Genomic DNA, 143,683 nt, shown 5'->3' with positions numbered 1-143,683 from the left:
GACAGGGCAGGGAGGGGGAGGGGGAGGGGGAAATCAGTGGGGGGAAAAGGAGAAACATCTGTAACAAAAATTAATTAATAAAAAATAAATAAATAAATAAATAAAGCAAATAGTATCCTCGGGTGAGGATAAAAAGTAAAATAAATAAATGAATAAATAATTTCTTATGATACACAATGTCAGCCTTTCTCTTCTCAATATCTGTTTGAATCTTCAAATTATGCTTTCCATTTGAAAATATTCAATTCATCCTCATCTACAAACTGTGTGATTCCTTAAAGCTACTTTCTGCTGTCATTTCAATGGTGACAAACATCCCTTCTCCAGGCATGGTGCTAAGAATTTTCTATAGATGATCTCATTTTACTCTAACACTAATCCCAAGGGGAAAATACTGTTAATATCCCCACTTTAAACATGAGGAAACTGGGACATAAAGATATTCAGTCACTTGTCCAAAGTCACATCACTAGTAAGTGACAAAGTCAGGATTCAAACACAAATTGGCTGATACTAGAGCTGTGCTTTATATACCTCATTACTGGCCTTCAAAACATGGCTAATCCCCAGCCAGGGAGCCCGGGAGACCTCACTTGTCAGGGAAGTACTTCTGCACCCTCACACAGATCATTCTTCCCCACGTCCAAACTAACTACAAGTCAGGGTCTTCTTTTTTTTTTTTTTTTTTTTTTTTTTTGTTCAGGTAGAGTAGGAGGGGGAGAGAGGAACAGAGAGAGAGAGAAACATCGACGTGAAGGGACACATCGAGTGGCTGCCACCCGCACGACTGACCAGAGCCGGGGACAAACTGCAACCGAGGTACATGCCCTTAGCGGGAACCGAACCCGGGTCTCTCGGGACCGCAGGCCAACGCTCTAACCGCTGAGCCAAACCGGCCAGGGCAAGGGTCTTCTTAATGAAGGATGACTCAGCCCTCCAGTGGATCTCAACCAAGATGGCACTTCCACAGGCTTGGGCAAAAACCAAGCCATCCTGTAACAGTGATGGATAAAGGGAAAGTTTAAATCAGCTTTTTATGTTGATGTATTTATAGATTAATCTTCTTGGTATTAGAGTTAGACCAGTGTCTTTCAACCTGTGAGTCGCAACCCCTTTGGGAGTCGAATGACCCTTTCACAGGGGTCACCTAAGACCATTGGAAAACACATAGTATTTCCAATGGTCTTAGGAACCAAGACACCGCTCCTCTATCCATCTCCTAGCAGGTCCGCCCACATGCAGATACACCCACATACAATATGAAGAACTATATTAAAGGGTCATGGCATTAGGAAGGTTGAGAACCACTGAGTTAGACTCTCCATTCTCACCATTCCTCCTAAAATAGAAAAGGGGCTGCTATGTATATCATTCTACAATAGTAAGTTTTTTTATAAATAGGTAATAGAGTAATTGAGGCCAAGAGACCAATGATCTGGACATCCTGAGAGGAAGTACCAGCGACTTTAGAGTCTAGACCCACTGCTGGTACAAAATTTTCCTCCCTCATATCGGAGTCCTTCAGTTGGTCATCCAGAATGTACTCATCTCTCAGTGTGTCCAAACAGATCGGGGGGAAAGGAAGGGAGGAGTAGAAAGAATGAAAATAAAAACTACTATTATTGAGGACTTACTACATACCAGATACACTACGAATACCTGATCTCATGAATTCTCCCAATAATCCTATGGGATTATTATATACATTTAACAGATGAGAACACTGAGGCTTGGAGAGGCTGAGTAACTTGTGTAAAGCTATTCAGTAAGAGGGTTAGAATTCAAACCCACATCTGGCTGACTCTTAAGTCCAACCTCTTTCATAACAGTGCTGTCTTCAATAGTTATTTCACTGTTAAGGGCATGTTTCATTTTCAGCAAAACAAGACCAAGACAAAGGGGATGAGACAATCATATAATTTTAGAATTAAATGAGAGTTTAAATATCAAGTTCATCCTCTATCTGACAAATAAGGAATCTATTGCAAGAAGGGGGTTGTGGGGCTGGGTGGAAAAGGGTGAAGGGATTAAGCAAAAAACCAACTCATAGACATAGACAATAGTCCAGTGATTACAGAGGGAAAGGAAGGGTGAGGGAAGGAGAAAGAGGGTATGGGAGATATAAATGATAATGAAAGGAGTTTGACTTGGAGTGGTGAATACACAATACAATATACAAATGATGTATATAATTTTATTAACCAATGTCACCCCAATAAATTCATTAAAAAAATTTTTTTAAGGAAATATATTGCCTCGGGAGCTTAGGTGATTTGCCTGAGGTCTCACAGCTAATAAATGTGTATGCCAAGACAAATACAGAAAACTCCAGACTAAAACTATTCCCTTCATCTTTCCTCTTAGGTTGCATTGCTGTTGTTTCCTCTTCATTTCATGCAAAAGCATGTTCATTTCCTGATATACTATCATTTCGTTGTTACTAAGCACTAACTGTTCAACTAAACAAATGACAAAACGGTGGGTTCTCTTCTCCAAGATTATAAAAATATAAAATATTGATTTAGCCCTGGCTGGTGTGGCTCAAAGCGCCAGCCTTTGCACCAAAGGGTGGCAGGTTTGATCCCCCTCCCCCGTTCCATGTTCTGGAGACAACCAAGTGATGTGTCTCTATCACATCGATGTTTCTCTTTCTCACTTTCCCTCCCTCCCTTCCACTCTCTGTAAAAATCAACAGAAAAAAATATCCTCAGGTGAAGATTAACAAAAAGCCCAGCCAGCGTGACTAAATGGATTGAGTGGCCTCTCATAGACTGAGAGGTCCCAGTTAGATTTCAGGTTAAGGGCACATGCCTGGGTTGCCAGTAGGGTGTGTACAGGAGGCAGCCTATCAATGTTTGCATCTCTCCCTTCCTCTCTCCATAAAAGAAATCAATAAAAACATATTATTTTATTTTTATTCTCACCCGAGGACATTTTTTTCCATTTTTTGTTCAGAAAGAGTGGGAGGGAGAGAGAGAGAGAGAAACATGATGTGAAAGGGACACATGGAGTGGCTGGGGGGGGGGGGGGGCATGGAGTGGCTGCGGGGAGGGGGAGCAACCAGGGCCGGGGGAAAAACCGCACCCGAGGTACGAGCCTTTAGTGGGAACCGAACCCCGGGTCTCTGTGGACCGCAGGCCGACGCTCTAACGCTGAGCCAAACCGGCCAGGGCAAATATATACATATATACATATATATATATATATATATATATATATATTTTTTTTTTTTAAAGGAGGCTCAATTCCTGCAGAATATTTACTGCCTCAGAAAAACTCAGCTCATTTTTCTAAGTCTCTTAGAGCCCTTGAGGGTAAGCAGTACAAGCTACGGAAGACAGCCTAGAACAATTCATTCTTTCACTTATCAAACATTTACAGAGTCTTAGTGTACAACTGGCATTTTTTTTTTTAAGAATGAACATGACGTGATCCCTGTCCTCAGGGCTTTTACTGATCCTCAGGAGGTTAAGAGCTCTGAAGTCCTGAGTTGTAAACCTAAGAAGCTCCAAGTCCAGGCCCCCTGGGTCCTACCGTCTGGTCCCGACCCAGCCTTCTAGGGACTGCGGCAGCAGTGTCTGCCTAGGATGCTCCAAGGAGAACTTCTTCCAAGTGGGCGGAGAGGCCCAGCCCCCGGAGTTGATGGTGCGTCTCCACTGACAGCCCAAACTCATTTGGACCTCCCATTACTCACTGAAGCCCCCATATGTTCCTCTCTACACCTCCCCGCCCAAGTCTTTCACCTTGAAGACCTCCCACCTCGTGGTTACCTCTGGGGGCTCCCCTGGTCCAGACCGCACACCCAAGCCCCCAAGGGCAGCTTCAAATCTCAAAAGTAGAAAGAGGACCAGGCTGACCGCGGGGTTCAGAGCCAAAACTGCTTGAACTGGACGGACTCTAGGACCCGGGGATGGTGAACAAACAGCAGAGGGGGCCGGGTAGGGAACAAACCCGGAGGAGATGGTGTTTACAACGGCCACTTCCGGAGACTCGACTTCCCTCGCAGACCTTCACAGCCTTTCGCCCGCCTCCGGCCGCCGGCCCGCCTCCCGCCGCCCACAGCTCCAGGATACGCACTCGGAGAACGCTGGGCTCCGATTGGAAGAGCCGCGAAGCTGCGCGGTTTCGCTGGAAGGCGAGCCCGCGCATGCGCCGTTGCTGGGGAGCGGTGCGCTCGCGAGCGCGCGCTGTTCGGCGCCAGGCTCGCCGGCTCCCGCGCACCAGAATTTCCCGGCCTACGCCGCAGCGTGGTTCATGTCAGCATCGGACCGAAGTCACGGTCTCCGAATCCCGAGTGTCGACTGAAAAATACAGACTTTTTGGGCCCCTTTCCCCTGCCCACTGAATAAATATCTAAGGTCGGATCTGGACCCTGCATTTTAAAACTAGCTCCTCTGCTGAGCGTTGGAGCCGGAGCAGCCCCTCAGGGTCGGGTGATCTGGTTCCTGAGCCAGGGGCAAATTCTCCGCTTGGCTTCTGCACAATCGGCTTGTTTCCCGCAGTTTAGACCGCTCTGGGCCAGCACCGTGCTTCTTCCCCTCTTCTCTTCCCCACTGAATCCCAGCTTGTGGTTGTAAATTGGGCCAGAAAAATGCGGGTCAGTTCGCTGATGCTAGTGCAGCACCTTTCATTATAAATATTACATTATGAGGAGGTACCTCACAACGTCCTTGGATCCTTAGCATGTGCTAAGGACCCTTCCCCCACCCCTTCCTCCTCTCCTAGCTCCAAGCACACATGTACACACACACACCTTCCTCTAGTTGATCATTTATACTTTGGTTTCTCCCAGTAGCTGCTGCCGCCTCAGGGAAACTGGAAAACCATCTTCTTTTGTTCCTTGGGTTTTGAAACCCTATTCCCCAAAGGACATTGCACATTGGCAGAATTTTGATTAAGCATTTTATCTTCACCACCATCACCTCCTCTCTGGAAAAAAGGTGTTTACAGCAAAATTAGCCTTTTAAAATCATTCCTGATTGATTGTACTCAACCTGAAACCAGGTGTAGGGGAACCATCTTTCCCATCTCCCTGGGGAGAATCAACGGCCATGAATTCAAATATAAATTGAGATTAAAACCTCTGATTCTTGTAGTACTGAAATTTTAATTGGTTTGAGTTTAGTCATTTAAATTTAAAAAGAAAACCCACCTCACTTCGTCACAATTTTTACCAGAAAAAGGATAATTGCTTCAAAGGAAAGAGCTTATGGAAAGGACAAAATAGCCTACTCTAACATTTAGAAATGAAATGAAAAATTACAACAGATAATGAGATTACAGGTTTTTTTTTTACTTTACAAGTTTTAATAAAATATTTATTAAAATTTTTAATTTTTATTGATTTTAGAGAGAGAGGAAGGGAGAGAAAGAAAAAAGAAAAGAAAACATGAATTGCTTGTTCCATTATTTATGCATTCATTAGTTGATTCTTGTTATGTGCTTTGACCTGGGACTGAACCTGCAATCTTTGCATATCATAATGACGCTATAACTAACTAAGCTACCCTGCCAGAGCTTATTTATGTTTAAACAATAATCACAAAATTTAATATTGTGTGGCAAGAATAAATGCCAAATACACTATATACCGCATGCTTTGTGTGTGTGTGCAACATTAAGACTTGCAATCTTCAATTATTTATTCACTTAACCTTTATGGAATTAAGACTATATACCCAGAGTAGTGTTAGGTGATAGGACTACAGGATGTATAATATACCTACAGTGGGAATTAGAAGTTAATATCAACCCTGAGTAACCCAAAAGGCTTCATAGAGAACTTTGGGTATAGTCTGGGAAAATGGATGGTTATAGCTTCATCAACCTGAGAAGCAGTTGGCAGATATGTAAGCTACAAACACCAGCACAGAAAATTGCATGAGGCATTTGGAAAACTGGAAGAAGCTCTGCTTGCAGTCTTAAGGGTACAATGGAGTGGGTAGTAAGACATGAGGCTGGAGAAATAAGCAGAACCAGATCACATAGGGCCTTCTAGTTCATGTTTAGTTTATCAAGCAACAAAGCTAGTAAAAGGTGTTAAGCTCAAAATTACGCATAAATCTGACTTTTAAAATACTTGGAGTGTCCTGGCCAGTGTGGTTCAGTTGGTTGAGCGATGTTCACTAAAAGGTTGCTGGTTCCATTCCTGGTCAGGGCACATTCCTTGGGCATTTTGGCCTTGATCCCCAGTAGGGGGCATGCAGGAGGTAGCCTATATAGATATTCCTCTCTTCCTCTCCCTTCCTCTCTCTAAAATAAACAAAGTAAAATACTTGGAGCTTTTCTATGTTTTTCTGATAGTTACAAGGTCAATTCTCTGTTGTCTCTTATTTGCCTAACATGCTACTGCTTATGAAAAGTTGCATGTTAAGATGCTCTCTAACCCACATTCCTTTTAGTCTCAAGAATTACAATACTGGCCTCTTCTTTTTTCTGCCAATCTTTTTGAGATATTATTCAATCCATCTCTACTAGCAATCCACCAAAACAGCTTGTCAAAATCAAGAGTGACCTCATTGCCAATTCCGGCATTGAAATCACTGACAGTGATCCTCCTCAGATTTCTCTTCAGCATAGGTGAGACTCTTGGTTTCTCCAACTCTGACCTTTTTGCTGCTGCTCAGGAAACCATTATCCCTTTTTTTCTTGACTCTCAAATTTTCCCCATATAAGCCTCCTTGGTAATGTCACCCAGTCCTGCAAGTGTGAACTCTAGTTCTTTGATTTTCAATTCTTTTTGGCCACCTGACATCTTAATGTCATAAACTGAGCTGTGGTTTTGAGGGTTTTTTTAATTTATTTTTTTCATTATTTTTTTATCCTCACCTGAGGACATTTTTCCATTTGTTGTTGTTGTTGTTCAGATGGAGTGGGAGGGAGAGAGAGGAAGAGAGAGAGAGAGAAAGAGAAACATTGACACGAAAGGGACATATAGAGTGGCTGCCACCCACATGACCCAACCAGGGCTGAGAACAAACTACAAGGGAGGTACATGCCCTTAGCGGGAACCAAACCCAGGTCTCTTGGGACTGCAGGCAGACACTCTAACCGCTGAGGGCTGGTTTTGAGTTTTTAAATCCAGTTGGAACAGTGTAATTTTAATGTCTGGCAATACTGAATTCAGTACATGTAAAACTTCAGCCCTGGCAAGTTTTCTTCAATGGTTAGAGCGTCAGCCTGTGGACCAGAGAGTCCTGGGTTCGGTTCCCGCTAAGGGCACGTACCTCAGTTGCAGTTTGGCCCCGGCCCGGCTAGGGTCCTATGGGTGGCAGCCAATCGATGTATCTCTCTCACATCATGTTCCTCTCTCTCTCTTCCCCCCTCTCTCCCTCCTACTCTATATAAAGATAAAAAGCAAAATAAATAAATAAATGCATACATAAATAAATAATAAAATAAAACTTCATTAACTTCTCACTGGAGACCCCCAAACTACTCCTCTACCTATTCATAAAATTTCTAATCTCTTAGATACCCAAATTAAAAGAAGAAAATCAGAGAAACTTTTTTCTCTCAAGCTCTCAATTTCTAAATCTAAAAATCAATTAGGTCCTACTTACTTTTTCTCTAAGTCTCCTGTCTTTTTTTCTATGCCTACTTCTAAACATCTTCATCTGTTTGTTTCCCTGTTGCTTCAGATCCAGACACTTGTGATCAGGACCTTCACTGTGCTCTAATGCAAGTCACTCACCTCCCCCTTCTGTGCAAATTCCCAACATTTTTCAAATTGACAACTAAAATCTATGGCGTTTTTAAGTTGGCAAATGTGAGAGGAGAGAATCAAAAGGTAGAAATTCTCATAGCAATACTTTTTCTGATATATCTCCTAGAGCAAGGGAAACAAAGGCCAAAATAAACAAGTAGGACTACAAAAAGGTTGAAAAAAAATCAAGTAGGCCTAAGGACATATGTATACATTTCAGACTCCAGGGGAGTGTTCTCTGTTCATTGTATGCATGTGAGCCTTATGGTGTTCTAAGCACCAGATGATCTGCATCCTTTTGACCCTTCAATAACCTCCCCCAGAAGGTTCGAACACCAGGTGCTTGATAATTAAGCTGCTTTGGTATCAAGTCTTAGAAATGCAAGGCCTTGCCATAATTGTTGCTCTCAGCAGTCCTGGTTCTTTGTTCCTTCAATCCCCATTCTGTATTGTTATATTAACCTCTTCATCAATTAATTCTTTTAATGACTCCTCAGTCCTTACTGGATAAAACCCCAATTTTTCCCTCATCAATCAAGGGCCCCTAGTCTTATCCCTACCTGCCTTTCCAACATTGCCTTCACTCTCACAATAAATCTTCCGTTATTCACATTAGAATGGAAAACAAAATATTTGGGAGAAAATGTAATAAGAGGAAGGCATGGATTACATGAAATGTGTTAAGATATATACATTTATATAAAAGATTTAAATCCAGATAACATTATTTGTTAAACATATAATATGTGCCAAGCACTATGGTAAGTAGCTTCACATTTATTCTACTTCTTTTCAAAAATGCAAATATCTTTATTATTTACTCCAATAATACATGGCCACATAAGAAAGTAGGGCAACTGTAGAAAAGCAAAATTCTCCCGAAGTCCTACCTTCCCGACCCAGATATAAAAACAGACTCATAAACAACAGAGACCATTTTGATGATTGCCAGATGGGAGGAGAGTTGGGGGAGGGGGGAGGGGTGAAAAGGTGAAGAGATTAAGAAATACAGATTAGTGTTACAGAGTAGTCATGGGAATGTAAAGTACAGCATAGAAAATATAGTCAATAAAATTCTAATGAGTATATATGATGTCAGATGGGTATGAGAATTATCAGGATGACCACTTAGTAAGTTATATAATCACTGGGGTGTACACCTGAAACTAATATAATATTGTATGTCAACTGTAACTGAAAAATAAAAATGATTTAAAAATAAATAATTTGCATGTATCTAATTATTCTTTTTTTTTTTTTTTTTATCCTAACCGGAGGACATTTTTCCATTTTTGTTCAGATAGAGTGGGAGGGAGAGAGAGAGAGAGAAACATCGACATGAAAGGGACACATTGAGTGGCTGCCACCCGCATGACCAACCAGGGCTGGGGACAAACTGCAACCAAGGTACGCGCCCTTAGCGGGAACCGAATCTGGGTCTCTCTGGACTGCGGGCCGAGGCTCTAACCGCTAAACCAATCCAGCCAGGACGCATGTATCTAATTATTATTGAAGTTTAGTAATAACTAGAAATGTCACTTTTATTTTGTGTAACAGAAAGCATGAAACCACCACTACTATAATACTGCCAAAAGAAATTAGAGAGACTTTGCCAAGTCTAAGAATTTAATTTGTAACCGTATGATGAATAATTATAAACTGTAGCCAAGTTTCTGTAGGTAAGGTACATTCTTTTTTTAAGAAAATGTGTTTTTATTGACTTTTTAGGGAGAGGAAGGGAGAGAGAGATAGACACATCAATGTGAGAGAGAAACATCGATTGGCTGCCTCAAGCCCACAACTGGGGCATGTGCCCTGACTAGGAATTGAACCAGGACCTCTCAGTCAATGGGATGACACTCAATCCACTGAGCCACACTGGCTGGTACATTCTTAAAAGATGTATGTTGTTATGTATTGAGCCTATTTACTACTATTCCTGGCTGATCTAAAGAGCATAATATAAAAGCAGAAATGTTAAGGGCAATGATGGCAGAAAGGGACTAAAATTGTGAAGCAAGTACTTCAATAAGAGTAGTAATATTCTTGCAAATTATGATCAATAAGAAAGTGTTTCTATTTCTACTTATAAATTTAGACTAATACTCTCCAATATTGATTATTTTGGTTGTTGTTAATCCTCACCCAAGGATATTTTTTCCATTGATTTTTACAGAGAGGAGGGAGGGAGGGAGGGAGAGAGAAAGAAACTCTTAGTTCAGAGGGCCAATGCTCTAACCGCTGAGCCAAACCAGCCAGGGCAAGCTCCCTATTCTTAATAATGCTTTGCAACGCTTGTCACTCCTTGATAAAAGTCCAATGCTTGGTTACAATTTTCTTGTGACTTGCTAAAACACAAAATCAAACCAACTCTAGGGTTTATATTTCCTTTGGATGTCACTCATTTTCCTTTTATATTAGTTCCTTGTAGGAAATCAGTTGATTTCCTGGGTAATTGGATTCAACCACTAAGAGACTTATCTGAGAGTAACAACTATCAGAAATCCCCTAACATGTTTCCCTCCCAAGAAACAATATTTTGGGAATGCATAACAAATAATTTAGCTGGCATTTTTCCCTAGTTCCTAGGGATAATCTCCAAACATTTATACTTTTCTGAGTAATGTCTTAGTTATTCACGTGGACTGCTCAGACTACACCTGATAGTTTATGCTAATGAAGTGACTCAGATGGGGACTGGACTTGCCAGAAAGACCAACCAAGTGATTAGAGGATTGAGGCTTTGAGCCATGTGATGTCAGCTTGACCTCTGGGGAAGAAAATGAGCCTGCAGATTGGTTCAACCACAAAGGCAATAATTCAGTCAATAATATCTATGTAATGAAACCTCAATAAAAACTCTAGACACTGAATCTCAGATGAGCTTCCCTGGTTGGCAGTCCTCTTTGAATATTTTCACATTTCCATGCTGAGAGGCTAACACATTCCTGAGGATGATTGGGAGCTTCACATTTGAAACTGTCCCAGCCTTCAGCCCTGGCCAGTTTGGCTCAGCGGTTAGAGCATCAGAGTGTCAGCCTGCAGACCAGAGAGTCCCGGGTTTGGTTCTGGCTAAGGGTACATACCTCGGTTGCAGTTTGTCCCTGGGGTCGTGTGGGTGGCAACTACTCAATGTGTCTCTCTCACACTGATGTCTCTCTCTCTTTCTCTCTCTCTTCCTCCCTCTCTCCCTCCCGCTTTATCTGAAGAAAAAAATAATAAAATAAAATAAATAAAATAAAAAAAAGAAACTACCCCAGCCTTTAGCCTGTACAGCTCTTCTTTTGACTGGTTCAAATTTGTAGCCTTTTGGTATAATAAAATTGTAATCATAAATATACCACTTTTACTGAGTTCAGTGAGTCTTTTTAGAAAATTATCAAACCTGAGGCAGATCATGGGAACACCTGAATTTGTACCCAATTGATTAGAAATGACAGTTGCCCCACAGACCCCCAAACTTGCGGTAGTATCTGAAGTGAGGGTAGTCTTGTGAGGACTGTGCTCTCAGAGTTTGCAGTCTGACAAACTCATTAGAGAAAACTTGTAGGAGCTAGCCTTCACAATCAATGCAGATAGACCTTGGAAAGGATTTAAAAACAAATGGAGTATATTCAGACTATTTCTTTTTTTTTTTTTATCCTCACTCAAGGACATTTTTCCATTTTTTTTGGTTGTTATTGTTGTTGTTCAGATAGAGTGGGAGGGGGAGAGAGAGAGAGAGAAAAAAAAATTGACGTGAAAGGGACACATTGAGTGGCTGCCACCCGCATGACCCAACCAAGGCCAGGGACAAACTGCAACCGAGGTACGTGCCCTTAGCAGGAACCGAACCCGGGTCTCTCGGGACCGCAGTCCGACGCTCTAACCACTTAGCAAACAGGCCAGGGCAGACTATTTCATTTTTATAGATCATGCAAGAAAGCCACACTAGAGGACTTGATTGCAAGCTCTTTTACTTTAGAGCTACTTAGTAATCTCTTTATTACAAATATCATTATATCATTGCTTAATATCGATGACACTTACATAATGTTGCAAAACATTACCACCATATCATTTGACAACTTCATGGGGATATTATCACCAAATAATACCATTGGGCCCTGGCAGATTTGATTCAGCAGTTAGAGCATCAGCCATGGACCAAAGGGTAATGGGTTCGATTCCCAGCAAGGGCACATACCTGGGTTATGAAAGGGTTAGTAATGTTTTAAAGGGTAAAGGTAAAGGTTTGCAAAAGGCGGAAACTGTGGAAATTGTGTTGCTTGCATGAACTTTGCTCAGCCTTTTGAGTACGATAAGGATTATCCGCAAGGCAATGGATAACCCAGCAGATGTGGGACAAGATACCAGACCAGTCCTACTGCAAAGTGGACAATGGGTCAGACAAAGTACATCAGCAGGAATTGCCAGAAGCTAAAAGTAGAGTATAGTCGTCCCTCACCACTTCACGCTTTGACTTCCACGGTTTCACTCTATCGCGTTTTTTTTTCAAATATATTCATTAAAAAGTTGATGGAGACAGTGAAAATGATACAGCATGCATTCGGTTGTCTGAGTCAATTATATACCCATGTATTACAATTACAATTAAAATTAAAATTACTGTACGTATGGACTGTAGGCCTCTGCATTCGAGCACCCCCGCAAATCCTTCAATGCCAGATGCAACCTCTGGACCACTCCTTGTGTGCGGGCAATAACATTTGTCCAAAAAATCGGGTGTGGTGAAACCAAGCCAATCAAAGCGTGCTGTTCACTGATTGGCTATCCTATCCTCTTCCTATCCTGGCCACTGATTGGCTCAGTCTCATGCAAGTTCGTTTCTCTCACATATGCTTCTGCTTCGCTACATGGGAAGCATCTGTGCTCTTGTCAGTGTTTGCGGTCTAAGCCCCACGGTGGCTCCTAAACGTGCTGCTTCTTCTAAGCCTTCTGACGATGAAACCAAGCGCCGGAGGAAGATGCTTACCATCCAGGAGAAGGTGAAACTCTTGGATATGATCAGAGATGGCAAGAAAATTGTGGAGGTTGCCCGCCATTACAACTTGAATGAGTCTACCATTCGCTCCATCTGTAAAGATGAAAAGAAGAACATCCGTGCAATGGCTATTGTCTCTTTCAACAAGGAAGCAAAGCGCATCGTGACAAGTCGTAATAAGTTCATAGTGAAAACGGAGTCTGCCCTGGCCATTTGGATCAGCAACAACCGCAAGGAAAACATTCCCTTGGATTCACTGGTCAGCCGGGAGAAGCCGAGGCAGCTATATCAGTGCTTTACGGTGGACGAACCTCAACCAGGACCCTCTTCTGCAACTTCATGGATTTCACGATGAGCAAGGGTTGGTTCAAGAAGTTTCAGAAGAGGTATCATCTGAAGAGTGTCATTCTCCACAAAGAAGCTGCATATATGACCCACGATAACATGAATGAGCTGTAGGAGACACATTCAGATCCCTTAACTGACGAGGATCTGGTGGAGATGACTAAGTCTGTGAGTGAGGAGGAGGAAGAGCAGCCAGAGGATCCTGGGGGTCAGGAGGAGGAAGTTGGCCTTACACATGAGTATCTCTTGCAAGTCATGAGAACTATTAAGGTAGTACAGGACATGACTGGCGAATAGGACCCACAGATGATGCGTGCATTGCGGTTCCGGAATGCACTTGATGGAGCCATAGAACCCTACAAAAGCCTCCTCATGCATATGAAAAGACAGCGCCAGCAACTGCCTATCACGATATTCTTCAGCCGCGCACCAGACACCTACTGCCTGCTCCTAGTACTTCTTCAGCGGAAGAAGATGATGTACCTGCTGAAGATACTGCACCACCTGAAGACTCTCCTACTGAGGTCGTGCCTGCAGAGGAGCAGTAACCTTGCTCTTCTTTGCTGTGCAGTACACCTCTTCATCTTCATTGCTTCATCATCGAACAAGTTGCACTACTTTCATAGGCTAGTGGTTGTGTGTAAGAACTGTGTGTGTATAATTAAATGTACAATAATAATAATATGATATTTGTAACATCTAATATGTCTTATTTTCTCTTATTTTGTCTAATATATTTGGGTAATACAAGTGTATTAAAGGGTGACTAAAGGGTGTTATTTCATGTCTAAAGGGCTCTAATAATGTTAAAAAAATGTATTTAGAAGGTTGTAAACAGGTCTTCTATGCTCTAACTGTTAAAATATTCAATTTATAAATAAAGATCCTACTTTGCGGAAATTCATTTATCACGGTAGAGTCTGGAACTGATTAACAGCGATAAATGAAGGCCGAATGTATAACCGGCACCCCAACCCTGATTCGAGGCTGAACCTTTTTTGGCTCAGCCCACCTGCACCCAGGCCTATGCAATAAAGCCATTGTGCAGTTCCTTATATCCAGGGCCCTTTGCACTTAGATCACACCCCTCTTTATGTCATTCTTGCTTTCCCTGCCAAATCTTCCTATTCCACTTTAATCCTCCCAAAACTCCCTCTGAAGACAGCACACTAACTTCTCCTGTTTCCTCCTTTGACCCAGCCGATCTCACTGCACCACCTCCTCCCTCAGACTCTCTGGCAGGACCTCTTCCTTCATTCCCTTTTGTGGGCCTCCCACCCTACCCTGAACCTCCTATTCCAACTCTTCTACTGCTGCAAACGACTTCCTCACACACGCGATTGGGAACCATCTTTGGTCCCTATCCATTCCTACCTCAGCCCCCATTTTTGAATGTCACCTGAGGGAAGTAGTGGGAGCTGAAGGGATTGTCAGAGTTCATGTCCCCTTCTCTCTTCCAGATTTGTTCCAAATAAATAAAAGACTAGGATCCTTTACTGAGGATTCCACCAATTATACTCAAGAATTCGAGTACCTTACCCAGTCCTATGATCTAACTTGGAATGATATTCATGTTATTCTCTCTTCCATCCTTAATCCGAAGATAAAAATTGAGTCTGGGTTAACGCCCAGGGCCATGCCAATAATCTGAGATGACAGGCCCCCACTAACCCAGTAGGGGCCAAAGCAGTCCCTAGCCAGTACCAGGTAGAATTATCAGGACAGTGAAGCAGGGGGGAAAGCCAGGGACCATATGGTAATATGTCTCATTGAAGGACTTAAAAAGCCTCACACAAGGCAGTGAAAACAGTCTAAAATAATCCAGGAAAGGAATGAAAACGCTGCAACCTTTCTATCGCGCCTTACACAGGCTATGAGAAAATATACTAACTTCGATCCCACTAGCCCAGAAGGGACTGTCATTTTAAACCTGAGATTTATCTCTCAGTTGGCCCCAGATATTAGGAGAAAGTTATAAAAACTTGAAGACGACCCTCAAACCCCTCAACAGGAACTTCTAAATCTGGCATTTAAGGTGTCCAATAATTGCGATGAAGAAGCTAAACAGTAAAGAATAGCAGAATTCCAAATGCTGGCCTCTGCCATCAGAGGCCCCAGTAATCAAAGGGGTCAGCAAACCCCCTTCAGGGGACAAAAAAAGGGCAACCACCAGAGTCAGCAGAGCAGGCCCCCGAGTACCTGCTTTAAATGCAATCAGACTGGCCATTGGGTAAGGCAATGCCCCAATCCCTGACCATCACTTAAGTCATGTCCTCAATGTGCAGGACCCCACTGGAAGTCAGACTGCAGACAGACTGTGCACAGCTGGTCCTCATCCCTTCCTCAGGCTGGCAGAACGGGCAGTCCTGGCCTTGATCTGATTGGCCTGGCAGCTGAAGACTGAAGGTGCCCAGGAACAGATGCCCCGACCGTTATCTCAAACTCTGAACCTCGGGTAAATCTGATGGCAGCAGGTAGGCCAATTTCATTTTTAATTGATACTGGGGCAACCTACTCTGCCCTCCCCAAGTTCAGGGGACCTCTTTGACACTTTGGGGTTTCAGTTGTGGGAACTGGTGGCCAAATATCACAACCCAGGGCAACCCAGACACTCTCTTGTTCTTTGGGCCCTTATATCTTTCTCCACTCTTTTTTAGTGTTACCACCCTGCCCCACTCCCTTGTTAGGGCAAGACATGCTATCAAAACTCCATGCTACTTTAACCTTTACTCCTTCTCTCCCCACCAACCACTCTCTACTTTTTTTTTTTTTTTTTTTATCCTCACCCAAGGATATTTTTCCATTTTTTTGTTCAGATGGAGTGGGAGGGAGAGAGAGAGAGAAACATTGACGTTAAAGGGACGTGGTTGCCACCCGCATGACCCAACCAGGGCCAGGGACAAACTGCACCCGAGGTACTTGCCCTTAGCAGGAACCAAACCCGGGTCTCTCTAGACTGTAGGCTGACGCTCTAACTGCTGAGCCAAACAGGCCAGGGCCAATCACTCTCATTCTTTACTTTGTCTCCTCCAAGAATCTGTTTCTTCTCCTAGCATAAATCCCCGGGGCCCCTTCATCCCCTTGAGGGGGCAGGGTGGGGTCTGCCTGCCTTGCTAACTGCAGGTGAGATACCACTAATTATTGTTTTTTTCACTGACCCAGTGAGGCGGGGGAGATGGGTGAGCCCCAGGGGCTCTGGTTTCTGGCACCACGCCCTCCACTGTGCTGGCTGGGTGCCACCTGCTCTGGGGACAGTGTTAGGTGGGGAGTTTGACTGGGACGGTACACCTGTCAATTAATAATGCAGGTGTCCTAAGGCTATCTCAGGGAGGACAGATACCTCCTATGGAGCAGAAAGACAAAAGCTCCCTTGATCTTGATTCTCAGTAAGAATACAGACTGTGAAAGCGGGCACCACATATAATATCTCTCACTATAACTTCACGAGGGGTACCTGTAATCTAACTATTCATGATGTGTCTAACCCCTGCAATGGGAGTTTATATGTGCAAGCTCAGAGGGACTTGATGCAGTACCAAAAAAAATCATCCTAGGGAAATTAGTCACTATCTAGGGTGCAGTTCTGCCGGTGGCACTAGCCCTCTTGTCTCTTATCATGGCTTAATCATTTGAGCCTTACTATGGGTCTGTCAAACATCTCCCTAGGCCCAAATATGACTGTACTGCTTTGCCTACCAGCGGGAATGATGTTTTTAGGTGCACTAAACATTTCTACCCCCAGGAGAGGAATTGCTATTCAATGCCTAAACCCAGAAAAACAGGGTGGCTTATGGGCAGTAGGATATGTCACCCCAGCCAATACCTTAATCCATTCCTTAATCCCTAATTCGACTTTATCAATCCTGAGCCCAGAAGCCATCAAAGAGCAGAAAGCGGAGTCGGACTCCTCATAGTAGGAGTCATCACTGCAATTACCACTGCGGGCCTTGTGGGAGGAATTACTTATAATGTCTTAAGAGCAAAACACGTAACCGTGACCATAGCAAATATAGGTAGAGATACAGGTGAAAATTTCAAACTTCTTTCAAAATCCCTCATCTCTCTTGACTTCATGGTAGTAGCTACTCACATTGCACTAGACTACTTACTGGTCAAAGAGGAAGGTTTATGCATGATAGGAAATATATCTTGTTGCTTCTATGTTAACTCAACCAGCCAGGTCAAGGAGAAGACACAATAGATACTAGACCAGTCCTACTGCAAAGTTGACAATGGGTCAGACAAAGTACATGAGCAGGGACTGCCGGAAGCTAAAAGTAGAGTATATAACCGACACCCCAACCCTGATCTGAGGCTGAACCTTTTTCAGCACAGCCTGCCTGTACCCAGGCGCATACAATAAAGCCATTTTGCTCTACATTGGCCTTGTGTTGTAGATGTGATCTCCCACTGGCTCAGACCTTTTAGGTTGCAGGTTTAATATCTGGCCCCAGTCAGGCTTGTGCAGGAGGCAGCCAATCGGTTTGTCTCTCTCATATCAATGTTTCTCTCTCTCTCTCCCCCCTCCCTCCTTTCCACTCCATCTAATAAATCAATGGAAAACTATACTCGTTTGAGGATTAACAACAACAACAATGCCATTGGTTGGCCCTTGCAACTGTTATTAAATTTGTGGTACAAAAACTGATCATTACCTGCCCTGGCCAGTTTGGCTCAGCGGTTAGAGCGTCGGCCTGCGGTCCTGAGAGACCCGGGTTCGGTTCCCGCTAAGGGCATGTACCTCGGTTGCAGTTTGTCCCCGGCCCTGGTCGGTTGTGCAGGTGGCAGCCACTCGATGTGTCCCTTTCACATCGATGTTTCTCTCTCTCTCTCTGTTCCTCTCTCTCCATCCCACTCTACCTGAATAAAAAATGTCCTCGGGTGAGGATTAAAAAAAAAAAACTAATCATTACCAGCAGATTGGACAGAGATCTGTTATCCTGGTTAATTGATGTCTGCTTTCAAGATAGGCCCTGATGCCCTGGCCAGTTTGGCTCAGTGGATAGAGCATCAGCCTGTGGTCCAGAGAGACCCCCGTTCGGTTTCTGCTAAGGTCACGTACATTGGTTGGGTTGCAGTTTGTCCCTGGCTCTGGTTGGGTCGTGCGTCAGGCAGCCACTTGATGTGTCCCCTTCATGTCAATGTTTCTCTCTCTCTCTCTTCCTCTCTCTCCCTCCCACTCTATCTGAACAACAACAACAAAAATGGAAAAATGTCCTCAGGTGAGGATAAAAAATAAAATAAAATAATAAGAAAATGATAGGCCCTGATTATCATCCAGGGTTCATATCAGCCCAAAGATTTTCCTTCCTTGAAAAAAGTTTTTAGCCCAGCCGGTGTGGCTCGGTGGTTGAGCATCGACCCATGCACCAAGAGGTCGCCAGTTCAATTCCTGGTTAGGGCACATGCCCAGGTTGTGGGCCCGATCCCCAGTGGGGAACATGCAGGATGCTGCCAGTCATTGTTCTCTCTCATCGATGTTTCTATCTCCCTCTCCTCCCTTCCTCTCTCTCTAAAAAAAAATAAATCAATAAAAAATAAATTAAAAAAAAGTTTTTAAATAATTCAATTCAAGAAGGAAGAAAATTGGACTTTTGATTTGAGTTAAAAACTTGACAAATGGAATGGGAGATTTCAGAATGCCTTCTTCTGTACCCAAAACTTCATTTTATGCTTTCCAGGTTCCTGAAAAGTAATTCTACATGCTATGGTTCAGAAAACGGTAAAACTACATACTTTGTCTAAGGCCATGGAACTCTTCACCTAAGAATTTCATGAAATTGTACAGATGATAGTCAAAATATTGTCATTAGATGTAATATTGACTTCTGAAAGAAACCATGTACTAAGGAAAATAATGTTATACTTAACATTTATTCAGATTTTTCTGGGATCTTTTATATTAATTTTAAAAACCTGGAAAACAAATAAAGATACCATGAAACTAAATATTTTGGCTAATATCCAAATATCTGTTTCTGTGGGATCTTCATAGTTGAAATGGAATCTATTTTCTTAGTTTAATTCAGACACTTGTACTCCAATTAGATTAGCATTTGTTTTTGTTGTGATGCTCAGTGCAAAACTCCAGAACCTTAAGTGCTTCTGAGTAGTCACTATTCCTCCTGTTGATCTTCTACTAAAAAAGAAAAAATGTTGACACTTTTAGAGGTTGGAATGAGCACCATCAGAAACTGCCCTCAACTACAACATTTCACAGATGGTGCATATTCAGATTGGTGATGTCCCCTAATGATAATGGTCCTCCAGATTAGCTTGCAGAATAATAAAAGGGAAGACTGGGAATTTAAACTAACATTGTTCTTAAGTTCCCGTACTATACAATAACAAAGCAAAAATATTAGATATCAGTTGGAAAATATAATACGAATTAACTAAGCAACTTATTTATCAAAACTGCTGGCTCATCAAGACTCACTTTAAAATTCTTTTTTCACTGAGCTTAAAACTATTATATCATAAACTGTGCTCATTTCCAACCACTGCCCCACCTTGTAAAACCTATCTTAAAATTTCACCCAACTCAGGCCTAAATTTCTGTAAATGCCTTTCTTTAATTTCCTTATTTTGAAGCACACTTTAGACTCTATCATGATGATGTTTTCCCTTAAAGAAAGTAAAATAAAGTTAGCACTTTTAAAAATTAAATGTATTGATAGGATTCTAAAATAGCAGAAGAGTGAATGGAAGCTACACAGACCATCTCCCACGACCAAAGTCGAATAACTAAAATAAAGACAAATCATTGGGAAAAACTAACAGAAAAGCAGCTGGAAAGAAGCCATATTAGCAGAAACGAAAAGAGGACACCAAATTGAGACTGATAGAAATTGTAGGGGTGCAGCCCTGGCCGGTTTGGCTCAGCGGTTAGAGCGTCGGCCTGCGGTCCTGAGAGACCCGGGTTCGGTTCCCGCTAGGGGCGCGTACCTTGGTTGCAGTTTGTCCCCGGCCCTGGTTGGTCGTGCGGGTGGCAGCCACTCGATGTGTTCCTTTCACATCGATGTTTCTCTCTCTTTCTCTGTTCCTCTCTCTCCCTCCCACTCTACCTGAACAAAAAATGGAAAAATGTCCTCGGGTGAGGATAAAAAAAAAAAAAAAAGAAATTGTAGGGGTGCAAAAGGTTGGGCTGGGAGCCCACAGACATCAGCTATTTAATCTGTGAGTAGTTCCCTCTGGGTTAAAATCCCAAGCCAGCTCCACAGCGCAGAGGGCCGGGAAAGAACACTAAATTAGCTATAGCCACGCACCTTGGGCTCCAGCAGAGGGAAGACAGACTGGACTGGTACTCTGTGGAGAGACTCAGGAATTTGGAGAGCTGGGAGGGCACTGGGAGTTTTCTGCTGAATCACTCCCTCATAGGACAGTAGCCATGTTACTCAAAGAGCCCTTTCCCAGAGCCTCAGGGAGAAGCAACAGCCCCTCTCTCAGGAATTTAACACCACCAGGCCAGGCCAAAGAAATGCAAACTGAGGCTGATTAACAGTTAGAGACAGCCAGCAAGCATCTGCCCCACCCACTGGAAATCCTCTTACCCTGAACACCTCAGGGATTTTTTTCATTCAGCTGAGGGCTAAAATCCAAGGCTCATCAAGTAACTTAGCTAGAAGGCAAAGGCAAGAGGAAAACCGAACCTTCGATTGGCCTGAAAATCTACCCATGATAATAATACTTGACAGTAGTATTTAATGGGTCCTCCCACACTCATCCAAACCCAGTAGAGGGAAGCACCATCAGTGAAACACCAACACCCACAGGGAAAATTTGGCAGGGTCCAAAACCCACTGAGACAGCCAAAATAGTGAAACAAAGAAACAAATCCCAAATGAAAGAACAAGAGAATTTTACAGAACAAGAGATAAATGAAATGCAATTAAGCAAGTTATCAGAGGTAGAGTTCAGAGTAATGATAATGAGGAAGCTCAAAAGCATAAGTAAAGATATAGAAACATTAAAAATCAAACAATTGGCCCTGACCTGTTTGATTCAATGGTTAGAGCGTCAGACTACGGACCAAAGGTTTGATTCCTACTAAGGGAACGTACCTCTGTTGTGGTTCATTCCCAGCACTGGTTGGGGTTGTGTGAGTGGCAACCAGTCCATGAGTCTCTCTCACATTGATTTTTTTTTTATCTCTCTCTCTCCCTCCAGCTCTATCTGAAGATAAATGCAAAAATGTCCTCAGATGAGGGTTAAAAAAGAAAAAAAAAAAAAAAGCATGGCTCAGCCCTGGCTGGTTTAGCTCAGTGGTAGAGCATTGGCCCTTGGATCAATGAGTGGCAGGTTGGATTCTGGCCAAAGGCATGTACCTCAGTGGCAGTTTGTCCCCAGCCCTGGTCAGGTCATGCAGGAGGCAATCAGTTGATGTGTCCCTCTCACATCAATGTTTCTCTCTCTCTCTCTCTCTCTCTCTCTCTCTCTCTCTCTCTCTCTTTCTCTCCCTCCCACTCTGTCTGAGATAAATAGAAAAATATTCTCGGGTGAGGATTAAAAAGAAAAAAGAAAAAGGAAGCATGACTCATATATATGTTATTTATAAGAGACCCACCTCACAACAAAAGACTCACAAAGGTTGAAAGTGAGGGATGGGGGAAAAAAATCTTCCCAGCAAAAGGAAAGGAAAAAAGAGCTGGGATAGCAATGTTATATCCAAAAAAATAGACTTCAAAATGAAGGCCATGCCTTGGCTGGTTTGGTTCAGCGGTTAGAGCGTAGGCCTGCGGTCCTGAGAGACCCGGGTTCAGTTCCCGCTAAGGGCACGTACCTCGGTTGCAGTTTGTCCCCGGCCCTGGTCGGTTGTGCGGGTGGCAGCCACTCGATGTGTTCCTTTCACGTCAATGTTTCTCTCTCTCTCTGTTCCTCTCTCTCCCTCCCACTCTACCTGAACAAAAAATTGAAAAATGTCCTCCGGTGAGGATAAAAAAAAAAAATGAAGGCCATAACTAGAGACAAACAAGGCCACTACATAATATTGAAAGAATCTATCTAACAGGAAGATATAACCTTGCTAAACATATATGCACCCAATATAGGAGCACCAAAATACATTTAAAAACTTCTGGAGGACTACAAAGGAGAAATTGACAGCAATACAATCATAGCAGGGGATTTCAACACCCCACTGACATCACTGGATAGATCCTCTAGACAAAAAAATTAGCATGAAAACAGAGACTGTAAATGATGCACTAGATCAAATAGATTTAATAGATATCTACAGAGAATTTCACCCCTAAACTACAGAATTCACATTCTTTTTAAGTGCACATGAAACATTCTCAAAGATAGACCACGTATTAGGAGAAAAACTAAGTCTCTACAAGTCCAAGAGGACTGAAATCATATCAAGCATCTTCTCAGATCACTGTGGCATGAAACTAGAAATCAATTAAATAAAAATATTCAAAAACATTCAAACACATGGAGTCTAAATAGCATGTTACTAAACAATAAACCAGTTACCAAGGAGCTCAAGGAAGAAATTAAAAACTTTCTGGAAATCAATAAAAATGAACACACAACAACACAAAATTTATGGGACCCAGTGAAAGCAGTCCTGAGAGGGAAGTTCATAGCATTACAAGCCTACCTCAAGAAACAAGAAAAATTTGTAATTGACTACCTAACCTCACGACTTAAAGAACTGGAAAGGAAACCAAAAGAAAGACCCAGAGCACATCAAACAAAAGAAATAGTAAAGGTCAGAGCAGAAAAAACAACATAGAGACTAAATAAAAATCAATTCAAAAGATCAATAAAACAAAGAGCTGGTTCTTTGAAAAGATAAAGAAGAGTGATAGATCCCTAGCCAAACTTACCACAAAACAAAGAGAAAGGACTCAAATAAACAAAATCAGAAACAAAAGAAGAGAAATAACAACTGACACCACAGAAATACAAAGGAATGTTACAAAAACTATGAACAATTATATGTCAACAAATTGGACAATCTAGGCAAAATGGACAAATTTCTAGAATCCCGGTCTCCCTACACTGAACTGGGAAGAAATAGAAAACTGGAACAGACCAATAAAAACTATGAAAATTAAAGATATAATCAAGAAACTCCCAGCAAACAAAAGCCCAGGCCTGGACAGTTTCACGGGGAAATTATACCGAACATTCAAAGAACTAACATCCATTCTCTTCAAACTATTCCAAAAAATTCAAGAAGAAAGATTTCCAGACTCATTTTATAAGGCCAGCATAATTCTACTTCCCAAACGAGATAAAGACACTACAAAGAAAGAAAACTACAGGCCAATATCCCTAATGAACATAGATGCCAAAATCCTTAACAAAATATTAGCAAATTGGATCCAGCAATACATTAAGAAAATTATTCACCATGACCAAGAGGGATTCACCCCAGGGGTGCAAGGCTGGTACAATATTTGCAAATCAGTAAATGTGATATACCACATAAACAAAATAAAAGATAAAAACCATATGGTCATATGAATAGATGCCAAAAAAGCATTTGACAAAATCCAGTACCCATTTCTTATAGAAATGCTCAGCAATGTGGGAATAGAGGGAACATATCTCAACATAATAAAGGCCATATATGAAAAACCTACAGCCAATATCATACTCAATGGGAAAAAACTAAAAACATTTCCCTTAAGAACAAGAACAAGACAGTTCACCACTCTTATTTAACATAGTACTGAAAGTCTTAGCCACAGCAATTAGACATGAAGACAAAATAAAAGGGATTCAAATTGGAAAGGAGGAAGTGAAACTGTCATTTTTTGCAGATGACATGATATTGTACATAGAAAACCCTAAAGACTCCATAAAAAAACTTCTAGATTTAATAAACAAATTTGTCAAAGTAGCAGGATACAAAATTAACATCAAGTAATCAACAGCATTCTTTTTTCTTTTTAATTTTTTATTCCTTTATTGATTTTAGAGAGAGGAAGGAAAAGGGAGACAGAAATAGAAACACTGATGAGAGAGAACATCAATTGGCCACCTCCTGCACGCCCCCCACTGGGAATTGGGCCCACAACCTGGACATGTGCCCTGACTGGGAATCAAACTGGTGACCTTGCCCTGGTCGGTTTGGCTCAGCGGTTGGAGCATTGGCCTGCAGTCTGGAGAGACCTGGGTTCGGTTCCCGCTAAGGGCACGTACCTCAGTTGTGGTTTGTCCCCAGCCCTGGTTGGGACGTGTGGGTGGCAACCATTTGATGTGTTCCTTTCATGTCGATGTTTCTCTCTCTCTCTCTCCCTCCCATTCTATCTGAACAAAATGTCAAAAAAATAAAAATAAAAATAAAAATAAACTGGTGCATGGGTCGACACTCAACCACTGAACCATACCTGTTGGGCTCGACAGCATCCTTATACACCAACGATGAACTAAAAAAAAAATTCCCATTTTCCATTGCAGCAAAGAAATTAAGATACCTCGGAATAAACTTAACCAAAGAAGTAAAGGACCTATTTGCAGAAAACTACAGGACATTGACAAAAGAAATAGAGGAAGATATAAAAAAGGTGGAAGCACATACCTTGTTCATGAATTGGAATAATTAACATCATTAAAATGTGCATGTTACCCAAAGCAATCTATAGATTCAATGCAATCCCCATTAAAATACCAATGACATATTTCACAGACTTAGAACAAATACTCCAAAAGTTTATATGGAACCAAAAAAGACCCAGAATAGCCACAGCAACCTTGAAAAAGAACAAAATAGTAGGGATCACAATACTGGATATCAGGTTACACTACAAAGTTGTTGTAATCAAAACAGCCTGGTACTGGCACAAGAACAGGCATATAGATCAATGGAACAGAACAGAGTTGCCAGAAATTGACCCAACACAGTATGTTCAATTAATATTTGACAAAGGTAGCAAGAGCATACAATGAAGTAAAGACAGCCTCTTTAATAAATGGTGTTGGGAAAATTGGACAGCTACATGCAAAAAAATGAGACTAGACCACGAACCTACACCGTACACAAGAATAAACTCAAAATGGATAAAAGACTTAAACGTGACTCATGAATTTATACAAATCTAGAAGAAAATGTAGGCAACAAAATTTCAGACATCACATGCAGCAGAATTTTCACTGATACAATGCCTAAAGTAAGAGAAACAAAGGGAAAAATTAATACATGGGACTACATCAAACTGAAAAGCTTCCATACAGCAAAAGAATCAACTATCAAAATGGAAAGGGAACCCACTGTATGAGAGTATAATTGCCAATGATACATCAGATAAGGGGTTAATCTCCAAAATATATAGAGTACTCATACAACTCAACCAAAGAAAAACAACCCAATTAAAAAATGGACAGAGGACCTAATAGACACCTCTCCAATCAGAACATACAAATGGCCAAAAGACATATGAAGAAATGCTCAACGTCACTAATCATCAGAGAGATGCAAATTAAACAACAATGAGGTATCACCTCACACCTACCAGACTGGCTGCCATCAAACAACAAGTGCTGGCGAGGGTGTGGAGAAAAGGGGACTCTAGTACACTGCTGGTGGGAATGCAGACTGGTGCAGCCACTATGGAAAACAATATGGTGTTTTCTCAAAAAATTAAAAATTGAACTGCCATTTGACCAATGATCCCACATCTAGGAATATACCCTAAGAAGCCTGAAACACCAATCAGAAAGAATATATGTACCCCCATGTTCATAGCAGAACTATTTACAATTGCTAAGATCTGGAAACAACCCAAGTGTCCATCAATAGACGAATGAATAAAAAATCTGTGGTACATTTACACAATGGAACATTATGCAACTGTAAGAAAGAATGATTTCTTATTCTTTTTTTTTTTTTTTAACCCTCATCTGAGGACATTTTTCCATTTTCTACTCAGATAGAGCGGGAAGGAGAGAGAGGAAGAGAGAGAAACATCGATGTGAAAGGGACACATCGAGTGGCCGCCACCCACATGACCCAACCAGGGCCGGGGACAAACTGCAGCCAAGGTACATGCCCTTAGCGGGAACCGAACCCGGGTCTCTGTGGACCGCAGGCTGACACTCTAACTGCTGAGCCAAACCGTCCAGGGCAATTTCTTATTCTTTGAGACAACATGGAGGGGCCTGGAGAGCATTATGCGAAGCAAAATAATCCAATCAGAGAAAGACCAATACTACATGATCTCACTTTTTTGTAGAATATAATGAACAAAATAAGCTGATGAACAAAATAACCCCAGAGACATAGAAAGGAATATGGTTCAGACTGAGATAGTTCAGAGGAAGAGGGCAGGGGGGATGGATGAGATAAACCAAAGAACTTATATGCATATATGCATAACCAATGGACATAGAGAACAATCCTGTGGGCAGCGGGGAGGGAGGTATGTGATGGGAGGAGGGTGTCTGGGAGGAAAAGGAGAAACATGTATAACAAAAATAAATTGCTTAATGCCCTGGCTGTTTTGGCTCAGCGATTAGAGTGTCAGCCTGTGGACCAGAGAGTCCCAGGTTCAGTTCCCGCTAAGGGCACGTACCTTGGTCGCAGTTTGTACTGGCCCTGGTTGGGGTCGTGTGGGTGGCAACCACTCGATGTGTCTCTCTCATATTGGTGTTTCTCTCTTTCTCTTCCTACCTCTCTCCCTCCCACTCTATCTGATGATAAATGTAAGAATGTTCTCAGGTGAGGATAAAAAAATAAATAAATAACTTAATAAAAAAATTAAAATTAAATTTATTGGGGTAACATTGGTTAATACCATTATATAGGTTTCAAGTGCACATTTCTATGATACATAATTTGTATGTTGCATTTTGTGCCCACCACCCAAAGTCAAATCATCTTTTGTCACCATATATTTGACCCCCTTTATTCTTGACCAAGTTCCATACCCCCTTCCCTCTGTTAACCATCATACTGTTTCTTGTGTCTGAGTTTTTGTTTGTTCGCTTATCTTGTTCATTTTTTGCTTTCAGTTTGATATCCCACGTATGAGTGAAATCATATGGTTTTTAATTTTTTCTGACTTATTTTGCTTAGCATGATATTCTCAGGGTCCATCCACGTTGTCACAAATGGCAATATTTCGTCTTTTCATATAGCTGAGTAGTATAAACTTAGCTTTTTTGATCAACAGTATTTTTTGGATGCATGTGCTGTGTATGTGTATTAGAGTATGTCGACAGTTAGTACAGGCAATAAACAAGTAAAAAATAATAATAAAGCATGCCAGATGGGAATAAGTGCTATGAAAAAAAAAAATGGACATTAAAGTGCAAAGGAGAGTACATGTGAGTGGTGGGGGGTAAGTGGGTTGTTCCAATTTTACATTAGGGAATCTGCTAAGGCCTCCATGAGTGGATGACAGTTGAGCAAAGACCTGTAAGTGGTGAGGGAGAAAGCATTCAGCTACTTAGAGAAAGAGCATTCCAGAAGGAGGGACTAGAAATTGCAAAGGCAGGACCATGCCTGGCATGCTGAAGAAGTAACAAGGAGGCTATTGTGGCTAGAGAAGACAGTGAAATGGCAGAAAGATAGGATATGAAGAAAAAAAGGTGAGGGGGGAAACAGGTTGTAAAGTGCCCTTTTTCTAAGTGTGGTGGGAAACCATGCAAGTGAACTTTAGAATCAATTTTTCTTCTTATTTTTTTAATCCTCACCTGAGGACACTTTTTTCATTTATCTCCAGATAGAGTGGGGGGGGGGGGGTAGGGAGAGGGATAGAGAGGGAGAGAGAAAGAACCATCATTGTGAGAGGGACACATCAACTGGCCTCTTCCTGCATGACCCCATCCAGGGCCGGGGACTAACCGCAAACAAGGTACGTGCCCTTGACCAGAATCGAACCCACAACTCACTGGTCCGCGGGCCAGCGCTCTAACCACTGGGCAAACCTCGCCAGGGCTAGAATCGATTTTTCAAGAAATTACATAAAATGTTTAGGTTACTTAAGGGATAATTGACATTTTTATGATATTGAGTCTCCCATCTAATATGTTATACCTCTCCATTTATTCTAGACTTTCTTTCAAATCTTTCAATAAACCTTAATAGTTTTTGTCCCATGAATCTTACAGATTCTGAAGTTTATTACTGTTTTAAAGATTTGTTTTTGTTTGGCTTGAATTTTTGCTATTGTAAATGAGATTTCCCCGTATTACTTTCTCTAACTAGACCAGATCTCAGTTACTACTATTGCTCTAAATTCAACCACTATCCTGACTTCTATCAAGATAGGTTAGTTTTGTCTGTTTTTCACATTTATGTAAATATAATCATAATTTCAGAAAAACTATTCATTTTTAATATATTGCCTCTAAATAATGACACTTTGTTCTGTCGATAGTTGAGTCTTGGTAGTTATAACTCACTTCTGTTACCTAGCTTACTGCTTTGGATAGAATTCTTAGAACAATTTTGAGTAAAAGAGGTGATAACTTTGGTCTTATTCATGACAATAATGTGGAATAATTTGTACTCTCATTCCCTTTAAATATAAATATCACTAATTAGTTATTAGAAATTATGTTTATGTGAAGAAAGTATCTTTATCTTTCTATTTTTTTTAAAACAGAAGCCTATGCTTGCATCTGTAGTAAGCACTATGAGTGGTACATTAAACCAGCAAACCAGTGGGATGTAATCAAAATGCACCTTTATGTTGTTTCCACGGTCCCTTTAAAATGCATTCATGGTGAGGTCTTATCCATCTCCATAAATGAAATTCAAGTTTGATTTTTCTTACCATTCTTAGGAAATTGGAAGCCCAGACATCATTGCAGGAGGCAAATTCAATTCAGTAATTAGAATATCTTATCCAATACATAAATTAATATACAGGTATTTCCCACTTTTTGAAAGTTCACATTATACTACTTTGCTTTTACAAAAGACCTACAATAGTATCTTTTTTGCTAACTGAAAGAAATACAAAGAAAATTTTGCTTTTATGAAAAAAGGCAAAAGCAAAAATGGTGTTCAGCTTGTTTTTTTTTTCTTTATTGATTTTAGAGAGGAAGGTGGTGAGAGAGAGAAACATTGATTGGCCACCTCCTGCATGCCCCCCACTGGGGATCGGGCCCACAACCTGGGCATGTGCCCTGACTGGGAATCCAACCAGCGACCTCGAGGTGCATGGGTCAATGCTCAACCACTGAGCCACACCAGCCAGGAAAGGTCAGCTTGTTTTGCAGAAAGCCATTATAGAGGCCCAGCAGCGAGAGTGGCTCCGCCATGCTCCTTTCCCTGGAACTACACTCAGCATCTCAGCATCAAGCTGCCAGAGGTTTAAACTGTGTCTGTGAACATTTGTGCTCTATCTTGATTTATTTGGGGCATCCTTAGCAAGATGTGACCTAAGGTATGAGAAATATATAAGAAGGAGTACACATCATATGGGTCAATAAAATTTTACAAAATGAGACTATGTAACTAGCACCCAGTTCAAGAAACAGAACATTGCCAGACTGCAGAACTCTCCTTTGTGCCACCTCTTAGTCACAATGTTTACTCTAAATTCAACCACCATGGTGAGCTCTATCAACAGGTTAGTTTTTTCTATATATTTTTATTTCCTTACTAATAAAATTGTAGAGAATGAACTGTTTTGTATCTGGTTCCTTTCATTCAGTTCATGTCACTGAGATATTCAATGAGTCATTCTTTCATTTATTACTAGGTAATATTTTCCACTGTGTGAATATACCACATTTATATATCCATTGTACCATTGCTATACATTTGGGAAGCTTTCAGTTGAGCTAATACAAATAATTCTGCTATAAATACCTTGTACATATCTTTGGCGTGCATATTGTGTGTGTGTGTGTATATATAATTTTTTTTTTTTTTTTTTGGTGACAGTAGAGCATTTATTTTGTTTTTGTTTTTTATCCTCACCCAAGGACATTTTTGCATTTATCTTCAGATAGAGCAGGAAGGAGAGAGGAAGGAAGAGAGAGAGAGAGAAACATCGACGTGAGAGAGACACATCAAGCAGCTGCCACCCACATGACCCTAACCGGGGCCGGGGACAAACTGCAACCGAGGTACATGCCCCTAGTGGGAACCAAACATGGGATTCTCTAGTCCACGGGTGGACGCTCTAACTGCTGAGCCAAACTGGCCAGGGCTATTTATTTAGTTTTTAATCCTCACCTGAAGATATTTTTCCATTTGTCTTCCCATAGAGTGGGAGAGAGAGAGAGAGAAAAACATTGATGTGAGAGAGACACATCAACTGGTTGCCTCCCATATGACCCTGGCCAGGGCCGGGACTGAGCCGCAATTGAAGTGTGTACCCTTGGCTGGAATCGAACCCGAGACTCTTTGGTCTGTGGGCCGACACTCAAACTACTGAGCCAAACCAGCCAGGGCTATAGTGTATATTTTTGTTGGGTATAAGCCTAGGATTGGAATTGATAGGTCAAAGTGTCCATTAGGTGTTTAAAACTGTCTTTTTCTGTGTTAAAGTCTTTCGCAGATTCTTCTGAGGCTCACTGCTGGTATCCTCCACCTACAACTGCTATGATGCGGGCAACAGAATTGCTGTTTGCTGCTCTACTCTCTGCTCCTAGTTTGCCAGTGGAACTCCATGTGGTCTCTCTTTTAGAGTCTCATTGCCCTTTGGGTGAGTCTTCTTCCTCAGGAGTCAATAAGGCTTCAGTCTGCCCCACCCTCTCTGTCCCCTGCCACTGAGGATGTATGTCCAGTTCTCTTGGGAGTCAGGAAGAACTTTCTACCTCTGTTGCTTGGTGTATTTTGGGCACAAAATATACCATAAATGTTCTTTAAAGATATCTTCAGAATTGCCCTTGAATTCTCCCAAATCTGACCTTTTTCTTTTTTTTAAATAATTTTTTTTCTTTATTGATATTAGAGAGAGAGAGAAGAAGGGAGAGGGAGAGATAGAAACACCAATGAGAGAGAACGTCAATTGGTTGCCTCCTGTATGCCCCCCACTGGAGATCAGGCCCACAACCTGGGTATATGCCCAGACTCGGATTTAAACCAGCAACCTCTTGGTGCATGCAATGCTCAACCACTGAGCCACACTGGCCCTGGCTAGCAAATCTGACATTTTGAAATGTTCTTAGAGTGGAAATGGTGTCCAAGGTGAGTTATTGTTTCTTTGAATATCTTCAGATTATTCTGTCTCCTGACTCACTTTGAAACTGATCCATCATTACTCAGTACCTCAGTTAAAACTTCAAGTTTAATATCCTACTACATAATCATTTCTTTCTGCTTTACCCTACTAAAATGACAAGTTACATCAATATTTTCTAACTTTGAGTCATTTTGCAACCCTAAAACTACTTGATCATCACATTTAAATTTATATTTAATGTATTTGTAATAACTATTGGATTTGAGTTGCCATTTTTTTAAGTTTGCACTTACATTTATAAATGAGCGTGGGCTATAGTTTTTTCATGTTTTTTTTTTTATATGTTTTACTGTTAGCATTATATTGGAGTTATAAAATGAATTAGGGATCTTTTCATATACATCTTTAAACATTATGAAGATGCCCTGGCCAGTTTGGCTCAGCGGTTAGAGCGTTGGCCCACAGACCAGAGAGACCCGGGTTCAGTTCCCGCTAAAGACACGTACCTCAGTTGCAGTTGCAGTTTGTCTCCAGCATTGGGGTTGTGTGGGTGGCGACCACTCACATAGATGGTCTCTTTCTCTTCCTCCCTCTCTCTCTTCCGCTCTATCTCAAGATAAATGCAAAAATGTCCTTGGGTGAGGATAAAAAAATAAAGTAAAATAAAATAAACATTATAAAGATAGCCTGGCCAGTGTGGCTCAGTGGCTGAACATCGACCCATGCACCAAGAGGTCGCCAGTTCGAATCCCAGTTAGGGCATGTGACCAGATTGTGGGCCCAACATCCAGTGGAGGGCATGCAAGAGGCAGCCAATTGATGTTCTCTCTCATTGATGTTTTTATATATCTCTCTCTCTCTCCCTTCCTTTTTCTAAAATCAATAAAAAAGACAAAAAAAACACTATAAGGATAATCTTCTCTTAAAAGTTAATAAAACTCAACTTTTAATCTGTGCTTGGCTTTTTGGTGGGGAGGAAGAGTTTTTGTTTGTTTGTTTGCTGTTGCTTTTTGTTAATCCTCACCTGAGGATATTTTTCCATTGCTTTTTAGATAATGTGGAAGGGAGGGAGGGAGGGAGAGAGAGAAAGAAAGAAACATCAATGTGAGAGAGACACACCAATTGGTTGCCTCCTGTACAACCCTGACCAGGCCTGAGGATGGAATCTGCAATCCAGGTATGTGCCCTTAACTGAGAATTGAACCCACAATGCTCTGGTCCACAAGCCAACACTCTAACCACTGAACAACCCGGCCAGGGCAGGGAGGAAGAGATTAAGTTGAAACAACCGTAAGTGCATCTAGAAATAATTGTGGAAGAATAATGGGGACCATGTTGGAATTTGAAAAATCACATGCAACGGTAAGAAAAAGAGAAATAAAGTTACTACTGTTATTGGGATCTTTTTTCCTTTAATCATAGAGTACATACTTGCATTGAGAACTCCATAAAGCAGCCCTGACATGTGCCCTTGTCTGGAATCGAACTGGCAACCTTTGGGTGCACGAGACACTGAACCACACCAGCCAGGGCTCTCTTCTATTTTTATATTGTTAAAAATTATTAATTATATTTTCCTTTACAAATATATTTATATAGCTTTTTCTAATACTGTTTATTTAATATTGCTTAAATCCTGTGTACTAAAACAACTAATTCTATTGTTCATAGCTAACTTTTAGCATAAACACTAGGGCAATATTATGTACAACTAAAAATCTTTTTTTTTTCCTTTATTGATTTTATAGAGAGAAAAAGTGAGAGGGAGAGAGAGAGATAGAAACAATGATGAGAGAGAACATCGATTGGCTGCCTCCTGCACGCCCCCCGCTGGGGATCAGGCCCACAACGTGGGCATGTGTCCTGACTGAGAATCGAACCAGCGACATCTTGGTACGTGGGTTGACACTCAACCACTGAGCCACACCAGCCGGACTAGAACTGGAAATCTTATGCAAAGTTCCTTAATTGGAAAAGGTAAATAAAGATCCTATAGAGAGGCAGAATTCAATTCCCGCCTCTGAATTTTGAGAGCTGTTTATTTGTTGTATTTTGGTATATTTTTACTTCTTCCCTTCTTAAAAATTGTTAAAATTGATTTGAGAGAGAGGAGAAAGAGAGAGAGAGAGAGAGAGATTGAGATCAATTTTTGTTCCTCTTATTTATACATTTATTGGTTGGTTCTTGTATGTGCCCTGACTGGGATTGAACCTGAAAACTTGACATGTTGGTATGATGCTATAACCAACTGAGCTACTGGCTAGGGCCTGCTTCTTCTCTTGTTTTATAGATATTTTTGTACTTTGAGCCCCCATGGAGGGTAGGATAATATCTTGGATGTTCAATAAACATCTGTGGTTGAATATATTGATCAGTTAAAAGATGAATGGGAGAACTACATCACCCAAAGATAAGTTAGTACCTAAAGTAATGGTTCATAAACATGCTTAGGCAAGAGAGAAGCTGGATATATAGATAATGGACAAGAATTATACCCAGAATAGAGAAATAGGATAAGAATGCCAACAGAAATATAAAAACCAAGAGAGAGAAAAAATACAGTAAAAGTTAAAAGACAAAACTACCTGGTCAGGGAGTTAGTTACAGCCTTAATCCAAAGAAGGGATTCCTTTTTCTCTCTAGGAGATAGGTACCTGGGCAGATGAAAAGTAGCTTGCACAGTGAGATCAACGAGGACAATACGTGCTTTAAGAACCAAATTATTGGCGAGGACAAAAGGGACAGAAGAATTGAATTAAAACGTAGTCCCTCCAGGCAATACATTCATTTTCCTACTCTAGTAATTAGAGATTCAACTTTCCTTTGTATTGTTTACTTAGTGTGGTGGTTTATTCTGTGTCAGTTTGATTAAGTGGGATTACATTTTCCCAAATCCCATTCCCTGGAGGGTTCCGAATTAGAGTTGGCAGAAGATTGGGAAAGTGGAAGAAAAGCAGCAACGGTTGCTCTGAAGTTCACTGTGGTCAGATGCAGGAAGAGTCAGAGGTAGAGGAGCAGAAGGGTCCATCTTGTCCTCATTCTCCTCCAATACACATCCAGCTTTTCTTCCCAGCTCCTGAGCCTATTGACCAACAGCAGCCCCAGCCCAACCCCAGATGATTGACAGATGACTCACAGAGGTGGTAGCTGAATGGAGCACAACTTCCCTAGACCTCCCCAGAAGCCTTCCCTGTACAGACCTCTGTTGGCAGCTGGACATGCTCGGTTTCTCAGATCGACTCCTTAGTCACTACCCCTCTAATCTTCCAGTATACCTCTTAGGTCTTCACTCTACAGTTCCTGCTACAATTGCATAAGGTCTACTGTCAATAAAAGAAAAGAGAAAAAAGAAATGTTTCTCTCATAACTCGTGGTTCTGCTTCCCTGACCGGAAAAGTTATTATTTTTTAATTGATTTTACATGTGTTTATTGATTTTAGAGAGACAGGAAAGGAGAGAAACATAGATGTGAGAGAAAAACATCAATTGGTTGCTTCCCATACATGCCCCAAAGGGTTCTTAGACATAGCAACAAACTATCTATAAAAGAAAAATATTAATAAATTGAATTTCATCACAATTAACAACTTTTAGTTTGTGAAACATCCTGTAAAGAAGGTAAAGAGAGAAAATATCTGCAAATTACATCTGACAAAGGATTCTCAAAACTCAACAGTGAAAAAGAATAAATACTCAAAACTCAACAGAAAAAAGCAATCCAATTAGAAAATGGGCAACTGGGCCTGGCCAGTTTGGCTCAGCAGTTGAGCGTCAGCCTGCAGACCAGAGAGTCCCGGGTTTGGTTCCTGCTAAAGGCACGTACCTCAGTTGCAGTTTGTACCCGGCCCGGTTGGGGTACTGTGAGTGGCAGCCACTTGACACGTCTCTCTCACATCAGTGTCTCTCTCTTCCTTCCTCTCTCCCTCCTGCTCTGTCTGAAGATAAATGCAAAAAAAAATGTCCTTGGCCCGACCCGTGTTGCTCAGTGGTTAAGCATCGACCCATGCTTTGAGAGGTCACCAGTTTGGTTCCCGGTCAGAGACATGCCCAGGTTTTGAGCCTGAGCCCCAGTGGGGGCCATGCAGGAGGCAGCCAGTGGATGTTCTCTCTCATCGATGTTTCTATATCTCTCTCCCTTTCTTTCTCATTAAAAATCAATAAAGAAAAAAAAATTTTTTTAATGTCCTCGGGTGAGGATAAATAAATAATAATAATAAAAGAAAATGGGCAAACGACATGAAGTAATATTTCTCTTTAAGATGATACACAGATAGCAAATAAGTCCATGAAAAGATGTTTAATATCACACCCATTAGAACAATAAAAAGAAAATATAGTGACCCATCCATAGCCATTGTCCCCACCAGGCCATCTGTCCCTGATCACCACCTCCAGCATGAGCTCCATGCAATTTAACAATGGGCCCTCCTATGGGCTTTTGGCCAAGGTCAGGAACTGGCGTCTGTACAAATATGACCCTTAGAAGGAGGTCGAACTCCAAAGCTGGACTGAGGGACTCAGGGGCCTATCGGTTCTAACTTCCAGAAGGACAGAATTATCTTTTGCACATTCATGAATAAGCTGCAGTTGGTTGGTCCTCGGGATCAGCTGCTCCATGCAAAACTGGCACCAGCTGGAAAACCTCTCCAACTTCATCAAGGCCATGGTCAGCTATGGCACGAACTCTGTGAACCTGTTCCAGGTCAACGATTTGTTTGATAGTGGAAACATGGCATGGATGCAGGTATCTTTCTGGCCCTGGCAGGGAAGGCTAAGCAAAGGGGCTGCAGAGCGGTGTGGACATTGGCATCATGTATTCAGAGAAGCAAAAGTGGAACTTTCATAATGCCACCATGAATGCAGGCCAATGCGTCATCAAGCTCCAGATGGGCAACAAGTGTGCCAGCCTGTCAGGCATGATAGCATATGGCAAGGGAAAGCATCTGAATGACCCCAAGAACCATATTCTACCACCCATGGACCTCTAAATCATCAGCCTGCAAAGGGACACCACCAAGTGTGCCAGCCAGGTGGGCATGATGACTCCCAGGACCTGGCAAGCATCTATGACACCAAGCTGGGGACTGACAAGTGTGACAACTCCTCCATGTCTCTGCAGATGAGCTACATGGAGCCACCAACCAGAGCAGCCAGGTCTTTGGCCTGGGCTGGCAAAGCTATACGACCCCAAGTACTGCTCGCAAGGTCTGGTGGTCAGCAGGGCTCCAGGGTCTCTCTGTGACTGCCCAAGCCCAGAGAAGGCCTGGGATACCCCCATACTACCAAGAAGAGGGAGCATATTAAAGCTACCCTTGAGGGGTATCTCCCCACATCATTACCCCATCTGAAATTTCAGGTTTTTCTGTTTTCATCTTGCTTTTCTATGTGTTCAAGTGCTTCCAACTGAGGGTGTGTGAAGGCCAGATCCAGATGTGTGTAGGGTGGGGGTCCATGCCTGGGCACACCCAGGTAGCAAGTTCCCTGTAGGCTTCGGGCCCAGCTGTGGGGAGAAGAAGAAACCTGTACAGGCAGGAAAACTGGCCCCAAATGCCTTCCAGTTGCTTCTGCTCCCTTTCCCTTTTTCTCTGCTGATCAGTTTGTGGTTTCTGTGCCCACAGTTCCAAGCAGTTTTAATAAAACAAAAGTAAATTGGGGGGGGGAGGCTTTTGGGGGGGGATTATGGAGGGGGATGCTAGGAAGGCAGTCCCCTGGGAGAGAGCCAGGCCACAGTCTCCAGATATTTTAGTCATCATGAGAGAATGGATTTCCCCAGGACCCTCCCAGGAGCCCAGTAAAGAAACTGAGGCCCAGATAGGATAATGGAGTTCTGAGTTGTTGAGGTAAAGTCAGATTCTTCCCCCAACCAATCATACCTGTCTCCCCTCCCCCACCTAGTACTACACAAGAGACCTCCCCCAGGAGGCCCTCCCTGGGACCAGACCCATCCAGGAGCCCTAGGACCAACAGATAATGTCAAATACCAACTGTGGACCAAAGGCAATAAAGACTTCTTTTTAGGAAAAGAAAATATAGTGACAATTCCAACTGGTGGTGAAGGTGTGAAAAAAACTAGATCTCTCATACATTCATTGTTGGTGGGAATATAAAATGGTACAGCCAATCTGGAATACAGTTTGCAGTTTTTTAAAAAACTAGGTATGCAATTACCATATAATCCAGTAATTGCACTCCTGGGTATGAATCCCAGAGGAATGAAAACTTACATCTATACAGAAAGTGTTCATGAATGTTCATAGTAGTTTTATTTGTAATAGCAAACATCTGGAAACACCCAAAATATCTTTTAATAGTTTAATGGTTAAACCAACTGTGTACATCTATACCATGAAATCTACCCAGATATAAAAAGCAATGCACTATTAATACAAGGAACAACTTGGATGAATTTCAAAAGAATTAAGGTGAGTGGAAAAGCCCATCTGAAAAAGTCACATACTATTGGATTCCATATGTATAATGGATGGAAATGACAAAATTATAGGGATGGAGAAATGATTAGTGATTGCTAAGGGTTAGGAACTGTAAGGTGGAGGGGGATGGAGTGACTAATAAATGACTAATAGGATATTTGTGGTGATGTAGATGAAGAAAAGAAAGCATGGTAGGAACCATGTGTTAAAATACACACACACACACACACACACACACACACAGTTAAGAAAATACTGTAAATATTGTATTTCTCAGTGAAACTTTTTCCTAATAACTTCCTTATACTTATAAACACAAGCAAATTTTCCTTGCCTTAAACAATTACCTTCCCTTGATCCTTTGATATATAAATCTATTTTTTTCACTTTTTATTTTGAAATAATTATAGATCCACAGAAAGTTGAAAAAAATAACACATAATCTTCTTGTGTACCCTTCATCCATTTCCTGCAATGGCTACCTCTTAACTAACTATAGTACAATGATAAAACTAGGAGATTGAGCCTGGCCAGTGTGACTCAGTGGTTGAGCACTGACCCATGCATCAAGAAGTTGCCAGTTTGATTCCCATTCGGGGCACATGCCCAGGTTGTAGGCCCAGTCCCCAGTAGGGGGCATGCAGGAGGTGGCCAATTGATGTTCTCTTTCACTGATGTTTCTATCTCTCCTTCTCCCTTCCTCTCTCTCTAAAAATCAATACAAAAAAAATTGTTAAAAAAAAAACTAGGAAATTGACATTGGTACAATGTGTATGTATACTTGTATGCCATTTTTATCATATGTGCAGATTCTTACAATCACTTCCACAATCAAGATACAGAACTACTCCATCACCATGAATATCTCCCTAGTGCTGCTAATTGATAGTTATGCCTTCACCCTCCCTTTGACAATTCCTAACTCTTGCAATCACTAATGTTTTCTTCACCTTCCAGAAGAAGCAAAGGCACAAAGATAATTAAAGACATCATTGTATTAGTAGGCCCAGTCACCAGAACAAGGGATCATTCTACTTTCCCAAGCCATACCTCTCAGGTACCCAAATTAGAAAGTGAGAACATGCAGGAAAATGAAGAAGAATGTATAAAAAAGAATATGAAGAAGGTCAGAAGGAAAAAAAAGCACAAACAAACCAAAGCAGGAAGAAGAATAGAGGAGTGTGGCCCACAACCATGTGGGATAAAAGAAGCCTTAACAGAGACTGGTTGGAGGATTGGCCTGCTAACCAAAGAGTCACGGATTCAATTTCAGTCAAGGACACGTACCTCAGTTATGGTTTGGTCCTGGACCTGGTCGGGGTCATGTGGGAAGCAACCAATCAATGTGTCTCTCTCACATTGATGTTTCTCTCTCTCTCTCCCTCTCACTCTGACTGAAGAGAAATGATAAATGGAAAGATATCCTTGGGTGAGGATTAAAAAAATAAAAAGAAAGAAAAAAGCAAATCAAGTGTCTGAAATAAGAAGTGATTACAGGGAGGTTGTGCAGTGATGTAAAAAAATTCCACTCAAGCCCTGGCCGGTTTGGCTCAGCGGTTAGAGCGTCGGCCTGCGGTCCTGAGAGACCCGGGTTCGGTTCCCGCTAAGGGCACGTACCTCGGTTGCAGTTTGTCCCTGGCCCTGGTCGGTTGTGCGGGTGGCAACCACTCGATGTGTCCCTTCACATCGATGTTTCTCTCTCTCTGTTCCTCTCTCTCCCTCCCACTCTACCTGAACAAAAAATGGAAAAATGTCCTCGGGTGAGGATTAAAAAAAAAAAAAAAAAAATCCACTCAAGCCCTGGCTGGTTTGGCTCAGCGGTTAGAGCATCGGCCTGTGATCCAGAGAGACCCGGGTTTGGTTCCCACTAGGGGGATGTGCCTTGGTTGCAGTTTGTCCCCAGCCCTGGTTGGGTCGTACGGTGGCAGCCACTCGATGTGTCCCTTTCACGTCGATGTTTCTCTCTCTCTCTCTCTCTTCCTCTCTCCCCCTCTCACTCTAGCTGATCAAGAAATAGAAAAATGTCCTCAGGTGAGGATTAAAAAAAAAATTCCACTCAAGACAGTCAAGGCAGTCTTCCGAATAGCCACTAAGAGCACACTCAAGTCAACTATCAATCCCTGCCCTGGCCTAACATCTTTCCAGCTGTTCTAATGACCACACAGCCTCATTAATGTTTCTCATTCCCTGTGACTAAGATTGACTCCTGCCCTGGCCGGTTTGGCTCAGCAGTTGGAGCGTCGGCCCGCAGACCAGAGTCCCGGGTTTGGTTCTGGCTGGGGCCACATACCTCGGTTGCAGTTTGTCCCCGGCCCCGGTTGGGGTCATGTGGGTGGCAACCACTTGGTGTGTCTCTCTCACACCGATGTTTCTCTCTCTCTCCCCTCCTGCTCTATCTGAAGATGAACGCAGAAAAATGTCCTCAGGTGAGGATTAAAAAGAAAACAAAAAAAGAACGACTCCTCATTGGTAAACCATCTCAGCAGCGTATTTAATCACTGCCTCACAAACTAGTACATCTTGATTTCTTTTCTTTCCTTAGGGGCAAGATTTATGACACCTCTGACTGAACTAGCTCTTGGATTAATGTTTTTTTGTTTTCTTTTTAATCCTTACCTGAGGACATTTTTGCATTTACCTTCAGATAAGAGTGGGAAGGAGAGAGAGAGAGAGAGAGAGAGAAACATTGATGTGAGAGAGACACATTGACTGGCTGCCACCCACATGACCCCAACCGTGGCCAGGGACAAACTGTAATCAAGGTACATGCCCTTAGTGGGATTTGAACCCGGGAATCTCTGGTCTGTGGGCTGATGCTCTAACCAGCCAGGGTGGATTGATGTTTTTTTTTTAATTTAATTTTTAAAAATTTATTTATTTATTTTTAGAGACAGAGAGAAAGGGAGAGGGAGAGAGAGGTAGAAACATCGATGAGAGAGAACATTGACTGGCCGCCTTCTGCATGCCCCTCACTGGGGGTTTGAGCCCTGACTGGGAATTGAACCAGCAACCTCTTGGTGCATGGGTCAATGCCCAACCACTAAGCAACATTGGACAGGTGGATTAATGTTTTGCCTTCCCCATATTCTTGCTAACTTCTGCATTACAAGGCTTAAAATATCACACATGAGAAAACAGTTCAATAATTTCTGATCAGGGGGATTCCAAAACGGTGGCAGAGTGAATGGAAGCTACACAGACAATCTCCGAGGACCAAACTGGAATTACAACTAAAATAAAGATAAATTGTTGGGGAAAAGCAACAGAAAAGCAGCTTGTGAGGACCATATGACCAGGGACACTAAATCGATCCTGGTAGGATTGTGGAGGTGAGAGAGTGGGGCTGGGAGCCCACAAACAGCAGCAGTCTTAGCTATGAGCAGCACCCTTGGGGTTAAAATCCCGAGCCGGCTCCACAGCACAGAGGGCCAGAAGAGAGCACTAAATTAGCCACAGCCACTCACCTTGGGCTCCGGCAGAGGGAAGGCAGACTGGACTGGAACTGCGTGGGGATACTCGGGATTTGGAGAGCGCTCAGAGCTTTTGCTGATTTGTGGCCATGCAGGACTGTGGCCATCTTACTCCTTCCTGGGGTTCTGGGGAGACGCGGTGGCCCCTCCCTCGAAGATTCGACCACACCCAGGTGGGCAAAAGAAATGCAAATTGAGGCTCCACCCTCAGGAAATCCTATTATGCTGAACACCTGAGGGAGTTTTTCTTTCAACTGAGAACCCAAGGCTCTTCAAGTAACCGAGATTAATAGCTTCCAGGCAAAAAGCTAGAGAATAACTGAACCATTCCTGGGCTTGCAAATCTACCCAGGAAAGTAAGATCTGACAGGGGTCTTTCCACACTCATCCAAACACAGTAGAGGGAGCCAAAAACAGCAAAACACCAACACCCATAGGGAAAATTTGGCAGGCTCCAAAACCCACTGAGATAGCCAAAATGGTGAAACAAAGAAACAAATCCCAAATGAAAGAACAAGAAACAAGAGACCTCTACCAAAGATGAAATAAATAAAATGCAATTAAGCAAGTTATCAGAGGTAGAGTTCAGAGCCATAATCTTGAGGAACCTCAACAGCACGAGTAAGGACCTCAACACCATGAGTAAAGACATAGATACACTGAAAACCAACCAAGTGGAAATGAAGAACGACATAGCAGAAATAAAGAACATATTACAAAGACTAAACAGCAGAGTAGAGGAAGCTGACAACTGAATCAGTGAATTAGAAGACAGGGTAGAAAAAAATCAACCAATCAGAAAACCAAAAGGGAAAAATAATTAAAAAACAGGAAGACAGCTTAAGAGAACGTGGGACAACTGGAAATGTAAATAATATTCGCATCATAGGAGTGCCCGAAGAAGAAAAAACTGAGCAAAGGTTAAAGAATATATTTGAAGAAATAGTGACAGAAAATTTCCCTAATTTGGTGAAGGAAGAAGGCATTCAAGTTCAAGAAGCAGAGAGAGCCCCAAGTAAGAAGAACCTAAACAGGCCCAACCAAGACACATATAATTATAACGCCAAAAATTAAAGAAAAAGAGAGAATCCTAAAGGCAGCAAGACATAAGCAACAGGTTACCTACAAAGGAAACCCCATAAGGCTATCAGCTGACTTCTCAAAAGAAACACTACAGGCCAGAAGGGAATGGCATGAAGTAATCAAGGTAATTAAAAACAAAAATCTGAATCCAAGACTACTCTACCCAACAAGGCTATCATTCAAAATAGAAGGTCAAATAAAGAGCTTCCCAGACAAAATAAAAACCTAAGGGAATACATTAGCACCAAACCAGCACTGCAAGAAATGTTAAAAGGACTGCTGTAATAAGTAGAAGAAATAGGAAGAAAATAGAATCACACTAAACAAAAATGGCAATAAATAAGTACATATCAATTATCACCTTAAATGTAAATGGATTGAATGCTCCAATAACAAGACACAGAGTAGCTGAATGGATAAGAAAGCATGACTCATATATATGTTGTTTACAAGTGACCCACCTCACAACAAAAGACTCACATAGGTTGAAAGTGAAGTGATGGAAAAAAATCTTCCAAGCAAATGGAAAGGAAAAAAAAGCTGGGATAGCAATACTCATATCTGATAAAATAGATTTCAAAATGAAAGCCATAACTATAGACAAAGAAGGTCACTACATAATATTGAAAGGATCTATTCAACAGGAAGATATAACCTTGGTAAACATATATGCACCCAATATAGGAGCACCAAAATACATTAAAAATCTTCTAGAGGACTTCAAAGAAGAATTCAACAGCAATACAATCATAGCAGTAGATTTCAAAACCCGGCGGACATCACGGGATACAACTTCTAGACAAGAAATTAACAAGGAAACAGAGACTCTAAATGAAGCACTAGATGAAATGAATTTAATAAATATCTACAGAGAATTACAACCCAAAACTACAGAATTTACATTCTTCACAAGTGCACATGGGACATTCTCAAAGATAGACCACATGCTAGGACACAAACTACGTCTCTACAAGTTCTAGAAGATTGAAATCATATCAAGCAGTTTCTCAGATCACAATGGCAGGAAACTAGAAATCAATTGCAACAAAAACATGCATAGACATTTGAACACATGGAGGCTAAATAGCATGTTATTAAATAATGAATGGGTTCCCAAGAAGATCAAGGGAAAAATTAAAAACTTCCTGGAAACCAATGAAAATGAACACACAACACAAAATCTATGGGATTCAGCAAAAGCAGGTCTGAGAGGGAAGTTCATATTACTATAGGCCTGCCTCAAAAAACAAGAAAAATTTCTAATAGACTATCTAACCTCACAACTTAAAGAACTAGGAAGCAAACAAAAAGAAAACCGCAGAGCAAGTAGAAGGAAGGAAATATTAAAGATCAGAGCAGAAATAAATGACATAGAGACCAAAAAAATAATAATAATAATAATTCAAAGGATCAATGAAACAAAGAGCTGGTTTTTCGAAAAGATAAACAAGATTGATGGACCGTGTGCTAGACTCACCAAGAAACAGAGAGAGAGAGAACCCAAATAAACAAAATCAGAAACCAAAGAGGAGAAGTAACAACTGACACCACAGAAATACAAAGGATTGTTAACAAATACTATGAACAATTATATGGCAACAAATTCAAAAATCTAAGCGAAATGGACAAATTTCTAGAAACACATAGTCTTTGAAAACTGGACTGGGAAGATATAGAAAACTTGAATAAACCAATAAGAACTAAGAAAATTGAAAATGTAATCAAGACTCTCCCAACAAACAAAAGCCCAGGCCGGGACGTCTTCCTGGAAGAATTTAACCAAACATTCCAAGAAGAACTAACACCCATTCTCCTCAAACTATTTCAAAAAATTCAAGAAGAAGGAAGACTTCCAAACTCGTTGTATGAGGCCAGCATAATTCTAATTCCAAAACTAGAAAAAGACACTACAAAGAAAGAAAACTACAGGCCAATATCCCTGATGAACATAGACGCCAAAATCCTTAACAAAATACTAGCAAATTGGATCCAGCAATACATGAAAAAAATTATTCACCATGACCAAGTGGGATTCATCCCAGGGATGCAAGGCTGGTACAATATTTGCAAATCAATAAATGTGATACACCACATAAACAAAATAAAAGATAAAAACCACATGATCTTATCAATAGATGCTGAAAAAGCATTTGACAAACTCCAGCACTCATTTCTGATAAAAACGCTCAGCAATGTGGGAATCGAGGGATATATCTCGACATAATAAAGGCCATATATGAAAGACCTACAGCCAACATCGTACTCAATGGGCAAAAACTAAAAGCATTTCCCTTAAGAACAGGAACAAGACAGGGATTCCCACATTTGCCACTCTTTTTTTTTTAATCCTCACTCAAGGACATTTTTCCATTTTTTATTCAGATAGAGCGGGAGGGAGATAGAGGAAAAGAGAGAGAGAAACATTGATGTGAAAGGGACACATCGAGTGGCCACCACCCATACAACCCAACCGGGCAGGGGACAAACTGCAGCCAAGGTACATGCCCTTAGCAGGAACTGAACCTGGGTCTCTGTGGACCATAGGCTGATGCTTTAACCACTGAGCCAAACCGGCCAGGGCTTGCCACTCTTATTTATCATAGTACTGGAAGTCTTAGCCACAGCAATCAGACATGAAGAAAAAATAAAAGGGATCCAAATTGGAAAGGAGAAAGTGAAACTGTCATTATTTGCAGACGACATATTATACAGAGAAAACCCTAAAGACTCCATTAAAAACCTACTACATTTAATAAATGAATTTGGCAAAGTAGCAGGATGCAAAATTAACGTCAAGAAATCAATGGCATTCTTATACACCAATGATGAAGTCACAGAAAGAGAAACAAAAAAATCAATCTCATTTACCATTGTGGCAAAAAAATTAAGATACCTAGGAATAAACTTAACCAAAGAGGTAAAGGACCTATTTGCAGAAAACTAAAGGACATTGGCAAAAGAAATAGAGGAAGATATAAAAAAGTTGAAGCACATGCCTTGTTCATGGATTGGAAGAATTAACATCATTAAAATGTCCATATTACCCAAAGCAATCTATAGATTCAATGCAATCCCCATCAAAATACCAATGACATATTTCACAGAACTAGAACAAATACTTCAAAAGTTCATATGGAACCAAAAAAGACCCCAAATAGTCACAGCAATCTTGAAAACGGACAAAGTAGGTGGGATCACAATACCAGATATCATGTTACACTACAAAGCTACTGTACTCAAAACAGCCTGGTACTGGCACAAGAACAGGCATACAGCCCTGGCCAGTTTGGCTCAGAGGTTAGAGCGTCGGCCTGCGGTCCTGAGAGACCCGGGTTCGGTTCCCGCTAAGGGCACGTACCTCGGTTGCAGTTTGTCCCCAGCCCTGGTTGGTCGTACGGGTGGCAGCCACTCGATGTGTCCCTTCACGTCGAAGTTTCTCTCTCTCTCTCCCTTCCTCTCTCTCCCTCCCACTTCTATCTGTACAAAAAAATGGAAAAATATCTTCGGGTGAGGATAAAAAAAAAAAAGAACAGGCATACAGACCAGTGGAACAGAACAGAGAATCTGGAAATCGACCCAAGACATTATGCTCAATTAATATTTGACAAAGGTGGCTGGAGCACACAATGGAGGATAGACAGCCTCTTTAATAAATGGCATTGGGCCCTGGCCGGTTTGGCTCAGCGGTTGGAGCGTCGGCCTGCGGTCCAGAGAGACCCAGGTTCGGTTCCCGCTAAGGGCACGTACTTCGGTTGCAGTTTGTCCCCGGCCCTGGTTGGTTGTGCGGGTGGCAGCCACTCGATGTGTCCCTTCACATCGATGTTTCTCTCTCTCTCTCTGTTCCTCTCTCCCTCCCGCTCTATCTGAACAAAAAATGGAAAAATGTCCTAGGGTGAGGATAAAAAAAAATAATAATAAATAAACGGCGTTGGGAAAATTGGACAGCTACATGCAAAAAAATGAAACTAGACCACCAACCGACACCATACACAAGAATAAACTCAAAATGGATAAAAGACTTAAATGTGACTTTGAGTCTATAAAAATCCTAGAAGAAAATGTAGGCAACAAAATTTCGGACATCACCTGTAGCAGGATTTTCACTGATATATCACCTAAGCCAAGAGAAACAAAAGAAAAAATGAACACATGGGACTACATCAAACTAAAAAGCTACTGCATAGCAAAAGAAACAACCATCAGCCCTTGCTGATTTGGTTCAATGGTTGGAGCGTTGGCCCCCAGACCAGAGGGTTCTGGGTTCAGTCCCTGCTGAGGGCATGTACCTCTGTTGCAGTTTGTCCCTGGCCCTGGTTGGGGTCGTGTGGGTGGTGACTACTCAATTTGTTTCTCTTGCGAGGATGTTTCTCTCTCTCTCTTCCTCCCTTTCTCCCTCATGTTCTATCTGAGGATAGGTGCAGGAGTGTCCTCGGGTGAGGATAAAATTTAAAAAATTGAAAAAAAAAAAAAGAAACAACCATCAACATGGAAGGGGAACCCACTATTTGGGAGAGCATCATTGCCAATGATACATCAGATAAGGGGTTAATTTCCAAAATATATAGAGTACTCATACAACTCAACAAAAGGAAGACAAAGAACCCAATTAAAAAATGGGAGGAGCTTAATAGACACCTCTGCAAACAGGACATACAAATGGCCAAGAGACATATGAAGAAATGCTCAACATCACTAATTATCAGAGAGATGCAAATTAAAACAACAATGAGGTATCACCTCACACCTGTCAGAATGGCTGCCATCAACAAATCATCAAACAACAAGTGCTGGCGAGGGTGTGGAGAAGAGGGGACTCTAGTGCACTGCTGGTGGGAATGCAGACTGGTGCAGCCACTATGGAAAACACTATGGTGTTACCTCAAAAAACTAAAAGTTGAATTGCCATTTGACCCAGTGTTCCCACTTCTAGGAATATACCCTAAGAAGACTAAAACACCAATCAGAAAGAATATATGTACCCCTATGTTCATAGCAGCACTATTTACAATTGCTAAGATCTGGAAACAGCCCAAGTGTCCATCAGTAGATGAGTGGATAAAAAAGTTTTGGTACAGCCTTGGCTGGTTTGGCTCAGCGTTTGGAGTGTTGGCCTGAGGTCCAGAGAGACCTGGGTTCGGCTCCTGCTAAGGGCACGTACCTTGGTTGCGGTTTGTCCCCGCCCTGGTTGCGTCGTGCGGGAGGCAGCCAATGGATGTGTCCCTTTCACATCGATGTTTCTCTCTCTCCCTCCCACTCTGAAGAAAAAAATGGAAAAATGTCCTCGTGTGAGGATAAAAAAAAAAGTTGTTGTACATATACACAATGGAGTACTATGCAGCTGTAAGAAAGATCCCTTATCCTTTGAGATGACATGGAGGGACATGGAGAGTATTATCCTAAGTGAAACAAGCCAAGCAGAGAAAGACAAATATCACATGATATCACTTATTTGTGAAATATAATGAACATAATGGTTGGAGGAACAGGGTAGACCCACAGACGTGAAAGTAGGGTACAGACTGACAACCCTCAGAATAGGAGGTTCGGGGGGATGGAAGAGATAAACCACAGAACTTATATGCATGTACCCATAACTTATGGACATGGACAACTAAGCTGGGGGCAGGTGGGGGCGATGGGGAGGAGGGTGTCAAAAGGGAAAAAAGGAGAAACATCTGTAACAAAAATAAATTCATAAATCTCCAGGTTTTAAAAAAAAATTAATAATAATTAGTGATCATAACAAAAAGTCGAAGGTGTATTACTAATACTATGTATTAGGGTGTGGAATAACATATATGTAAACGATGTGGAGGAAGGGATTATAACTGTTAAAGTTTGGGGATGTGTTAAATATCATTTGCAATGATTTCCATTAAAAATGGTTACAATGGTCTGGCTGGGTGGTTTAGTGGATTGAGCGTCATCCCATGGACTGAGAGGTCCTGGTTTGATTTCTGGTCAGGGCACATGCCCGGGTTGAGGATTCAATCAGCCAATTGATGTTTCTCTATCACATCAATGTTTCTATCTCTCCCTTCCTCTTTCTTTAGAAAATCAATAAAACATATTTAAAATAAAATAAAATAAAATGGTTACATGACTTTATTTGTATTCAATAAAAAACGTTAGCAATTTTAAAAGTTAAAGTACATGAAAAATTTACAAAGTCAAAACAAATATAAATACCGTGAAGTGTCTTCATATCTGCTTTCTCAGCCTAAAGGATGAAGAAGTCCCTGTCAGGGTTTTTAATCTGCCCCTTCCTCTCATTCATTCAGTAAATATTTATAGAGAAAAATTTCACTGAGTGCCGACTTCTAAGTCATTTAAAAGACTGGTTGGAAGGATTGTAAATAATTATGCCACAGTGAGATGAGGACAGAAACTTTTCTAGAGGTAATTTTTGGGTTGAGTCCTTTAGGACTAGAAGGAGTTAAACAGAATGGTCTGGTGGTGGAGACAAGCTGGAGGATGGGGTGGAGTAGAGGGGGTTGTTAAGAAATTTGAAGCTGGGAATACTTTTAAGTCGGAAGACAGAAGGTGGAAGAGTGCTGGGCTGCTTTTACTTCCAGCATCTTTTTCTCATTATAAGCTTTTCTGCTTGCAGAGCTGCCGGCTCCCGGCTCCCGGCTCCACCTAGAGGTGGTGTAGGATCACACAAAGGCGGGGACTGGAGAGCAGACCAGCTGGAATGTTGCCTTAGCCACTCGACTAGATCTGTGATTCTGGGCAAGCTGCTAAACTTCTTAGAGCCTGTTTTCTCATCTGTAAAATGGGGATAGTAGCACCTGGATTAAATGAGAGAATGTAAATCAAACTCCTGTCTCAATTCATTTAGATCTTTCCCCCTCCCTCTTGCTTTGGTAATGGAAATTATATTTCTCCTAACAACTTTCTCATTGCTGCTTTAATCTCTATCTTGCTATACTTTTGCTGGCATCCCCACCAGGAAGGCTGACTATGTGGGGAGGGGTACAGGGCTAGAGAGGACCACAGGCTCTCTGTAGTTGAGAATAGCTCTCGGAGTGGCTCTGATGAACCCAACCGCCCCTCCTTCTTTACTCCTCCTCCACTCCCTTCCATTCAGATTTACTGCTCCCAGGAATCCCAGGCTATTGTTCTCTGGAGGCTTAAAATACCACCTGTTTTTCCCTGACTTATTATTTAAAGGGTATCAACTATAGTGTACAGACTATCAAATTGAAATTGCCAAAACTTAAAGAAAACAAGAGCTAAGTTTGTATTTAAAAAGAAACAAACAACCCCCCCTCCAAACCCCCAAACACTAAAACATCAATGCTTTTCCTTTTCCCTCCACCTTTCATTTCTTTTCTGAGGACCTCCCATTGCAGTTACCACTCCCTCTCCTTGTAGGTATTATCATTTAACAGTAATAAACAGTTATCTTTTAATACTAATTATAATTTATCTATTATATGTTTGTTTTTCCTACTTTATAGTCTATAGTATCCTCTGTATCCGTAGGCTGTTTCTCAAAATTGAATATGCATAAGAATCACCTGGGGATCTTGTTAAAATGCAGATACTGATTTGGCAGGTCTGCAGAGGGGCTGAGTTTCTTCTATCAAGCTCCCAGGTGAAGCGGTGCTGCTGGGCCCTTGACCGTGCTTGGAGTTAAGCCTTGCAGGGATTAGAACAAAGGAGGTGCACAAAAATGGTTGCTGGATGATGCCTTCATCTTTCCTACACAGTCTTGGAATTTTCTTCAATCCATCTTTCTTCATTTTTTCCTATGCACGATTTATGACTAAGACCTGACAATTATTCCTTTGTGTACTTACATGTGCTCTTTCTTGCCTTTTTCAGTTACCAGTCTCATCCAGAAATGGGTCACTTAAGGCGTAAAATGGTAACCTCCAGCTTCTTTCTACTATCTACTTTTTAAAGATTCATCTTTACCGTTTCTTGCTCAGCAATGTATAATAATAGCTAACGAGTATACATCACACCAAACTCAAAGTCAGGATGAGAAACTTCAAGACATTTCTCCAACCCTACCCACTCCCTTGCCAGTCAGTTCTTTTGTACCACTTGGAATCCTCTGCATGTTGCTGAAGTATGATTTAGTCTTTTGAAACTACTTGCAGGACATTTTGCATTGGGAATGTCTTCTTTCATTCTTTTAACAGCATGTGTATTGCTTTCAGAAAATTCTTCTCAATGTTTACCCAAATTAAAGTTTTTCCCCATTTAAAGGAGCATGAGCTACATTACCATTATTTATATATTTAACATTATGCTTTTTTCATTTTCATTCTGTTTTAAATGGGAAGTATTTGTGCTTATTGTTCATGGTTGTATTCCCAACACAGAATAGGTACTTTTTGGGGGGATGCAATGAAAGATGAAACAAAAACTTAAGATTAATTTTTATTAATTTTCAAAATGCGTATTTACTATACTTGTAAGTCAGTATTGGCTAAAGGATAAAAAAATAAAATAATTTTAGAAATCCCTTGAAGAGTATTTTCAGAAATAAGACATTGTGGCTTTAGTAACAATTCTACACTACCACTTACCAGCTACCATTCTACTAGGGAATTAAAATTGAGACGCAGCTAAAATTTACTTAGAGCCCAAACCCACATCCTATCTAAAAGGCTTATGCTTTCCTGTCATTGTTTTCTACTCATCACATTTTGCATTTGTTAGGACTGCATTTTCTTAACAGTTCTTTGTGCTTTAAATTTAAAAGAAAAGAAATGGGCTTTCTCATATTACAATTTCAAGAAAAAGGAGACTGGCAAGGCCCATTCTGTGAGGTGTACGAGGCCTACAAGCTGCACACCCTGCAACCGCCTCATGCTCGGATTTCATCTACCGGTTTTTGTACAGTTCGTTTTTGGATGGTGCAAACCGCGCAAGTGCAGCATTAAATGCTCCCCACCCTGGGAAACGATGCAAGAACATGCAGCTTAGGCTGCCAGGTTCTCCCTAACACACAGCCAAGGGCTGGAGGCCCGGATACCCGCTCCCAAACCCGGTCCACAACAATCGTTTCCTCCCTCCCGGCCTTTACATACAGTACACATACAAATACACACGCAGAGCAGCCAGCAGGGGCGGGCCGGGCCCGACCACTCTACAAACCGCAGGGGGGAGCCGCAGCAGGACGATCTATTTTCACCTACACCTTTTCCCTTCACAGCCGTCTCTCCCTCCACTTAGCTGTAATTATGAGAAAAACAAGTGCTTGGGAAATTAGGGTCTTCCGTAGTTTCGCTTCGGAGCCACACACTTTAGGCGGGTGCTACGTTGCTTCCCTTTCCTCGGCGAGCAGTTGGTCCCGCCCCAGTGCTAGCGGGCGCCGAGCGGGAGCCGCGCGGGAGCAGCGCAGGGACGGCGGCGGCAGCGGCGGTGGCGGTTGCGATTCGGAGTCGTTGAGACGCCTCTGCGGCAGCTGGTGGCGCAGGTGGCTTGCGTGAACGCGGGCAGTGGCGGCCGGCCCGCCACCGCAGCCTCAGCGTCCGCAGCCCCGGCAGGTGAGCGGGCGGCGGAGACTCGCCCCGCCCCCCCTCGGTGGCCTCGCTCCTGGCTGTAGCGGGGAAGTGGCCGCGGCCCGCCGGGAGCGGGGGAGCGGCCCTGGGCTGCGACCGTCGGGAAGCAGGTCGCAGGGGGAGAGGTCGTGTGTGAATGGAAAGGGAAAGTTCCCCTTTCTTTTGCCATTGCCCCCCCCTCCGATCCCTCCTTGGGGCTTATACCCGGAGGAAAAAGCTGGAGGAAAGATGGGGTGGGAGAAGGGAAATTGGGGCTGAGAAGCATCTCTGCCTCAGGTGGTGGCGTCTTTTCGGTCGTAGAGCGCTGGACCTGCCGAGGCCTGGAGGGGTATCTCTGGGGCCGCGGAGGCCGCGCACTCGCGGGGGAGGAGCGGGAGGCTGCTCTCCCCTCACTCTCCCACTCCCACCCCCACCCCCACCCCCACCCTCACCCTCCTCGTCCTCCCTCCGCGGTCCTCCCCCTCCCCCGTCCCTCCCCGGAGGCCCCTCCCTCCGGGTTTCTTAGCTTTAACCGCCCTCCGCGCTCCCCCTTGCAGGCGCGTTGGAACACCCCGAGGCATCCTCCGGCCCCCGCCGCCCCGGAGCCTCCGTTCCCGGCGGTCCTCCCGCATCCCCCCGCCGTCCGTACCGCCGCACCTCCTCACTGGTCTTCGGATCCGGATCCGCGGCATCGCCCCTCACGAAACATGACTCGCGATTTCAAACCTGGAGACCTCATCTTCGCCAAGATGAAAGGTTATCCTCATTGGCCAGCCCGAGTAAGTGATTTTTAACCTTCGCATTTAGCGGCGCTACCTTCTTTAGAGGCCTCCATCCTATCCTTTCTCTTAATTTTTTCTCGTGTCCTTTCTCGTTCGGCTTTCCAGTAGCCTCATTTGTAAACCGACCTTTTACTTTAGTTTTTTTGCCCAGTAATCTCCCATGTACTTGTAAAAATCCAAGTGTTTCTACATTTTAATGTATTTCCCTATGGCTTGTTTTGACAGACATTGGCAGGTTAATGTTTCATTTAGGTGAAAATAATCAAGTATGGATTTTATGTTTAAAAATTAATAATAAAACGACATTTTCTTAATTTTGAGTAAAAAGGATAATATCAGTGAAACCTATGTGAACTCTTGGATGTCAAAGAGATATGTGATTACATTGGGTATACAGGTATTCATGTTTTGTAGTTGATGAGGCCTTCTGGATTTGCTTGTTTAAAGAGATTAGGACTAGGTATTCATGAAAATTGTACAATTAGCACCAAGGAAAGTATAGAAAATTTATTTTCACGTTTTTATTTATGAAGTTTGCCTTGTGACCTTGAAGAAGTTGTTTTACCTCGTAAATTGTTTCACAGGGACAAAAGAAATCGACCCAAACTCCTGGGTGCAAGAGGTGATTAAGTTAAGGACCCAGGATTTTTTGTGACATTTAGAAATTGCTATTGTCTAAGTACGTGCCATTTTCAGAAGAAGATATTTTTGTTAGTTTATGGAAGGACTTAGGCTCTAAGATAATGATGGAACCTAAAAAGTGTTGAGAGCCATTAGATTAGTAAGCTAAAAAATTCTTAAATATAAATGGGGTATTGTAAAGTTGTAATTTCCACTAATTTACTCTTTGAGGAGTGTTCTTTCTTTTCTTTTTTTTTTTTTTTTTTTGGTACGTGCCTCTAGCAGGAACCGAACCCGGGACTCTCTGGTCTGCAGGCCGATGCTCCAACCGCTGAGCCAGACTGGCCAGGGCAGGAGTGTTGTTTCTTAAAGATGATTAAAATTATGGCAGCTGGAGGAAACATACCTATTGGTTACAGAGAATTATGGAGTTGCTGAGTGCTATCCAAATATAAAATGTTACTGTTGCTTAATTTTTCCCATCTAGTTCTGTACAGACTCAGGTTAACAGTTTCTTCCCCCCAATCTGGAAAATTTCAGCCCCCAGTCTATCAAGGCTACCTTTTCATTGGAGTCTTACTTGAACAATCCTTAATCATAATTCCTGTCTGTATATTTGAAAGTCTGTTTCTTTTCTGATATCCTCTTATTTTAACTCTAACGTACATGCCTTAATTTCCAAATAGATTGCAAGCTTCTTGAGGACAATAGACATAAACTGAATTTCTTTATACCTCTATGGTCCGTAGTACGTAATAATGCACTTACAAAACACTTTATTTCGTGTTTGAATAGAGCACAGGGAAACTTGGCAGGTTTAAGGCCCCTCCAAGATACTTTTCTCATGGTTTTAGCACCCTTATTTATTTTGAAGTGTTATCAAATCTGAGGCAATGAGATACAACTATTTTCAGATTTCTATGCCACAATACAGTTAAAAGCCAAATGAAATGTTTTAAAAATTATCTACTCTTCCAAATTATCCTCCCCACATGCTTCAGTATGATAGGTGAGTAAGAGTGCTGATAAAAGCAAAATAAAGTACCCTTAGGAGGGCCAGAGAATTTTCCTTCTTTATTTACTAAATTCTATATTTAACAAGTTCGTTTGTATTGGAATGGGACATGTCTTTTCTCCTTTTTTTCTTAGAAGCAAATGAATTTTGTTTTGATATATTATCTGTGTGCAAGAATTATATTCCTTTTTCTGTCTTCTTTCCAATCTTTCAAATTCTAAGTCTTTGCTTTAGAGAGTTTAGAATATGTATTTAGTATCTCAGTGGTGACAGTGACAACCATCTGTTCCTATTTTGATTTTAACATTTTCTGTTTACATATCCCAAACCTCATTAATTTTAATGTCTTGCACATTCTTGTGATCCTGAACCACCACCACTAATCATTTTTAAAGTCAACTTAAAAAAATTGCTTAACATTTATTAAACTCTGTAGGTGCTAGACATTTGCACAGACTTTTAAAGCTGTTTGCTAGGTGGAACAAGCATATGAACTAGTTTGACAAAAAAGCCCTTATCTTAAGGCCTCTAAGGATGTTCATAATTCTTGGGGCCTTCTTACAAAATTGAAATGACAGGTGAAATAATCATTGATCAGATAAATGAAGAAAGTCCCTGAGTGCTGGATGGTAGTAATTCTATTGATGCCGGAAACTTTCAGACTGCCAGGCAAATCATCCCCATGGTCTTTTCTTCAACATGTTATAATGCATGCAGAACATGGTAGGTCCTCTGATTGGCTGCTTCCTTCTTAACAAAGTCAATTGATTTTTTAAAAAGTGTATTTGAAATGAGGGAGAAAATGTTACTATGAAGTTTAAATAATGAAATGAAATGAAATAGAAATGTTACTAAATTCTGGCTAGATACTTTTGCCTTACCTGATGGCTTTAACTCTGAGATCTGCTTTTCTTTAATTAATAAGTGAAAATAACAAGTATTACAGATATGTTAAACACAAAAGCACCTGATCACTTCTTCCTTAGTTAGGATTGAAAGAGAAAAAAGGAACAGGTAACTTCATGTGATTCAGCCCATGTAAGTATAAGATCTTTTCAGAATATGTTTCAGACTTTGAGAAACATTCTTTAACCTTCTATTAATGCCTCCTTTTACAGTGATCCAATATTTATATAGCCTCCCTGCAGAAATATCATTTAGGAATTTTGAACAGGTTTATACTCCATTATCTAAAATGCTTAGGGTCGGATATGTTAAAAAATTCAGAATTTGGGGATTTTAGAAAGGTAATGATGGTACATATGTGCCATATATTTTGCTTCTGATAAGGTCTGAGATGGCACATAACAACAATCTTACACAATATTTCTGCAGAGAAGCATCTGTAGAAACACTAAGTGGATAGAAGAAATGATGGCAATAACTTCACTGTCAGATAAGGTTTTGTCACCATATGAATTTTTAGAAATATCTTGGTTTTTAGAACTTTACTGGATTTCAAAACTAGGGAGGAGGGATTATGGACCTGTAGAACTGGTCCACATATCAGGTCCTTTTTGGATGTTTTCTTCCTAGTTTAGTCTGTTGTATGAGGTATGTATGATTTAAAATATTTTAATTTGTCTGATCTTTCTTTTAGGTAGATGAAGTTCCTGATGGAGCTGTAAAACCACCAACAAACAAACTACCCATTTTCTTTTTTGGAACACATGAGACGTAAGTCATTTTAGGTCTAAAGGCAAATCAGAGTTAATTTAGCAGGGTCGTTGGATATAAATTGAAAACAAGTAGAGATTGACTCAAAGAGAAGATAGTAAAGGAATAGGAAACTTAGAATCATTTTTGAACTTTGGGAAAAGTCTTCCAGTCTCCCTTTTAAAATTTATTTTTAGGGTAGAAAAATCAGACACTGTAGGTTTTAACTTTTGGAAGAGATGGTTCCTTAACAATAAAAGAAAACTGTACATGGATCCTCTCAGCAACTAGAAAAATGATGGATGAAAGTAAGTAAAGTTTTAAGTCATTAGAATTCATATTTAGTATAAGTGCTTTGTATAAGGACAACGTGGCACCTTATTTTAGGCTTTGTTATATTAGCCATGCAAAATGGTATAGTGTGGGAAAGGGGAGAAAAAGAAATCTAGATCTCTGTGTGTATTTATATGGTCCTGAGAGATACTGTGACTGCTCTGCTGCCCCTGGTGGATAAATGGGCTGGGAACCCCATTTGGTGAAACACACTAATTTTAAAAATGACAACTGTTGAACTGTTACTTCTAGGTCCATAGGATTACTCAAGGGGCTATCTCATTAATTTCAGAAAATAATATCCTGCATCCCTTTAATTTAATGGCCTTACACTTACTATATATAATCTCACTGGTTTTTACACCTGAAGTAGAATTAACCATAATTTTGGTAAAGTATGCTTATTTATCTGGGACCAGGAGAAACAAAGGTATTGATATTCTAATGAGAATTATATATTCCTAAGAGTATAGTGGCAACATTTCGTTTAATGCTGCTTAGCTACTATATGAACTTTTCTATAACTTCTTTTTACAGCTTAATTGAGATGTAATTTGTGTCATAAGTTTTACTTGTTTAAAGTGTGTAATTCAGTGAGTTTTAGTGTATTTACTTCCATACATATTAGTGGTCATTCTTCATTCCTTCTGCAACCCTAGACAACCACTGTTTTACTGTCTGTCTAGATTTCCCAATTCTGGACATTTCATATTAATGGTATCATACTATGCCATATAGTTATTTTCTTTAAAATACAGTTTTGAGTCCAGAATTGGATTGGCCTTCACCATAATTATTTTCAGTTGGGTTTAGGTATATCCTATATATCAACATTTAATTTTGTAAGAAATGATGAATTACTGATTCCATGGGATAATATGCCATTTAAAAACTTCCATCAATTTATTAGGAAAAGGTATCTTTTAATGAAACACTTGTGTACTATGTATTGGTGCAGGGATTTTCAAAGGGTGGTATCAAGTCAGGTTGCACCAGCAATACAGGGGAGCTTTAGCTATGCAAATTCTTGGCCCCACCTCTGACCTACTGAGTCAGACTGAGGAATGGGGCCCTGTAATCTGTCTAGCAAGCCTTCTAGATGACTTTGATACATGTGAAGTTTGGAAACTTATTAGAATAATGTGAGTAGATATTTCTTAGAATTTTTCAGTTTTATAAGTTTAGAATTCTTCAGACTTAATTTTTATGAAATGGAACAGATTTTTATACTTTTATATATATTCTTATAGTTTTATAGAACACAGTTTACTTTTATGTTAAATTTAGATGAAGAGTGATTGTACCTTCCCCAACATTTAAAAATGAGGGTTTTTACATTGTATCTGTAAATTTTAAATCAAACTACACTAAATAACTAAACTTTCATAAGCATAGTTTGATTATCGAAGACAATGAATTACTAATATTTAAAAAATTAGAGGAAAAAAAGAAATTAGAATGTATTCAAGGAATTGGAATGGAATTTTAAAATTAAGCTAATAGTACATTTTCATTTCGAAATGCACTGTAATGTTTTGTGCCTTAGTGTTTTTATAAATATACCATTTGTCTTTGGAAAGGTCATGCTGCTGTATTTGTCGTTTCGGTGGCTTAACTTTTTTTGTACTTCAGGTTAGTTTTTAGAAACTAGACCTCTGGCCCTGGCCAGTTTGGCTCAGCGGTTAGAGCGTCGGCCTGCAGCCCTGAGAGACCCGGGTTCGGTTCCCGCTAAGGGCACGTACTTCGGTTGCAGTTTGTCCCCGGCCCTGGTTGGTCGTGCGGGTGGCAGCCACTCGATGTGTCCCTTCACGTCGATGTTTCTCTCTCTCCCTCCCTCCCACTCTATTTGTACAAAAAATGGAAAAATATCCTCGGGTGAGGATAAAAGAGAAAAAAAAAGAAACTAGACCTCTGATGATTTGCCTTCTCCCTCCTCCCCACTCAGAAGTTGAACGGTGGTTTTTTGAACCTTTCAGTTTGGATTTTGCATAAACAGGAGTTTATTCTAATGGCCTGTAGTTAGGGAGATGGGCAAGGAAGAACATAGAAAATAAAATGGCAATTTAGAAAATTTTGTTCATAACTTTTATATATATGTACTTAAGATTTTTTGGAACACATAGTTCACTCTCATGTTATATTTAGGTGAAGAATGATCATACCTTCCCCAGCATTTAAAAATGAGAGTTTTTACATTGTCGTGAAAACATCTGTATTTTTTTAGTGTTTTATGACATTCACAGTAAATTCATCCAGCAATCAAGTTTTGCATGTTAGACAACAATAAGTGTGTACCAACTGTGACCATATACTAGGTATCTTAAAACTAACATCTTCAAAACAGATACTTAATAAATGAGACTGACATGGACCCAGTGCTTTTCTGGAGCCAAAAGTCTTGGTGTTTTCCTTGATTACATATTAATCTTTCCCCTTCCTCTCCACATATAGTTAGCCAGCAAGTCTAGTTTTTTTTTTTTCCCTTTAAAGTGCATTCTAACATGTCCACTCTTCTCCATATCCTCTGCTTCAACTCAAGTCCATGCCACAATTATCTTGCAAATAATGTCCTAACCCTATCTTGGTCTAGTTTCTACTCTTCATATATAGTTGATCTTTATATTGCAGTCAGATCACATCATTTCCCTGTCTGTAAACCTTCAATGGCTCCCTTACAAGTGTTACCAACCAACAGAACCTCCAAATTTTATCTCCAAGTGCAGTTTGTGAGACCCTCTATGAACTATCCTATGCTTTTTACCTCTCCAACCTCATCCATTTTTTTTCACTGTTTATAAGTATATTTTATTTTGTCTCAGGTTTTTCTTGCTTGTTTTCCCTTTGTTGGAAAATGCCTTCTTGTTTTTAGTCTGGATCTTAGCTCAAATCCTCCTTTTTATGCTTATTTTCTCTATTGCAATAAAGATTAATATTTTTTTTTTTTCTTTTTCCTCACCCACAAATGAAGAGTGTAGAGAACAGGGACCTTTTCTTGTTTGTCATCATTTACTTAAGTGTCTGGAGCATAGTAGCTGTTAAATAAATATTTGGTAATAGATTGAAAGCTCTATGCCCTAGATAAAATCATTTGTTTATTAGGAATTTGCCTTCCATTGACCACCATTTATATAGTGTTTTAAGCCAATTAAATCAGAAGTCTGTGTTTAAATCCTGACTGCCATTTAACCTGCTATGACCTTGGGCAGGTTACTTAACCTCGTGTCCTTTTATTATTTGTAAAATGGGAACAAGAATATAGTCTACGTCAACTTTGGGGTGCAAATAGGGATATTACATGAAAAATGCTTGGAACAGTGATTGGCATGAATTAAACATGAAATGTCAGCTGTTAATTAAAGATAATATTGCATAGTATTTTTCCATGACTAATACTTAGTATTATAAATTGTTTGATGTGTTTTGTGAGTTTGCTGACTAATTACCACCATTGCTAATTGAGGGAATACTCTCACCTAGGTATATCCACTTAACTAAAGTCTAGAAAATTTAAATGAAGATGGTGTTTTTGCTGCTTTTATCTCCTTACTGCTTTGTTTTTGTTTTTTAATACAAAGAGGTTGGATGCTCAGTTCTAGGAACTTTAGAACTGTCCAGCCTGTTTTAAAACCTGCCTAATGTACAGTGTTAGGAGATGAGGTGAATGGGAGGTACTGGTGGTGTCCAGTTTTTTGTATAACCTGTGCATGAGAAAGGATAAAGGAATGAATTATAGAATAGGATTTTATTTTCTTCTGCACTCATTCTTCTGTACAACTTCTGTCCTCTAGCCAAAGCTGCATGTGTTGGTGTGGGATTTGTATAGTTTTACATGAGCCTAATATCAAATAATGAAGAGAGGAACTTTTTATTCGTATCTCTACTAGCAGGTTCATGGCACAGTGTAGATGTACATTCAATTGTCTATTGAATCATAATTCTATTATAAAAGAATGCATGCTGTTGTAAAATATAAAACCTAGTTGTGAAACAGTGTTATATTTTGTGATTTAAAGAGAAAATAAACAGCAAGTTGGGATCAATTTTTTAAAAATAGAACTTGCTATTTAGTAATATTTAGCAACAGGTAAATGAGTTGTAGGTTTAGTATCTTTTTTTTTTTTTTTTATCCTCACCCGAGGACATTTTTCCATTTTTTTGTTCAGATAGAGCGAGAGGGAGAGAGAGGAAGAGAGAGAGAGAGAAACATCGATGTGAAGGGACACATGGAGTGGCTGCCACCTGCACGACCAACCAGGGCCGGGGCAAACTGCAACCGAGGTACGTGCCCTTAGCGGGAACCGAACCCGGGTCTCTCTGTGCCTCAGGCCGACGCTCCAACCGCTGAACCAAACCGGCCAGGGCTAGTATCTTTAGCTCTGATAAGCTTTCCCATTTTTTATATGCAACTTCTGGTCTACTTTAAAGGAAGGGTTCTAGGTGAGATAGCTGACCTTTTGTGAGGGATGTATGTGTATTTGTGGGTATATACATTGTTTACAAAAAAGAGAATTTAGAGAAATAGCTGCTTTTCTGTGTACTTACAATCTGAAAAATTAGAATACACAGGAAAACTCTTAGGCCTTTAGGAGTATGCCATATAACAACACACTTGGAGGATTTAAGTTCCTTCATAATTATAAAATTAGTACCGCAGTTAATGATTTGTTATTTTCTTAGGATATTTTACATAAGTCTTGGTTATTATGGGCTTCGGCATTGATATTTGAAGTTTGAGTTCTTATTTATGTATAGAGATATAGCATTAGTATTAGTAGATGTTTCAAAGACGACAGTGGGTAAAGGAAATCCTGAAACTTTTTTTTTTTTTTTTTTAATCCTCACCAGAGGACATTTTTTTCCATTTTTTGTTCAGATAGAGCGGGAGGGAGAGAGAGAGAGAAACATTGATGTGGAGGGACACATCGAGTGGCTGCCACCCGCATGACCAACCAGGGCCGGGGACAAACTGCAACCAAGGTACGTGCCCTTAGCGGGAACTGAACCCGGGTCTCTCTGTACCGCAGGCCGACGCTCCAGCCGCTGAGCCAAACCGGCCAGGGCCTGAAACCTTTTTAAGGAACATTGTAAAGATATGAGGCTCTGCTGTTAAAAAAAATCACTTGATGACCTTGCCTGAGTTGTCCATCGTTCTGACCATTGGTTTTCTGGTCTTTAAAATGAGGATTTTTGTGATCTTCTAAGTTTCCTTTCAGCTTGGGAATTTTGTGGCTAAGTTACTTTGAATTACTTCATATTTTTTCATTGTTAAATTTTTTTAAACAACGTAAAAATTATCTACAAAGGAAGCATTTTTTACTCATTTTTTTAGAGACAACTCCTAAACCTGTTAGTGTTTTGATGTTTCCTTTGAGCAGTGGTTCTCAACCTTCCTAATGCCGTGACCCTTTAATACAGTTCCTGATGTTGTGGTGACCCCCAACCATAAAATTATTTTCGTTGCTACTTCATAACTGTAATTTTGCTACTGTTAGGTTTTAGGCAACCCCTGTGAAAGGAGTCATTTGACACCCCCCCCCCCCAAAGGAGTCACGACCCACAGGTGGAGAATCGCTGCCTTTGAGATTTGTGTGCCATTTTATTTTTTAAATTTTACTGTTGAATGTATTACAAATGTGCCTCATTTTACCCCCATTGACCCCCTCCTCCCCAAACCTGGCCCCCTCCTGCCTTTTCCCACACTGTTGTCTTTGTCCATTGGTTATACATAAAAGTTCTTTGTTTTGTTTCTTCCCACCCCCCCAATCTCCCTTCTCATTGAGGTTTGTCATCTAGCAACCAACTTGTTCTTCTTAATCCCTTCACCTTTTTCACCCATTCCTCCAAACCCCCTGCCATCTGGCAACCAACAAAATGTTCTCAGTATCTATGAGAATGTTTCTGTTCTGCCTGTTCATTTTGATTGTAAATTCCATTGTCGATAGATATCTATTCATTGCCTTTTTGTTTGTTCACATATTTTATCTTTTTCTTCAAAAAGATCCTTCAACATTTCATATAATAATGGTTTGGTGCTGATGAACTCCTTTAACTTTTTGTCTGGGAAACTCTTTATATGGTCATCAATTCTAAATGACAGCTTTGCAGGATAGAGTAATCTTGGTTGTAGGTTCTTGTTTTTCATCACTCTGAATATTTCTTGCCACTCCCTTCTGGTCTGCAAAGTTTATTATAAGAAATCAGCTGACAGTCAGTTTTATGGGAACTCCCTTGTAGGTAACCAACTGCTTTTCTCTTGCTGCTTTTAAGATTCTCCCCTTGGCCCTGACTGGTTTGGCTCAGCGGTTAGAGCATCGACTTGTGGTCTGGAGAGACCCGGGTTCGGTTCCCGCTAAGGCCACGTACCTTGGTTGCAGTTTGTTCCTGGCCCTGGTTGGTTGTGCGGGTGGCAGCCACTCGATGTGTCCCTTTCACGTCTATGTTTCTCTCTCTCTCTCTCTCTCTCTCTCTCTCTCTCTCTCTTCCTCCTACTCTACCTGAACAAAAAATGGGAAAATGTCCTCGGGTGAGGATAAAAAAAAAAAAAAAAAGATTCTCCCCTTGTCTTGAACCTTTTGCATTTTGATGATGATGTGTCTTGGTGTGGGCCTCTTAGGGTTCATCTTGTTTGGGACTCTCTGTGCTTCCTGGACTTGTATGTCTGTTTCCTTCACCAAGTTAGGGAAGTTTTCTACCATTATTGTTTCAAATAGGTTTTCAATTTCTTGTTCTCTCTCTTCTCCTTCTGGCACCCCAAGATGCAAATGTTGGCATGTTTGAAGTTGTCCCAGAGGCTCCTTACACTATCCTCAATTTTTTGGATTTTTTTTTTTTTTGCTGTTCGGTTTTTTGCTTCCTTATATTCCAAATGGATGGTTTGCTTCTTGGCTTTACCTACTCTACTATTAAATCTGTATAAATTATTCTTACTTCAGTTAGTGCCTCCGTTTCTGACTGGTCCTTTTTTTTTTTTTTTTTATCCTTACCCAAGGACATTTTATGTTGAGATAGAGTGGGAGTGGGAGAGAGAGAGAGAGAGAAACATCAATGTGAAAGGGACACATTGAGTGGCTGCCACCCACACGACCCAACCAGGGCCGGGTACAAACTGCAATCCGAGGTACGTTCCCTTAGCGGGAACCGAACCCAGGCATCTCCGGACCACAGGCCGATGCTCTCACCGCTGAGCCAAAGTGGCCAGGGCTGACTGGTCCTTTTTTTGCTCGTGAGGCCCTCACTAAGTTCGCTGAGATTCTCACTAAGTTCATTGAGCATCCTTATAAACAGTATTTTGAACTCAGCATCTGTTAGGTTGCTTATCTCCATTTCGCTTAGTTCTTTTCCTGGAGGTTTTTCATTTGGGACCTGTTTCTTTGTCTCCTCATTTTGGTTGCCTCCCTGTGTTTGTTTCTATGTATTACTTAACAAGAGATATGGGGCTAGCTGAGACCAGATGCTCCTGGTTTGAAAGAATTTAGGAAAATCTGAAGCAGGATCCAAGGCAGGCCAATCCTATGGTTAAACAACTGGCAACAGTGTGGGTGGGCCTGAAAGTTGGGTGGGGCAGGGCCTCAGGGAATCACCAGGGTGGGGCAAACAGTGTGAGCCAGGTTGCTGGAGTCCCAGATATGGCAGCTGTCTGCCGCCCAAGGGAAGTGTTCACCAAAGGAACAAAGGCCTCTGACAGCAAATCTGTCCAGGAGAAAGCCCCCTCTCCAGCCCTCGCTCCAATGCCAAACTGCTCAGTTCTTCCCGGTCTGTCTCTGGCGCCCCTTGGGCTGCCTCCCCTCCAAGCTTAGAGGGAGGGAGTCCAATAAGTCTGTGCACAGGGCCTTTAAGAGCAGCTGCCTGGGGCTCCAGCTGCCTCAGCCTCCCTGAGCCTCAGTTCTGTTTTCTTTGCTAGCATGTGGTATTCACTGAAAAATATTTTAACAGCTTTATTGAGATAAATTCATATTCTAAATAATTCTTCCATTTAAAGTTTACAGTTCATTAGATTTTAATATATCCAGATAATGTAGCCATTTGCACACTTCTACAACATGTTCAGCACCCAAAAGAAACCCTATACCCGTTACCAGATACTACCCATGTTTCTCCAATTTTCCCTTCTTTCTTGCCCTAGGCAACCACTAGTCTATTTGCCTTTGTTTTTGTTTTTTTATCCTCATTTGAAGACACTTTTCCATTTTTTATTCAGACAGAGCAGGAGGGAGAGAGAGGAAGAGAGAGAAACATCCCTATGAAAGGGACACATCGAGGGGCTGCCACCAGCACGACCCAACCAGGGCTGGGGACAAACTGCAGCCGAGGTACATGCCCTTAGCGGGAACCGAACCCGGGCCTCTGTGGACCGTAGGCTGACGCTCTAACCACTGAGCCAAACCGGCCAGGGCTCTGTTTGCCTTTGGCTATTTCAAGTAAATGGAGCTGTACAGCATGTGGCCTTTAATGACTGGCCTTTTTACTTAGCATGTTTTTAAGGATCACTATAATGTGGCATGTGATAGTATTTAGTTTATTTTTTGTTAATTCTCACCTGCGGATATATTTTTTCATTGATTTTTAGAAAGAGTGGGAAAGAGGGAGAGAGGGACATTGATGACATCGATTGGTTGCCTCCTGCACCACCCCAATGGGCTGGGGATCAAATTTGTAACCCAGGTATGTGTCCTTGACCAGAAATCAAACCCACAACCCTTCGGGCCGCAGGCTGATCCTCCTAACTGCTGAGGCAAACCAGCCAGGGCAGTATTTCATTTCTTTTTATTTCCAAGTATTCATTGTGTTGATCTACCATATTTATTCATTTATCATATTATTCAAACAATCAGATATCTGGATTGTTTCTACTTTTGCCTGTTACAGATAATGCTGCTATGAACATTTGTGTGGACATGTTTGTATTCCTGTAGGAGTGGAATTACTGGGCCAAAGGGTCACTTTGTGTTTAATCTTTCGAGGAATTGCCAGACTGTTTTAAAATCACCTGACACCATTTTACATTCCTACCAGGAATGTACAGTATGAGGGTTCCAATTTTTCTATATCTTTCCCAAGACTTGTTATTATTTTTCCCATTTATTAATAGCTATCCTAGTGGATGTAAAGTTAGTACCTCGTTGTGGTTTTCATTTACATTTCACTGATAGCTAATGATATGGAGCATCTTTTTATGTGTGAATATTTTTTTAACCTTCTGTATATAACATGATGATGTCTCAGAGGAAGTGGTGCCAACAAAAACAAAGATATTTCACAATGAAGGTAGTGCAAAGGATAAAATATTGGAAGCTGATCATACTTAGGAGTATGACAGTTTGCCAAAACATAGAAAATATGCTCACTCTGTATCATAGGTTATGTGATCAGAAGGCAGCACTGTTCAAACTACTCTTGGTAAGTTTTACAAAGAAATGAAACACTTTAAATCTCAATGTTTCTAATATTTTAAAGTACAAATAAGTACTAAATAAGTAGTTTGCTAATTTTTATTCATTTCCTTGCACACTGTCAGTAGTAGAGTGTTCAAAGTTTTGACAATATTTATAGGTTATGGAACAACCATAATTTTTTCCGTTGTTAAGATTGCCTTGCACATTTTTATGGTCTCATACTGTCATGAGAAGTAAGGAGTGCCTATTTTGAGAAAAGAAAAATCCATGTAAATTTAACTTGTCAAGCCTATAAACACTAAATAGCCTTGTGGTAGAATTAGTCTTCTCTTTAAATAGCTTTTAGGATTAGAATCATAGCTAAAAATATTCCATGCATGAAGATTTAAAACATTTTTCTGTTATTTTATTAAGTATTTAAGATACCTTCCACTTCTTGAATTTCCTGATGCCGCCAATTTTGAGCCCTTTGGAAATTTTGCACTATAAATGAGGGTACTACTGTCTGACTTTCTGCACTGCTGCTTGGTATCCAACTTTTCAGTCTTCTTTCCAGCTTCCAACGTAGTTATATTTGTCTCTTGTCATTTTTGGCCTTATGAGTTGCTTTTGTAGGGTTTTAAGAGAGATTTTGTGTTGACTTGCTTTTTTCTAAATGAAAATATTTTTTATTTTTTTATGTTTCTATTGATTTTAAGGGAGAGGGGGAGATAGAGATAGAAATCTACCATTGATAAGAGAGAAACACCCATCAGCTGCCTCCTGCATGACCCCTTCTGGGGATCGAGCCCACAACCTAGGCATGTGCCCTGACCTGGAATCAACCAGCAGCCTCTTGGAGCATGGGTTGATATTCAACCACTGAGCCACACTGGCTGGGCTATTTTATTTTATTTTTTAATGTTTCTTTATTGATTTCAGATTGGGGAAGGGAGAGGGAGAACGATAGAAACATTGATGATGAGGGAAACATCAATTGGCTGTCTCCTGCATGCCCCCTCACTAGGAATCGAACCAGAGATCTCCTGGGGCATAGGTTGATGCTCAACATTGGCAGGGCTGGGCTATTTTATTTATTTATTTTTTTAAAATATGTTTCTATTGAATTTTTTGAGAGAGAGAGAAACATAGATTAGCTGCCTCCTGCATGCCCCCACCCACCAGGGATCCAGCACATAACCTGGGCATGTGCCCTGCCCAGGAATCAAACTGGGTCTCAGTCCATGGGACGACGCTCAATTCACTGAGCCACACTGGCCAGCAAGGGCTATTTTATTTTTGATATAGGTTTAACTCAAGTAGTTTACTTGGAATTTGAAGCTGATTATGTAGAAAGAATTGTTTTACTGTTTTAACTAAATGTATTAATTTTTCTAGTTTGAGACTATGGATAGGAATGAATGAATGCCTATTAAAAATCTGAATTTCTGGATCAAATGAGATGATGATTTAAGTGTGCCTTAATTGATGTGCAGTTAAAATACATGGATACATTGAATATTCCTCAATTATAGAATTTAAGTAATCTGACTTTTAAATGCAGTGATTATATTGAAATAGAGCTCTAAGTCTCTTTAATTGAAATTTTTATCTTAAAATTTTAAAAAATATTCTAACTGAAATGTTAACTATCATCATTAGATCCCCAATTTTTTAGAATATATATGTATTTTAAATTTTTTTAGAGAGAGAGGAATGGAGAAGGAAAGAGAGAAACATGCATTGGCTGCCTCCTGCACGCCCCCTACTGGGGATTGAGCCCCAAACCTGGGCGTGTGTCCTGACCGGGAATAGAACCAGCTGTCTCTTTGTGCAGTGGGCCAGTGCTCAATCCACTGAGCCACACTGGCAAGGCCAATTTTTTTTTTTAATCCTCATCCAAGGATATGCTTATTGATTTTAGAGAGAGGGGAAGGGGTGGAGAGAGAGAATGAGGTCGATGTGAGAGAGAAACATCAGTTGGTTGCCTCCTGTGTGTGCCCCAATAGGGGCTCAAACCTGTAACCTAGACAGCCTAGACATATGCCCTGACCAGAATTTGAAACCACAACCTTTTGGTGTATGGGACGACATTCCTACTAACTGAGCCACCCAGCCAGGGTAGGTTCCCAGTTCTTAAAGAATTTTAACAGATAAGGAATTTGTGATATATATCTAGTTAATAATTAATAATCTTAAATTTTAGCACATTTTCAAAGAAATGAGTGGTCATTTAGTTTTCCTTTTGCTTTGGAGAATACATGTATAACAACCATCATAGCAAAAAACTCATACATACTGTGTGCATCTACCTTGATAGAATTGACAAGACTTCTACAGAACTGACTGACGTATGGAGATATAAGGGGTAAATGCATCTGTACATGTATACACACAAAAACAATCTCTTTGTTGGTGGATACCATATTTGTTTTTTTAAATTATTTTTATTTGTTTTTGTTACAGATGTTTCTCCTTTTCCCCCCATTGACACCCTCCTCCTGAACCCCCCCGCCCCTTCCCCAGCTTTGTTGTCTATGTCCATTGGTTATGCATACATGCATATAAGTTCTGTCGTTTATCTCTTCTCCCCCAGTACCCCTTCTTCTAGAGTTTTTCAGTCTACCCTACCTCTATATCTGTGGGTCAATTTTGTTCATCAGTTTGTTTAGTTATATTCCACAAATAAGTGAGATCATGTGGTATTTGTCTTTCTCTGCTTGGCTTGTTTCACTTAGCATAATACTTTTCATTTTCAGGTCCCTCCATGTCATCTCAAAGGATAAGAGATCTTTCTTTCTTATAGCTGTATAGTACTCCATTGTGTATATGTACCACAGCTTTTTTATCCATTCGTCTACTGATGGACATTTGGGCTGTTTCCAGATCTTAGCTATTGTAAATAGTGCTGCTAACAACATAGGGGTACATATATTCTTTCTGATAGGTGTTTCGGATTCAATATTTGTGAATTCACTTGCTCACTAAAATTTATTTGTAATTCCAAATCAATACCTGTGGTGCCTTTGTGGTCATGTTGGTGTGCAAAATGGCAAAAAATATGAGTAATGAGTAATTTGATGTACATATTCCTAGCTGAGGCTAAACAAGGCATTGCTGTTGCCTTTTTAAGCTCTTATACTGTAAACAAGTGCCCTTCTTGCAGTCTTATGTAGTGCCATGGCTTTTGCGTATTTTTTTCTCTTTTTATTGATTTTTAGAGGGAGGAAGGGAGAGAGAGAAATGTTGATGAGTGAGAACATCAGTGGCTGCCTCCTACATGCCCCCTACTGGGGATCAGGATCACAACCTGGGCATGTGCCCTGACCAGGAATCTAACCAGTGACCTCTTGGTGCATGGGTCAGTGCTTAACCACTGAACCACACCTAACTGACGCTTTTGCATATTTGTGTTGTTTGTTGGTCATTTTGCTGTTTATAATGTCCCCCAAATGTAGTGCTGAAGTGTTGTTTAGTGTTCATAAGTGCAAGAAAGTTGTGCTGTGTCTTATGGAGAAAGTGTTATAATCTCTTGGCTGATAGTTCAGTGTTAATTACTTTCCAATATTTATTAAATAAGTTGTCTTTAAATAGAAACACATAAAACTATGTATTTTGATTTGTTGAAAAAAAATGTGACCAGAGTCTCTCAGGAACCTTCCTTGTATTTTTTCTGGAGTAGTAGTGCAGTATTTACTAATTCAGTATTTGCAATGTCTTTACAGGACAGAGTTACCACAAATACCAGTATTGACTGTTGTGTGTTTGTGTATGAATGAACCACTTAGAACATCCGATTACCTTATTGAAAAAGTAAAATTTCTAACAATTTTGTTATAAAAATGTACTTGTATAAATATAAAACAAATATATATAGCAATATACTTTATTAACTTTTATGAGTTGTGTAATATACCAAATTACTTTGAAATAAACTTTTATTTGAAGTGCATTTAAATGTATTAATGCAGCCATGTCAGTTTTCATTTTATGTTGTACAATATATAACAGAATTTGCCATTTTAACAGTTTTTAAGCGTCCTGGTCGGTACCCTTAAGTATGTTCTTATTGTTAGGCAACCTGCTTGTTTTTTTATTTTTATTTTTTAATTTATTTTTTTCTTCTCCATTTGTCTGCCATCTTCCACCTCTAGTTTCCTCCCCCAAACTTCCTTGTTTTTTTAAATAGGATTGTGGTTGTAGGAGCTTGTGACTGAATTTTATCAAAGCAATCAGAATTAAGTATACTTATTTGTGTGCACCCCTTTATTTAAGATTTTTAATGCATTTTAGATTAAGAATTTTGATAATTGCATCATATGGTAGTGCTGTTTATTAACTTGTATCTTGATACTGCTTTGCACTCACATTTTTCCTCCTCTCCTTTTTTAGTGCTTTTTTAGGCCCAAAGGATATATTTCCTTATTCAGAAAATAAGGAAAAGTATGGAAAACCAAATAAACGAAAAGGCTTTAATGAAGGTTTATGGGAGATAGATAACAATCCGAAAGTGAAATTTTCAAGTCAACAGGTGCGTCATATTACATGATATTTAGTTTAGTATTATGTGTCCACTCTTGGAGAATAATCACTATTCTGGCTGTAGGAAAAGAAAATATTAATTTAAGAACCATGTCAGTTTCAGATGGTTATTTGTGATGTTGAATATTGACCTTTCATATGTAGATGAACTGATGAAATTATTACCTGCATGGTTAAATAGATCTCAGAAAACTTGGATGTATTGTTGTTAATTCCATCTGATTGAGAGTTTATTTACTATATCATTGAATTTAAAGCCATATGTACTGTTCTTTCAAATTTAGGTTTATAATTTGAAAGGCGTGTTTTCTTATTCATTATAATTTCTTTATTCATAACATTGTATTAGAATATGGTCATCAGATGAATTAAATTAAATATGGGACAAAAGTACTTATAGCACTGTGCAAATTATACTTAAATGTTTTTGGTGTTTAGAAGATTAGCCTTAAACCTCCTTTTTATTCTTTTTCATGTGACCAGAATTTTTGTTCATTTATATTAGACTTGAGGTAGTAAACACTAGGAAGAGTATGAGTAACCTAAAGAAGGAGATAGCAACAAACTAGAAAATTTGCAACTTTCTACTTTTAAATCTCTCTATATTTTTTGGTTCCTTGCATGTGCCATACTTTTTCTTTACTTTGAAAACTTTTCAGGTGCTATTATATCTGGAACATTTAACCCTTTCACTGATGCTCAAGGGCTCCATTAGATAATCCTAAGTGCCTTCATTACCATCCAAAATTTATTTGTTAAAAATTCGCAATACCATATCATAATTGCTCCTGTATTTTATTGCCATAGACTATTAACTCCATGAACAAAGAAGTTGTATGTCCATTGTTGTATGTTGTGGGCAGAGTAGGTATTCATTAAATATTTGTTGCATGAATGTCTCAAGAATAAATGAGTGGTTTCCCATCATCATTGCTTTGACTGTAAAGTGAGTCCAAAGAGGTTGATAGTTTTCTAAAACTAACATTTTTAAAATTTTTAAATCCTCACCTGAGGATATTTTTCCACTTACTTTCAGACAGAGTGGGAGGAGGCAGGGAGGGAGGGAAGGGAAGAGAGAGAGAAAGAAAGAAAGAAAGAAACATTGATGTGAGAGAGACACATTGACCAGGGCTGGTGACCGAACCAAAACCGAGGCACATGCCCTTTACCAGAATTGAACCCAAGACTCTTCGTTCGGAGGGCCAACACTGTACCCACTGAGCCAAACCGGCCAGGGTGTAAAACTAACATTTTATAACTTAACTTGAATCACGTGTCCTATGACTTACCTTGAAGGTCTTTTTCATCCAGATTGCCCAGCGTGGTCACCCTATCCTCTGTTCCTATCTACCTACTTAGTCTTCAGATAGTTTTCACCATATATACTTGGAATTTCCCTTTTAACAAGAAATTACTGGTTGATTGTATGTACGAAACCCAATGATTTTCTGTCTTTAACAAAAGTATGAATGATTGTGCTGTTGTGATGTATTCTTTGTTCCTGACCCAAATACACCCCCAGTGGCACATTCCTAGAGTTTGGGGAAAGCAGTGATGCCCAAGCTTAAATTTATAATTTATCATAATTTATAAATATTTGTATAGTGCTTTAAGTAATTTGGGGGCATTTTTACATTTTTGGTTACAACTTTGTAATTTGTGGTTTATCAGCATTGTCTTTTCTTACAAAAGAGGAAATAGTTTACAGCTTAAAAGACTTGACAAAGGGAACAGAGCTAGAAAGGGGCACAGTTTGGATTATAATGCTATTTTGTAAATCTGTGCTTACCCTCATCTCCCAGTGTGCACTATATTGCCTCTGTTATTCATGTTTTTTGTTAGTATTAATGAAAGTCTAGGCCACTAGATCACCTTCTTAAGTATCTATCACTGGAGTCTTTTGATTTTTTTTTTTTTGCAATTTAATGATGATTATTGAACTCAAACTCAGTACTATTAAATCAGAATCACTTAAGTTTGGGTCTTGGAATCTGCATTTTAAATAAACTAAGTTTGAGTTATAGATCAAAGTCTTTATTTTTTAAATCTTTTTTTTTTCTTTATTGATTTGAGAGAGAGGAAGGGAGGGGGAGAAAGAGCACATCGATTGGCTGCCTCCTGTATGGCCCCCACTGGGGATTTGGCCCACAACATGGGCATGTGCCCTGATCGGGAATCAAACCGGTGACCTCTTGGTGCACGGGTTGATGCTCAACCCCTGAGCCATACCAGCCAGGCCAAAGTCTTTCAGTGAAGCTAGGCTGTATGTCTTAGAGTACATAGTTAAGCTTCTCTCTCCAGAATGTTTCAATAATTTAATACAGTGGAGGTCTGTGCTATTCTAAATCAACTTACATTGTTTGTTGGTTAGAATATTAGAATTGTATTCTTCGTGATTGTACTTTCATTTTGGCCTCACTGTTTTATCATCTGCACTTGTATACATTCAGTTGCAGGTATATAATATGTTATAGGACTTTTCTAAAGAAAACAACATTTAAAAATATTTTTAAAATATGTATATATTGACCTGTGGAACATAAATTTAGAGTACTTTTCTAACTTTCTTACAAACAGGCTTTTCATTTTTCTTCGGTAAAAAAATTTAAAGTTGGTAAATATCTTAGTTTGTGAAATTAATACATTCCATTGTTCTTAGGCATCAGCTAAACAATCAAATGCATCATCTGATGTTGAAGTTGAAGAAAAAGAAACTAGTGTTTCAAAGGAAGATACTGACCATGAAGAAAAAGCCAGCAATGAGGTTTGTTTAATTTCTCTTGTATTCTAAACCTGTTTTTTTTTGCAAGGGAGGAATTGTAAAATGAGATGATTATTTGATCCAAACTAGAAAGTAATTGTTAACGTAGTTAAATAATGAATGAGAAAATATTTTTAAGGTTTATTTCATTGTGTTAATAGTAAGTTACTATTTATTATTAAATTATTTTATTGTAAAATAATTTTACATCTTAAGATGCATGGATGTTTTTATATGAAGTTATTTTGCTGTGTGAAATAGGAAGTCTAACTATAGGAGAGTAGATTACTATTTGTTGGGAATTTTTTTTTTTTTTTGTATGTGCCCGTAGCAGGAACCGAACCCAGGACTCTCTGGTCCGCAGGCCGAGGCTACAACCACTGAGCCAAAACGACCAGGGCTGTTGGGAATATATATATATATATTTTTTTTTAATCTTCACCCGAGGACATTTTTCCATTCTTTGCTCAGGTAGAGTGGGAGGGAGAGAGAGGAACAGAGAGAGAGAGAAACATGATGTGAAAGGAACACATCCAGTGGCTGCCACCCTCACGACCGACCAGGGCCGGGGACGAACTGCAACCGAGGTACGCGCCCTTAGCGGGAACCGAACCCGGGTCTCTCAGGACCGCAGGCCGACGCTCTAACCGCTGAGCCAAACTGGCCAGGGCTGTTGGGAATATTTTTAAAGTAAGGATTGTGTGATGGTTGTACTGGAAAGGACACTGAACTAGAATTTTATTTTATTTGTAATTGTTTTTCTTTATTTATTTTTAGAGAGAGGAAGAGATAGAAACATCAATGAAAGAGAACATCAATGGGCTGCCTCCTGCATGCTCCCTACTGGGGATCGGGCCCACAACCTGGGCATGTGCCCTGACCCCGAATGGAATCAGCGACCTCTTGGTGCATGGGTTGATGCTCAACCACTGAGTCACACCAGCCAGGCTTGAACTGGAATTTTAAAAACCTAGGTTTATTTCTTTTTTTTTTTCTTTATTGATTTTTAGAGAGAGAGGAAGGGACAAGGAGAGAGAGATAGAAACATCAATGAGCGAGAGCATCGATTGGCTTCCTCCTGTGTGTCCCCCACTGGGGATCGGGCCCACAACCTGGGCATGTGCCCTGACCAGAAATGGAAATGGCAACCTCTTGGTGCATGGATCGATGCTCAACCACTGAGCCACATCAGCCAGGCTCTAGGTTTATTTCTAAGTTTTTTTTTTTTTGACCTGTAACAAGAGTCATTTTGCCATTTTAGGCTCATGAAATGGTTATAAGACCATCTCCAAAGTCCCTATGACCTCTTAAAATTCAGAACTGTACTGTAGAAAAAGTGGTTTTATAAACTTATTTATTTATTTATCCTCACCCGAGGACATTTTTCCATTTTTTATTCAGACAGAGCAGGAGGGAGAGAGAGAAACATCGATGTGAAAGGGACACATTGAGTGGCTGCCACCCACATGACCCAACCAGGGCCAGGGACAAACTGCAACCAAAGAACATTCCCTTAGCAGGAACCAAACCCAGGTCTCTCTGGACACAGGCTGACGCTCTAACCGCTGACCCAAACCGGCCAGGACTATAAATTTAAATATATAAACTTTCTGGTGTATTAACAAGTGTAATTTTCAGATTTGATCTGACAGGAATAATATTTTTCTTTTTCTTTTTTGCATTTATTTTCAGATAAGCGGAGGGGAGAGAGAGAGAGAGATAAACATCGACATGAGAGAGACACATCGAGTGGCTACCTCCCACACAACCCCAACCAGGGCCGGGGACAAACTGCAACCGAGTCATGTGCCTCTATCAGGAACCGAACCCAGGTCTCTCTGATCCACGGGATGACGTTCCAACCACTGAGCCAAACTGGCCAGGGCTAATTTTTTTCTTTTTGGCATATACTGGCTATTATTTTGATCTCACAATGATAATGTTAAGACTTTTGATGTTTATAATTTCAAAGATTGGAGAAGCAAAACAGATTTTCCTAGTTGTTTTAGTGAAATGTACTTGTGACTTTTAGTTTAAGAAATGTTCTTTCAGTCTTGGCAAAATTTATTTAATTATTATTATTATTATTATTTTTTTAGGATGTGACTAAAGCAATTGACATAACCACTCCAAAGGCTGCCAGAAGAGGAAGAAAGAGAAAGGTAATTTTACTACTTAAACACAGGGAGCTGAAGATAATTTTTTAGTTGGATTAAGGAAGAGTATATAAAATGAAATCTTACCATTTAAATTTTTGCCTTTTACTCTAAATCCTTTAATTTTTTAAAGGGTAAGTTTTGTTTACTTATCAAAATTGTTTCTTTCCTTTTTAAAAATTTTAATCGCCACCTGAGCTTATGTTTTCATTGATTTTTTAGAGAGGAAGGGAGAGAAACATTAACGTGAGGGAGAAACATCCATTGGTTGCCTCCCATACACATGCAAACTGGTGACCTAGGTGTGTGTCCTGACTGAGAACCGAGCCCAAGACCACCCTTGGGTGCACAGGACAGCCCTCCAACCAACTGAGCCACACCTGCCAGGTGTGTTGGCAGGATAAGTTGAATGGTAAAGAAAATGAACCAATTTTTATATATTTTAATAATGCTGTTTCAGGTTTTAGCTATAAGTGGTTAATAATATAGCCCAGCTGGTGTGGCACAGTGGATTGAGTGTCATCCCATGGACTGAGAGATCCCAGTTTGATTCCTGGTTAGGGCATGTGCTCAGGTTTCGGGCTTGATCCCCAGTGTGGGGTGTGCAGGAGGCAGCTGATCGATGTTCCTCTCTCTCTCTAAAAAAATCAATTTTAAAAAAAAGTTTGGTAATATATACTCATGAGGTTGTTGAGAGAATTAAATGAGTTAACACATGTAATATTCATAATAAATCCTGGTACGCAGTAAGCACTAATAGAAGTGTTATTATTTTATTATTCTCAGAAAATTGTTACATGTAATTATAGTGACAGTTTAGTACTAGGTAGGTACATTGTATGCTTTCAACTAATGTTTCTTCCATATATGAAGTTTTGTTCACTCCTTTTTCTGACCTGTTTTTGTCTCAGGCTGTTATATACCAAAGATACAAAGAAAATTAAAAATAGTTCAGTTTCTTTTGAGGAAGTAAAATGGGAAAACTAATTACAGTGGCTTTTTATCCTGTGTGGGAGGTATGTGGAAGAGGCCATGATAACTTTTAAGATTTTAAATGATAGGAAGAATTTTGTCTGGCTGCTGAGGGCAGGAAGGACATGTGAGGCAATTAGAATAGCATATAGAGAAAATATTATTTCAAGCATTTCAAGTATTCCATTTCAGATAAAGTGAGAGGGAAAAGGCACAAAGAATTATTTGGGACAGCTTTAACTTAGAGAAGTGCTGGGAAGCCAGTGAATCACTATAAATTTTAGATGTATTATCTTAAAGCAGTATGGCCCTGGCCTGTTTGGCTCAGCGGTTAGAGCGTTGGCCCTCGGACCAGAGAGTCCTGGGTTTGGTTCAGGATAAGGGTACATACCTCGGTTGCATTTTGTCCCTGGCTCCTGTTGGGGTCATGTGGGTGGCAACCAGTCGATGTGTGTCTCTCACATTAATGTTTCTCTCTCTCTCTCTTCCTCCCTCTCTCCGTCCCGTGCTATCTGAAGGTAAATGCAAAAATGTCCTCAGGTGGGGATAAAAACAAACAAAAAAATAACAATAAAATAAAAAGCAAAAGAGTCCGGCCGGTGTGGCTCAGTGATTGAGCGTCGACCCATGCACCAAGAAGTTGCTGGTTCAATTCCTGGTCAGGGCACATGCCTAGGTTGTGGGATTGATTCCCAGTGGGGGGCATGCAGGAGGTGTCCAATCGATGTTCTCTTTCATCGATGTTCCTATCTCTCTCTAAAATCAATAAAGAAAAAAATATGCATTGTATATGATGGGAATTGGATTGGGCTGGCAATACCAGTTTACTGGTTAATTTATTCAGATTTTAGTACTAACTTCACTGGCCCAGGCAGAGAATTGAGCAGTGAATTAAAAAGATAAGGTCTCTGTTTTATTGAACTTACATTTTTGTTGAGACAGATAATAAATACATAAAACAAGAGAGTTCCTAAATGGGGAGTTATGATAGTGACTTGGTAATTAAGTTATGGAAGACTTTTTTTTTTTTTTTTTTTTTTTTAATCCTCACCTGAGGACATTTTTCCATTTTTTGTTCAGATAGAGTGGGAGGGAGGGAGAGAGAGAGACACCGAAAGGGACACATCAAGTGGATGCCACCCGCAAGACCAACCAGGGCTGGGGACAAACTGCAACCGAGGTACGCGCTTTTAGCGGGAACCGAACCTGGGTCTCTCTGGACCGCAGGTTGACGCTCTAACCGCTGAGCCAAACCGGCCAGGGCATGGAAGTCTTTATTAAGGAGTTAGCATGAGATTGGAAGGAGGAACTTTATAAAGTGGTGTTTTTGGTAGTGTAAATGAGAAGTGAGATTTAAGTGCACTTGAAGTATAGTTGATAGTTGATTGGAAGTGGGTGTGAAGGTTGGGGGGAGGGATCTAGGATTACTCTAAGGTCTTGGCTTGGATAACTAGATTAGATACTGAGAATGTAGGAGATGTTGATTTGGGAGCAGAGGCATGGGGAGGAGGAATTGAATATATAATATATATTATATATAGATATATATATTTCTGACACTAAAAGGGGGAAAAGGTAAAAGTCAAAGATGCCATTAGTGATATAAAGATAGAATACTAGATGAAGTAGTTGAGGTAGAAAGTTTACTGGGAAGAATGCAGAAATGAGAATCCTGAGTGAATATAATAGAGATGAAAAGTTATTACTTTGTAAAATTACTGTTGAGAATGAACTGTCAGAAGAAAAGCTAGGAGAGGACGAATATCAAAAAAGAGAACAGAATTTTAAGAATGAGGGGGAGTGGTCAGTAGGGCCTTGATGTAGGTTTCCAGTAAGATATGTAACAGGGTACCTTAAGGTCAGACAGACAGATGAAGTGTGCTGGTGAATAAAATGTGTCATGTTAAAGTGATCCTATGTTTTTGAAATCTTCGAAGGGAAGGAGAAAGAAGGCAGCAACAGGGATTTGTATGGTTAAGGGAGAATGTTTAAAGTGAAAAAACTACAGTAGAGGAATGAATGCGTCTTCGCAAAACTTAGGAAAGATCCAAGATGTGGAAAGATTAATTATTGTATGTAAGGACATACAGGATGAGAGAGAAGAGAGGGCACATTTGAAAGAATTGACTTACCAGGAGGAAGGAGATGGACATTTCATCCTTTTTAACATCGAAGGGAAGTGTAGACATGGTGTACACAATTAAAAATTTCTAGGGAGACTTGGAAATTCCTTCCTGTTGGCCTCAGTCTCTCCCTTCTTGTGCATTCAATTCAAAGCAAGGCTGCATGCATGGTATAGGCGGGAAGAAAGAACTGAAAGTTTATGCTAGTGAGGGGACAAGAGGAGGGTATTGCAAAAGATAGATCCTAAATGAGATTGCATATAATGAATGCATGTTTGTATATTTGTTTCAGGAGGGCTCAACAGCAGGAAAAACAGAGTTTTATAGTAATCCTCTGTTGGAGATTTGTGGGATAGGTGCAGCAAAACAACAATGTAGAGAGCTTGAAAGTGCATAAAAATACTAGTCCCATGAGGTGTATGTGTGGGGTGATTAGATCATGAAGGGAGTAGAGCTAGAAAGTGGGGAAATGGAGAGAAAATGTGTCAGAGAGTTAGAGGTTTCAGTGAGACCATGTAAAATAAGGAGAAATTTAGTCAATATTATCAAGATATATTAATATATGTACATGTTGAATAATATAGTAGTCTTTTCTCTGGATTAAATATTTCTTATTCTTTGATTATATTTTCATGAGGAATGAATTTTACTTGAATGATTTTGCCATAAGTTAAAAAACATGTTCATAGTTGAGCTGTTTTTTTGCTTAGGATTAGTGTTATTTTTATTTATGGTATTAGTTATTGATGAACTTGTTACCTCTTACTGGTATGTCATCAAAAGATCCATTCTACCTGTAAATTCATATGTGATGTCTTGATTTATTTGCAAAAGAAGAAAGTGTAAGTGAAGAGGTTTTATTTTGAACTGAAGAGCTCATCAGTTTGAACTGAATTTTTAGCCTTGATGCCTCAATAGAAAATTAACTCTCATAGTCTTGAGATCTCAATCTTTGATATCTGAGGAGCTGCCTGACTCCCTACCCCCAAGTTACTGAATCAGAATTGGGGTAGGGGTAGATGGTTTGTAAATGCTTAAAATTCTAGAAATATAACCTGAGCTATTTAGTAACAGTTTCTTTGAGAACAATTCAAGGGTTATGTTAGATGAGTTTATTGACTTTTTAATAATGCTTATATGTATTATATTCCAATTACAAAAGCGAAAATAATGTTTAAAAAACAAAAACAAAAAGGAAATGGATAAACTCTTAGAAAAGTTGGATTGCTGCCATGGCAGGTTTGGCTCAGCAGTTAAGAGTGTCAGCCCTCAGACTGAAGGGTGGCAGGTTTGATTCCCAGTCAAGGGCATGTACCAGGGTGGCAGGTTCAAACCCTGGCCCCCAGTCGGCTTCACAGGGAGGCAACCAATGGATACGTTTCCCTCACATCGATGTGTCTCTGTCTGTCCCTCTCCCTCTCTCCCACTCTATCTAAAAATCAATGGAAAAGTATCTTAGGGCAAGGATTAACAACAAAAAAGAAAAGAGGGATTGCTGAGTAAGATTTGCATATTCTTTATTGCCAGTATTCATTCATAAAGATATTCCTTCAGAAAGATGTTACCAGTTTATTGATCATTACTTATTGATCACCAGTAATCAATATATGAATACTCCACATCCATGCCAATATTGGGCATTATCTTGTAAATGTTTGCAAATCAGATTTTGAGTAAAAGATTTCTAATTTTTTCATTAATAAGATTGGATTGTGCTTGTTTTTGCTTTATTGCCTTTAAGTTGCTCTAAAGTTGAATGCTATATAATTCAGGGTGGGGAAGCAATTCTCTTCACTGTTTCTTCCCTTTTCTATTATGATGAAGATTGTACTTTCTTTCTCATTAGTGTTTCCTACCCTTTGTTCTACTCTAATACTTAAATCAATTAAATTGATTTTTATTTGTGTCTGTTGTCCCCTGGGGACATTATAGTTTGCAAAGGGTCATTGGGATTTCTTATTTTCTACATGGTAATAAATCTCCCTTTATAGAAAATAAGGATAACAGATCTCAGCCTGGCTGGAGTGGCTCAGTTGGTTTAGCATCTTCATGTGCAGGGGTTACAGGTTCCTGGTCAGGGCATATATATGCATTGCTGGTTCCATTCCTAGTCGGGGTGTGTATGGTCGGCAGCTGACAGGAGGACAACTGACTGATGTTTCTTTCTCACTCTCCCTCTTTTCCTCCTTTTCTCCTTCCCTCTCTCCAACCATGTCCTCAAGTGAGGATCAAAAAACAAAAGAATAACAGATCTCAGTTCAAAAATAAAATGTGGCTCTGACCAGTTTGGCTCAGCAATTAGAACATCAGCCCTTGGACCAAAGAGTTGCGGGTTCAATTCCAGTCAAGGGCACATACCTCAATTGTGGTTTGGTCCCCGGCCGTGGGTCATGCGGGAGGCAGCCAGTCAATGTGTCTCTGTCACATCGATGTTTCTCTCTTTTTTTCTCCCTTCTCCCCTTCCTCCCACTCTATCTGAAAATGGATGGAAAAATATCCTCGGGTGAGGATTTAAAAAATAAATAAAAATAAAATGTGTACATATTAATAAAGTTAAAAAAATCAGCACTTAATTTCTTGCCTTTTCTAATATTAGAATATTAACTTGGGTTCTATGTTATAAGTATACAATGTAAAATGCTAGCATTTTTAGATATTTAAAGTACATTTATAAGCAATGTGTGGGTTGTTACAGTGTAATTACATTATACTTTGGTCACTCTTCTGCACCGAGAATATTATCTTTATTTTTCCAAATTATTTTTTTAGGATGAAAATATCTAAAAAGTAAAGTTTTTGGTTTTTTTTTTTAGAATTGTTCCCTAGGATCATGAGCTAAGTTTGAGGATTTCACTTGATGAGTCAGCTGTTCAAAAATAAAGAGCATATGGAAATTATGCTTATACTTGAAATTGTTATCTTAGAGTGGCATAATTTGGCAACTGACTAAAATCTGAATGGCTACTATTTACTAAATTAAGTTAATTAAATCTTTGTGATTCAGGCAGAAAAACAAGTAGAAACCGAGGAGGCAGGAGTAGTGACAACAGCAACAGCATCTGCTAATCTAAAAGTGAGTCCTAAAAGAGGACGACCTGCAGGTAGGATTATTAATGTTAAAACTCTCGCTTATGGTTAATGTTACAGATCATTTAAGTGTTGTGCCTCAGATACTGTGGAATAATAGGCAACTGATTATGTATAATACACAAGTTTTAAAGGAGATCAACTTAGTTTCTGCTCTGTGTGTTGAAGTATTTACATTTGAAATAATTGCTTGGGACTTTTCCTTTTTCTATTTTAACCCTTTTATATTTTCACCTAATAGTGGCACATGAGGTGGTGGTGAGGTTTAAATTACATGGATGATGGGTTTATTTTACCCCTTACTGTAGAGAGCATAGCTTTTAAAATGGAGTCATAAGAAAGCAAGAGAAATAGCATTTGAGTAAATAAAGCTATAATATTTTAAATGATTGCATTCTTTGTTTAGAATCTTTACAATATGCAGCTATCCTCAGCAGTGAATTGTGATACAAATTTTCAAAGATGTGAATGTACATATACACATAATATGTATATGAATATTGGATATAAGTGCTGCTGTCATAATTTTGTGATACTATTAAAACAACAGTGAAGGATGTTCTTTTAAGCCCTCTTATAATTGAAAATTACTTTGTTAATTTATCTCTTCAAATTTTTAATTGTTGTTCACTTGAACCACTGGGAGGGGGTATTATCTTTAAAACTTAAAATAACAGTATCTCTAATAAACCACTAACTAATAGTCTTAGTATATAGGGGTGAGCAAAAATAGGTTTACAGCCCTGGCCAGTTTGGCTCAGCGGTTAGAGCATCGGCCCACAGACCAGAGAGACCCAGGTTTGGTTCCCGCTAAGGGCACGTACATCGGTTGCAGTTTGTACCCGGCCCGAGTTGGGGTCATGTGGGTGGCAACCACTCAATGTGTCTCTCTCACGTTGATGTTTCTCTCTCTCTTCCTCCTTTTCTCCCTCCCACTCTGTCTGAAGATAAATGCAAAAATGTCCTCTGGGAAGGATTTAAAAAAAAACTTTACAGTTGTTGATATGGTTATGATTATTACAATAGCTTTAGTCAAAAGAATGTGACAGTGCACTTAAGTATAGTCTCTTAAGTGCTCAATTGCTGGCCTTCACTATTTACGCATTCTTGTAATCTGTTTGCTATATACTCCAGCACACTTTCACACAGAGTTCTTTATTGCCATCAGTAAACCTACTTTTGCCCACCCTTGTATATCATTTGTAATTTTTCTATATGAGATTTGCACTTGAAGGGAAATCTGGTAGTTACAGGTTTTTTTTCCCCCCTGTGAATGTTAGCTACAGAAGTCAAGATTCCAAAACCAAGAGGCAGACCCAAAATGGTAAAACAGACCTGTCCTTCAGAGAGTGACATGTGAGTTCATTTTTAATGTATAAATAATTATGTAATAAATTAGACATTTGACTTTAAATAAACAAATCTCTTCACATTTTTATCAGTTTCATTTTACAGGATATTTGTTGTTATTCCATATTTCTAAAAATTATGGGGAAACCGTTTTTATTACATTAAAATTGATTTAAAAAATAGATAATGCAAGGTAAAATCTGTAATAGGGAATTGGGCAAAATAGTGTGTTTGAGGAAATTTTATACAAAGGATTCTTGAAGCAATTTCCACAAATATTTTTCAAGTTCCACCAGGATAACTTGCTTAAAAATAATGCTGAAATTATTTTTAATGCAGATGTGAAATTTTAAAGTATTTTGTAATGATAACTTTCAGTTATCAGCAAAATAATCAGGTTTTTCCCTCCTATGCTGACTTTTCTGGGTAGAAACTTTACCAGAAACAATGTATGTTTAGACAGAGGACAGAACTTGTTTGTAGCTGTTGTGTTTAAGATTTTATAGAGAATGCTCAAGTGTGTAATACATCACTTAAGAACAGATTTACAATGCTTTGAATGAATTTTAGTTATAGAACACTGGAAGTTGGTACTTTTCAACCAAAATGTATTTCAAGTGTTTTATTTTACTGCCAAACTAACTACTAACGTATTCTCAAAAATGGCACAAATTTACAACATAGTTTTAACCACTGTAGTGAAATTAAGTTAGATACATATGCAGGTGAGTTTGTTTTTGTTTTAAAACACACCCAATAGATCTCATTCATTCCAACCCTTAGATGAATCATGGCATTAGGCACAATGTATTCTAGGATTTCATGATCAACTTAAGGCCTTACTCTGGAGACTTAGGAATGGAAAACACACATTATCTGCTCTCCTTTCCCCTTTAGACACCCATGTAAATCTGTGATAGGGAACCACAATAAATACTCCCGTTTGAAAAGGAGAACTTTACAAGGTACAAGGCATCGTTGGTAGGAAATCTGAAATTATTTTGGGAACATACTGTGAGATTCCCCCCTATTTTAGATCTAAGGAATGTTTGCTTGATCATGCCCCAGTTTCCCCTGAGAGTATCTTCCTAGTCCATTTCTCTCCTTGGTTTTGGCTGATTCCTCTGAGAGTTCTATACTTTTTCATCATCCTGAGTTGCATCTGAAAAGGTCATTGTAAAATGTTAGCATCCTTATCAACTAAGCAGTTCTCAGTCTGCTTTCAGACGATGAGAAGTTGGGGGCCCAAGGTTCCTTTTTATATCTCCATTACTTTTGATGTAGTCTGGTGTCACTTTTGGTAATAATACTTTATTGTTAGTTTGTTTGTCCATATTGCATTCTAGTCAGCTTCGTGTGCAGTGTGGTCTCACTCAAGCTACTTTGAGTTTATAGGTTTTCCTGAGAAACCATCTCTTGGTCTCTGTTTCCATTTGTTCATCTGAAGGATCAAGGTAGCTTAATTTTAATTCTTCAGGAAAGGCTGGCAGCTTACCCTTGATTGGATTTTTGGCCCAGTCTTTGACTTTGAAAATCTTTTACAGGTTTGGAGGCCACTTTCAATACTAAAATGCATGGAATTTTTAGTTCTCCTTCATCTTCGTATTCTTTTTTTTTTTTACTTCATTTTTTATTTCAAGTACTCTATTAAATTTATCTTGATAACCAACTCAATCCAAGCATTCTATCCTGAAACCTCTTTACCCATTTTCTTGAGTCATCATATGTTACAGTTTTACCCATTGTATAATAATGTATTAGAGTTCAGTTTCCCAGCCTCAAAGCCAGGTCACATATTTTACGTTTTTGTTACTGGTATAACAGCTTTTTGCTGAGGTAATGGAGAACCCCAAAGTAGCAGTAACTTAGTATATTTATTTTTAATTCATTTTATATGTATGCTGGGCATTGGCAATAGCCACTCTTGGCTGTGTGTCTGGGCACTAATTCAGTGGACACAGCTAAATTATATAAGCTGTTTTAGAACTTCTGTCCTCCATGAGAACAGCATGTATATCTGTCAGTGATAGCTTCTTTGTAGTGGGTCCGGAAATGACAAGACAGTGGAATAAGCCCTGAAATCATCTCATAATGCTTGTGTAAAGTAAGAAATATTTGTTATAAGCCACTGAGATATTTAGGGTGTGTTTGCATTAGGTTTTGTTTATAGTGTATATTAAGACTAAAGGAATTTGCAAATACAGTTTTCCTATTGTAACTTGACCTATTCAAAAAGGAAGTTGTCACTATGGGGAAATCTGTTTTTCATGGAAGGTGGTAAGGAGGACCATTGGGACAATTATTTGTAGCAAGCGGTGATCATTACATTTATGAAAATTCTCTGCTTTGATAATGTTCATAAAACCTTAAAATAATAATCCTATTTCTTATGACCTTATATTTTCTAATCATTTTTTAAAAAAAAACAACTATGATATTCCACTGCGTGTTACAGTAATTCTTCAGATCCACCCCATTTATAAGCTACATCCTTTTAAAAACATTATCTTTTATTGTTTCGACCATGTGCAAATTATTGGTAAGAATACATTGCTAGAAGCAGATTTGCTGGGTCAAAGGTTATTTGTATTTTTAATATCTGCGTCCTTCCATGGGGTGGGTTAACATCTGGGGGAGGCGACTGGTCAGTATCTAGTAAGAGCCATGAAAATGCTTTTTATATTTGACTATCCCCATCTCAATGAAATTGATTATTATCAAGATACTCACATTTGTGGAAATGTTGAATAAAGTTAAATTTATTTCATGCTTTTTCGTCCTTTGATTAAAAGTAAAGGCAGAATAAGAATTTAAATTACTTCATGCAGTGAGCAGTTGACCGAAAAACAAAGCTGGGGGTCTCAGAGCAGCTTCTCTTGGCTCCTGGACGAGCAGGTGGAGTGGTTTTTCAGACACAAATTATCATCTTGTCTTACCCTTCAGATTCACTTCGCAGATCTCTTGTGAGACAGGAATAAATGGTGTGGAGCCAGATGTGATGTCTCCTTTATATAGGTGATTTTCATAAAATTTGGAAGAGTGATGGGTGTCAGGGGCCAAAGATTACAAAACTAAAAACACTGTTCATTGGCAAGATGACCTTAAGCAGCAAAATCATCTTATCTCTGATGGTTCAAAAGCACACCTTTGGGATGTGCACATGGAATATAATTCTCTGTTGTTTTCTCACCCAAGCTCAGAAGGTGTGTTTTATTGTTGCTTTACTTTTTCAGTGCCCTACCATTCTGGTTTTCAATTCACAGGAAAATCAATGAGCTGCTGTTGCATGTGGTACACAGGCAGCGACATATTATATAGTGCACAGTATTGGCAAGGTTTTCAGAATTTCAAAACCAAGCAATTCAGCAGTATAGCCTACACAATTTTCCTAAAACTAGTGTGGAAAGTGAGTTTATTTATATGGGCTCTAAAATCCATGTAGAAGAGCAACATCCAAGAATAACAAAGACAATATTCAAACAGAACAGTAAGAGAAATTTGTCCTAACAGACAAAGAGACAATGTATATAACAATCCAGAGAGTGTGGTACTGGTGCAAGGAGAGAGAACTGGAACAACTGAGCAGAATTAAGAGCCCAGAAACAGACTCAAGCATATATGAAGTCTAAATATATGATAGAAAAGGCACAGCAAATCACTAATCATTAAACATCTCAGCTCCTGAAGGCCATTCTAGAGTTCTTGCCACTCGGCAGCCCCCATAGGCCCTCTCACATCATAGCAACTTACTTTTTCTTTGACAGACACAGAATTTCTCTCATGCCTTGAATCTCTTTCTTGAGGAAAAGCTCATTTCCTTTAGAAGACTCACCTGATTAGGTCAGGCTCACTCAGGATACATTTTTTTTTCTTTTTTTCTTTCCTACAACGAGATATAATTGACAAAATTGTAACATATTTAAAGTGTGCAATGTGATAATTTGATAAGTGTATATAATTTGAGAAAAGTCCCACTGTGTAGTTTATAAACACATCCACCATACTTATCCACGATAGTTACCATGCTGTACATTAGATCCTCAGACCTTATTCATCTTGTAATAAAAAGTTTATACCCCTTTACCAATTTCTCCCTATTTTCCCCATTCCTCTGTCATTGGTAGCCAACATTCTACTTTCTGTTTCTATGAGTTTGCTTTTGGTTTTTGTCTTTTTTTTTTTTAAGAGTCAACATAGAAGTGATGCCATGCAGTGTTTGTCTCTTTGTGGTTTGTTACACACACACACACACACACACACACACACACACACACAGAAACCCATTTGACATTTGAAAATAAGCATACCTAATGATAGTTAATGTGACAAAATTTTTCAAGAGATAGAGGAATTTTTTTCATATGCTTAATTGTCCATATAGTTTATAAGTTGGGAGCCTTTTACCTTGCAAAGAATATTTCTTATAATTCTAAAATAACTATATTTGATAGAATGTAGTTCACTTCTGCAATTGTCCTTTTCCAGTATCTCTACTTTCAAATATGTACAATAGAAGTTTAAAAGGTCCAGGGATCTCACCTATCTTACATACACACTGCTATATTCTGTCAAGACAGTGGTAACCTGGCAAGTAAGATAATACTTGAGATTTTTTTCAGTGAATGAGTCACATTATAAAAAATTTATAAAAAAAAAACAAGGGGAAGCATTTTTCTGTTACCCCAATGCCATTGTAATTTTTGTATCTTGTAATTTATATTAAAAGGATGTTCTTTTCCATTAGTGACTGGATCCATTATATTTTACTTAAAAATTTTTTTAATGTTTTTAAATTAAAAAATAAAGTATAGCGTATTGTTTTCTAAAATAGTTATTTTGACTGACTGGGAGAATTTGGTTGAAGTATTAATAGTAACATAAAAGTTTATTTTCCATTGTTGCATCCTCTAAAATAGGGTAACTGAAGAAGACAAAAGTAAGAAAAAGGGGCAAGAGGAAAAACAACCTAAAAAGCAGCTTAAAAAAGATGAAGAGGGCCAGAAGGAAGAAGATAAGCCAAGAAAAGAGCCAGACAAAAAAGAGGGGAAGAAAGAAGTTGAATCAAAACGGAAAAATTTAGCTAAAACGGGGGTTACATCAACCTCTGATTCTGAAGAGGAAGCAGATGATCAAGAAGGTGAAAAGGTAGAATGTTTAACTATCAAATAGAATATTTGTTTTATTTTTAGTTTAATATATAGTTCTTAATAAACTCAGTTATCTCTGAGAAAGTCTATATATGTGATTATAAGTTAAACTGAATTTACCATGTTAAAAAGCTTATCTTTATTGTACATTCTAAATTTATCTTTTCAAGATTACGATATGAACATTAAGTACTATAAACTTCTTTAAGTTTATTGGAATGACATTGTTTAATAGGATCATATAATTTTCAGGTGTACATTTCTATGATACATGATCTTTATATAATAACTCCACCTATATAGAAAGGAAAGTAGAGATTAAGCCAAATGGGTTATAAGCAGTGAAGGCATCTAGATGTAAAAGGGTACCTTTATATATAGATTTTTATTATTTGCCCCACTGAAATTCTTACTCTTGAGGCCTACTCTCTACATTTTATTAGTAGTACTTTATTTGGGTGCAATAGTTGCTTAGGAATTTCATTTAAGCTATGCATCCTTTTCTGTGTATAGCCTTGGAGATCTGTAGACCCAGTTTGTAGATATTTTATTATTATATGATTACTTAATACTTTAGAAGCCAAAACTTAAAATTTTTTGAGCAGTGTAACTATCAGTAAACAGGTACTGAAGTAAAAATAATAGTGTAGAGACAAACAGCCTGACACATACTTCATTTTAAATATTTTTTTCTTTATTTATTTTAGAGAGAGAAATAGAAATCTCGATGAGAGAGAACATTGATTGGCTGCCTCCTGCATGCCCCTCACTGGGGATTGGGCTCAACCTGGGCATGTGCCCTGACCAGGAATCGAACCAGTGACCTTTTGATACATGGGTCAACGCCTAACCAGTGAGCCACACGGGCTGGGCTGTATAATTCATTTTATTTTATTTTTTTGTACGTGCCCCTGGGGGGAACCAAACCCGGGACTCTCTGGTCCAGTGAGCCACACTGGCCGGGCTGTATAATTCATTTTATTTTATTTTTTTATACGTGCCCCTAGCGGGAACCAAACCCGGGACTCTGGTCCGCAGGCCAACGCTCCAACCGCTGAGCCAAAGTGGCCAGGGCCTGTATAATTCATTTTAAACAAAGGACATCCTATAGTAGTGCAGAAAATAGATTTTAATTCCCAAAATCATCAAGGAAAATTTCAATTTAGCAACAACATGTATAATTCTGAGATTAACTAAATCCAATTTAATTCTCAAAACAGAAGAGGAAAGGAAGAAACTTTCAGACTGCTCATAGAAGGAATATGCTGAAAGGCCAACATGAGAAAGAAGCAGCAGATAGAAAACGCAAGCAGGAGGAACAAATGGAAACTGAGCAGTAAGTATTTTTTTATTCTACATTTTGATTTCTTTCTAAAGCTAGCATGACATTTTAAAACAATGGAATCTCATTTTCCAGACCTTACGAAGCCTTTTTAAAGAAATTACTTTTCCCATGTGATAGGATAAAATCTTCAGTATTTGATGATAATCATGTTTCAGGCTCCATATTTTTTTTCTAAGAGGATGAAATTCACCAAGGGTAATTACCCTCTGAATTATTTTTAATTTAAACTCAAAATGCAGATAAGATTTAACTGTTAGTAGTTTTGTAGAAAATGTCTTCATCCTCTACTAAAGAGTGGAATTGAAATAGCCTTATTTATTATACCACCAGCAGGCCTCTCTCAAAAGACCAGCAAAAATAACAAAAGCACAGTTGGAAACCCAAAAGCCAGTACAGTAAATTTAAAGGCTGACAGGGTTTGCATTAGACGTGTGTAATATAAATCAAGTTCTCTTAGGTTTTCATATTTGAAGATAATATATACTTAACATAGGGAACTTTTTCCTTTAATTTTATCCTATGAAATAATTTTATTTAAAGGAAAATAGCAATGACAATGATAATTAGGCTTCATGTGTTACATTTGTTTTCCTAGTTATCTTTAGACTGTCACTTCTGAGTTCTTTGTGAATCATCTTGCATTATTCTGGTTAGACCTTTTTTGGTTTTAGTGAGGTGATGTTAAAAACTTGCTCTAGGTTACTAAGACAGACTTGATAAGCAGTAAAATTCTTTAGAGTACTCGTTAAAAGTTTTGTACTTTTTCTTTACAAGTATAGCATTTGACTGCTTTCTTAATTTGGAGGATATATAAGCAGTTTCAGCTGCATGAAGGAGTAATAAAAACTGATCTAAAACTCAGAAATGTTACTCCCTCTTATCTGTTAAGACTTGGACCATTTCTGTGAATATTAGTTATTTTTTCTTCCTGTCCTTTTCAATTCTTTTCATTGAAAAGTTTTGCATTGTTTGTTTTTTACCTTATTGTGCTCTCCAAATTAAGATATAAAATTAGACATTGCTTAGTAAAAAAATCTAACCCAATCCTTCCTTAATAATCCAAAGTTATTTTTATGTATTTCAATTTCTTTTTGAATGTCCTCCGAATGTAACTTTCTCAAATTCTAATATTTGTGTTTTCTTTCCTTCTCCTGTTATTACAAAACTTTGTACTTGGACAGTTTTGCTCTGTAAAGCATTTCAGATGCAGCTTGTATGAAATGCATTATGCAAAATAAAGTTTATTGTATTGTATTCCCAGCCAAACAACATGTAATCTACAGTAATAAAAAATATATCTCATTTTGGGCTCAAAGCATTAATCCAGTTACTGAAAAGAAAATACAAGTGGAGCAAACAAGAGATGAAGATCTTGAGACAGACTCATTGGACTGAATTTCCCCCTCCCCCCCTTTGATGGAAGAATGTTCCAGATTCTAAATTGAGGACTTCATTAATGGCATTAATACTGTGTTATGATTGTTAAATTTCCTGTAAGGTACACACTACATACTAAGGTCGGCAAAAGTTTTTTTCCAAGCTTAAAATGAAGCTTTGTGTATGAAAAATTAGAATAAGCTGAAAAGATGGTGGTTGTACATTATTTCATTTAGAAAATATAAAAATTAATTTTGTTTTGAAGTTAGGTGTTGAACTGGAATAGCTATTATACTCCAGATAATGGGGCAGTTGTGCCCTTCCCTTGACATTCCTTTGTTGTTTAATTCTTTAGAATCTTAATTGTTTTTTTAATCCTGAGAGATTAAATATAGCCTTGTTAAGAACACAAAAATGAAACTGTAATCAAAATTTTAAAATAAAGTTTTTTTAAAAAAAACACCCTGATTTTTAGATATTTTTTGTTCTTGTCTATTTGAATTGGTTTACAATAAGGCTCAAACTCCAAGCCAAGGTACTAGAAATTAATACTTCATTTTTTAAAATGGTTATTTACAGTAACATGGTACCTTTTCATTTGTGAAATGGTATGTAAATGTTAGTGAATATCATCTAAGCTTGATATATTGGCAAAAAGCATTTTTATAAAATACTATTATCTTTAAACAGCCTATTTAATGTGGAAATGAACTTCAGACCCCTGATATTACCCTTTGGAGATGTGGGAACAATTAAATGTCTTTTATGACATGTTACTTTTTAAAGTAAGTGTGATGTGGAATTTACAAAACAATTGTAGGCATTCTCTTCTCACTATGGCCCGTTTGTCCATAGGCCCTGATAACTGGTCTTGTAACAATACACTATTTATTGCTGGAAAAAAAATTTCATCATGTTGACTATTAAAATTTTATTTGTGATGCCAATGAAACATTAGACTGTTCTGTTATTTTAGCCTGTTTTTTCAAATTCTGAGTTGCTTATATGTACAGTCAATGCTATGGCATTGCAGTTATAAGAATTATATATAGGCAGTTACTTGTGTCTAGGCTAATGCCTCACGATTTTAAAGGAAAAGATTGTTAACTTTTACATAAGGGATTATGAGCATTTGGTAATCAGTCACAAAGTTCCAATGTTTTCAAATATCTGTGTTAACATTTGATAGGCAGAATAAAGATGAAGGAAAGAAGCCAGAAGTTAAGAAAGTGGAGAAGAAGCGAGGTTAGTTATTTTACTTTCTAAGATATATCAAGTTATACACAGAAAGTTTATACAGACACTTAATATTTTTATGATTAGGTTTTTAAATGTCATTTCATGTTCTTAAATACTACAAATAAGTTTTTTTCAAATCCCTCTTGGATTTTATATGCATTGCACTATATTGTAACCAAGTGAACTTGTTAACGAGTCATGTTTATTTTTAATACTCATGAGATTAAGGCAATTTTTGTAACATTGCCAAAAGCTAGATATTTTCCCATTTTTGACAAATCTGGTTTCTGTTAGAGATTCTGTGCTTTCTCATTAAATGTGGAAGGTGAAACAGTGTTTGAAGATTAGAATAGGAGTCTATTGGGTGCAGAGTACTTACTTGAGAAATATGAAGCTAGACGGTGATTTTTCCCTTACATAATGGATGCTGCTTTCCTAAACCAAATACTAAGAATGGCAGATAACTTCTGAGTGATATGGGCAGATTACTAAAAACATTTTAAAAATTTACCAAATCTCTCCATTATACTTTGTTTATGTTACAAAGAAATACTGTTTTTGGAAAAACTATTTATTGTTTCATTTTAATTTATAGAAACATCAATGGATTCTCGACTTCAAAGGATACATGCTGAAATAAAAAATTCACTCAAAATTGATAATCTTGTAAGTGTTTATCTCTCTCTTTTTTTTAAAATCCTCACCTAAGGATATTTTTCCATTTATCTCCAGATAGAGTGGAAGGGAGGGAGAAAGAGAAACATCAATGTGAGAGGGACACATTGGTTGCTTCCCACACGACCCCAGTCAGGGCTGGGGATGAACCACAACCAAGGCATGTGCCCTTGACCGGAATCGAACCCGGGACTCATTGGTCCCCGGGCTGACGCTCTAACCACTGAACCAAACCGGCCAGGGCAGTGTTTACCTCATTTCAAAATACAGTGCTGCTCTTACAGCTTCTGATTCTCTCACATTTTATAAGTATTTAGACATTTAAGATAAAAGGGAATATCATGGGTTATTTTTTACTGCCTTGTTATTTGAAATTTTTTATAAAAGTAGATTACAAATGTTGTGGTAATTAACAGTTATAAAATTACTGTTTTGTGAAGGATGTGAACAGATGTATTGAGGCCTTGGATGAACTAGCTTCCCTTCAGGTCACAATGCAACAAGCTCAGAAACATACAGAGATGATTACAACACTGAAGAAAGTAAGTGATCTTAAGTCTTGCAGATTTTAAATTTTTCCTCAAAACCACTTCATTAAAAAGTAACATAAAAATCAGTTAGGAAAATAATTATGTGTATTTTGTTTTTTCAGATACGGCGATTCAAAGTGAGTCAGATTATAATGGAAAAGTCTACTATGTTGTATAACAAGTTTAAGAACATGTTTTTGGTTGGTGAAGGAGATTCTGTAATCACACAAGTGCTGAATAAATCTCTTGCCGAACAAAGACAGCATGAAGAAGCAAATAAAACCAAAGATCAAGGGAAGAAAGGGCCAAACAAGAAGCTAGAAAAGGAACAAGCAGGTATGTATGTGGTAATAAATTCTTTGCTGGGACTGCTTTTAACAAAATGGCTTTTGTTTGTTTTTGTTTTTTAAATCCTCACTTGAGGACATTTTTCTATTTTTTGTTCAGAGTGGGAGGGAAGGAGAGGAAGATAGAGAGAGAGAAACATCCATGTAAAAGGGACACATGAGGCTGCCACCCACACGACCAACCAGGGCCGGGGACCAACTGCAACCAAGGTACACGCCCTTAGTGGGAACCAAACCCAGGTCTCCCTGGACCACAGGCTGACACCCTAACTGCTGAGCCAAACTGGACAAGGCCAAAATGGCTTTTATATATATCAATATCTTATCTACGTTAAATTACGAAAAGGTCTCTTCTGCATGTAGCAGAATATAGTGATGTACTCAACCTTAGCATGTTTTTCTTTTAGTTAATACTAGTATTTACTATTAGAATAGATTCTTGGAAGAATGTGGGAGTTAGGAGTACTGAACCCCTTTGCAGTTGAAAATCCACATAGAAGTTTTGACTCCCCTGAAACGTAACTACTAATAGCCTACTTTTGACTGGAAGCCTTACCACAACAGTCGATTAACATATTTTGTATATGCATTCTATACCCTAGTCTTTAAAGAAGCAAGTTAGAGAAAATGTTTTCTTTATTGATTTTAGCGAGAGAGGAAGGGGGGGGGGAGAGGGGAGAGAGATAGAAACGTTGATGTGAGAGAACATTAATTGATGACCTCCTGCATGTCCCCCACTGGGGACTGGGCCCACAACCTGAGCATGTGCCCTGACTGGGAATTGAACTGGTGACCTCTTGGTGCATGGGTCAATGCTCAACCACTGAGCCACACCAGGTGGCCGAGAAAATGTTATTAAAACATATTTACTGTGTTTATTGAAATACTGCAGTTTAAACCCATGTTGTTCAAAGGTCACCACTACTAATAGTTCTCTTTGTTTAAATTAGGAAAAATTTCTTACCTACACAAAAGTGGAGAGAAATGAACTTCTTATGACCCCCATCACCCAACTTCAGTTATCAGTAAATGACCATTGCTGTCTTATATCCCCATTATGTTTTCTGTGACACTCCCAAAGATTTATTTCAAAGCAAATTCCAGATAATGCCATTTGAACCATAAATATTTTATGATGTGTCTGTGATGGACTCTTAAAAACAGAGTCAGTACCATTTACCAGTTCCTCAAACTCTGTCTTAGCAGCAGCGGCTTAATGGAGAAAACAACTCAAAAGGAGTTGGACTTTTTTTTTATTCATTTATTATGGAATGATATATAGGTGTCCTTACAGATGTGTTAAGATTTACATGGAAGCCATTATTGTTTACTTAGTAATAGGGCACAAAATCATGTTAATTAGAAGTACTATTTTTGACATGTTCTGTTTTAAAAAAGCAATGATATGTATGAGATTTCACTGATTCATTGTTTTTTCTGAGAAACAGAATGAATCATAAAGCTCCAAAGGGCTGTACTACCTTGTTCCTGATAACAGTAACAAAAGAAATAATCAGATAATGATCTACTTTCTGTCCCCATACATAAATATAGCAACCCTGCTTCTTACTGTGTGCCTCAGCTACACTAAGGAGTACAAATAAAATACATTATTAGAAATTTCTGGACCATGTTTTATTTTTGATTTTGATCTTAAATGTACTTATTTTCATTGGAATCCTTCTAAAGGTTCAAAGACTCTAAATGGAGGATCTGATGCTCAAGACAGTAATCAACCACAGCATAATGGAGACAGCAATGAAGAAAGCAAAGATGAGGCCAGCAGTAAGAAAAAGTGAGGACATGTTTTAATGGGTTGTAATGTGTTTAATTTTTAAATCATTGTTCCAAGGTTATTTGTGTAAGGGATTATATTTTGATCATTCAGTTCCTGAATTCAGGAAACAAGATGTAAATCAAAAAGGCAAAATCATAAAAATCTTTCTTTACAAGTAATTTGCCACTGTATTCAAGGGAACAGCTAGACAGGAATCCAATTTTTAAAAAATATCTATGTTAGACTAATTTCACTAAATATACCTTTACTAATTACTTGAATTCATACTTTCTTAAATTGTGACAGGACAGTAAAAAATTAGATCTAGAATCTCAGGCTATTTTGTATTGTGATACCCACTCTAGATATGGAACCATAGTATCCAAGTCTTGGTTTGTTCTGCATATTAGGACTTGTAGTCAAGCATCTATTCTAATTCTGAAATTCAGAGAAATCCTGTCTATGTGTGTATCCCCTCTTTTCATTAAGGATGGGAACATGCTGGTTTCACAAGTATAATATGTTCATGTTCTTTAAAGAGAAAGGGCCTGGACCATGATACTTCCCTGAGATATTATGCTTGATCTGCATATTTTTAGAAAGGTAGAACATGGTGAAAGAAAAAGTTTCACCCAAAAATAATAACTCTAAATCTTTGGTGATTAAAAAAAAACAAAAACAAAAAACCCTTAATCCCAGTTGTCATACCTTTTTTCCCCCCACTTTTCTTTAGGCCATCCAGTGAAGAGAGAGAGACTGAAATATCTCTGAAGGATTCTACGCTAGATAACTAGGTTGACATACCTGGAATATAAGGAACATTTGAGAAGTTTGTAATGGTTTTCATTAGAAATATTTAGACTGCTGAAAGTTTTAAATTTTTATAAGCATAGGTTTTGATGTTTAAAACTTGTTTTGAGGGAGCAGAATCCCTTTATCTTTGTTTAAAAGTAATTAAACATTGCTTAATTGTACTTGTGCAGTATTAACAGCTACATTATACAGTGAATGAGGGAAAATCCATGTAGGAAATGTTGAACTGCTTTTCAAGACATGGGTTGTAGCATATTTTCAATTAGTGTGTGTATGTTAATGTGTACTTGATAGTAGGAAAAAGTTACATTTTTAAAACTGCTACTTGTATAAAACCTTTGCTCTTTTCCCAAATACTGTGGGTTTCGTGAATGGTTTTTACAAATCTTGGATTTATCAGACTGTCTTTTCAACTGTTTGTGGGTTTTGTAGAAGTTACACATTTTTATGGTAGATAAAATGTTACTTCTATATAAGTACTCCCTTCTATCTAAAATTAATCTCAGTCTACATTGTGCTACATTATCCCGCTGCTTTGTAACTGTGTGGTCTGTATGCCTTTTTGTATGACTAGATACACAACTGACATTGAACTGACAATTCCACAAAGTACAAAAATTCATGTTAACTTTGGAAGGTAATTTAATTTTTTTGGCTGGGAATTCAGCAAAGTCACATGATTTTTCTGAAGAGAGCAGAATGGGTGTACATAGGATTGAATCTGGCTCTAGGCTTCAGCCAGTTAAGATCCTTTACAGGTACTAGTAGCTGAAACTGAAAACTAAATGAGAAAAGTTTATTTTTGAGACATTTCTGAATTTTTTAAAAAAAGTCACACTCATTAAACAAGTCACTAAGTGTGGTATTTTTTTAATTGGAAAACAATCCATGATGCTTATACAGTTAAGTAAAAAATACTATATAAGGAAACTAACCTATTTGAAAATATGGCTATATCAGAAGGGAATTTTTATTTCTATATTGAGCATGTGACAGGACTGCAAAAAGTGGAAACATCAGTTGCTCTGAGGCAGTAGACAAAGGAAAGGAGTGGGGTGTTTTGATAACCTGTGTATTCACTTATTCGGACTAAGTCAGAGTGAACCAAGTAACCCAAAAGATTTAAGGCTAACTTTGAACAGATAGTACTTGTATTTCAAGGTCATTTGATGAGGTCAGTTGGTGGTTTTAGTTGCTAAAAGACATTTCTGTTTTGAAACTATGAATATAGGGAAAAGGCTTTTAATACTTAAGTGTTTGCATGTGGCATACATTGTATGTTTGACCGCTCAGATAATTTTGTTTTCATCGATTGATGAAAAGGTAAATTATTTTAGTAGTTGGAATTTTAATTTTGAGCGGTCTTACAATGGAACCTAGGACCCAGTGTTTTAAGGGAACTCTTGCTATTTTATCTGTTTATCCTTAGTACAATTAAAATTTGGACAGATTATTCTAGTTAAGCCATGAGTGTCAACATGTAAACTTGTTTTGATTAAAGAATTTTTCTATTAAACTGTACTAGTAAATCACTTCTTTGCTATTTATACAAAAAAAAGTGTTGGAATTCTGAATTTGCTTCCAAGGGAGTTAACTTGGTCATAGAGATTGTGTTATTTGGAGAGACAGGGAAAAAGCTCAAAATGATAAAAAATAAACAAAATGTTATTTTTGGTTCACCCTACCATTTCTTTTCTGTGACCAAACAGATCTACATAGCTTACCAAGAAACACATAATATTCAACTGCCCTTGCTCTAACCAGTTCTGATTTATGTGGTGGTAAAACACTGCCTTCTCTATCTTAATCCTCATTTCAAGAAATTCTTGTCAGTGATTCATAGTCTCAGAACTCTTATGAAAAAGTCATGTAATAATTACCAAGAACTTTCAGGAGCATTGGCTCAATTTAAATTGTGTACTTGGTCACTTAAAAGATAATTTAGATGAGAGAGCAAGACCCTCCCAAACCCACATTTTTTGGGGTATGTCTAAATACCTATTTCGTTGATGCTTTTTATTTATTTTTTATCCTCACCCAGGGATATTTTTTCATTTTTTGTTCAGATAGAGTGGGAGGGAGAGGGAGAGAGAGAAACATCGATGTGAAGGGTATACATCGAGTGGCTGCCACCTACACGACCCAACCAGGGCCAGAAGTACATGCCCTTAGTGGGAACCGAACCCGGGTCTCTCTAGACCACAGGCCTATGCTCTAACCGCTGAGCAAAACCGGCCAGGGCTCGTTGATGCTTTTTAAACTATTGGATAACATTTTAACAGTAAGTTATGCATGGTTCAACAGAATTAATTGTTGGTCTTCTCAGCTGCTTTGGAGAAATTCAGAAAAGTAATATCTGATTCAGACTTTATGTATAAACAGTTTAGTCCTTAAGCCTTATAATTGCTATTACATCGTGTGGTTTCAAATAGTAGGATAATAAACTGATCATAATGTACCCACACACTTACCTGGTTGAAGATGCCAGGTCAAGATGAGGTGGCCCATAAAAGAGCAAAGGCTTTTACAGGGCTCTGAAGGCTTCACTAACAACTTATTTTGTCCCATTGGCCAGAGAAAGAATGATCTATTGGAAATAGCAAATTCATAACACCTTAAGAAAAGAACCTGTTATATTGGTGGAAATGTGTTCAAATTTGTGCTGCGTAATTTTCCAACCTTAGCGATAAAGAGATTGGGAGAAAGATCAAACTATCCTTAAAGGGTACTTAAGCCTGAAAAAGATATTTCAGGAAATAGGCATTGCTTTTCTAGACAGTGATTTTGTGCATGACTATATCCACTATTATATCAAGATCTAACTCATTTCTAAATACAAAGGCTGTTGATTAATTCAAGTTCATGACATTTTCATATTTTTCTTCATTAGATAAAATATGTGACTTGAGTCATGTTTAATATTGAAATAAGCAGTTATAAGGTCTCTGACACAAGGTACGTTTTATGCCTATTTGAAAGGTGGGAGACCTATAATTGATATATAATACATGGGCAAATTTTAGTAGTAAACAGGCTACATTAGCCTTTATTTTACCAGGTAAAATGGTAACAGGTATCTAAGCCTTTGTATTGTTGGTGAAAAAGTAAACCTTCAGAACCAGCAGGATAATACTTTAAACTGATTGGTGCCACACATGAATTAATGCTTCTGTTGTGATAATTTCTGCAATTTTTGTTTTGAGAATATGAAGTAATGAAAATTAATAAAAGTTTTTTTTTTTTTTAAAAGACCCTTGCATACTAATGAAAAACCTATAAGGAATGCAGTTTAAAAAGAAATTCATTTTTACCTGTGGAACTTTGAGGAATTGGGTAAATCTGATTTTCCAGCAGGATTTTAAATCCATACAATTTAGCATCAATGGAGAAACATGAAAAGTAAAAATTAAGGCAATAGCCCTGGTCAGTGTGGCTTAGTGGCTAGAATACCAGCCTTCATATCGAAGGGTTGCAAGTTCGATCTCTGGTCCCAATCAGAAGACAACCAATTGATATGTCTCTCCCATCTCTCTCTTCCCTCTCTCTAAAATAAATCGATGGGAAGAATATCCTCAGGTAGGATTCACAAAAAAGAAAAAGGCAATAATGTAAACCAGCCATGTTGAGACACCTTAATTATATTGATTCTCTGGTGTATTGACTGAAATCAGTGAATCAGAGTACCCCTAGACATACCAGAAACAGGTGCTACGGTCTTCACACCAGTCGGCTTAATTAGACATGTTGCTTTTAAGTCCATAAAACATTTTACTGTCAACCTTTTAAACACACAGGATTAGAGTCTTCATCAGTTTTTTATTTTTATGTGTAAATGTCTGTTCTTACCCATCCAGGAAGTGTGGAATTCAGCTGAATTTATAAACATAACCTAGAAGAAAGTGAAGTTTTAAATGACAGAATAAATTTCCCACCAAATAACGGTTTCCAGAAAACACTTCAAAATAGATGGCTACTATTTTCCCTGATGATCTAGACCTTGGAATTTATCATAGCTTCTTTTTAGCCCAGAGTGAAAGAAGAGAATAAATAGAATTATCATAGCAGGGGGACCAAAAGAATGAAGAGCTGAGCCAGAAAAACTGCATTTTCTTTTCGCACACAGAATACCGGGTTCTATTGCCCAAAGTGAGCCAGAGCTAGCAATCCATAGGGTTGATTTCCCGTGTCCCAGTAGTCATGTTACATGAAATCTTTTAATCGTAAAAAATTAAATTGACGTACGTACATTTTAACTCAGCATTTGTGATTCACAAAAAGCTGTCAAGAAATAAAGCTTCAATTTAAATGTTACTTCTGGACTACTGTAATTAGTAGAATAAATAGGAAGAACAAAATAAATAAATGCTACTTTTGTAAAGCTGAGTCTATACTCAAGATCTTTTTATATTCATTATTCATTTAGTGAGTATTAAAATGTTTACTGTACCTAGTTTCTACCAAAACATTATACGAGCCCACTGTGAGATTAAATTACACAATAATTATTAATATTGTATTTATTAAATCTGCTTTTATTCTTCCTAATTTTTATTAGATATTTTAAAAAATCTTTACCTTGGAAGCCTCATGGTATACGGTGTAGTTCACATTCTTCAAACAATTTTCAAAATACTTCCACCACTTGATGTATTAATTGAATTTTGTTAATGATTAGCAAAAAGCATTTCGGACACAATGAATAGGCAAGACACGGACTGGGAGAAAATCAGAATGCATATATATATGACAAAGGATTTGTATTCAGAATATATAAAGCATTCCTACAACTCAGTAAGATAAACACTTAAAATGGGCAAAAAACACTGAATAAAAACTACTTTGTAATAAATATTAAAAAATATTTTTAAGCATTTAAATACAACCAAGTTCCTTTATAAGAAAATCTGTACTTTGAACTTTTTTGGGGGGGATGGGGTAACTTTAGCTGATTGTTTCAGGTTGATCATGTTCCTATGAGTATACACTTTTTGTTGGTTATTAATTAAAGGTTCCAGGATCAACATAAGGATAAGCAAGGAATTCCCCCAGTTTGTTGCCTTCTGAATCATAGTGGAGCATTCGGAAGCAAACATCACAAAAGAAACATGGGTCGTCTGGTGCAAAACTGTCATTGTTCGTCACCCATCTGTAGTTAAAAAAACAAATGATGTGCATCATTACAATCAACTTTCTCATGCTGTAAGTTATGACCTATAATAATGTGTAAATATAACATTCCTACTATTGACTTCTCATCCTATCTTATTCATAACTATAATCCTTCAAAGGATTTTCTGTACATATATAAATACTTATCACTAGTAAATTAGTACTGGTTAATTTGAAAACTCCAGCTGATTTACTTAGAATTCAGGATAAAATGTTATAGAGTATATACAAATGAGAAATATGGGCAACATTATTCAACTGAAATTTTGTCTTCTGACCAGAGATGTTAGTAGCCACAGATAAAAATGCCATTTTTCATTTTATCTGAATTCTGCATCTCATGGAAACTTTTTTTCTTTCTTTTTTTGTTAATCCTTATTTTTTCCATTGATTTTTAGAAAGTGGTAGGAGTTGGAAGGGAGCCCAGGGGGAAGGGAGGGGAAGACGGTAGTGGGGAGGGAGAGAGAGAGAGAGAGAGACAGACAGAGACATCGATGTGAGTGAGAAAGAAGCATCAATTAGTTGCCCCCTGCAAGTGCCCCAGTAGGGGATTGAACCTGCAACCCAAGTATATGCCCTTAACTGGAAATCAAACCCTTGACCCTTCAGTGCATGGGCCGTCACTCTAACCACAGCCACACTGGTCAGGGCTCATGGAATGTTATAACATTCCCCAATTTCCATTTTGGTCTAATAAATCTGATTTATGTCTTCCTATTATCATTTGGAAAAGCACACTGTGGTAGGGAACCCAAAACAAGTTGACACTAAACTCTTCCCTTTTCCTCTGAATGATTTGTTGACTGATTAACAATCTACACATGCAGAATCACATAAAGCAGAAATTTTATAAAACCATATTTTGACCTCCTTATTATATATGAGATGCTGTGTTACTATTTCATTGAGGAGAAACTAGAGATGAAGCCGAGAGATGAAGCCGATTTTGTAAACTGCAGAGAGGAGAAAAGAACATGGTTCCCTGATGACACTGAGCACTGTATCAACCAAACTAAAGCCTGACCTACCCCTGGACTTCCACTGTACATGTTTAAAAATGAGGTTGTAAGATATCACTTACCTGGCTGTGTACATTTTACAAACAAAACACTTTCTGGTCCATAGCCAATGCTTCTTGATAAGAAGGGGATAAAGTGTCCTATCCAAGCAGTCATCACGATGCACAAGCCTTTTGTACATAAGAAAATAAATGAAAATTTTTGCAAAGTTTTTGTCATATGTGAAGAATCAACTATATCTGTACCTCAACATTAACACAGTAAGTGTATTTTTCAGTTTTCTGCTCACAAGAATTTTACATATATACTGACTTGCATACCAAGTTTGACCCAGTTGTGTTCCACAAAACACTCTTCAAAAAACATTTTGGATCAAACAATGTTTTCTATGAAACTTCCCAAATCCCTTCATAGTAATATACACTGGGACTTGGAGAGGGTGATGCCGTATGAAGCATTTCTTGAAAGTATTTCATCTCTGCTTTACTTAGCACTTACTACCTTTTTATAGAACATAGTTTGAGCAACTAATTGATCTTAAGTATTTTATCTAGCTCTCCTATCTAGAGTAACTTGTTATGTGTTATAACATGGTTCTTGATCATTCCCTTTTACTAAAATCCAAATCTGACTCCTTGTGTAATGTGAACTGGTAGGACTTTAGTTTTAGGTGTCAGAATTAAGAAACTGAGTGAAAAGTCATTTCTACTATGCTGCTAATCAGCTGAGTGGGTTTCGGTAAATCCCTTAACCATGCTGGACCTCAGATTCTTTTTTTTTATCCTCACCGGAGGACATTTTTCCATTTTTTGTTCAGGTAGAGTGGGGGGGGGGGGGAGAGAGGAACAGAGAGAGAGAGAAACATCGACGTGAGAGGGACACATCGAGTAGCTGCCACCCGCACAACCGACCAGGGCACAACCGACCAGGGCCGGGGACAAACTGCAACCGAGGTACATGCCCTTAGCGGGAACTGAACCCGGGTCTCTCAGGACTGCAGGCCGACGCTCTAACCGCTGAGCCAAACTGGCCAGGGCGGACCTCAGATTCTTCATCTGAAAAATGAAGGGGCTGCTCAAGAAGTATTCTAAAGGTCGATTTTTTTTTTTAAGTAAGAAAGGGTAGCAATATATCAACTTCTTTCACCAGAAACTGACTAGTAAACTTTTAACGGTTTACTAATTAATAAACTATGGAATGGCACTGAAATGATTAAATCCACTGTAATACGAAAATGGCTTTTAGTCTAAATTACATTCCAAGTTGCCCTGAGTTTAAGGAGTGACGCTGCAGCAATGTGCCTATGAGTGGAGAGAAAGCAAGAGCAGCCGGAATAGCTTACATAAAATTTGAAGAACAAAACATGTTATTCAAGAATATATAAATTCGAGTCATATAAATATATAACGTTTATGAGCTCTCCTGGCTTTTGCTTCAAAATTCTTCCTAAGGGGCAACTATTTTATATTCTTAAATATTTGTTTTTAATTTAGCTCCTCAACATCTCTACAGAACGACTATAGCTTTGGTAAAATAGATGCTTAATGTTTAAATTATGATAATTTAATACTTCTATCGCCTAAGCCATATAACAGACTATAGGTTCCTTTTACTGTGTAACACTTCGTTTTCTGGCTACTAATTCTCATGTTTGCAGATGCTGAGCCTTCAGTGTTCCTGGCACTAATTCATTTCTCTATTTTCTGCCACCCTGTTCCAGTCTTCTGGATTAAGTTGTTCTCCTGCTCTGCCAAACAGCCATCATTCTAAGAGTTCCTCTGATGTCTTACCTATTCTGTTTTGCATTCCATGTTTTTCTTTTTCAAGGTTAAGTCTTTGTGTGAAGAACTGCCTCAGGTAGCTTCCTGAGACTCAGTGACTGGGAGGTAACAATCCGGAGACTGTGAACTGAGATCCCAAAGAAAAGGAAGCAGGGACTTCCTGAGGCCATCAGTTCCTATTGCTGGTGTAATAAATACCTGGGTATATCACTGCTCCACAAGAAAACTTAAAATGGTCTCTCGGAAGGCATCCAACTGGGGATAGAGCAGGGTTTATTCCTATATATTGTTCTTCATAAAATGAGATTTCCTAAATAAGGATAAGTCTTATTCACAAGGAAGAGAGAAGATACCAGCTATATAAAATGTATAACTAATTTTAAAACCTCATTTTTTAACTATTCTAGTTCTTGCCACTTACAATCTTTGTGAAACAGTAAGAGTTCATATTTGTCAAATACTAGAATTATTCTCTTCCCCCCATTCCTTTTTATCTCCTACAAATTTTGGCAAAAAGACAAGAAACCAAGAAATATAGCTGCAAATTTGTAAAGGGCCTATGTGGTATACAAAGTGGATGACTACTACCTGAATAATAGCTGTGTAATATACAAATGAAGATACTTTTTAAAGTATTTACAAAATTTTAACCCTCTAAATTGACAGTAAAGCATATCTTATTATGTATTCCCCTCGCCCCTGCCCCAAATGAACAGAGGTTGCAAAGCTGGTCATTGAATGGAAAGCACTTATTTTTGCTGTTTCCAAGCCCAGCTGCACTGATTAATTACTTTTATTCCTCTAATTAAAAACAACACTGCTTTCATACCATGAAATAAAGAAAAGGAAAACAGAACAAATATAAACATTCTGAGCACTGCCACTTACCTTATGTCAGTAATGACAAGAACGTGTTCACAGTCTCCCTGGTGACAGTATAAGTAGGGAAACCCCAGTTTAATACGTAAGTCATTGAAGGTGAACTCCTCCATTTTCGCAGTCTGAAACTTTCCATAGCCTCTATCATGGGCCTCTGACCACTCAATGATAGTTCTGGAAGGGGGTGGAGGCAAGGATATAGATCATTGCTCCACACGAAAAAACTAAAAATGACAGAAAACAGTTTGTAACTGCAGTATTTCATAAAACCTGGCTCACCCAATTAACTGGACAGTTGCCATCTTGAAATGAAAATCACAGTGGTTGATCGATACATGTTGGAATTAGGAATTCTGAATTTTTCATCTATGAGAACAGCAGTTCTCAAAGTGTGGTTCCTGAGGTCAAAATTATCTTTACAATAATCCTAAAATGTTATTTGCTGCCCTTTCAACTCTTGTTCTTTCATCAATGACCATTTTTCTGGAGACTACATGACATGGGTTATCACTTCTGACTGAATGGAAAATGTATAACGATGTCACCCGTCACTATTTCACTGTGTTCTGAAAAGGTTATTTTTCACAAAACATTAATGCTAATGTTTAATGGGATTATTTGGTCAATATTTAAAATGCTTCTTAGTCTGACTTGCTAATACGGTAAATTGATAGCTATAATATGCCCACACAAACAAAGGCGTTTGTGTCCTCAATTATTTATAATATAAAGAAATGCTGAGGCCAATAAGATTGAGAACTGCTACATTAGAATATAAATACAAATGGCTACAATGAAAGAGAATTTATATAAACACAGAAAAAATATACATATATACTCTACTTGCCAAGATACTAATAATAAAAGTATGGTCTAATTCACATGATAATTAGATACAGATTTTTCATGTTTTGTACTTAAGCAACCATACACATCACACAGGGCAAACTGTGGTACACTAAACAAGCAGAAAGACAGTGGAAGATTTTCTGCTATCAGCTAATACAAAGAACAGACATTAATAAAGTGTTTAAGTGGGATTTAGTTTCTTTTTTAGATGTAAAAGGCTCAAACAAGATTTAGTATAATGTCTAAAATGGTAGATAATACATTTAAAATCCAAATCTGGACAGTTGAAAAAGATCCTGTAATGGTTGACATGTTTTTGGTAGGAAATTTTTCTTCCTGGAATAAAAATTTTTATTAACTTACTAGTACCTACACCGACTTTGAAAATATTTTTAAAAGAGAGAAATTTTTACGCCAAATCAAACAAAGCAACCTAATAAAGTAATTCCTAGGTAAATATCCTTAGCATACCAGTAAGAAGATTTATAGAGTAATACCATTTTGAGAACTAGAAACTGGAAAGGCTTTGAGATTTTGGAAACTGTACCTGCTCAAATCTCTGCACTCAGGGTATCTTCTATCATTGTAAAATGTTCCTTCAAAATAAAAGAAGGCTGATTTGTATAAGTCCTATAAGAAAACAGATGGTATTAAGAAAAAATATTCATGAAAAATGTTTATGTCATAAAATCACCCTAATATGTTTAACAATAACTTTGTGCAACTTCATAGAATAGGCTCAACTCATTCATTAATTTAATATTTAATGGGAACCCTCCTATGTGATAAACATTATGTTAGTTACTAGGCATAAAGGTATAAAATTTTATCCTATTGCTATTTTAATCACTAGGTTTGATTTAAATTTGTATATTCTCCTAAGATTCATCAGAGAAATCCAAATAGAAATGAAATAAACTTCAATATTATTTTATTATATGCATACATAGCAGTGACAGTTAACTTTAGGTATTAGAACTAAAGACTAAATAGCCATATATTTGGTGTTTCCCAGTGATGATAATGACCATGGAGTTACGTTTATCTGTCATATAAATGGTTTTTCAATGTGCTTTTATAAAAATTCCCTTTATGTTTTCAATAACTCTTAGGCAAGCAGGATGTAAGTATCTATTCTTACTCACACAATCCTGCCCAAAATACCAGTAGTTGCGCAACTGGTCTGAACCCTTAGGTTTCTTAACTTTCAGTTTACCAGACTTTTCGTCAAAGGGGTGTCTCCTAATCCTAACTGCATAACTGAATCACAGAACTGTCAAGACCAAGTCTCATCTCAGTCCCACTGAATGAGACTCTTTCAGGATGTGGTCAGGATGAGTGTTGTCCCAAGCTCCCCCAAGATGAAACAGGTAACCACTCTGTCAGACTTGCTTTCACTTCATCTTAGAATCAGACCCCTGGGAGAGGGTAAAAAGACCTGTGTTCTTCTCCTTAACCTAACTTCCTCCTGGGACCTCAATTTCCTCACCTGTAATCAGAATAATACCTGGCATTCTACCTTATAGGATTGTGATGAGAATCAAAAGCAGTTTATGAACTATAAAAGATACGTAAACTTCAGGTATTAAAAAATTTCACCTTGCCCTGGCCAGTTATGCTCAGTGGTTAGAGCATTGGCCTGCGGACCAATGAGTTGCGGGTTTGATTCCGGTCAAGGGCATGTACCTTGGTTGCAGTTTGTCCCTGGCCCTGGTGGGGTTGTGTGGAAGACTCTATCATATGGATGTTTTCTCTCTGTCTCCCTCCCTCCCTCCCGCTCATTCTGATAATAAGCAGAAAAATATAGGGTGAGGAATAAAAAAAAAAAATTTCACCTCAAGGTAACAATTTCTCTGCTACTACTAAATTTTTTTTAAATGGAAGATTTATTTTATTTCAACTTATTTTCTTACAGATAGTTCTCCTTTTCCCCACTGACACCCTCCTCCCACCCCCTACCCCTCAGCATTGTCTTACATGGTTACACATACATGCATACAAGCTCTTTGGTTTATCTCTTCCCTCCCCCCTCTGCTACTACTTTAAAGCTTCTATTTTTCTTTCTTAATTATCTTCATTCCCCCATTCACAGATCTGGCGTTGGTATGAGACACCCTTACAAGACTGGTTTGGCTGTTTCTCCTTGGACAGCTCACTGAGTCTCCCCGATCCTCTTTTTCTTTGTGTAAAATATGATTAAAGCCATCATCTTCCTCCAGGTGGCCACGGGGACAAAGGGTATAATGTACAGTAATGCCATGTCTGGCTGCTGCTAACACAGAATCTGCCATTTAGACTTCTAAACCCTCGAAGAGGTCAGCTAGGGTCCAAAATAAAAGTTCTGTAAGAATAACTACTGCCTCCTTTTGGGGGAAAAAACAAAATTTAGTGTGTATAAAATTTTGTTTCATTACAAAATGTTTCCAATGAACTTCATTTTAAGTGATTTAGGCAACTTAATGCTTTGGCATACTTATTAATGAGAAAGGGAACTCTGAAAGAACAAAACTGTTTTCCATCCTAAGTCTTTCATGCCCTGGCCGGGAAGCTCAGTCTGTTGTGCGTTGTCCCAATGCACCAGGGTTGCAGGTTTGACCCCGGGTCAGGGCTCACACAGTAATCAACCAATGAACGCAGAAGTAAGTGGAACAAAAAATTTATGTTTCTCTCTCAAATCAGCCAGTAAATAAAACAAAAATAAAAACACACACAAAAAAATTTTCCTCGCCCTGGCCGGTTTGGCTCAGCGGTTAGAGCATCGGCCTGCGGTCCGGAGAGACCCGGGTTCGGTTCCCGCTAAGGGCGTGTACCTCGGTTGCAGTTTGTCCCCGGCCCTGGTTGGTCATGCGGGTGGCAGCCACTCGATGTGTCCCTTTCACGTCGATGTTTCTCTCTCTCTCTCTTCCTCTCCCTCCCACTCTATCTGTACAAAAAATGGAAAAGTGTCCTCGGGTGAGGATAAAAAAAAAAAAATTTTCCTCATTAAAAAGTTTTCCTCATCTTGGTGTACAAAATGATTAAGAGTAGAAGCTGTGAGTAATCTCAACACCATTAATTTTCATTTTAATGGTAACCAGTGATACAAATTAGTTTCCCTGCGGGGGGGTGGGGACCAACCAACATAGAAAAACTAGTGTAAGAAGTTACTTCTCTTATTAATCTAATATAATCCAAAAGTCTACTGTTACTATTTCCATTTTATAAATCAAGTAACCATCAATATGATCATTCAAACAAAGTCAATAACTGCTTACATATAATTTTGGGCATAGCCATTTCTACTCCTGCTAACATTGAAATTGGCTACATTAGAATATATAGAAACATTCCTAGGATCTGTGAGAAAATGGTAAAGGGACAGAGTGTGGGAGAGAAACTTTACAACTTAAGCTTATGTCACCATTTTTCCTATATCAAGGCTTTATTTATAATAAGTATGTAAAGTATTTTCTTAAGAATTCCACTAAGAAAGACCCTAAGAGATTATTGGGGGTGGGGGGTGGGGAGACTAATGTAAAAAAGATTAATACAGCCTGGTTGGTGTGGCTCAGTGGTGGAGTGTCAACCCATGCACCAAGAGATCACCGGTTTGATTCCCAGTCAGGACACATGCCCAGGTTGTGGGCCCGATCCCCAGTGGGGGGCATGCAGGAGGCGGCCAGTCAATGTTCTCTCTCCTTGATGTTTCTATCTCTCTCTTCCTCTCCCTTCCTCTCTCTAAAATCAATAAAAAGGGAAAAAAAGATAAATACAATCAGACATGAAAACACGAGAAACCACTTTTTGAAAAACTTGAGCTAAAATACTGGTACTGTTTTATACATTTTAAAAATGCACTCCGGCCCTGGCCGGTTTGGTTCAGCGGTTGGAGCGTCAGCCTGCGGTCCTGAGAGACCCGGGTTCGGTTCCTGCTGGGGGCGCGTACCTCGGTTGCAGTTTGTCCCCGGCCCTGGTCGGTTGTGTGGGTGGCAGCCACTCGATGTGTTCCTTTCACATCGATGTTTCTCTCTCTCTTTCTGTTCCTCTCTCTCCCTCCCACTCTACCTGAACAGGGAATGGAAAAGTGTCCTCGGGTGAGGATAAAAAAAAAAAAAAAAAAAAATGCACTCCATTCTTGAACTGCTACCGTCCAAAAACAAACATTAGCAGAACATATTACATTTTAGACATAAGCTTTTATTTTATTTTTTTAAATCTTCACCTGAGGACATCTTTTTTCCATTTTTTGTTCAGATAGAGTGGGAGGGAGAGAGAGGAAGAGAGAGAGAAACATCGACATGAAAGGGACACATCGAGTGGCTGCCACCTGCACGACCAACCAGAGCTGGGGACAAACTGCAACCGAGGTATGTGTCCTTAGTGGGAACCGAACCCAGGCCGACGCTCCAACCACTGATCCAAACCGGCCAGGGCACAGACATAAGCTTTTAAAAAAGATTCAAATACAGTGTTCCAACTCTCCTAGTCCTCTCTCGTACCAAATTAATCAAAGAAAGTTTTTTATTGAGAAGTCTTATTGGCTGGAAGAAAGATTCTCATTTCCTCAACTACAAGAACTGCAACTCACTAATTTGTTACATGATTATCAGTGTCAAATATTCCCCTATTTAAAAAAGCATTATAAGTTAAGGACTTACTTTAAATTCTGTGAGGTGTGAAATTGGAATGAGGTGAAGAGGTAAAATATTCTGGCAACATGCTGAAAACTGTTGAAGGTTGGTAACAAGTACATAAGGGCTCATTATACTATTCTTTGTGTGTATGTTTAAAATTTCCAAGACAAAACTTAGAGACTGAGCACCAAGTACACAAAAGGGTAGGGCAAAATGTCTCCAACCAGGCATAACCTCACCATGGCACAGACAGAACAAGGGGCTTCACAGGCCAGTGGACAAGGGTCTGAATCTAGCCTCTGCCACTGCTCTGACCAGGGGCAACTCACGACTATGCTCTGACCCATCTTTTTCTTACCTTAAAATGGTGATAACTCTTTCAAAGAGAGCCTATTGTACATTTAGCACATGGTAAGTGTGCAATAATCAGAGATACTATTTTAATAGATGGAAGAGGCAGAAACAACGTTAACAGCAAATGTGTTAAGCATTAAACTAGGACAATGGGTTATATAGCCCCCAGCTTAGAAAGCTGCTGAAGGCATCAGCACTGATATACAAACAATAAAGCAACCGAGCCTGGTGAACAACACACCCCAGGATTCCCGGAACTAAGACAGGATTCCCAGATCTGACACAAATCACTTTGAGCAGTGGTGACATAGTTGGACTGAGAAAGATTAATTCACGTTTTTCTTTTTTCTTTTATTTTTTATCCTCACCCGAGGATATTTTTCCATTTTTTGTACAGATAGAGTGGGAGGGAGAGAGAGAACCATCGACGTGAAAGGGACACATCGAGTGGCTGCCACCGGCACGACCAACCAAGGCCGGGGACAAACTGCAACCGAAGTACGTGCCCTTAGCGGGAACCGAACCCGGGTCTCTCCGGACCGCAGGCCGACGCTCTAACCGCTGAGCCAAACTGGCCAGGGCTAATTCACGTTTTTCTTATTAAACTGATCTAATAAACTTTACAGTTAGCCTTTTTTGTTTTTGTTTTGGTAGGATTGAGAAATTTTACATAAGACTCTCATTTCCCAGTCTGCATACAGCTTTGAAATTCCACTTGTTTCTCTCTAACCTAAAATTCATCTCCAAGAGCACCGAGATGGCAAACCTCAAAAACCCAAATATCTTAAAACCATTTCAACATAACTCAGAAACTATGTATGTGAGATCTATGTGAGCCACGATGCTGGTCTTGCCAAAGACTGGAACACGGCCAGCCCTGTGGGCAGACAGACATACCCACGAGCACCTGTGTACTGCTATAAGCAGTACAGTGAACAATGAAATGGAGCCAGAGTGGCAAAGAGAGGACATTCAGGAAAATTTTCATGTAGTGAGTCTTGAGTTGGGTTTGGACATATGAATATGAACTCACCACATGGATGGAGGGAATGGCTTCCTACTATGTTCAAACACTCAGAGGTACAGAAAAGTATGGTATGCTTGAGGAAGATAAACACATTCATTTGTGGTTGAAGCATAAAGTGAAAAAATAGGGGGTGAACAGTATGAAAAGGTAATGCGGGCAGGACCCATCGTTACAAAAGGCCCTACCCATCAGCCTGAGGACTCTGGACTATAGGGCAGCGGAGACCCACTGATATTTTCAGATTGGAGAACGGCAGGATCAATTTCTTTTCAAAGACTATTTTTTTAGAGCAGTTTTAGGTTTACAACAAATCTGAGAAGGAGGTATAGATATTTCCCATATACTCCCTGCCCCACACATCACGTTAGCCTCCCCCGTACCAACATCACTCACTAGAAAGAGACATTTGTTACACGTTACGGTCCCCCAGCGTCCACAGTTTACCTTAGGGTTCCTCTTGGTGTCTGCTTAGTTTTTGAAAGGCAGCTTGAGTGTCATGTATAGGAGGGTCTGAAGGTGGGAAGACCAGTTAGGAAGTCCCTAACTAACATAGATGGCAATGGAAAAAACAAGAGTTTGGAGCTATTATGGCAGAATAAACAGGAATTAAAAGGGACAGGTTCAGCTGGAAAAAAGGGGAGATGATAGAATGAGCTTAATTTTAATTTAAACATTGAGCTTTTAGGTTTTTGTGGTTTATTTATTCAACAGCTATTTAGGTACTTCCTCTGTACCATACATCATTGAAGGAATAAAGATCATTGAACAAAACAAAACCCCTACCCTCACAGAGTTTATATTCAAGTTAAGGAAGACAGATAATATGATGTCAGATAGTGATAAATGCTATTAAGAAAAATATACTCGCCCTGGCCGGTTTGGCTCAGTGGTTAGAGCATCGGCCTGCAGTCCAGAGAGACCGAGGTTCGGTTCCCGCTAAGGGGCATGTACCTCAGTTGCAGTTTGTCCCTGGCCCTGGTTGGGTCATGAGGGTGGCAGCCATTCGATGTGTCCCTTTCACGTTAATGTTTCTCTCTCTCTCTCCCTCCCACTCTGTCTGAACAAAATATGTAAAAATGTCCTCGGGTGAGGATAAAAAAGAAGAAGAAAAATATACTCAAAATATTAAAAATCGAACTGCCTTATGACCCAGCGATTCCACTTCTGGGAATTTATCCTAAGAATCCCAAATCACTAATAAGAAAAATATATGCAGCCCTATCTTCACTGCAGTGTTATTAACAGTAGCCACGCTGTGGACGCAACCCAAGTGCCCATCAATAGAAGAGTGGCTGAAAGAGGGGCGATACATACACAACGGAACATTATTCGGCTTTTCTCCTTGAAATACTTTCTTTACTTGGCTTTTAGGACTCAACACCCACTCGATTTTCCTCCTCTCTGACTGACGTTTAATGAAATCAGCATTTGAGACAGTATGAACAACTCAGAGGGTTTTATGCTAAGTGAAATAGCCAGACATAGACAAATACCATATAATATCACTTATATGTGAAATCTAAAGAACAAAATAAACAAAACTGAAACAGACTTATAGATACAAACTGACGGAGGCCAGAGGGGACGGGTGTTGGGAGGCGAGGTGAAATGAGGCGATGGGATTAAGGACAAATTGGCAGTTACAGAATAGTCAGGGGGTGTAAAGTACAGCACAGGGAATATAGTCAATACTGTTATAATAACTATGTTAAGTGCCAGGTGAGCACTTGAATACCAGGGGGAACACTTTGTAACCTATGTGAATGTGTATCTGCTGAGCTATACACCTGAAGCTAATACAAAACAGTGTTGAATGCAAAGTGCAATGAAAAAATAAGATAATAGCCCTGGCTGGTTTTCTCCGTGGTTAGAGCACTGGCCCGCAGACTGAAGGGTCTTTTGTTTGATTTCTGGTCAAGGGCACAGTACCTGGGTTGCAGGTTTGATCTCTGGCCCCAGTAGGTCATTTGGGAGGCAACTAATCATTGTATCTCTCTCACACTGATGTGTCTCTCTCCCTCTCTTCCACGCTATCTAAAAAGTAAAATAATAAAACACAGAGAAAAACACAGCATGGTAGGGGAAGAGAATACTGCTCTGGCTGCTAAAGGAGACCTCTCTGTCAAGGTGACATCTGAGGCCAGGAAGAAACAAAGGAGGGAGCCATCTGAATAGCTGAGTGAAGAGCATTCTAGGGTGAGGGGAACAGAAGACACAAAGGCTCTACACAGGAGAAATCTGCTTAGTATATGTGAGAAACACCAAGAATGGCGGTGTGGTCTGAAGGCAACACTTGAGGGGATGTTAGGATATGAAGTTGGAAGGTAGAAAGGACCAGATAATGGACCATTTGTAGACCACAATAAGAACTTTGTATTTTATGCTAGATGTAAGAGGAAGCCTCTGCAGACCTGACTGATACTTTAAAAATGTCACTCTGCCCTGGCCAGTTTGGCTCAGTGGTTAGAGCGTCGGCCTGTGGTCCAGAGAGACCCAGGTTCGGTTCCCGCTAAGGGCAGGTACCTCGGTTGCAGTCTGTCCCCGGCCCTTGTTGGGTCGTGTAGGTGGCAGCCCTCGATGTGTCCCTTTCACGTCGATGTTTCTCTCTCTCTCTTCCTCTCTCTCCCTCCCACTCTGTCTGAACAAAAAAATGGAAAAATGTCCTCGGGTGAGGATAAAAAAAAAAAAAGTGTCACTCTGGCTGGCACAGAGGATACACACAGTGTGGAGGGGGCAGCAGGACCTGTCAGCAGGCTACTGTAGCAGTCCAGGCAAGAAACGATGGTGCTTGTGAAGGATCAGCCGAAGTCCCTACTGATGCTGTCAACGTGGGAAGGAAAGGAGGCAAGGCTGACTCCAAGGTTTCTGGCGTAAGTAACCAGGGGCAGAATGGGCATATTCACTGAGATGGGAACATGGGAAGGTATAGATATGAGGAGGAAGAGACACCTAGTTTGCTTTTGAACATACTACATTTGAAATGGCTCTTAGATATCTGATAAAAACTGTCAAGGAGGCTACTGGATATACAAGTCTGGAGTTCAGAGAAGATGTTGAGATTGGATACACTCACCTGGGAATCCTAGTATTTATAGCTATGAATCTGGACAAGATCGCCTAGGGAGCACAAACAGAGGAGAGGTCGGAATACACAGAGGAGAAGTCTAAGAATTAATTCACAGGGCTTTACTAAGTCAGAAAGGTAAGAAGCATCCAGCAAAGGAATTAAGTCAGTCAGGATGAAAATCGAGTGGGTGCAATGTCCTAAAAGCCACGGTGGAATGGTGGGGAACACCATTAGCTAGAGCAGTGGTTCTCAGCCTTCCTAATGGGCGACCCTTTAATACTTCCTCATGCTGTATGTGGGCGTGTCTGCATGTGATAGAGGAGCAGTGTCCCGGTTTCTAGAACCTTTGGAAAACACATATTTCCGATGGTCTTAGGCGACCCCTGTGAAAGGGTTGTTCGACCCCCAAAGGGGTCATGACCCACAGGTTGAGAACCACTGAGCTAGAAGAAGATACAATGTCAAGAAGAGGTGTTAGGATGCGAGATGTATTACCACACATTCTTATAATAATGGGAACGGCCCTGGCCGATTTGGCTCAGCGGTTAGAGCGTCAGCCTGCGGTCCTGAGAGACCCGGGTTTGGTTCCCGCTAAGGGCACGTACCTCGGTTGCAGTTTGTCCCCGGCCCTGGTTGGTAGTGCGGGTGGCAGCCACTCGATGTGTCCCTTTCACATCGATGTTTCTCTCTCTCTCTCTGTTCCTCTCTCTTCCTCCCACTCTACCTGAACAAAAAATGGAAAAATGTCCTCAGGTGAGGATAAAAAATAAAATAATGGGAGCTGACAGAATGAAAAAGACACTGATGATGCAGGGACACGGGGGATAATTATAAGAAACAAGTCCTTGGTTATACAATTGGGGCTGAAATACAGTGGACACAGACTGGCCTTAAATAGCAGCCGGTTCAGTTGATCCACTGTTAATAGGCGGGAAGGCCCTTCTACTTTACTGGGCAAGGGATCCCTGCTGAAAACGTCAAGGACAGCCAGTCTGCCATTCTGCTACTTTCCATAATTATACAATGAGTATGTAGGGTTTGTCTGTCTTCTGAGAGCATCACCCTGGCAGCCACCAGCGATGACAAGCATCAGGTGCTATGTCTCTGTCTGGTACTGGTCCCTGAACTGACCGGTCCTTCTACGGGCAGTGAGATTCTCGCATAGACTCCAACTCTTTGCTGGGGCAGTTACGACAAACTCTTCCAGAGTTTGTAAGAGGAGTGAACAGCAAATGCTACAGTGAAATCAAGTTGTATCAACATGGAAAAGAAATAAATTGGTTAAACAATTAGGTGGTTACTATGACCTTTGAAGGAAGAGTATAAAAAGAACGGTTGAAAATGAATAGGATATGGGGAAATCAAAACTGAGTACCACATAAGCCTTATCTTTGAAAAGGTCTTTTGGATAAAGAGCAGGGAAGAGACAGGCTTTGAGGGAATGGATTAGAAGAAGAAAGCATTTACTGGAATACTTAGGATCCCGATAGAGTAACCAATACTTCCTTAGCTTATTATTATTTCCTCTTTATGGGGGCAAAACAAAAAAATCACCTTACTTTGCTGATGTGCTCAGGGGCTTGGTCAGGAGTATTGCTGAATTCCCCACCAATCTGGAGGTCACTGACACAGCAAATTGAATCCCTGAGTTCTGTGAGCTTTTGACTGCCCAGTACCAGCATCGTCTGGTATGGTTTGTGTTCTTTGTGCTAGAAGTCAAACAGTAAATAAGTTAGTGTCCACTTAAAGATAAGCAATTAAACTATAAATCCTGTCTGGATCAGATTTGAATTAAGTTACTGGTTTCTTGCTTTAAGTTATCCCCATAACTTGTTCCGTGTTTTCTTAAAATCTGTAGTTGTCTATTTGGCATTCGTTAATTACAGGTCCAAACTAACGCCAAAGCTGTTTACATGTCCCTGTGATCCAGAGCCGATGCTCTGAAACCAAGTTATCTAACTCACATACCAAGCCAGCATTTCACCTGCCCTAAATCAAGGTCCAGGTACAGACAACCAGGGACATCCCCCACGCCCCAGAGCCCACTGGCATTATTCAAACTAGCCAACCCTAAACTGTTTCCTCTGTCCTGCCTTGCCTTTCTCACGGGACCATAATGAAGACTATGGCCTATGCCTTCCCCTTCCTCCTTTCTGCCTCCTGACGCTGGTGCTTCCGCCTGTGGCCTACACAGCATGGCACCCCCCCCTCAGAAAGCGTAGGTAATAAAACTCTTCTTTCTATGGCATTAGCCTTGAGTGTTGTCACTTGGTCGCCTCCATAAATTAAAATCCATGGATATGCCCTGGCCAGTTTGGCTCAGCAGTTAGAGCGTTGGTCCGCGGAGCAGAGAGTCCTGGGTTTGGTTACCACTAAGGGCACGTTGTACCTCGGTTGCAGTTTGTCCCCGGCCCTGGTTGGGGTCGTGTGGGTGGCAACCAGTCAATGTGTCTCTCTCACATTGACATTTCTCCCCCCACCCCCTCCCTCCAGCTCTATCTGAAGATAAATGCAAAAATGTCCTCGGATGAGGATAAAAATATATATATTGAAAAAAAAATCCATGGATATAACCGAGATGCTTGGTGTGATGGTCTGAATGTTTTTGTCTATCCCAAATTTGCATGTTGGAATTCTAACACCCATAGTGATGGTGTTGGGGGTGGGACCTTTGGAAGGTTACTGGGTCATGATGGTGTTTCAATGAATGGGACTAGTGCTCTTATCCCAGATGCACTCATGTTCAACCTCCAGGGAGCATGCCCACACCCTTCCTCCCGCCTCCTTCCTCCCAGGTGCGTTACCTCTGCTTTTTTCTCTCCTAAGCTCCAAGGGCCTTTCTATCTCCATAACTTTCTAAATAAACTTTTTCTTATATTAAAAACAAAAGCCCTGGCCAGGTGTGGGTCAGTTGGTTGGGTATCACCCCATGCACCGAAAGGATGCTGGTTTGATTCCCAGTCAGGGCACGTGCCCGGGTTGCAGGCTCAATCCCCAGTGGGGGGTATGCAGGAGGCAGCTGATGGATGTTTCACCCTCACACATTGATGTTTCTCTTTCTCCCTCTCCCCTCCTTGCTCTCTAAAAATCAATAAACTTCTTTAAAATAAATAATAAAGAAATACATAAATAAAAGAGATCCCACTGAGCTCCCTAGACCCGTCTGCCACGTGAGACGTCTTCAGCCCGGAAGACAGCCCCAACCTGACCACGTGGGCACCCTGATCGTGGTCTTCCAGCCTCCAGAACTATAAAAATAAGTTTCTGTTGTTTATAAGCCACCAAGTAAGTGACATTTTGTTATAGAAGTCAGAATGGACTAAGACACTTGGTAACAGAACTTTTTTAGTTTAAGCTAAAGTTTATAATCAAGATACTACTAAAATGACATTAGCAAGAAAAACCTGTCGACTCTAACTTCACCTAGCAGCACTGTCTTTTAAAATTTCCCAGAAGTTACCACACTGAAGTCAGGCAATCTGTTCACTACCATAATGTTAAATCCAGAGGTCCTATTTTATTGGTTTTGTTTTATTTGATTGGTAATTTGAGATCTTCATTAAATAAGATAATTAGTACTAACTATATTCCAGATGCTTCATAAAAGCCTATTTATTCACAAGTGCAGTTTATGTATAGTAATATTTCTCTTTCTTTTTTTTGTTAATCCTCTCACAAGGATATTTTTCCATTTTTAGATATAGTGAAAGGGAGGGAGAGGAGGGAGGGAGAAAGAAAGGGAGGGAGAAGGAAAGAGAGGGAAGGAGAGAGAGAGATTGGTTTCCTCCCAAACGACTCTGACCAGGGCCAGGGATTAAACCTGAAACCCAGGTACGTGCCCTTGACCAGGAATCGAACCTGAGACCCCTTGGTTGCAAGGCTGAGGCTCTAACCACTGAGCAAAACCGGACAGGGCTGTATAGTAATATTTCAGTGGAGCCTTATCAAAGTTTATGATATCTACTTGAGGAATCAAGAATGTATACACTCTGTTATAGGGCAGTTAACCGACCAGGGCCGGGGACAAACTGCAACCGAGGTACATGCCCTTAGTGGGAACCAAACCCGGGTCTCTCAGGACCACAGGCCGACGCTCTAACCGCTGAGCCAAACCGGCCAGGGCTAGGGCAGTTCTTTTTATTAGAGATTCCCTAAGGAATTCCTAGATACCCCTGACCTGTTAACTTTCTGCATTTTCATCAAAGAAGAGCTGTCTTTAGTTAAATAACTTCCTAAGTATTCTAAACTGGTGAACAAAAGTTAGCGCACTTGCCCTGGCCAGTCTGGCTCAGTGGTTGGAGTGTCAGCCTGTGGACCAGAGAGTCCCAGGTTCGGTTCCCGCTAGGGGCACGTACCAAAAAAAAAGTTACCGTACTCCTTCTGGGGGGGCGGGAAACAAGGTTCAACAGCACATAGTTAGAATCACCGTGGATTCCTACACTTTTGCAGCTGCTTCCAGCGCAGACACCAGAGAATGCATTCCAGCACTGAACTGTAACCCTATTCATGGAGGCATTATTTGAACTTGATCTTACGTACAATATTCCTTATTAAAACAAAGAACCCAATCCCGTGAAAACAAAAACAAAGAACCTAAGAATATAATAAGCAGGATGCCAGATAAAATAGCATCTGCTTGCATTTATTTTGAACCCTAAGGAATACGATCCTTCAAATAATTAAACCATTTGACAGAAGTCATTCATCTTATCTGTGGAATGCAAAAGGTTTTACTACTGACCTTATGAAATATTACAGGGTACAAGATATTCACAGATAGGATAAGCTCCCCTTCTTCAATCATGTCTGCTGGATTTTCGGGCTTTTTTCCTATGGCATGTGATTCCTGAAGGAGGAAAACAAATTAATAAGAGACATTAAAATCAGACACCGTGACTCACATAAGAGGCAGTGTGGAACAAGGCTATAAGCAATACTGATTTTGACAACAGCCCTGATTTTGACTCCCAATTCTACTTCAAGAAAATTATTAAAACTTAAGCTTTAGTTTCATCTTCTGTAAGAAACAGAAAACACATATTTACAGAACTGTTGCTGGGAATGTGTACATAAAGCATCTAGTAAGATGGCACCGCTTACCAACTGATGATAAAACCAGAGTAAGAGGAATATCAACTAATGCTGATATAACACTGGCATTTACAGTTATTGATCTTTTACAGACCTCCTCTCATGTTACTCTGAGAGCTGCTGTCAGACAAAGTTCAAGGTACAGCAGCAAGGCAAGATGCCAGCACAGGTCTGTTTGGCTTTAAAACTCTTGCTTTTTACAACATTGTCACATCTTTAATAACCACACTCTCTTTTATATCTGCTTAATAACTATAAAATGGGGCCACCAAGGTGAACTGGTTAAGTAAGGGTGAAAAGATGTTTTAAAAATAATAGGGAGTGATGTCACACAAAATGGTGAAGTAGGAAGCTCTAAGGATCAGTCCCTCTAGCAAAGCAACCAGTAAGGTGGGAAGAGAGACTGCTGATTTTTCATAAATGAGCAGAGGGTACAAACCAACTACCATTCCCCCATTCTTCAGCCCTGCCACAGAAGTGTTGATAGCAGCCCATGGTCCTAGAAATGATGGCTGATGCCAGACAGGCAGTGGGGACCCTGTTCTCCAAAAATTGGGGGTTGTGTGTTTTGGTTGGTCTAGTGATGCCCTGAAGGCCTGATGCAGACATCTGCCTTGCTGTTGGCCCTCGCCAGCTGTGGCTTCCCCCAACAGCAGTTATTGGAAACTTCAAAGGGAGAGGACCTGTTCTCATTTATGAAGGCAGACATTTAAGGAAATCTTAGGTCACTGGCTGACCACAGAGATAATGAAACAGAAACATCAGTGATAATACACAACACAGAACATACATATTGGAAAATAATTTGGAAAAGTCACAAATAGACAGCACCACCCCTCAAGAAGTACTAAGCAGCCATGGACAGTTTTGCTCAGTGGTTAGAGTGTCAGCCTGCAGACCAGAGAGTCCTGGGTTCGATTCCAGCCAAGGGCACGTACCTTGATTGCGTTTCGTCCCCAGCCCCGGCTGGGGTCGTGTGGGTGGCAACCAATCAATGTGTCTCTCTGACATCGATGTTTCTCTCTCTCTCTCCCCCCCTCCTGTTCTGTCTGAAGATACCCATGGGTGAGGATTTAAAAAACATACAAACAAACAAGAAGTAATAAGCATACTCGGAATGTCCAGTTCTCAACAAAAAAACTTATAAAACACACAAACAGAAAAATATGGCCCATTTACAAGAAACCATCCTTGAAGGAGCCCAGATATTGAAATTACTAGTCAATGATGTTAAATCAACTGTCGTAAATGTACTCAATGACCTAAAGAAAACCACATACAGACAGCTAAAGGAAATGAGGTTCCTTAATGATATCAGCAGCCAATTTCTCACAAGAAACCATGTAGACAAGAAGGCAGTGGGACTACATATTAAAAGCCATGAAAAAAACCCATCAGCAAAGACTTCTATACCTGGGAAAACTATCCGTCAGGAATGAGGAAGAAATTAAGATATTTTTCAGATAAACTACACAGGTAACTATGAAAGCCAATATTACTGTACTTTTGGTTTACAACTCTTTTTCCAAAAGCAAATGCACAAAACAGTATTTATGTTAACAGACACACAATATATAAAGATGTAATCTGTAAAGATAACAATATAAAGGGGGGGTGGAGATGTGTAGAAGCAGTGTACTGATCCTTCTGGATATTACTAAAACAAAGTTGGTATTATCAAAACTAGGTTGTTATAATTTTAAGATGTTAATCGTAATCTCCAAAGTAACCACTAAGAAAATAAGTAGAACATAAACAGAAGGAAAGGAAGAAAGGAAGCAAAACGATATACCATAAAAATTCAACTAAGTACAAAAGAGGCAGGAATGGAGGAACTGAGAAACAAAAATATAGATGACATACAGCTAAACAGAAGTAAATCCTCATTAGTAATCACTTTAAATGTAAATGGACTAAATTCTATTAAAAAAGCAAAAAGACTGGCAGATTAGATTACAAACTTGATCTACATAGATATTCCCTAGGAGAAACTTACTTCAGATATGAATACACAAAGAGGGTGAGAGTGAAATGGTATTCCATGCAAACAGTACCCAAAAGAAAGCTGGGGTGGCTATATTATTGTCAAACAAAATACACTTTAAGTTAAAAGAGGTTACAAGAGTCAAAGGAGGACATAATACGTACATTGATAAAAAGTCAATACGGCAATAAGATAAATTAATTATAAACATATATGCAGTTAAAAACAGAACCCCAAAATACATGAAGCAAAAACTGACAGAACTGAAGGGAGAAATAGTCGGTTCTACAGTAATAGTTGGGAACTTCAATACCCCAATTTCAATGAGTAGGAAAAAAAGACAGAAAACTAATAGTGAAATAGAAGACCCAAATAACACTATAAACCAATGAGACCTAACATATATAGAACAGTCCATCCAACAATAGCAGAATATACATTCTTCTTAAGTGCACAAGGACCATTCTCCAGATAGACCACCAAGTCTTCATAAACTTAAAAAGACTAAAATCATTAAAAAAGTATATTTTCTGATCACAACTGATGAAACTAGAAATTAAGAACAGGAGAAAAACTGAAAAATTTAGATATGTGAAAATTAACACACTCAAATAAACAATGGATCAAAAGGAAATCACAAGGAAAATTAAAAAATACCTTGAGACAAAATAAAAATATAACATAAGAAACGTCTGAAGTGCAGCAAAATCAGTACAAAAAGAAAAACTTAGAGCTGTGAACACTTACCTTAAAAAGACAAGAACAATCTGAAATCTATAACCTAACTGTTTACAATCAGGAACTAGAAAAAGAACAACAAACTAAACCTGAAGCTAGCAGGAGGAAGAAAATCTAAACTGACTCAAGAAGAAAAAGAAAATCAAACTAGATCTATATAAGTAAGGAGACAGAGTAGGTAATTAAAATCTTCCTAACAAAGAAAAGCCCAGGACTAGATTACTTCTCTGGTGAATTCTACCAAATAACAAAGGAAGTTAATAACACTAATCCTTCTCCAAGTCTTGGAAAAAGTCTGAAGAGTTGGAGGAATACTCCCTAACTCATTCTGAGATCAGCAGACTTGGATACCAAAGCCAAAGACACTACAAGAAAACTACAGGACAATATCCCTTATAAATATAAATGCCAAACTCAACAAAATACTAGCAAACCAAATTCAACAGCATATTAAAAAGATTATATAGTGCAACCAAGTGGGATTCACGCTCAGGATGCAAGGGTAAATTCAACACATGCAAACCAATCAATGTACTACACCACACTAACAGAACGATGGGGTTGGAAAGCCCACATCGTCATCTGATGCAGAAAAAGCATTTTACAAAATCCAATTATTTTTCATGCTAAAACACTGAACTAGGAATAGAAGAGAACTTATTCAACATAATAGACTATATGCGGCCCTAGCCGGTTTGGCTCAGCAGTTGGAGTGTCAGCCTGCGGACCAGAAAGTCCCGGGGTCGGTTCCGCTAAGGGCACATACCTCGGTCGCAGTTTGTATGTGAAAAACTCACAGCTAAAACCACACTCAATGGTGAAAGACTGAGAAGGATGTGCCCTTTTGCCACTTCTTTCAATACGGCACTAGAAATTCTAACCAGAGCAATTCGGCAAGAGGGGTTCAAATGATACAAACTAGAAAGAGATAAAATTATCTCTTTACAAATAACATATATTATTTTATTTATTTATGTTTTATTTGATTTTATTTTAGAGACAGAGGCGGAGAGAGGGAAGGTGGGAGGAAAACGGAGGGGGGAAGAGAGAGAGAGAGAGACATTGATTTGCTATTCCACTTATCTACACATTCACTGGTTACTTCTTGTATGTGCCCTGACTGGAAATTGAACCCGCAACCTTGGCATATTGGGAGGATGCGCTAACCAACTGAGCTACCCAGTCAGGGCCCATGTATGATCTATGTACAAAATCGTGAAGAATTCACATGCACACAAAAAAACGCTGTTAGAGCTAATAAACTGAGCAATGTTGCAGGATATAAAACCAACACACAAAAATCAGTTGTATTTCCATACAGTAGCAATGAACAATATTTGGAAAGGATATTAAGAAAACAATTCCAGCCCTGGCCGGTTTGGCTCAGCGGTTAGAGCGCCCGCCTGCGGTCCGGAGAGACCCGGGTTCGGTTCCCGCTAAGGGCATGTACCTTGGTTGCAGTTTGTCCCCGGCCCTGGTTGGTCGTGCGGGTGGCAGCCACTCGATGTGTCCCTTTCACATCGATGTTTCTCTCTCTCTCCCTTCCTCTCTCTCCCTCCCACTCTATCTATACAAAAAATGGAAAAATATCCTCGGGTGAGGATAAAAAAAAAAAAAAAAAGAAAAGAAAACAATTCCATTTAAAACAGCATCGAAAGGAATAAAATAGTTAGTGATAAATTTAACAAAGGAGATGAAAGATTTGTATAGAAAAAAACTACAAAACGTTGCATCTCTGTTCATAGATTGAAAGACTTAAGTGTTATGGTGACAATACTATCCAAAAGATACACAGATTCAATGCAATCCCTATCAAAATCTCAATGTTTTGTTTTGTTTTTTCTTCCCAAAAATAGAAAAACTCATCCTGAAAACAATTTTGAAAAAAAAATCGAAAGACTAACATTTCCAAATTTCAAAAATGATCACAAAGCTACAGTAGTCAAAACAATGTGGTATCAGGATAGAGACAGACAGACAGCCCTGGTTGGTGTGGCTCAGTGAAGTGGGCATCATCACATGCACCACGAAGTCGCTGGCACAATTCCTGGTCAGAGCACATGCCCAAGCTGTGGCCCAAACCCTGAACGGGGTACACATAGGAGGCGATCAATCAATGTTTCTCCCCCCTCTTCCTTCTTCCCTCTCTAAAGTCAATAAAAACATTTAAAACAAACAAAAACAACCTCTGCTTTAAAAAGACAGACATACAAACCAATGGAATAGAGAACTCAAAAATAAACCTAATATACAACTGACATTTTTTTTTTATCCTCGCCCGAGGACATTTTTTGCATTTATCTTGAGATAGAGCAGGATGGAAGTGGGGGAGAGAGAGAGAAACATCGATGTGAGAGAGACACATTGAGTGGCTGCCACCCACACAACCCCAACTGGGGTCAGGGACAAACTGCAACCGAGGCACGTGCCCTTGGCAGGAACCAAACCTGGGCCTCTCTGGTCCACGGGCCGACACTCCAACCGCTGAGCCAAACCGGCCAGGGCTACAACTGACATTTTTAAGTTCTTAGTTTATTAATCCTCTCATGAAATATCTGCACAATCACGAAAGATAAAGTCACTGAAGAACCTTTACTCCTTCTGTTGTCCAATCTCCAGCTCGCTTTTTTGCCAGCACCAACAATGGCCTTTGTGGTCCCCCCGACTTTTCTTTATTCTTTCTTGTGTTCCTTTCTCTGTTTTCTTAAGGTCTTCTTCTCATGTAGGCCAAGACTTGCAAGTCTATGTTTTTCTTTGCGTGATCCAAGGAATCATAAATCAGGCCAAAGCCAGTTGTCTTGCCATCACCAAAATGGGTTTTGAATCCAAACACAAAGATGACATCTGGTATAGTCATACATTTTGGCTAGTTTTTCCTGAATTTCTGTCTTGGGTAATGTTGCTTTCCCAGGGTGAAGGACATCAATGACCATCTGTTTCTGCTGAAGTAGTCTGCTGCTTACAAACTTCCTGGTCCAGGCAGTCAGTCCCTGTGTCCGTTCATGATGGTGGCTGATCTTTAAGCAGTGAGGGAGGAAGAGCACAACTTTCAACAAAGGTGCAAAGACCATTCAATAAGGAAAGGACACTCTTCAACTTCTGCTAAGAAAGTGGATATCCACATGCTAAAGAATAAAAATGAACCTTTATTTCATATCATATATAAAAGTAACTCAAAATGGACCAAAGGCTTAAACTATGAGCTACAAACACAAAGCTCTTAAAAGAAAACATTAGGGGAAAATATTCAAGCATTGTACATGGTGATGTGTTCTTAAGTATGACACCACTGGCACAGAGAATAAGAACAGATAAATAATTTCATCAAATTTTAAAACTTTTGTATATCAAAGGACACTATCAAGAGAGCGAAAAGACAACCCATAGAAAGAAAATATTTTTAAATTATATATATGGCAAGGGTGTAGTATCCGAAATATACAAATAACTCTTATAATTCAACAACAAAGAAATAACTCAATTAAAATATCAACAAAGGATTTTAACAGACATTTCTCTGAAGATATACAAATAAACAATAAACATATGAAAAGATGCTCAACACCACTAATCATTAGGGAAATGCAAATCAAAACCATAACAAGGCCCTGGTGGTGAAGCTCAGTTGGTCACAGCATCCTTTCAATATGCCAAAGTTTTAGGTTCGATCTCCGGTCAGGGTACACACAAGAATCAACCAATGCATGCATAAATAAACGAAACAAATCAATGTTTCTCTCTCTCTTTCCCTTCCTCTCTCTAAAATTAATGAATTAAAAAAAAAACACATAGATACCACTTCACACCCACTGGATGGCTATTATCAATCTCAGAAAATAACGAGTGTTGACAATAATGTGGAGAGCCCTGGCCGGTTTGGCTCAGCGGTTAGAGCGTCGGCCTGTGGTCCAGAGAGATGGGGGTTCGGTTCCTGCTAAGGGCACGTACCTCGGTTGCAGTTTGTCCCCGGCCCTAGCTGGTCGTGCGGGTGGCAACCACTCGATGTGTCCCTTTCACATTGATGTTTCTCTCTCTCTCTCTTCCTCTTTCTCCCTCCCACTCTATCTTAACAAAAATGTGGAGAAATTGGAACCTTTCTGCACTGCTGGTGGAAATGTAAAATGATGTAGTTTTGGTGGGTAACAGTTCGGCAGTTCCTTAAAATGTTAAAATAGAATTACCATATGACAGAGCAATTCTTCTCCTAAGTATATACTGAAAGGAACTGAAAATGGACTCAGATACTTGGATACTAATGCTCACAGCAGCATTATTTACAATAGCCAAAAGCTGGAAAACCCCCCAGCATTCATAAACAGATGACCGGATAAACAAAAGGTGGTATATCCACACACCTGAATATTATTCAGGTATAAAAAAGAATAAAGTTCTGATACATGTTACAGCACAGATGAACCTTTATAACATATGCTAAGTAAAATAAACCAGACACAAAAGGACAAATATTGCATGAATCTACTTATATGAAATAAATTCATAGAGAAAGAAAGTAGAAGAGAGGTTACCAGGGACTAGGGGAAGGGAAAATGGGGAGTTATTGTTTAATGGGTAAAGATTTTCTGTTTGGGATGATGAAAAGGTTCTGGTGATGGTTACAAAGCATTGTGAATACATATGCCACTTTAGTGAACATTTAAAAGTGGTTAAAACTGTGCCCACTTCGGCAGCACATACACTAAAATTGGAACAATACAGAGATTAGCGTGGCCCCCCGTGTAAGGATGCCACGCAAATTCGTGAAGTGTTCCATATTTAAAAAAAAAAAAAAAAAATTATGGTTAAAACAGTCAAATTTATGTTACATAAATTTTAGCACAGTAAAAAAAATAAGTAGGAGAGATAATATACGCTCTGATATGCTCACTATTAAGGGCCCAACACCATGTCTGACACATAGTAGGTTTTCAAGAATATGTACTGAATAAGCCAATCACGTCTACTAACACTTAATTCCTCAATACTCACCACCCTAATTTTTTCTGAGGGTTTTACATAAGAGATGATGGATTAGGAAAAAATGTGGATAAACCAAGATCAGGAGCAGAACAAAAATACCAGGAATAGGGTGGTGAACAGGCATGTTAGCCTAACACAGAGAGCAAGACCAACTAAACGCAAAAATAAAGACAGGATTGGAGTAAAATATGTCATCACTTGAATTCTAAGGGTCTTTTTTTCCTCCTACTTCCCAGTCCCAACAAAGTTTCTCTCATTTGCTTTCAACTAAGCATACCCAATATAAAGCCTCCACACAGTCCTCACTAACACTCACCCAGTGACAGAGCTTGTGTTTCAAGGGAAAAGGTGAAAAAGAGGAGACTCTTACCATCTCATAAGCAAATGTTTCTTGTCTGCAGACCCGATCTATCGTAATTGTTTCTTCCCGATGTTCCAGAAGCCTCTTTCTAATCCTGTTACAGATACAAGAACTATCAAACTTCAACATTCCTTACTGGGGCTTCAAACACTTTTAATATTTAATTTTTAAATTTGAACTAATTTCAGATTAAAGAAAAGCTCCCTTATATCTCTTACCTGGTTTCCCCTATGTTAACATTTTACATGATCATAGAACAATTATCAAGACCAGAAAATGAACATTAATATAGTATTATCAACTAAAGACCTTTTGGGAACTTCACAAATGTTTAAATTTAATGCCTTTGTTCTGTCCCAGTATCCTGGGCAGGACACCACACTGTATTTCTTGCTTCTCCTTTTTCCTCTAGTCTTTTACCGTTCTGTAGTCTCTCCTTGCTTCATGATCATGACACTTTGAAGGAGCTCGGATCAGTTCTTTTGTAGTGTCCTTCAATTTGGGTTTGAGTGCTGTTCCCTCAAGACTGGAGTAAGCTTATAAATTTTTGGTAAGAATACCACAAGAATGATAATGTCCTTCACTGTATCATCGTGAGGTTCATGACATTAATAGTAAAACAGGGTGGGGCAAAAGTAGGTTTATAGTTCTTGATATGGAAAATAATACAATTAAATAATAATACAAGAATATACCCCTCTGTTTTGAGTATTCACAACTGTAAACCTACTTTTGTCCCACCCTATATGTCTTATTACTGGTGACATTTACCTTGTCTACCAGGCTCCTACACTTGAAAGATAATTTTCCTTTGTACTCAATAAGTATTTGGGGGAGACACTTTAAAACTATGCAAATCTTGTTTCTCCTCAAACGTTCATCCAGAAATTTTACCATAGTAGATTTTGCCTGCAACATTACTGTAGTTCATGCCTAATGGTGATTCCCTAGTTCCCTCATTCTATATTTACTTATTGATATTATGAGGAAGACCTATCTCTTTCCTCCCATTTATTTATTTGATCATTTATATTAGTATAAACTCATAGATATTTACTTTCTTCTACAGGTTAAAATCTAATACTATCACTTTGTTGCTCCAATTGTTTTAGCTTTGGTCATTAGGAACTTTTTCAAGCTGGCTCCTGTTCTTTCAACAAGCCATCATCTTTTTTTCCCCTGAAGCATGTCCTTACTTTCTGGGGCTCCAGGTTTATCCTCTATTTCCCTGTCTCGGCCCTGGAAGCAACCACTTCTCCTAGGAGTCCTAACTCCTTTCTTGAAGAGAGGGGTTTAGAGCCCAGCATCTGGGCGCTGGGCATTCTCACTGTTACTGCAGTCACTGCTTCTAGGCTACTCAGCCGAGGGAGGTGGGAAACACATAGGTACACTAACCCATACATGTACAAATATCTATGTTTCTGTATTTTTCTATCTGTTACATATTGATTTATTTTTATCCTCACCCAAGAACATTTTTTCCATTTTTTGTTCAGATAGAGTGGGAAGGAGAGAGAGAGAGAGAGGAACATCAACGTGAAAGGGACACATCGAGTGGCTGCCTCCTGCACGACCCAGTCAGGGCCAGGGACAAACCACAACCGAGGTACATGCCAGGGACAAACCACAACTGAGGTACATGCCCTTAGAGGGAACTGAATCCGGGTCTCTCTGGACCGCAGGCCTACGCTCTAACCGCTGAGCCAAACTGGCCAGGGCTATCTGTTACATATTTAAAACCATGAGTTAATACAGATACTTCCCATCCTAAATTAAAATCACAGGATTCATTTTAGCCTTTAATCTTTCCTTGTTTATTACTTCTTTCTCCACAAGTGAGAAACCCAACTCCCATTATATACAATCCATTAACTTAATTCTTGAAAATACACTTTCAGAATTGTTAACCTACACCCCTGTGAGAAACACTAAGTCGTGAACAGTTCTTTTTGGCTTTAGCCTTACAAAACTGAATTAAGTCCTAGCCAGTTTGGCTCAGTGGTAGAGCATTGGCCTGTGGAGTGACAAGTCCTGGGTTTGATTCCAGCCAAGGGCATGTACCTTGGTTGCGGTCCGTCCCTGGTCCTGATAGTGGTCCTGCGGGAGGCAACCAGTTGATGCGTCCCTCTCACATCGATGTTTCTCTCTCCCTCCCACTCTATCTGAAGACAAATAGAAAAATATCCTCAGTTGAGAATTAAAACAAAAAACAAAAAACAAAAAAAAAAACCTGAATCAAGATATGCTTTTGCACAGAGATCAGATTAGTTCTTCCCATTCTCTCCAGTGTAATCACGTTACTCACTGTAACAGTTAGGTTTACTTGTTGGTTTTTTTATATTCTTTTTTGGGTTGCCCAATCCACATCCGGGTTGATTTTTTCTGATACTTTTGGGGTATGTGAGAGACGTGCATCTCCTATAGCTTTGTTTTATCAAGTTGGCTGCTATTTTATTTATTATCACTCTAACAAAGTATATTAGAGGACTTTTTAATTATTTGTTTTGGTGGTTGGGTAACAGTCTTCCAATTTTGTGGTTCTCTTTTTCTTGCAGGACTCTCAAGTTCCCCATTACCATTCTTTAAATGATGCAGTGAACAGTGGTTTTCTGGCTACAGAAATGAGAGGGATGAGCAGACTAATGTAACTGAAACTGCTACTGTATTAAAAGTAACGTGGATGATGCTTTTGGGATGAGATAGCTTTTAGTAGCAACCATGTAGTAACAATTATCCCTCCTATTCCTAGGAATTAAAATTTTCTCTTTAAGTAGTCAAAAAATTTCAAAAGTAGTGAAGACAAGTTAGTTAACTTGCCATGGATAGATCAAAAGATAATTGATCTCCATTAGCTGACATTTCCCTCCTTTATTTATTTATTTTTTAAAGAAATCATTTTTATTTTATTTATTTATTTTTTTATCCTCACCCGAGGACATTTTTCCATTTTTTGTTCAGGTAGAGTGGGAGGGAGAGAGAGGAACAGAGAGAGAGAGAGAAACATCGATGTGAAAGGAACACATCGAGTGGCTGCCACCCGCACAACCGACCAGGGCCGGGGACAAACTGCAACCGAGGTACGCGCCCTTAGTGGGAACCAAACCCGGGTCTCTCAGGACCGCAGGTCGACGCTCTAACCGCTGAGCCAAACCGGCCATGTATAAAATGTATACATGTATACATGTATACATGTATACTCCTTTACATGTATAAAATGATCCCAGTAGCTCCTTTGTTAGACAAGTAAGAGTTAGTGCTAGAAATTTATTTATTTTATGTTATATTAAATGGGTCGTGTACTTAGATTTTGTTTGTATTTTTATGTTTTTAAGTTATTGGTGGGGAGAAGGAAAGTTCAGAGAGAGAAAGTGTAGAGATACAGATTTTGGCTTTTGGCACAAGTCTAATTTATTTGCAGCTCTGTTAAGATTAATATTAATCATATTAATCATATGTTAAATAGTTTCAAAGTACTACATCAAAATAATCCCAGCTGAGGAATGCTGCACTAACTCCTTTTACATTAGATTTTATATATGTGTGTATACAATTCTACCCACATTTCCTATGGAATGGATGAGAAGACAACCAAGAAGATTCAGGTGATCTAGTAAGAGAAAAGAGCCAAGGAAGCAATGTGTAAAGTAGTCTGAAAATTACTACTTAACATAGCTTAATAACATATTTATAAGCCAATTAGTAAGTTATGAAGTATAACAAGAAAATAGTATGCTTTGTTTATAATTATCACCAGCCAATCTCTAAAAGTCACTTTCTAAGGTTTATGAAAATTTAATTTATTCCCTTCATTCCACAAATATCTACTGACTCTCCAATTATATGCCAAAGTTCTAGGAATTGGGGACACAGCAGTGTTTGGCAGATATGGAATTTTAAGTCTATCTAGAAAGATAGAAAATTAAACAGGTATAAGTGTGACGAGTTTCTCAGTAGAGAAGTATGGAGGCTACATAAACATAAAAGGGGTTCTAAATAAAGTCCTTAACCCTTCAGCTGCAACTTGAAGGGTATGACTTGAAGGATGTGTAGAACCAGCAAGACTAGAAGGATAAGGAACAGGAAGTGCTATAGGCAAAGGCCAGGAGTGACAGCCCATTCCAGGAACTGAATGTAGTGTGGCTGGCTGGAGCACTACAGAGACAGAGCTAAAATGTTCAGCAAGATCCATTCTACAGAGGCCCTTGTGAACCACTTAAGAACTCAGGACTTTTGCCTAAGAGCCATTGAAAGGTATTCAGCCAGAGTGACAATCAGATATGCAGTTTAGAAAAATTCAACTCATCAAACAACAACAATTAAAGAACACCAACTGGAGCAAAGCTATCTACTAGGCTTATGGGCAATACAGAGACGAAAGAGTCTGGATTCCCAATAAGTCTTCAAAGACTGGAGAAATGTTAGAAGAGTTCTTGACATTCCTGAAAGGAGAGAGATGGGTTATAGTAATGTGGAAAGTGGAAAGTAAACTTAGGGTCTCAAAGATGGGGTAGTTTTCAGATGGGTGAGGGGCCATGTGCATCCTGAGCCATTTGTAAGACAAAGTGATTGAAAATGAATCTAAAAAGGCAAGTTTGAGCTTTATATGAAAGGCTTCAAATGTCTAAGCAAGGAGTCTGAAATCTGTCCATAGAAGAGGGTAGAACCATTGACAATTTCTTAGCAAATGCACATGTTCAGAGGACAGTATGATGAATAAGTCAGGAGAAAACATGGACCCAGGAAGGACAGGAGCCTTTCACAGAGCTCCAAATGTTGCTCGTGTAAATATCAGCAGTAGGGAATGGAGACAGATTTGGCAGCTATTACCAAAAAAACCAAAGCAGAGTTAAAGTGCCTGCCTGAATTTTTGGACTTTGTGTTTGTCTTTTAATACCATTTTTCTAGTAACTCATTTTTATCCTACTTTACAAAAGTATGGATCTGTCAAAAATTAAAAAACAAAACTGGTCCTTTACCAGAGTCTGAGAGGCACTACCAGAGTATTTAGCTTGCACCTGAAATCTAAGTCAACTACCGTGCCTTTGTAAAAACAAATTTTTAAATAAACACAAATATAAATATGAACTAGACATCAGAAGTTATGTATTTACTGTTAATTTTCTTAGTTGTTATAATCCCACTCTGATTATGTAGAAGAAAGATACTTTCAGGAGATATATACTGTCTGCAACTTACTGAATGTGTTCAGTAATAGAAAAGGACCTCAAAAACATACAGTTGAAGCAAGTATGACTAAATGTTAACCATGGTTGAATTTAGGGAGTGGGACAACAACAATCAACTTTTGAATAGTATCACGTTGAAAAATATTGAAATAAATAGCACATGATAAAAGCAAAGTCATCCATACCCCAAAGTCACTAGGTCAGTATCCTCTGGGATGACTTCTGGGTCCTCCTCCTGGAAGCACTTCAGTTTATCAAGGCTAAAACAAACAAAACAAAAAAAGGAAAAGCAATCATGCACCATGTCCAGAGTGAGTCAGGGTGGTGTCCTTAATACGTCACCAAATAGGTAAGTAAATCCAGCAGGCAGCTCAGAGGAGGCCAGAATTCAAGGCAATTATAACTGTGTGGATATTCTATAAATAAAAACATATATGGTAGATTGAAGGAGGCCAATACTGTGTTAAATGGAGAAAAATATTTTTAAAAAGTTATTTTTGTATTTTCACCCCAAATAAGGCCCTTGGGGAGAAAGTGTCAGTAATAGCATATCCGGGAGGTCCCCAAAGAGACCACAGTTATTCAAGCTTTTAACACTCCTGTGGTTCAACCTTCCAGTCTTACCGTTACTAAGGTCCCTTCAATGTCAAAGCATCTGTCAACGACAGGTACACGTCGCCGTGACTGATTGCTTTCCTCCACAAACAAGCACTTTGATAATCAGCGGATAGAAAAATTAATCTTTTATGCAGCTCTTTCGTCCCTTCACGACAACTCGTAGAAATCATGCATTCCGACCACCGGTCCTCTCCCGGTGTTTCGGGAAAACCCAGCAGACTGAAGGCTTTGAAATGGAAAGGGCGGTCCTTCGACCCCCGGGAATAAACACAGGCACTCCCAAGAAGGGGTCTCAGGAAGCGCGCAGCAAGAGCCCCTCGGCCCCGCACTCACCCGCAAACTGCCCTCAGCTCGGTCGCCGCCTCCAGGCTGCAGCCCAGATCGCGGGCCACGGCGGCGTCCTCCCAGCCCGAGTCGGCGACCCCTCCTTGCCCAGGCAGCGCGGATGCCGGCGGCTCCTGCAGCGACAGATCTCCTTGGCCGCGCAGCCGGCCCCGCCACAGCTCCCCGAAGGCGCCCACATGGAACGCACGCGTGTTGAGCTCCGGAAGCTCGTACTCCGGAAAGTTGCAGCCGCCGCTGCTGGGGACCGGGTCCTGCCCGCCGCACACCGCGCTGCCCGTCGAGATGCCCTGGTTGTTTTCAGCCATGTTCTCCCCACTCCCTTCCCTGCAAAAACCGGAGGATCAAGGCCTTGCGGGGCGTGATGGGACTTGTAGTTGCACGTGGCCCCGCGGGCGGAGGGCGGGCCTGCGATGGCTGAGCGCAGACACTACATTTCCCGGCGGCCCCGCGCCAGCGCCCCCAGCCTCCGCGTGCAGGGCTCAGCGCATTGTTCTCCGCTCCGCGGTGCGGGGCGGCTGTGCCCGGCGCATCCGCAGCCTGTCGGGGTTGCTTCCCGGCCCCCCCACTTACGCAGCATCGCTCTCTGCTGGCTGGGGCGGCCTCCACACGCCCTTGGATCTCGCTCTTCACCCTCCCTTTGCCCCCAGTGGGGGACTTTTCCTTCTCTCCAGGGTTCGTGGGCTGCCCGCCTCAACTGCTCCGGAGCCTGAGAGACGGGGGAGGGGGGATCGGCCCCCCAGGTCAGGTTCCTCCAGAACCTCTCCAAGGGCCCCATATTCGCGTGTATGCTATAGTATGCGATGTTGTACACAAAAACAATAGAGCGTATGTATACTTTAGTTTTATCTATTTATACTTTAGTATTTTTATCCACTGGAGGTCATTTTTTCCTTTTTTTGTTGTTGTTGTTCAGGTAGAGTGGGAGGGAGAGGAAGAGAGAGAGACATTGATGTGACAAGGACACCGAGTGTCTGACACCCGCACGACCAACCAGGGCCGAGGACAAACTGCAACCGAGGTATATGCCCTTAGCGGAACCGAACCGGGTCTCTCGGGACCGCACGCCGCCTCTAGCCGCTGAGCCAAACCGGCCAGGGCTATTTTTATTTTTTACATTGATTTTAGAGAGAGGAAAGGAGAGAGAAAGAAACATCCATTGGCCGCCTCCTGCATGCCCCCGACTAGGGTGGCCGCAACCTGGGCATGTGCCCTGACCGGGAATCAAACCGGTGACCTCATTGATGCATGGGTCAATGCTCAACCAGTGAGCCACACCATCTCACCAACACCATGCATTATTAATCCTAATGTATATTGTTACACATCGCAGTGTTTTCAGGATTCCTATGGAGACAATTGCTAGGACATAGAGGCAGGATTGAAACAATCTGTCTCGCTTCAGATTGAGCTTTCTCCAGCTCTCAGAGATCTCAAAAGGAAGGAACAGAACACAGAGCAAACCCTGATTATTATTTATTGGGATATAATTTACATATTATATACACCACCCATTTAAAGTGTTCATTCCATGGCTCTTAGTATATTTACAGAATTGTGCAACAATCAATCAATTTGAGAACATGTGCACCTCTCCCAAAAGAAACCTTGTACCCTTTAGCTATCCCAATCCTCCCAACTCCTCTAGCCCTCGCCAACTACTAATCTTTCTGTCTCTATAGATTTATGTATTCTGGGCATTTAATATAAATGGAATCTTATGTGTGGTGTTTTGTGACTAGCTTCTTTCACTTAGCATAATATTTTCAGTGTTTATCCATGTTACAGACTGTAATAGCACCTCATTTTTTTATGGCTAAATAATATTGCATTAAATGGATACTGTATTTTGTTTTTCCATTCATCAAAAGGTTTTTTCCAACTTTTGGCTATTATGAATAATGCTACTCCAAACATTTGTTACAATTTTAGTGCAGAGATATATTTTCACTTCTCTTGGATATATTTATATCTGTATCTGTACCTATATATCTAGGAGTGAAATTGCTGGATCATGTGATAACTATGTTAAATAATTCGAATAACTACCAGACTGTTTTCTACAGTAGCTGCCTCATTTTATACTCCTACCAGCATTGTATGAGGATTCTGATTTCTCCACATCCTTGCTAACACTTGTTATTATCTGACATTTTTATTATAGCCATCCTGGTGGTTGTGAAATGGTACCTTGTGGTTTTGGTTTGCATTTCCATGATGATTAATGATTTGAGCATCTTCTGCTTATTGAGCATTTATATATCTTTGGAGAAATATCTATTCAAGTCCATTGCCCATTTCAAAATCAGGTTGTGTGTCTTTTTATAGGAGCCCAGATATTTAAAGACATCTGTTGTTTTTGTCTGCCTAATGTTCTGATTCTTAGAACTTACCTTCCTTACTCCTTTTGACCCTTCTGGGGCTGCCTGCCAATCATAGAACCCTTCCTACTCTGGTCACAGTAATTGGCTCAAGGATGAGCAAGTGACTCAACTATAGCCAATCAGAATTCTCCTCTGAGATTTTATTTATAACCAGAAACTCTTCCTCTCTTTTGCAGTATCTAAGGATGTTCTAAGGATGTGCCCTATCCCTGGCTGGTTTGGCTCAGCGGTTAGAGCGTTGACCTGCAGTCCAGAGAGACCCGGGTTCGGTTCCTGCCCTAAACACATCCTTAGATAAAAGAGGAACAGTTAGAAGGAAGAAAGCCAAAAGTTTAAATAAGCAAAGGCAGAAGATGGAGAAAGACAGAAGTCATGTGACTTGGAACAACTGTGGCTGAGGTCAGCTTCCTCCCGTGCCATTTTGTAAACCAATGTAATCTTTTACAACTAGTTTGAGTTGGAATCTCAACCTAAAGACTAATAGTCGTCTCCTGGGTCTGTGAGCCTTGGTCCAAATCTCTCCACAGGGGGAGCTCTCACTCCAGAAAATGAAGCCATACTTCAGGTGGAAAGAACTCTTAACATCTATCTGAAGGTTTAATAATATAGGCTTCAGGAGTGGAGACAACCATGGTTCCTGAGCAGCAGGTGGTAGGGGCAGGATCAGAATGAGCTCTGCAGGGGAAGGTGGTTAGTTGTCACTGTGAGGTGTGGCATTGGGTAGCAGCAGCTTGAGGCATTAGTAGATAAGAAGGATTTGTAGTATCAGCAGCAATCACAACACAGCACTCAGTTGAGTTTTATCAACAGCCAATTCTTGGAATAAGAATGAAGGGGCCCAGAGTATCTGCTGCAGCACACAAATTATTTTGAGCTGAAGTCACTTAAGAGTAGGCTTTTTGGCCTGGCTGGTGTGGCTCAGTGGTTGAGTGTTGACCCATGCACCAAGAGGTTGCTGGTTCGATTCCCAGTCAGGTTGTGGGCCCAATGTCTAGTGGGGGGCATGCAGGAAGCGGCTAATCGATGTTCTCTCTCACTGATGTTTCTGTCTCTCTCTCCCTCTCTCTCTCTCAAATCAATAAAGAAAAAGAAAAGAATAGGCTTTTTCTCCCCTAAACTCCCTTATCTACCTAAATGGTGAGCCTCCCAAAAGAACCAAATTGTTGTAAATCTCCTCTCTGAAAGTAGGGAAGATTGACTAGAAATGGGTACCACACAGAAATGGACATTGCTGTAAAACTCCCTTTTATTCTCCTAAGGACCCATTTATATTTCCCAGAAGTCATTTTTTTTCTCTTAAGTGTCCTTTTTTCTCCCTTCACTATTAAGAAGTCATTTGTTTTTCCGTAACTGCCCTTCTCCCTTAGATCTTTATTAAGATGGTAAAACAAGCTCAAATTCTAAGAGCCCTCTTCCACATGTCATACATTCGTGAGTAAAAAATCTGTCTTTTGTTGCTTAGCTATCTTTTGTTAATTTAATTCACAGGCTCCCAATGACTGAACCTAAGAGGGTGGAGGGAAAGCTTTTCCTCCCCATCAAGACCATGGCAAAGGTAGCTTCTGGCCCTGTGGCAAATTTGGCAGATGAGAGTATTGCAGAAAGGAGGGAGAAAGATTTCAAGGTCCCAGTATAGGTATAGTCCCTGTTATAGGATAGTGAGAAGCTAGGAAAATTCTAGGACAAGAGGAATAGGGAAACTAAGATGGATAGTTAAACAGTAAATCCTATCTTCCCTAAACCAAGGACATGTAAGAGTGAATGGTTTATACTTCTCCACCCAAACCAGAGGGTAAATAGCTTAAATCACCCTAGCTTAAATCCTCAGGGAGACAGATAATAGAAATCCACTTAGTGCTATTTTCCAACCACACTCAAGGACAGACAAATTAAGAGAATAAATCTCATTTTAGCACATCAGCATAAAGCTGATGACTATTCTATTAAAATCCTCCCCTAATACATCTTCTAAAATTCTCACCTTTAGAAAATAGGTAAGAACCCTCAACTCCTGGCCAGTTTGGCTCAGTGGTTGGAGTGTTAGCCTTTAGACCAAAGAGTTTCGGGTTGGATTCCAGTCAAGGGCACAGACCTTGGTTGTGGTTAGGTCCCTGGCCCTGGTAGGGGTTGTGCAGGAGACAGCCAATTGATGTGTGTGTCTCTCTCTCTCCCTCCCACTCTATCTGAAGATAAATGAAATGTATTTTCAGGTGAGGATTAAAAAAAAACCCCTCAAGACAAAGACCCAGTACAGGCTCTCTCTGGAATAAGCCCACATTTTTCTTCCTTCTCAGGAGTGCATCTTTACTTTTTTCTCCTAAACTCTAAGGGCCCTCATGAGACTTGCACATGGAGGGGCAGCCGGCAGTGGCAGCTCATCCTGGGCTAACCCCTGAACCTATTGTTAGCTCTTAACTTCCATATTACTGCCCTAAGCCTCTCATTCCAAGAAACCCAAACCCATCACTCTTATCATTTAACCTTTCCCTAAGCCTCTCATTCCAGAAAATCAAAACCCATTACTCCAGTCAAGAGGAACGGAATGATGGGACCACCCTAACCCACCCAAAACTGCAAATGGTCGCTCAACAAGAAAAACAAGTTTCAGGAGACCCCAGCCCCTGACCAATCAAGAACTCGGGAGACCCCAGGCTGGACCAATCAAAGACAACCATGTCTCCTAGGCTGAACGACCCCCCACCCCCAGCCCTGAGTTTAAAAATCCCTAGTCTGTACAAGCCAGTAGCTACTGTCTCCTTAGAGGTAGTCTGGCAGGCTAATTCCCAATAAACCTACACTTCTGGAGACCCTGCACTGCCTCATTCCACCTCGTTCTTACACCTATCTCCAAGACCCCCTTTTCTCTGACTTTTCAGCAAGCTAACAGAAGCCCTGAATTGAATAACTTCTTTCATTGTGACTTTTACTTCTCAGCGAGTCCACGCAGCCCAGCATGGCTCACTTCTTTCTTATAACATTTCTAGATGTTACCCAAAAGGGACCAGGCCCGGAGTGCTTCTGTCCTAAGCCCTTCCTTGTTTCACTGTCCCCAGCTTTAATAAATGCACTCTCCATGTCCGCCTGTGGTCCTGAGAGACCCGGGTTCGGTTCCCGCTAAGGGCGCATACCTCGGTTGCAGTTTGTCCCCGGCCCTGGTCGGTTGTGCGGGTGGCAGCCACTTGATGTGTTCCTTTCACATCGATGTTTCTCTCTCTCTCTCTGTTCCTCTCTCTCCCTCCCACTCTACCTGAACAAAAATAAATAAATAAATAAATAAATAAATAAATAAATACACTCTCCAAATCACCTAGACTCACATTGTGAAATCTTTCCTGCATGAAGTCAAGAACCCACACACTATAAGCCAGCCCAAGGCAAACCCTCTCTGGGCCCAGTCTCTTTCTGCTGACATGGGGATTGAAGTGGTGACATAGGTTTACAGGAGGGATTCTGAGTAGTGACACAAACCAAGATTATGAATTGTTATCTGGCTGTTGGTTTCCCAGCTCTGTATGCTCTGTGGGAGAGGAATCTCCACCAGGTTTAAAGAAAGTCCCTGCAGAAGCCAACAGTAAAAGAGCTTCTGCCACAGCCAGTTCTGGCATTTCTAGTGAGAGGGGGCAGGGCAGATGCTTAATCCTTACCCACCCCTTAGACATTGCGAGGCTTTAGAAAAATGTGTACTAGCCAGCTCTTCTCAGCAAAATAGTTGGGGACTCCTCCTTAAAGATACAAGAAGGAGGCTGCTCTTTCCTCTGCATAGGATGGGACAGTTGCTGCGCAGCTAGTAAAGCTCTCTCTTTTTTTTTTTTTTATCCTCACCCGAGGACATTTTTTGTTCAGATAGAGTAGGAGGGAGAGAGAGAGAGAGAAACATCGATGTGAAAGGGACACATCGAGTGGCTGCCACCCGCACGACCAACCAGGGCCGGGGACAAACTGCAACCGAGGCACATGCCCTTAGCGGAAACTGAACCCGGGTCTCTCGGGACCGCAGGCTGATGCTCTAACCGCTGAGCCAAACCGGCCAGGGCTAGTAAAGCTCTCTTAATTAAAAAAAAAAAAAAAAAGATACAAGAAGGAACTCTGGCTGGTTTGCTCAGTGGTTAGAGCATTGGCCAGTGGGCCAGAGAGTCTCAGGTTCGGTTTCTGCTAAGGGAATGCACCTCAGTTGCAGTTTGTCCCCGATCCTGGTTGGGGTCGTGTGGGTGGCAACCACTCAATGTGTCTCTCTCACATCGATGTTTCAATCTCTCTCTCCTTCCCTCTTTCCCTCCTGCTCTATCTGGAGATAAATGAAAAAAAATGTCCTCAGTTGAGGATAAAAAAAAAAAAAGATACAAGAAGGAGAAAAATGTTTGCTTGGTATTGTTCCTGGAGTCTGCTTCAACCAGTTTCTTGTTCAGGTGGAGAATTTCTTTCCAGAAGCCAGGGGGCCACGTGGGGCTCTCTTCGCCAAATAAAGAAGATGGAAAGGGAATGGTGTAAACAGGAAAGACAGCTGTAGTGCTCTTAGTCATAAAGGCAGTTGGCAGAATAATAATGATCACTGAGTGAGGAGTAAGATTTATAATCATTCGAAGGGCTTATATTAATTTAAAAGAATGTTAACAACTGAGGTGGAAACCCCAAATCTAGTGTCCTCTTCCAGTCTAAGCAATGATCCTTTTCAAGGCTGAATAACTGTTAATAGTTTTGTATTTGCATAATAACTTTTTTATTCTCTAAATTGTCCCCAACTAATTGCTTTAGGAAACCTCTACTGTTCCTTGTTCTCCCATCACTATTATCTCATTTCCACTGATAAGTAAAACTTAGGTGATTAGTTTTTTCCAAGGACAATGCCAAATATATTGTAAGGTGTTTTAAATCTTGGCTTAGCAAAGAGAGTGAAAAAGTCTACTGGTAGGAAATACAGAATCAGAGGAAAAAATAGAAAACATTCTGGCCCTTTTGATGACAGGGACTGTGAACTTAGAGAAATGTGGGAGAAACCGTCATTTTTTTTTTTGGAGAAAAGCTTGGAACAGGACATGGCCTGACTCTCGATGAGGCTGGCATTATCCTAAGATGCTGCAACCAAACATCCTTTTATCTGCTTAAATTATCTTAGTGCTTCTATAAGATACATTCACTGATGTAACTGGAATAGATCCTGCAAATGATATAAAATGATTAAAGGCTAGAAGCTGTGGGATCAGATAACAAAATACTCTCGGAAAAGATTCTACCCTCATCTCAGAAGAAAAGCATCTTTCCACAGTAAAGTCACTTTTCCCCTTCTTTCCACATTGTACTCTTTGAAAGTAAGTCTCTGAGGACACAGCTCAAACTCAAGTGGGGAGACTCCACCTCCTGGAATAGTTGGCCGTGGCGAGATGGCACCAGGTGTTACCCTGGTGGAGTCAGACAGGACCTGGGTTCAGCAACCTTGGTGTTTGAGCTCTGCCTAGGAAAGAATTCACAGCCAAGACAAACCGTAAGAGAACATTTATTTAAAAAATCACAGAGGTAGAAGAAGTAATTCATAGAAGAAATGGACTTAGGAAACAAGATATAGAGACAAAGGAAGGGCCCTTGAAGCTTAGAAGTGAGGAAGGTCAAGGTGTCACACCTGGGGGGATGGGAGGGGAAAGGGGGCAGGGAAGGCAGGGGTGTGCTCTGGGGAGGGAGAGCATGCGGGGTCCTCTGTCCTAAAGGTTTTAAAGGTGGAGATTTTACTGGAGATCCCAGGAGAGGATTTTAATCCATCAGCTTTCCGGGTATCTTCTTTCAGGATTGTGATCTTCACTGATTGATTGGTCAACACAAGGGCAGGGGTCATTATCCAATGCTGCTGGTCCTGAGGTCTGGTTTGGCTGTTTTTCTGGTCCTGGAGCTGAAACTCAACAGAGGCCTAGATGTAATGATGTGGACTAGAACCTCATTGTCCTGGGGGCTTAATGCTTAAGGGCTATTCTCCAGCCCCCTTTTTTGTTCCCCCTCCAAGGGGGTGTACCCAGCATTGCAAGCAACATGCCGGGGAGAAAAGGTCAGGGGGTGGTCCAAAATGCACGAGCAACGATATGAAAGGTCAGGGGTTTAAACCGCATGACAGTGATATGCTATTGGAAGAAAGGTTACCCTGAGGGGGAGGTTTTGTTTTCCCAGTTTTGCCCAATGGGAGGCACCCCAGGCTTCCTCCCTGGTGACCTTCTGTGCCGGGCCCATCATCCTTGCTCTGCTCATGTCTGTCTAACTGTCTATCACAGAATGGGGAGTAGTTACCTAATTATTTGGAATTATATAAGGGAGATTTGTTTCTTCTTCTTCACTTATTTAAATATCCAATCTTTTATTTATACAGTATGAACTCATGGATATTTATTTTATGCTTTGGGTTATCATCCAACACTACTGTTATCAGCCATGTGTTTCTGATTCTTTAGCATCTATCTGGGCCTTGCTGACTCTGGAGAGACTGTCCCTCCTTTTTTAAAAAAAAAAATTTTTTTTTCTTTATTGATTTTAGATAGAAAGGAAGGGAGAGGGAGAGAGAGGGATAGAAACATCAATGAGAGAGAACATCAGTTGGCTCCCTCCTGCATGTCCCCCATTGAGGATCGGGCCCTTAACCTGGGCATGTGCCCTGACTGGGAATCAAACCGGCGACTTCTTGGTGATGGGTCGATGCTCAACCAGTGAGCCACACCAGCAGGGCAAGGACTCTCCTTTGAGTGGGTCTTTCAAAGGTAAACCAGCCAATCCAGGGCTTGCCTCCCACCACCTTCTCTATCGGTTCTCACACTCAGGACTACTAATCCTCTGCCCTAATTAGCCAGGTCTGGGGACCAAACAACTAGGGATAGCACCTGTGACCCAGAGCTGCTGAAAGTAATCATACTAGCCGATCCTAAACCTGCTTATGCCTTGCCGGTTCCTCCCTACAGAAACCACAATAAAAGCTCTTGTCCACATTTCCCCATTGCTCCTTCTGCCCCCTGACAAGCCCCACCGCCACCTCCTGTGGCCCCTTGTGGCCTGGGGTGCCCCTCCTTTTAGGAACTGTAACACTACATTTTCCATGGCAGTGGACTCCTGATCTGTTAGCCTTCACTGTACTCGAATGGCCGACGCTTTAAAACAATGACTACTATTTTGTTGCTCAAATTGTTCCAGCTTTGGCTTTTGGGAACTCTTCCAGGTTGGCTCCTCCTGTTTGTGAGCACTTCCTTTCTCGCTGGCACTACAAGATGCTCCTGAATCATATAATCCTTGCCCAGTGTCTGGAATCAGCCATTTCTCCAAAGAGTCCTGGTTCCTTTTAGTGGACAATGATATTGCCATTGGTTTTTACAAAGAATGTTTACTGGACACAGTCATGTTCATTCACGTTCATGTTGTACATGGCTGCTTTTGCACTGCACTACCAGATGTGAGTGGTCGCAAGAGGCCGTGTGGCCTGCGAAGCCTGAAACATTGACTCTGTGGCCCGTTTGCTAACCCCTTTTCCAGATGAAGCTGGTGGTTGTACTTATTTTTTCAAGGACACAGAGAGGTAGGTCATATAAAAGTGCAAAACATGAACCGAAGGAATCAAAGGATCGGATACTAGGAATCAACGCTG

At 39.8% G+C, this 143,683-nt stretch overlaps 3 protein-coding genes, 1 non-coding gene and 1 pseudogene across 9 annotated transcripts in view; 3 read left to right on the top strand and 2 right to left on the bottom strand.

Annotated features, from left to right (window-relative positions):
* Positions 1–3,900, bottom strand: part of CCDC171 (coiled-coil domain containing 171) — a 340,065-nt gene extending 336,165 nt beyond the window's left edge. The window contains exon 1 of one of the 2 annotated variants that reach the window (XM_036260954.1): positions 3,771–3,900. The gene's annotated coding sequence lies outside the window, so the exon portion shown is untranslated. Of the gene's footprint in view, positions 1–534; positions 551–3,770 lie in introns of those variants that run through there. The other variant, XM_036260955.1, reaches the window with a different exon arrangement.
* Positions 3,901–35,531: 31,631 nt separating this feature from the next.
* LOC118630239 lies at positions 35,532–36,439 on the top strand (annotated as a pseudogene).
* Positions 36,440–51,449: 15,010 nt separating this feature from the next.
* On the top strand, positions 51,450–97,333 carry PSIP1 (PC4 and SFRS1 interacting protein 1). 4 transcript variants are annotated; one of them, XM_036260300.1, is made up of 17 exons: positions 51,549–51,625; positions 52,177–52,398; positions 55,638–55,714; positions 69,790–69,928; positions 72,599–72,703; positions 74,800–74,862; positions 80,956–81,052; positions 82,319–82,394; positions 85,332–85,403; positions 87,305–87,533; positions 88,756–88,871; positions 91,447–91,502; positions 92,092–92,162; positions 92,612–92,713; positions 92,824–93,037; positions 94,738–94,843; positions 95,559–97,333. In XM_036260300.1, exons 2-17 carry the CDS (start codon positions 52,327–52,329, stop codon positions 95,617–95,619), a joined length of 1,656 nt encoding a protein of 551 aa, XP_036116193.1. In that variant the 5' UTR covers positions 51,549–51,625; positions 52,177–52,326; the 3' UTR covers positions 95,620–97,333. The 4 variants fall into 4 exon arrangements, with proteins under 4 accessions (XP_036116197.1, XP_036116195.1, XP_036116196.1 ...); XM_036260302.1 differs by lacking the exon at positions 85,332–85,403 and having other exon boundaries at positions 51,471–51,625; positions 95,559–97,331; XM_036260304.1 differs by lacking the exons at positions 85,332–85,403; positions 91,447–91,502; positions 92,092–92,162; ... (2 more) ...; positions 94,738–94,843; positions 95,559–97,333 and adding an exon at positions 90,062–90,709 and having other exon boundaries at positions 51,450–51,625.
* A 3,100-nt stretch (positions 97,334–100,433) lies between these two features.
* On the bottom strand, positions 100,434–134,098 carry SNAPC3 (small nuclear RNA activating complex polypeptide 3). Of its 2 annotated transcripts, XM_036260305.1 has the most exons (9): positions 133,685–134,098; positions 132,919–132,993; positions 127,557–127,641; positions 119,138–119,242; positions 115,956–116,105; positions 105,883–105,965; positions 104,496–104,660; positions 101,889–101,996; positions 100,434–100,784 (listed from the first exon to the last, which is right to left on the bottom strand). In XM_036260305.1, exons 1-9 carry the CDS (start codon positions 133,999–134,001, stop codon positions 100,637–100,639), a joined length of 1,236 nt encoding a protein of 411 aa, XP_036116198.1. In that variant the 5' UTR covers positions 134,002–134,098; the 3' UTR covers positions 100,434–100,636. The 2 variants fall into 2 exon arrangements, with proteins under 2 accessions (XP_036116198.1, XP_036116199.1); XM_036260306.1 differs by lacking the exon at positions 100,434–100,784 and having other exon boundaries at positions 101,893–101,996; positions 104,496–104,710; positions 133,685–134,004.
* LOC118630313 lies at positions 126,882–126,986 on the top strand. The gene has a single exon (XR_004959562.1). It is a non-coding gene; the product is annotated as a U6 spliceosomal RNA (small nuclear RNA).
* Positions 134,099–143,683: the final 9,585 nt, after the last annotated feature.

This window comes from Molossus molossus, unplaced genomic scaffold, assembly GCF_014108415.1.
Source record: "Molossus molossus isolate mMolMol1 unplaced genomic scaffold, mMolMol1.p scaffold_m16_p_14, whole genome shotgun sequence".
Taxonomy (NCBI): Eukaryota; Metazoa; Chordata; class Mammalia; order Chiroptera; family Molossidae; genus Molossus; species Molossus molossus.
The sequence above is the reverse complement of the archived record's forward strand: the minus strand, read 5'-3'. Positions and strand labels throughout refer to the sequence as shown.

Coding starts and splice junctions, on each gene's coding strand:
- PSIP1 (XM_036260300.1), top strand. CDS start 52,327: ATGACTCGCGATTTCAAACCTGGAGACCTCATCTTCGCCAAGATGAAA. Junction 92,714..92,823: donor TGATTACAACACTGAAGAAA/GTAAGTGATCTT, acceptor TTGTTTTTTCAG/ATACGGCGATTCAAAGTGAG. Junction 93,038..94,737: donor GCTAGAAAAGGAACAAGCAG/GTATGTATGTGG, acceptor ATCCTTCTAAAG/GTTCAAAGACTCTAAATGGA.
- SNAPC3 (XM_036260305.1), bottom strand. CDS start 134,001: ATGGCTGAAAACAACCAGGGCATCTCGACGGGCAGCGCGGTGTGCGGC. Junction 119,243..127,556: donor AAACATTTGCTTATGAGATG/GTAAGAGTCTCC, acceptor TTCCTCCTTCAG/GAATCACATGCCATAGGAAA. Junction 100,785..101,888: donor TGTAAAATGTACACAGCCAG/GTAAGTGATATC, acceptor TTTTAACTACAG/ATGGGTGACGAACAATGACA.